This window comes from Peromyscus leucopus, chromosome 22 (genome assembly GCF_004664715.2).
Source record: "Peromyscus leucopus breed LL Stock chromosome 22, UCI_PerLeu_2.1, whole genome shotgun sequence".
Taxonomy (NCBI): Eukaryota; Metazoa; Chordata; class Mammalia; order Rodentia; family Cricetidae; genus Peromyscus; species Peromyscus leucopus.
Genome location: NC_051081.1, coordinates 52824634 through 52968812, shown reverse-complemented (window position 1 = coordinate 52968812; position 144179 = coordinate 52824634). Strand labels below are relative to the sequence as shown.

The 144179-nt window shown below is 46.0% G+C and overlaps 2 protein-coding genes across 8 annotated transcripts; both read right to left on the bottom strand.

Annotated features, from left to right (window-relative positions):
- Window positions 1–23575: 23575 nt before the first annotated feature.
- Window positions 23576–91464, bottom strand: Dcdc2c (doublecortin domain containing 2C). Of its 2 annotated transcripts, XM_037198179.1 has the most exons (12): window positions 90671–91462; window positions 86353–86404; window positions 78639–78715; window positions 70327–70455; window positions 67129–67266; window positions 65011–65053; window positions 63801–63924; window positions 61908–62008; window positions 55783–55851; window positions 49318–49359; window positions 27215–27262; window positions 23576–23939 (listed from the first exon to the last, which is right to left on the bottom strand). In XM_037198179.1, exons 1-12 carry the CDS (start codon window positions 90955–90957, stop codon window positions 23916–23918), a joined length of 1134 nt encoding a protein of 377 aa, XP_037054074.1. In that variant the 5' UTR covers window positions 90958–91462; the 3' UTR covers window positions 23576–23915. The 2 variants fall into 2 exon arrangements, with proteins under 2 accessions (XP_037054074.1, XP_028738997.2); XM_028883164.2 differs by lacking the exons at window positions 23576–23939; window positions 27215–27262 and adding an exon at window positions 48267–48809 and having other exon boundaries at window positions 90671–91464.
- A 777-nt stretch (window positions 91465–92241) lies between these two features.
- Window positions 92242–139935, bottom strand: Allc (allantoicase). Of its 6 annotated transcripts, none has more exons than XM_037198175.1 (13): window positions 138222–138315; window positions 133187–133259; window positions 124322–124416; window positions 121217–121267; window positions 116458–116545; window positions 114679–114804; window positions 113478–113557; window positions 112630–112762; window positions 105311–105466; window positions 104845–104918; window positions 96055–96163; window positions 93512–93636; window positions 92242–92532 (listed from the first exon to the last, which is right to left on the bottom strand). In XM_037198175.1, exons 3-13 carry the CDS (start codon window positions 124409–124411, stop codon window positions 92329–92331), a joined length of 1236 nt encoding a protein of 411 aa, XP_037054070.1. In that variant the 5' UTR covers window positions 124412–124416; window positions 133187–133259; window positions 138222–138315; the 3' UTR covers window positions 92242–92328. The 6 variants fall into 6 exon arrangements, with proteins under 6 accessions (XP_037054070.1, XP_037054069.1, XP_037054072.1 ...); XM_037198174.1 differs by having other exon boundaries at window positions 138150–138313; XM_037198177.1 differs by lacking the exons at window positions 133187–133259; window positions 138222–138315 and adding an exon at window positions 139076–139935.
- Between the last annotated feature and the right edge of the window lie 4244 nt (window positions 139936–144179).

Genomic DNA, 144179 nt, shown 5'->3' with positions numbered 1-144179 from the left:
GGAAAGGGGTCCTCTTTTCTTCTTCATTTAGCTGCAAAGGTAAGAGGGAGACTGCTCAGAAATACATAAGCACAGCTGTGTATGAGCAGTGCCCACACACTAACCACAGAATTCTGCGGAGGGATATCCGTTTTTATCGATTCGCTAACTGTCTTAGTAGCTGTGCTTACGAGCCCATCAGGTACCAATATGAAGAAGAAGAGGCCATCTTCGGAGAGACTGGGGGCGGCAAGGAACACAGAGGACTGTGTTTGCATTTTTGCATTCCACTATTTTTCACTCTATTATAAATACAGGAGTTAAAGTCTTTAACAACTTTTAAAAACTAAAGATTAAAAAAAAAAACTCATAAATGATTGAAAGAAGCATCTCATCTGACCGGCACTCTTGCTTTTCTTCCCAACAACCAGAATAGTTAAACTATATATAGTTTACAGTTGACGTCACCTATTAACCCTTAGCCCTCAGATTACCCATCATGCCTCAGGGGAAGTCCTGCCCTCTGACCTCACAGTAAGACCTTGCTGATCTCAAAGAGGCTAAATCATCTGCCCTGAAGAGCCCTCACTGTGCTTTGATGGGATCCAGACCTAAACCCCCAAACCTAAAAGCTGTGTGGGAGGCACTGGCTGGAGGCGGGCACTCCTGTGATCCCCCCACTCGGAGGAAGCGAAGGCTGACCTGCATGCTGTCTGCTTCTGCCTTTCAAGGCTGGCTTCCGAGGTCTCAGAACATCTGTTATTACATATAACAAACAGCATCCCAGTGGGTTGTGTTTGTTTGTTTGTTTGTTTTTCGTTTTATCATGCCATGCATCAGAGTTTGCTGAGGTGTCCAAGATGCATCACGGGTGAAGTAAATAAGTGTGATCACAAGTGATGGTGGTCAGATCTTCTCCTGTAGGCATGGCTGGGCTTGGAAACTCTTTACAAAAGAGTGAAAGATTAAAACATCTTCCTCCACCCCAAAATCAGGAATTACCAATATAGAAAGATACCAGACAGAGCACAAAATGTGACACTTGACCCTTACCTGCCAGAAACACCCCAGGCCCTTAGCAGTGTGCCCAATGCAATTGTCCAGACGGTGGGTGAAAAATACCTTCCAGAAATAAGGTTTTCTTTCAGCCACAATTCAGAAATGCTAAGAGAACCATGAGCTGCGGTGACCATCCTGAAGCTTGGAATGACCCCTATGTCATGGAATTAAATCATGACTCTGAATACAGAGTTACTGTGTAATATGATGTATTCTCTACGAAGACTCCAAAGAAATAAATATCCCAAGCCCCCTGGCCCAGGCTAACCTATTGATCAATGAGGAAAGGGCATTTTTAAAAATTAACGCCGCCCAGAGGCACCATAATGCTTTCAAGAAATGTCTTCAGCAGATGGACCATCCATCTTGAGAGCTGGGTTAGGGGAAAAAAGCTTACGATGAGGGGAAATGTGTATTTAGATATCTCATACCTTGCCATGCCAGGATCCTGTCTCACACAAAAGGGGGGGAAAAAAGAGAGAAAAAAATTGGGCTTTCTTCAAAGATTACAGAAGTCCTGGGCTTCTCTGGATCCCAGAGTCCCACTGTGTTCTTAATGCTGGAAGATGACAAAGCCAGGGATCAGCCATCATCTGGGAGGCCGTGGCCTCCTGCATCAGCCCCTCCATGAATAACATGGGTGAGAAGGAATCATTTTGTGTTTTGGGAAGCGTAAACGCTGTGCTGTGAGGGGATCACAGGATACCTAGAGGGGTGCTCACAGCAAAGAGGAGCTCACAGGAGGGCTAGAGGGGCATTCCCCAGACAGACGGACCATGCCTGCCAGACTTCTCCAGGCTGTGTCTGGTAAGGTTCACAGAAACAAAATGTTAAAGGAAGGAAGAAAGGGGCAGACTTAAAATGGTGAGGCAGAGAGACAGGAGCAGAGTGGGTGGATCTGGGACAGTTGGAGGTTGAATACAATCAAAATACATTGTACACAAATCTCAAAGAATTAGTAAAAATGTTATTTTAGAAGGAGATACAATACATGTGAATTTAAAAGGGTGACAGGGTCTCCATGTCTTTTCTCTGTTATTGAATAGTGACCCAACCTATCCCTGGAGTGAGGGGGTGTGTCTTGTGAGTTCATTTTGCTAAAGGCTCCATGTTCAGTGCAGAAGGGTCAAGTGGGGAAGATATAAAAGGTCGGGCTGATATTGTATCCACTGTAGAGGATGAGCCGCTGGTCACAGCCTCTGCCCAGTGATGGCCCCTGGCACATCCTTGTGATGGACATGCTATGGGCTCTCTCCATTCTGCAGGTGGGAGCTGTCTTGGAGAAGGACCCTGACCCTCACCAGGGGTCTCTGAGACACATGGCCTGTTTTCAATGTCAAACATCACCACTGAGTGCCCCATCTGGAGAGACCTGTGCACACAGCTCACTCCTGGGGTCATATGTCCCCATGCTCTGTGACTACTGAGGGGAAGTGTGAAAATGGAGGTGTGTGCTCTTCTGCCTCCCTCCTCCTGCTTCTCAAATCTCTGGGAGATTTGGGATGGGTGTGTGTGACAGCTATTCTTGGTTGTTAACTACCTCTGGAATGAACTACAATCCAGAAAGGGAGGGCACACCTGTGAGAGATTATTTCTGCTTGGTTTGAAGTAGATGAATCCACCTCTAGTCCAGACCTTTGAAGTAGGAGGACACACACCTTTGATCTGGATCTTGAGGTGGGAAGACACACCTTTAGTCTAGGCCACACCTTCTGCTGGAAGACTGTAAGGACACGGAAGAAGGAATCTTTTGCTCTTTGCCTGCTTGCTCTCGTCTTGCTAACAAGATCATTCCTTCATTGACATCAGAGCTACTTCTTTGGAATTCCAGCGACTACAAAAGACCAGCTGAGATGATACCCAGTTTCATGGATTGAGCAACTTCTGGGTTCTTGGACCCTTCATTCATAGCCCACCATTGTTGGATTAGTTGAACCAGAGCCTGTAAGTGATTCCAATAAATTCCATATATATATATATATACACAGAGAGAGAGAGATTCATTCTATAAGTTCTGCTACTCTGCAGAACCATGACTAGTACTAATGCTTCCTTTTCCTCTTCACAACCTCCATTTCAGGGATTATTGACTCCCAATTTGCTTACAGGACAGCAGAGCTGGGTAGCTTTGCACCCAGCCTCTTAAGCTGCCTCCAAAGCAGGAGGGCCTCTGGCCTTTCAGAATTTCATCTCTTCTTTCAAAGGGTGAATTCCACACAGCGTCTGTCTCTGCTTAACACAAGCAATTCGAAATTTTTGAGCTGAAAACCCCTCTATGAAGCTTATTACCCACGTTCCAACAGTAACCAAAGCATTTACAGGTCCGTGAGAGGCACATCTGCCATGCTGTGTCACAGAGCTCCATGAAGGCCACAAGAGCACAGGCTCTGAAAAGCAGAGATGAATCTGAGGAGAAGCTTGCCCCTCAACATGCACAGGGGCAGGGGTGTCTTTGTGCAGTTTGAACATGAGAAACAAAGATAAAACAACATCGGTGTGGCTCTCAGTCACCCCTCTGAGCAGTGGTCACCTACAGCCATCTCCCTTCAGGCTGCAACCTAAGTCCATGGAAGAAACTCGGTGTTTACTAATTAAATGATTCTAATTGAACAGAGCAGATGGGGCCCTTCACTTCATTCCTTTACTCTGCTGATACTGGGGAAGTCAATACCGTTGCTTGGAACCATCTCTAAGTATTGCCTTGGACATAAGCTATATGGCATCAAGAAGAATCTGAACAATTTTTGGCATCCCAGATCTTCCATATAATGAGCTAAGATTTGAGTTTTCTTCTCTCACGGGTCAAGAGTGAGGCCATGTCTTTTACATGAACAGATGGGCAGACAGACAGGGGGTCCTAAACTTTGTCTTAACCAATTAACCTTAGTAGCTAGCGTCTCTCAGCAGGCCAGTTGACCTTAGGAACCCAGAAGCCAAAGTCTATGAAGGTCACACACCAACCCATGAGCCATATCTACTCTGGTTATGCAGAGGTGACTACTTTTACTCACATTTTTTGCTTCTTCTGCTGTGGTTGTATAACTAGTGTGGTTTATACGGTAAGGCTTTAAACCCACTCCTGAACATCCCCTGAAGAATCAGATCTGTAGTTCAGACACCCGATTGCTTTTCACAGAATATTCATTCAACTTATTGTCATGAAGCTCATGCCCAAGGTGCCACCACACCCCACATGACCACTCTCCTCTGGAGTGTGCCCAGTACTAGACAGCAGACATGTCTGTCATCATAGAAGCACCCCTTTTTTCTTTAATCCAGTCGTATTTTAATTTATATCTGTATTCTTACAGCATTACTGTAGGTACCAAATGGAATGGGGAGAGAGTGGGGAGAGGAAACCATGTCTGACCCTGAGTCTTTGGGGTTCAAAGGAGTTAGTCACTGTTATTTGTTCTTGGGTATACTTTATGTTGTTTGCTTAGCAACAGAGGTCTGCTTGGTGATATGGTCTACTCCGCAAGCATTATTTCTGATTGATGACAGCATAAGTTTTATTTATTTATTTTTTGACAGCATGAGTTTTAAACTGCTTTCATACATTACTGAGAGTGAAGGTGTGTGGATAAGTAATCATTATACCCCTTGATCATGTGAATTTACAGGCTCCCAGAATGCATTGCAATAGGACCGATGCCCTAAAAACTAAGCAGATTATTTTTTTCAATTAGCTTTTCAGAATACTACATGGTAAGTCATGAACAAGTCACTTCCTAAAGGATGTGTGACATTTGATAAGAAATATCTACAGCACAGAACCCATTTAGAGTCTCAGTATCATCTACCCACCTACCCTGTTCTACCTCTGAACACCTACGACCCTTCCAGTTGCACTGAGATGAAAATGGAGATGAACTCCCTTTCCCCAAAGCTATGATGAGAGCTCCAGGCACTCATGGAGCAACCCCAGGAGCCCACACCTCAGGAGAAAGAAACCATTGATGACCTGGAGGGGAGGACACCTCAAGAAGAACAGGTCTTCATAGAGAAACTGTGTTATGAGCTTGGGCATTTTAACGTACCTATAAATTAAGCAGGTGATGCCAGGTGGCTTCCGTTATCACCCCACTAAGCATCCTTCTGACAGATACGAACAGTTTGATAGATGAGGCATTCACACAGCCTCACATTACCTAGGTTTCTGAACAAGGAATTTCACCGAAAGAGTGTGAGTACCATTCACCCCATGAATGTTCCCTAGGAACTTACATTGTTGTTCTAGGCCATGTATTATCAAAACTTGAGTTCATTTGTATAGCATGCTTTCCTTTGAGGTTCTTTTAGCATTGTTTAAGATCGACATATAACAAAAGTCACCATTTAAAAGTGTACATTTACACCAGCTCATCAGGAAGAATATCTGTTGCTGCAACATTGGCATGACTGTCACGGGGCGAGGACCACTGCTCTCTGGCTGGACTTGAGGCCCATTCCATAGGAAGGAATCCCCACCACTTTATAGGAAGTGAGATGCCCCTGTGTCTACTGGACCCCAAAGGCCTCAAGCCAGCTAATCTGCACTGGAGAGGTCCCAGAAGGTTGAATGAAGTTCACCCTTGGAAAAATATCCTGAGGCTGTAGAGGGAAGGAAGCCATGACTTCTCCATGGTTTGCACAGTCTCCGGGAGGAGCCTCTAGAATTCCACAATCAGCAGCATGTGGTAGAGACAGGAGCTTGGTACTTTCCCAGCTAGGAACCTGGAGTTCTGCTACACATTACTCAGGCAGGGCTGCTCCTAGGGCATCTATACCATACACAGCTGTCTTCCAAAAGTGTGCAGTCTCCTCCACCCTCTTTAACACCATCCCCTAAGAGACACAACTACTAGCCAGTTGATACAATACACAGCACATCCTCTCTGAGCCCATCCTCAGTTCCCATCAGCCTCTGCATGAACATACATGGCAGCCTACTTCCCATGAGATACAGACATTGTGAACACAGGGCAGCTGTTGTCTCTAGACATACTGGAGTTTTCCTAGGCTCAAATGTAGATCTAAACTGCTTACCACCTTCATATGTAGCTCATAAAGGAAAGGGAGACGTGCTTGCTATGACTTGTTCACATCTGTTTAGTTTCAATTCTAAAAAAAAAAAAAACCCTGGGCACTAGAAAACTACTACCAGATATATCCAACCTCTTAACATTGTAACACCATGTTATCTACAGTGCTCACCCTTGAGAGCCAAAATTTGTTTTAATTTTTAAATAAAAAAATTAATCTCCAAATACAATCGCATAATGTTTTAAGTCAGTATAGGATTTTGTGTTGGGCTGCATGCACAGCTGTTGTTGGGTGTCTATGTCCCGTGATCGGCAGGTTAAACATGCCTGAAGATGGTCCTCCTCATTTCTCTAGGTATGATTTATATATGTGCTCTATTTTAAAAGCTTCTGAAGACGATTTTAATGCTGTGTACTGTACAGCTTAGAGGATTTGAACACAAAATAAAGCCGGGGTTTGGGGAGAGGGCTTGACATTGAGAGCATCTACTCTTCTTAGACAGGACTTGACTTCCGTCACGAGCACTCACGACGCCTGCCTTATGGCCACAGATCCGGGGCGATCTGATGGCTTCCACCCACCCACACACACACACAGATATAGACCTAATTTAAAACAATAAAAATAAATCTTTTTAAAGATAAAGTCCAATATGCCTTATTTGTATTAATCTGATCTTGCTGGGTCCCCCCCCCCCCCGTTTTTTTTTTTCATGAAGTAACCAGAATAACCTTGGGCCTCTTTTAAGGAGCTGGCCCTCCCTCCATGTGCTCTGCATTCACTCGGTACTATTTCATAAGGAAATAGTCTTTCCTTCCCAGGTACTGTCCGTAATTGGGTCAAAAGAATTAACACTAAACATGTTTCAAAAATAACAAGACACCCCGGACAAAGCTCCGCTGTGAGACGTACGGCTGCGCCCTTTGCTGAAGCCAGCAGGAGTAATGTGGATGTGCAAGCAGTCACCCCAGCCAATGGGCCTCACCCCAGTGGTCTGCAAAGTGTCCAGGGTTTGCATTAATGCAATAGCAGCAATTGCTCTCAGACTCCAAAGGAGGAATTTCCCCACATTTCCCACCATTCCTTATACCTAATATACAACCATTCCTCATTTAGTCTAGAAATAAGTGACAGTAGGGCTTCCAAAAATGGAATCTGCTATTGATCTTCTAGCGACCGGGTTCTGGGCACACGTAAGTCCCCCCTCCTGCTGAATCACTTTTCCAGAACATGAGAATGTTGAGAGATGTGTGTGCAAGCCAGCACACCAACAAGCTCAGCCTTTGCAACTGACCCTGGTCAGGTCACACAAGAATCAGGTGGAGACCCACAAAGGGCTGGCAGCCTCTCTGTAGCCCTGGTCCCGTCTCTAACAACAGTAGAGAGGAAACCTCATAAATAGTTCCCAAAGCTAGCAATGTAGTTCAGTTGTCAGAGTACTTGTCTAGCACACACAAAGCCCTGGGCGTAATCCCTAGCAGTTCATAAATGGTGCTTACCTACAACCCTAGCATAAATGAGAGGTAGAAACAAGAGGATCGGGGGTTCAAAGCTAGCCTGGGCTACATAGAAAATCAGAGGCAACCAAAAAAAAAAAAGGAGAGGATCGAGTTATTTCCCGGACTCAGAAAGACAAATATGTACATGTTTTTCTCTTGTGTGGATCCTAGATTCCACGCATATACATAAAATCACACACACACACACCATGAAAATAAAGATGTGGGAGGGGGCAGGGAGAGGGCATGGGCTGAACATAGTCAAAGTTCATGATGTTCTTGAATGACATCTACCCTCATCACTATGTGGGAGGAATAAACACTAACAAAAAGGTTTAAATGTTATACAGGTGAATTATAAAACAAACCTTTAATCCAGGAAAGTGACCTTCTCACCTAAAATCTGGAGAAAAGAAAAATCTGCCTCACTAAACTTATATGATTAAAGGGAGCTGGGGAGCAGACTGTAGCCTCCCGGCGGGCAGGCTAAGTGCGGAGCCTGGCGGAACACTGTAAAGCAACACTGGCTTCCATGAGGTCTCAGCCAGCATTGGAGATGGTGTTCATTTTCATCCGCTCAGGGAAGGACCAGGGACCTTTCTGGAGACAGTGACCTAGCAAGGTAACATACTCCAGGAACAAGAAGTCAGCTACACACCCAAGAAGTGAGTCATGTTCTTTCTGAGGGGAGCCCTGGCTGTTATCTTCATCACACCGATGGCAGAGGCTTCCTCCCCCTGGGCTCATCAGGAGAAATCGTCAAGCAGCCCCTCTCCAGCTGGGGGGCTCTCAGTGTGGTGGCTCTGCTCTCCTCTGTGCTGTTCATGATTACCTTCAGCATCATTAGCCTGCAGTGTCTCGCAGACCCTGGGCTAATTTATCACTCATTCCACACATTTGCCCTAAAGATAACAAGAGGGCTCCCTGCTGTGCCTGAGCATGGGTAGCCAGGAGTAACAGAAGGGGATTCTTCACTGACCACGAGAACCCATCAAATCAAAGATTTGTCATCTTCCATGAGTTTATGAGAAAGGTAAGAAAAGCCAGATCGCATGTGGAAATTAGCATTTGCAAGTCGAGGCAAGCACAGGAGGATGGAAGGGAAGCCGATTCCACGCAGCTCTTGAAACTCATTACTGTGAAGGGTCGGGATGGCACAAATGGGTCACACCACTTGCAAGGAGGCCTAATATTGAAAACCATTAGCTTAAGATTGGAGAGGATAAGGCTTGAATCCCGAAGATTTTAAGCAATTTATATGAAGAATTTCTACATCGTTTGTGGGTTTCTTGAATGCATGTATGCACATAATTTCTTCAGAAGCAATAATCATCCACAATAAAATGCTAAGTGGGACTCAGGAAGCACAGGATAACACACCTACACAGAAATTTCTCAACATATGGACTAGCAAAACAGCAGCTGTGGACAGGCTTTTAATAGACCTAAAATCCCGCAGGAAGTCCTTAACACAAACAATCTTGTGTTAAACCGCCCTTGCCCAAAGAATCTCACAAAACTCACCATCCTGTGAAAAGGGTGGGTAAAAGTAAAGTTGTAAACACCAGTCAGAATTTTCACTTCCAAATAATGCACAAAGAATAGTCACCATAGAGTTTGAGCAATGATGGATCAACAGCTATAAGCGTTTATTGCTCTTGTAGAAGACCAGAGTTCAGCTACTAGCACCCACAGCCACTAGCTCCCAACCACCTGGAACTCCAGCACAAAGGGATCTGATGCCATCTTCTGGCCTCGGAGGGTATCTGCACACACATGGTACACATAGTCACACAGAGACACACACATGCACCTAAGTGAATTTTTTCAATAAAAAAATAAAGAATAGTAGCCCTTTGGCTAGAGATATATCTCAGTGGCAGAGCACTTGTCTAGCTTGCTTGGGACCCTGTATTCAATTCCTCTACCAGAAGTCTACCCACACAAGGACCAAAGCCGTGACAGACGTCATGCTGACTAGGAATGAAAATGAGTCTCGGGTATCTAAAAGCTCCAGACCTATCTTGTGGGTAGATTTCCTCATTTGATCCTAATGAAAGCCTGAGACCTGTACACTATAATTGCCTCAACTTTAAGGTAAGAATTATGTTTATGATTCATAAATTCACCTCCTTCCTTTAACCCCACAGCATGCTTCTTGGGCCATGAGAAGCAGCCGTTCTCTACCAGACCCAGATGAAATGTATTGTCGTCCATACCCTCTCAATAATCTGCGGTTTTCACACGCTCTCAGGGAGGACAAAATGTGAGGGCAGAAGATGATCAGTCACTGTGCTAATAAACACAATGTGGGCAAAACACTTGAGATATGCCAGAGCTCAGTCTCAACGGCATGTGAACATCAGCTCACTTGGCCAGGATGGCCCTCCTAGGCAGGAAGTTCTCACTCAATTCTTGCCCTCAAACCAGGGCCTGGCACCGTGGGATGCAAAGCTAAAAGCCTGTCCAGATCTCCTCTCTCTACCTTTGCCAGTCCCACCAGGGTCTCTAGATAAGACCCATTCAAAGGAGAGGAGAGCTCTTTCCACCCTCTCCCATCAGGACATGTTGTCTTCCAGACCTTGTTAGGGTTACTGTTGTCACAATGAAACACTGTGACCAAAAAGCAAGTTGAGGAGGAAAGGGTTTATTCAGCTTATACTTCCACACTGTAGTCCATCATCGAAGGAAGTCAGGACAGAAACTCACACAGGGCAGGAACCTGGAGGCAGGAGCTGGTGCACAAGCCATGGAAGGGTCCTGCTCCATGGTTTGTTTCCCATGACTTGCTCAGCCTACTTTCTTAAAAAAAAAAAAAAAAAAAAAACAGGACCACTAACCCAGGGATGGAACACTTGCCAAGAGCTGGACTCTCCTTCATCAATCACTAAGAAAATGCTCTACAGTTGGATCTTATGGAAGCATTTTTTTAAACATTTATTTATTATGCATACAGTGTTTTGCCTGCATCCCTGCAGGCCAGAAGAGGGCACCAGATTTCATTACAGATGGTTATAAATCATCATGTGGTTGCTGGGAATTGAATTCAGGACCTCTGGAAGAACAGCCAGTGCTCTTAACCTCTGAGCCATCTCTCCAGCCCAGAAGCATTTTCTTATTTGACGTTTCTTCCTCTCAAATAAGTTTAACTTGTGTCAAGTTGGCATAAAACTATGCAGCATAGACCTGAAATACACCCAGTATCTCCAAGGAAGGTCCAACTGCTGGACAGAGACTAAGTCTCGGCAAGTTTTTCTCTTTAGATTATCTTTACAAACCGGAGCTGCAACCATATCCACGAGTCGTCTCCTCCCTGAATGGATTATATCAAAACCAACATGCCTATCATCCTTTTCTGACAAGGCCAGGGGGATTATGTTTTAAATGTTAACTTTTACAAAGCATTTACACAATAAGTGTGCCATTTTAAAAATGTTTTAATTTCAGAGAAAAAGAGGAGCCCATTATTTGAAAAGAATATCCCCTTTGTCACGTTCCTTTCCTTCTTTGGGCTCACTAACTCAGCTCTGTGGTTTGCTAAGGTCTTCAAAAGCTTTTATACTTGACTGCCCTTCAACAAATCCTAAATACAAAGACTTTTGGTGGGGTTTCCATGGATACAGAACAAAGCTTCACTCCATTCATAGAGTAAGAGGCAGAGCCATGGGTTGCTCCTGCGCTGAAAATAAGAGAGATGAGAATTGGCTCCAACTTCTGAGAAGGCAGGGTTGCTCTGCTCTCTCCCATATGGCAACCTCTGGCCACAAGTGGCTAGTAAACCTTAGTGTCTCCATCTTTTCTCAATGGCTAAACTGAGGAAAGAGGGGGGAGGGGTAAGGGAGAAGAGGAGAGCAGGAGAGAGAGTAGTAGTGTGGACCTGGCTTACCCTGTCCAGACTCAGACAGAGACTGTGCCAGGAGAAGGAGGGAGCTGAATGATATAAGCAATCTAGGACCTCTCGGCTGTCAGGAACTGAGCCTGCCTGTGACCTGAGCTATTCACCCTCCCTGGAAAGCCAGGGTACAATGACTCTCAAATGCTATGGAGCTAGGCAAGCCACATTATCTGTCAAGAACAGGCTGTGCCCTAATCTGAGTTCCTCCATGATGTGGAAAACAATGGCTTTTCAAGCTGTGTTTGACTCTGAGAGACTTTACAAACAGCTTTTTCTTCATTTTGAGGGAGGGGGATGATTATAGCCCAAGCAGGGCCACAGATACCACCACCTCATGCCCAGCACAACCCACATGGATCAGATGACTCATTCCTGGGAGTAGAACGGGTGCTGCCCTACAAATGGATCTGGAGACTTGAGACTGTAGGAGCACATGGGCTATTAAAATCACATCAGGGAAACCAGGCCCAACAACTTATCCACTGCACCAGACTCTGGAGGAGGTGTCATTCCTCTGTCTAGACCCCATAGAATGTGTGTGTGACTATGGCCCCACATCAGCCTATCATCTGATCCTTGGTGATGGACCAAGAGCTGACAGACAGAAGACTCCTGTCCCTGAGGCTTCAGCTTGGCTTGGTCCCTGGCGGTTGGCACAGCCTACTTCCACATGCCCACCTGCTTGCCCATTTGGACCTGGACCTAATATGTCCTGCTCTACACTGGGTTCAATTCACTTATCCTGCAGCTGTCTCCATCCTTCTTCATAAAATGAGACTTACCTTATCAATACATATTGTTAACATCTCTACCAGCCCATTTCTGAAACCTTATGAACTCCAGGCAGATCTATTTAACTTGTATTCATGTAAACCACATATATGCAGATCTATAGGTACATTTACTTTGTATGTGCGTGATATATAATATTAGAGTTAATATTAGTAATTTAATTTGAACAAAAAGCCCAAAGCGGTGGCTCGTGCCTTTAGTCCAAGCACTTGTGAAGCATAGCCAAGCAAGTTTGAGGCCAGCCTTGTCTACATAGTGAGTTCTAGGTGACATAAAGCTACATAGTGAGATCCTGTCTTTAAAAACAAACAAGATTGAAATAAAAAGGCCTCCATTTGCCTCAGCCAGATTACAAAGGTAGGAGAATTTATCTGGTAAATTGTAGCCACTGAAAGGGTTGAAATTTGAGAACTTTTTATTCAATAAATTCTGGCACTGCAGAAGGACGCTTACACATTTGTCTATGTTTTTGGCACAGCGTGGCCACAGGAACTTGGTATTTTTACTCTTAACCCTCCTGGTCCCAAAAGATGTCTGCTCTTGAATGTAGTTCATCCTACAAATAAGCCTTCTGCAGAAACCAGGGGTTCTGACTCACCAGTACCAACCCAAGCGCGGCCTCCTAGCAAGCATGTAATGATGGCAATAGTACAAATGACCCACGTGAAGAAATGCATGCTTGGTATGGATGAGAAACCAGTGTCTTTTTTAAATAAGCAAACCATGTATTAAATCATTTAAATCAAACTCAGGAGTGGGAGCTGTTTCATCAGAATGCATATCCCTGCTGGATTGCCATCTTCACACCCACTTTCCAAGACCGATATTTTAAGGGCTCAGGGGCCCAAAACGAACGCATTCAAAGGCATCCACACTCATGCAAGTGTAGAGTTTGGAGGTCAGGGCAATTAAATTTCAACTGTGTTTGAGCTTCCGCACAATCAGAAAAGCCAATGAAAGGTACCCATCAGTGAACTAAATAATGTTTTCTCTGCTGAATGCTGGGGTAAAGCTGACAAGAACGCAGCTCATCGTGTTGAAGCAACTGAGAAAAACACATCGAAGAGAAAGAAAACAACATCAAACATATCTGGGACTTCGGGGAGAGGAGCAGTTTATTTTCCTATCGCACCATATTGGATAGCAGAGGAGAGTGATGTCATTATTTTATTATTTATAACTGCTGGGACTTAGCCATGAGAGACTTGGCGGAGGTATCCGGATGGCAGGCCACTTGTTCTGTGCTTTTAATCATGAGTCACTCCTGAAGCCAAACACCAAAGCTATGGGGAGGCAGAGCCCAAGCTCGCGCAGCTGTGAGCATGGAAGGTGTCCTGCCAGATCTAACATCTCATGCGCACCGTGGAGCCAGAGGCAGGATAAACACTCATGTCAGTGTCAAAGCGGGCACGGGCCCTGGAGGTCATCGGGTTCTACCCCTCACGTTCCAGATGGCAAGAAAGCAGTGGAGGTGGAGGCCTCTGCCCCAGCTCCATCACCTCCTCAGCGCACGGCATCAGGGAAGTGACCCACATGCTTCTGATGGGTTTCCTCACTTGAAAACGTCTGTCCCCACTCTCACCCACTCCTCATCATCACCACAAACCATGCCTTCCATGATCAATCTGGTTGTCAGCTTGACTGACTCTGGGACCAACTGAGGACACGCCCCCATGCAGATCTGTGGGCATATGTCTTGGAAGAATTAACTGGAGGGGGAAGACGCTCCACTAGAATAGGTGGCACCTCCCGGCTGTAGCCCGCAGACAAAGAGGTCTGAGGGACAGAAATGTTTCTTCCACCTACCAGCCTTTGCTCCCTGTTTGTAAGTGAATCTACTCTGTTGCTCCTGCTGATCATGATGTCAATGCCATCCATTATTTGCTGACATCAAAACCCACCTGCCTCAGTCTTCCACCATGGTCTGGACACCTACAGCTCTCCAGGATCTCTCCAAGCCTTCAGCACCAAACTGGAACTGCTGAGACATCCAACTACGTGGACTGAGCAGCTCCTAAGGTCTCAATGGAGTACTACTCAGCAGTAAAAAAAAAAAAAAAAAAAAAGACATCATGGAATTTGCAGGCAAATGGATGGAACTGGGAAGTATCATCCTGAGTAAGGTAATCCAGACTCAGAAAGACAATCATGGTATGTACTCACTCATAAGTGGATAGTAGATGTAAAGCAAAGGATAACCAGACTACAACCCACAGCTCCAGAGGAGCTAGCTAACAAGGAGGACCCTAAAAGGGATGCATTGATACCTTGGGAAGGGGAAATAGATGAGATCTCCTGAGCAAACTGGGAGTGAGGGGAAAGGGCAATAAGGGTAGGGGATGGGGGATGAGAACATAAGGGAATGGGAGGTTTGAACTGAAACAGGGACAGAGTGGGAGAGCAATAAGAGAAATATCAAGATAGAGGAAGACATTATAGGGTAAGAGAGAAACCTGGTGCTAGGGAAGTTCCCAGGAATCCACAAGGATGACCTCACCTTAGACTACTAGCAATAGTGGAGAGGGTGCCTGAACTGGCTTACTCCAGTAATCAGATTGGTGAATGAACACCCTAACTCATAGAGTCATTATAGAGCCTTCATCTAGTAACTGATGGAAACAGATGCAGAGATCCAGCCAAGCACCAGGCCAAGCTTCAGAAGTCCAGTCAAGGAGAGGGAAGAGGGATTCTATGAGGAAGGGGCTTCACGATCATAATGGGGAAACTTACAGATACAACCAAACCAAGCTAGTGGAAACTCATGAACTTTATTTAGAGTAACAGCTGTGGAGCCTCCATGGGACTGGACTAGGCCCTCTGGATAATTGAGACAGTTGTGCAGCTTGGTCTGTTTAAAGGGCCCTGGCAGTGGGATCAGGATCTATCCCTGGTGCATGAACTGGCTTTTTGGAGCCCATTATCTATGGTGGGAAACATTGCACAGCCTTGATGCAGGGAGGAGGGGCTTGGACCTGCCTCAATTGAATATGCCAGGCTTTCTCACTCCCCATGGGAGCCCTTACCTTTTTTTCAGGAGGGGATGGGGGTGGGCTGGGAGGGGGAGACTGGGGGGAGCAGGAAGAGGGATGAGAGGGGGATCTGTGGTTGGTATGTAAAATGAATAAAAAATTCTTAATAAAAAATAATATTGTTCTTAGATGCCACAGACATTTAAGGAATTGTTCAACATCCTTAGTCATCAGGGAAATGCAAATCAAAACAACTCTGAGATACCTTCTTACACCTCTCAGAATGGCTAAGATAAAAAACACTGATGACAGCTTATGTTGGAGAGGATGCAGAGCAAGGGGAACACTCCTCCACTGTTGGTGGAAGTACAAGCTTGCATAACCACTGTGGAAATCAGTATGGTGGTTTCTCAGAAAATTGGGCATCAATCTACCTCAAAACCCAATGATACCAGTCTTGGAATTCTCAATAATATCACAAGGACACTTGCTCAAGTATGTTCATAGCAGCTTTATTCATAATAGCCAGAACCTGGAAACAACCTAGATGCCCTTCAACGGAAGAATGAATAAAGAAAAAGAACATATATTTTTAAAACTAATACCTGTTTCATTCTGTTTGTCTTTTACCATGATCTTTGGATATTTAAATGCACCTGTCACCCACATTCTCTTCCTTTTGGACACTTACTCCACATTAAAGGCTTGGTCCCCATCTTATGGTACTACTGGGAGGTGGTGAAATCTTAAGGAGCTATGATGTAATGGGGGAAAGTGTGGACACCGTAGTGTGCCCTTGAAGGGGTGCTGTAACCCAGCCCCTTCCTCTCTGTTTTATGAGGTGAGCAGCCACTCTCCCATGCATTGTCCCTGTGGTACACCATGATGCCACAGGACCAAAGCCACAGGGTGAAACCACAGACTGGATCCTCTGAGACTGTGAGCCACATAACCTTCCCTCCTTCCGGTGGACCAGCTCGGTGTCTGGTGGCAGCAGCGGGAGGTGACTGGCACGGATACGCCGCCTCTCAGCTCTGCTCCATCGACTCCTTTCATAGTTCCACCGCAGGGCAGCTGTGCAGGAAGAGTGCTTGACTGTCCACAGTCCAAACTGCACCAGGTGCATTGTGGGTGGAGCCTTACCCAGTGGTTACATAAGACCCTCGCTGAATCTTAGGAAGGTGAGGGCGATGGGGAAGGAGAGGAGGGCAGAGGGGAAATGGTGAGCAGACCTAACAGGCACGTTTACCTGACTGTCAGCCAGTCACAGAGTGTGTCAGCCGGTCACAGAGTGTGTCAGCCTGTCACAGAGTGTGAAAACCTTCCTCCATGAGAACGCCATGATGAATGCAGAGCTGCTCACACTTGGTTTGTTCTTTGTCTTTCTCGTGTGATAGTTCTAAACATCAGAATGGTAGAAGGAAGTGTGGGGGGGGGTATGTTGTTGTATGTGTATGTGTGTATGTGGTTTGTGTGTGTGTGTGTGGTGTGTGGAATGTGAGCATGTAGTTTGTATGGTGTGGCATGTGTTGTGTATGTGTGATATATGTGGGGTGTGGAGGGGTGTGGGGGTGTGGGGGGGTGTGGTGTGGAGTGTGATCTGTGTATGTGTGCATGTGGTGTGTGTGTGGTGTGATCTGTGTGTGTGTGTATATATGTATGGGAGTGTGGTCTGTATATATGGTGTGTGGTATGTGTGTATGGTGTGTGCGTGTGTTGTTTTAGAATATGAGCAACCACACTAAAAGTCTCATGAATCATCGGATGGATACTGCTTTAGTTTTTTGCCTATAGCCATGTGTTATCACATTTGTGGAAAATTTTTTTCTGATTTAGTTTTTCAAGACAGGGTTTCTCTATGTAGCTCTGATCACTCTGTAGACCACCTGACCTCGAATTCAAAGATCTGCCTCCTAAGTGCTGGGATTAAAGGTGTGTGCCACCACCTCCAAGCTGCTTTCATGGAAATTTAAGTGGCACACTCTTGAGCAATTCAGCATCAGAGTTATCAATGTTTTAATCAGTCAAGGGCAGTCATAATCCTAAATCCCACCCAGGAACTCATTGGACGTCATTCTTCTGAGAAGTTTTTCCTGACGTTGCTGCTGTCTCTCCAGCACCATGTAAACAGTACTGAGGAGGAGAGGTGTCAACCAAACCCTGGGGTCGGGGAGCTTTTTCTTCCTCACATACACATGGCATCCCCTGTCTTTCTATCCTGGCTCAAATTGGCATGGCAATCTTGTCCACTTCCAATGAAGAAAACTGCTTTTCAGGGAGAAAAATTCATATTCCATAAGAAATTAATTTAGAATGTACAAGGGGGGGGAGTCATAAAATGTCAGTTTCTTTAAAGATCTTGGATCTTGTAAGGTGTGCTGGGAGACTTGCAAGTTCAATAACAGCCTGGGAAACTTAGTGAAACTATCTCAAGCTTTAAAAGCAGCTGTGGATATAGGTCAGTGGCAGAGAATTTACCCAGGATTCACGGAGCCCTAGGCAAGTCTTAATCCTGCAAAACAAGTGAGATCTTGTAACACATAAAAGTCTGACCTGTCATTTTCAAAAGGCAGTGTGAGTTCCAGAACAACCTAGACATCATTGGGATGTAAATAAAAAATAATAATAATTTTAGTTCATATCAACTTCTAAAACTATTTTGAATGCAAGTACAAGTATCAGTTGATTTACTTTCTATCATAACTAAGAAAAATTGCAACTATAACTATCTAGTCTTCAACTCCATCAAAGACCCACAAGGATGTAATATTATCTAACAACAGAGACATTTGGCTGCATGGACAGTCACCCAAAGTTCCTCTGCAATGTTGGAGCATCCATCTTCTGCCTACAGGCCCAGAGTATCTGTCAAAGTTTTCAGTGAAGCAGGAATTTTGAAAGGCTGGCCTGCCTTGTTTTGGCAAAGTTCAACAGTCTTTTTCCTGTGTGTCCTGCATGTCCAGTCCACACAGCACATTGTCAAAAGTCAAAGGCAAGAGCAGTTTCTTTGCCCAGGGGCTAACCTTGCCACAATGAAAGCAAACTCCATTAGGAGTTTATTCAATGCCCATCATCTCTGAAGTAAATTGGTGCTGCCAGAAGCAGATGTTTCTCATTGCCATGAAGAACCTTAAGTTAACAAAACATTTTAAATGTCATATTCTATAGGTCTTTGAAGTGTTTGAAGACCATTTAATCTAAAATAGACCTATTTAACCTTAAAAACATATGACAAGTTTAATTATTATTTATTATTTAATTATTATTTAATATAAATAATTATTTAATTATTATACATTAACTACTAACCTCATTTCTTATTTATACAATATATTTTTAAATGAACTGTATAAGCACAATACCCCAAGCAAGAGTAGAAATATATATACAGTGTAACAAAATTAAAGTTATATCAATATACCAAAATCCATGCCAATGCAAAAATATCTGAAGTTAATAGTTGTCTTTTGGTCCTATATTTTTATATTCCCCTAAATTATAACAAACCTCTGTAACCCACCAAATAACCAAAAGCCTCCCATAGCCCTCTTGGGAATGTGGGCATTGTGTTCTCCAAACTGCTTCCTACTGTCTGTGGATGAAGTATCTTTAGGGTCCCTGAGAAAATTTTGAGATAATGACCGAGTCTGTAGTTGAAAGACCAGCAGTAACCTTTGTTGATATATATATATCATCTGACAAGGTTCAGGAGGTCTCCCTTGATCAAACCTGATCCATATTAACCTGGAACTAATCCACAGCCTCTCATCTCCTGTGGGAACAAAACTCCAAAGCATTTTTGACTTCCATTTGACAAATATATTTTTGACTTCTTTTTTAAAGTTAAGGTAGCCCTAAAGTATCTAGACTGGTTCAATTTTGCAGTCCTGCTCACAAGCCCATCTCTGTCAGCAGCTGTCTCTTGCCCAACAGCCATCAAAAAATTCAAAATCAACACAATACCATACAGGATCCAGACTCCCCATGTATTTCCCATTGTTACATAGCTTTTTCTTTTATATTACTTTTACTCTCTATTTATAAACTTTATTATTTTTAAACTATTTGTTTCTTTCTCTGACTGTTCATACCCTTTTTCTTTCTTTCCTAAGCCTGTGCACATTGTAAAACATACTGGAACCTGTTTAGAGGGTTTTTTCCATCTGCACATTTTTTACTGTGTATCTTTTAGCCTTTTTTGTTTGCATGAGCAAAAAAAAAAAAAACTGCTAAGCAGAGTGGCTTTGGATCTCCCCCTGCGGCTTTGGTGGCTGGCCATGCCCCCTTCCAAATTTGAGAGAGCCAAGCCTAAAGCTTGCGGCCTGGTTGGAGGTTTGTTTGACCAGGAACTGCATTAACCCTTCCTAGCTATGGAAGCTGGTACCTGCATTGTCCCAAATGGTCTTTACTTACCTTGCTGTTTTTATTTAATGGTGCCACTAAACAGTAGCACCTCTTAAAGGTGCCAGTGTTTTCTTTCTTTTTCTTCTTTTTCTTTTTCTTTTTTTTTCTCAGTTTTCTCAGGACCTACATGGAAATTCAGCCCACACTGGTAAGTCAAAATGTTGTTGGTTATTTTCTTTTACTCTTTAGGGCCCACCACCCAGCTCCCAAGTAAATCACACAGTGTTGTTCTAAATTATAAATGCCTGACCTTAGCTTGGCTTGTTTCTTGGCAGCTTTTCTTAACCTAAATTAGCCCATCTACCTTTTACCTCTGGGCTTTTTCCTTTTCTTACTTCTGTATATCTTACTTTCACTCTTACTCCATGACTGACTGGGTGGCTGGGTGGCTGGCCCCAAGCATCCTCCTCTCCTTGTTCTCTTGCTTTTTCTTTTTCCTAGATTTCTCCTCCTATTTATTCTCTCTGCCAGCCCCACCTATCCTTTCCCCTGCCTTGCTATTGGCTGTTTAGCTCTTTATTAGACCCATCAGGTGCTTTACGCAGGCACTGTAACACAGCTTCACAGAGTTAAATAAATGCAACATAAAAGAATGCAACACATCTTTGCATCATTAAAACAAATGTCCCACAGCATAAACAGATGTAACATAAATCTTAAGATAATATTCCACAACATATTACTTTGGCCTCTGTAAGAATAAGTAAATAAAAAATAAAAATTCTTTCCATAACTAAACCTAGATTTTTTTTCCCCTTCATTCTAACAGTGGCAGAGGAGGTAGAAAGTTTTCATACTTTGAACATAACAGAGGTGCTAGTACCTCTGTGTGGAAACTTCAAGTTGCATAATAACACTTCTCACATATAGTCCAGGAAAAGAAACAATGAAGTGGCAGTGTATGCCCTGACTCCAGGTCCCTCTGCTTTTCTGAACAATCAGTGTGAGGCCTAAGGAACCACATTTTGTTTTTAAATATTCACTAAAACAGAATGAAATCACCAAGTAAGAGAAGTAGAACAGAGTCATCCAGCTGTGCTTCTGCTACTTTAACGCCAGTTCTCCTAGCGGCTGGGGCTTCTGGTACAGTCTGGATTCTGGTTAGAAAGCAAGGCAGAGCCAAGGACCTGCTGCCTCTGGTCACACTGACAGACAAGCAGACAGGAGCATGATATGTGCAGAAATCCACCCTGAGAATCTGAAACTAGCTTTCGTGTAGTGATCTGAACGCCACTCTAGCCGCTCCAAAACTCCCTCCCTGTCCCGGCCCCTTCTTCAGTCTTCTCCTCCAGGTCTGACCCCAGCTCTCAGCTTTAAATGTACGAAGACACTGTGGCCCCTTCCAGGCTGTGCTTTCTTTTAATTTACAATACTGAGTAACCCTCTAGAGCTCCCCCTCTGGTCCTTTCCTCCATACTCAGACCTCTCCAGAACTAAAGCCTCACTGGACACAATAGGTGTTAATTTTTTTAATTAAATGTCCCCTAAATTTACGCTACTCTATTTCACCTCACCCCACACTTCATTTCTTTAGACTTATCCAAAAGGCTTGCCATTATTACAAACCTGAGATAAAAACTTGAAGAAAAGCAAAATGTCCAATTCCGTGACCCATGGGACTTCACACAAGCCCCTCTCCCCCACTTATGACCCTAAGGCACAATGACAGCTGTAAACTCTGTGGGGTCTTGAGTTTGTTTCCAACCCCAGCAACGGGAAGGGAAAGACTCTGGTCTATGTGGTCGACTCGGGTGTGGGGGAGAGGGGGCTGCTCACACCCAGTTGTTGCTCTGATGTACTTTCTTCGAGTTCATGGTAGGTCTCCATCACAGGACAACTGGAGAGTGGTCACTGTCAAGAGCCATCCTGAAACAGAGCTAGCTCAGAGAAAACAACTCTCTACTAGAACCTTAGCTGGTTAACCTTTTAAAACCAGTCAGCCATAGGATGGAGGAGGTGGTTTCTACGTAGTTACTAACATCTGCTTGAAGATGTAGCCGATGTTTCCTTGGAGCCGAACACCAGGGAACTGAATACAGTGGGGCAGTAGTTCACCGTATAACTACCACAATGAAGAACTCACAATTCTTATGCAGGCTTTCGGTCCTAACAGCTGGGTTTCAGGGCCAGCAGGATGGCGCAGTGAGTAAAACGTCTTGCCACCGAGACTGCTGACCTGAGCTCAATGCCAGGGACCACACAGTAAAGGAGAAAACTGACTCCAGCCAGTTGTCTTCTCACCTCCACGTGCACATAAATAAGTTCATTTTTTTAAAAAGATCTCATCGAAAAGCTGTGTTTCCATATTCATTTTACAGAAGAAAAAAAAACTCAGTTCACAGGAGCCAAATGCAGTAACTACCTCAGCATCAAGACAAGTCTTCAGTTTTCTCTAGTGAACTAACGAAACTAGACAACTATCAGAGTGAAATGATGGCAGCAGCTCACATGGTTTGTGTCTTCCTCGTGTCTGGAACTAAGTACTTTCTGATAAATCACTATCCCAACAGCCTACAGGTCAGGCATATCATTAGCCCCAGTTTTGGATGAAATGAGGCACAAGCTAGTTCAAACCTTCTACTCCTGACACACACAGGACATATATGTATGTGTAATGTATTTGTATGTGTAAATGCATATGTGTAAGTATTTGAAGATGCTTTAAGTAGGAAGAATTAACTCTGAGTAGCTGTGTATTATATGGTCTAGTCTCAAGCTGGTGAGTACTTCTGAGATATGGGGTGTAGGCTGATATTACTAAAAGGGTATGGTCTACACCAGGCAGACAGATACTCTAAGTCTAGACCCATACCCTCCCTCTTCCGCCCTTCTAATCAGGAAACAGAGAAAGAGATTCCAGACGAATTTAATCTTTACTCATCTTTTAAGCTTTAAGTCTGTCCTTCAAAATATGAGGTTCATAACTGTAATACCGTCCGGGCATACCTCAGCATAATATGAAAATAAACTGTGTCATTTTATTTTCATTTGCCTGTGGTCCTGTCCAGTTCCCGACTGTTGCTCTTCACAACATGGCTGACATTTTCTTATCATGGCATTTGTCTCCTGCGTTGTCCCAGAGTCACCTCTTTCTGAGATTGCTATCTCAAGGATGACTGTCAATGGGGTTCCCATTGCTTGGGTGGATATTCTTGGAATGGTAGTCCAAAAGATGTCTATTTAGAAGATTCTCACTGTGCAGGTTGTTGCTCTAAAAATGGTCCCAAGGATGACTCTTTAGAGGACTCTTGTTCACGCTGTTGCTCTGGGGATGGTGGTCCCAAGGGTGACTGTCCAGATACCTCTTGTTCAAGTTGTTGCTCTGGGGATGGTGGTCCCAAGGGTGACTGTCTAGATACCTCTTGTTGTTCAAGTTGTTGCTCTGGGAATGGTGGTCCCAAGGGTGACTGTCCAGATACCTCTTGTTCAAGTTGTTGCTCTGGGGATGGTGGTCCCAAGGGTGGCTGTCTGGATACCTCTTGTTCAAGTTGTTGCTCTGGGGATGGTGGTCCCAAGGGTGACTGTCCAGATACCTCTTGTTCTAGTTGTTGCTCTGGGGATGGTGGTCCCAAGGGTGACTGTCCAGATACCTCTTGTTCAAGTTGTTGCTCTGGGAATGGTGGTCCCAAGGGTGACTGTCCAGATACTCTTGTTCAAGTTGTTGCTCTGGGGATGGTGGTCCCAAGGGTGGCTGTCTGGATACCTCTTGTTCAAGTTGTTGCTCTGGGGATGGTGGTCCCAAGGGTGACTGTCCAGATACCTCTTGTTCTAGTTGTTGCTCTGGGGATGGTGGTCCCAAGGGTGACTGTCCAGATACCTCTTGTTCAAGTTGTTGCTCTGGGGATGGTGGTCCCAAAGGTGACTGTCCGGATACCTCTTGTTCAAGTTGTTGCTCTGGGGATGATAGTCTCAAGGATGACTGTCCAGATACCTCTTGTTGTTCATGTTGTTGCTTTGGGGATGGTGGTCCCAAGGCTGACTGTCCAGATACCTCTTGTTGTTCATGTTGTTGCTTTGGGGATGGTGATCCCAAGGGTGACTGTCCAGATACCTCTTGTTCTAGTTGTTGCTCTGGGGATGGTGGTCTCAAGGATGACTGTGTAGATACCTCTTGTCCTTCACATTGTTGCTCTGGTGATGATGGTCTCAAGGATGACTGTCCAGGAGATTCCTGTTGCTTAGGTCTTTGGTCTTGTGTTGATGATGACTCTTGTAATTCTTGTTCCATTGATGGCTCTCTTTGAACTTCTGCTTCTACGTGGGTTTCTGGCAGTGCGGGTATGTTTTTTTCTTCTATAATGTCATGTTGTTCTTTTTCTTTTTTTTTCAGTAAACAAAATAAGACAAAATCACCAATAAACACAGTAGCCATTTAAACCAACTGAAATAAATCACAGACAAATGTTGCTATCATAGTATCAAGGATTTAGTAATGACAGTGAAAATAATTTTCACACAGGGTATTAAACCTGAAATGCTCTTTTGACTGTATCATCACATTTGCCCTCATGTAAAAACACAATCTCAAGCAAGTATAAAAAGGATAGAAGAGATGCCTGAGAAGAGGGAAGGAAGGGCATGTCACCAGACATTAACTACACAGATATCATCTGTTGATCATTGAAAATTGAACAGCTATGGAAAGACTTGCTCTTTCTATGAGTCACTGAGACAGGGAAGGCACTTTTATTAAATGAAAAGGAAAGGAATGAGCACATAGGAGAATCCAGGCCCTGTGTTTAGCACAAATGAGACAGCCTGTAAAGCACAGGGAAGGAGACTAAGCACACCAGCTCTTCCTGACAAACTACACAACAATTGAGCTGAGGAAATCAAGACTAAGAGGAGCCTCACAGAAAGTGGGGGATACTGGGTAGCCCAGCTGACATGCATAAGATTCATCGTGTTCACGAACCACCTTCCCATCAATATCTATTCTCCCTCTCACCTTCAGAAGCAACTTACAAATCCCAAATCACAGACTTCATCTCCTGTTTCATCCTGACCTCTCATTTCCATTATGCCAAATCTGAACCATCTGGTCTCAACCCAGAAACCTGTAATCCCCTGTGTGACCCCACTGCCTTGGCCCAGCTGTCCCCATCTGACAGAATATTAGAATTATGCCCTAATATTCTCTTGCCTTTCTGTATTCCCTTTGCTATTGAGTAACACATAAATTTGGTCAACTATCTCCCTGGTTTAGCATGACCTACAAGAAAAAAGACTTTACAGCAAATGAGACTCTGGCAGCCAGGATCAGATAGCCACCAGATCTGCATTCCCAGCCACCTGCATCTTAGTGGGCCAGATGAGTAGTTTCAACTAAAGGAATGTGAGCCACAACTTGTCCCTTCTGGACTTGATACAACTTCCTCCTGACTCTCTTTGGCATCAGATTCAGAGGCCAGGTGACTGACATCATAACACCAAGGGTACCTGGGTCATGCAGGGGAGGAGAAAAGCTCAGTAGAGCTGCCACCCACAGTGGACTTTCTGTGGTCATTAAGAAAGCTCTGTCATGCAGAGCCATTGGGATTGGGATTCAGCCTTCCTCCTTCCCTGCCTCAAATGACCAAAGAGCCAATCCCTGCTACACCAGCTTTATGTTCCTTTCCTTCCTCACACATTAGCCTCTGACTCCATCCACACCTGTGAGTCTCACCTCTCAAAATCTGCTGTAGTTTTACGATGAGCCACAGCCCCTTCTCTACAGTGTCTGCCTGGCAAATTCCTGCTGACTATTCACAGTTGTCCTTTATACTGGTCTTGCATCCTGGTCGCCTCCTTCCCAGGCCCTGGAAGTCCAGCATTCTGATTGTGGTCTGTTTCCACGTATCCACTGAATTTTTCTACCTTCTGTTCTACACTGGAGTTCCACTCTGACACACATGAGCTTGGTCAGAACAGTGGGACCGTGTCGGATTCACAAATGACAGTCAACACACACCTCAGTCACAACAACACAACTTATACTGGGCAACGACGACATGGGAGTTCTGCATTAAAAATATCCTTAGACAAGTCCCACTTCCTTTTCTTGGTTTCAATGAATTCTCTCTTGGAAAACAGAGATAAAAAGACACATCTATAGGAACTGTAGAAATATGGTGACATAGCTGAAGCTTGCTGAGTAGAAAAAAAAAATCAATGCTCAGATCATTCAAATACCCATTATTATAAAAGCTTAATCATGAAAATAAATCCTTACATGATACAGTGCTCATTGTTATAAAAGCTTAAATAGTGAAAATACATACATACATACATACATACATACATACATACATTCTATAGTACACATTTTTTTTTTTTTGGTTTTTCAAGACAGGGTTTCTCTGTGTAGCTTTGCGCCTTTCCTGGCGTACTTGGTAGTCCAGACTGGCCTCGAACTCACAGAGATCCGCCTGGCTCTGCCTCCCGAGTGCTGGGATTAAAGGCGTGTGCCACCACCGCCCGGCTATAGTACACATTTTTAAAAAGATTAAATAGTGAAAATAAATGCATGAACCAGAAGTTTGGAAGAAAGCATAAAGACTGTCATATGCTCGCTGGAAGTCAGAGACCTAAGGTAGAAGTTGTGCCTGGCCCCTGGCTACTCACTGCCCCCTAGTGAATGTAGTTGGGACCCCACATAAAGGTTGTGGTGGACCCCAGGCAGTGAGGCAGGAGTTATATCTTACTCATCCTTTCTTCAAGCACCCAAGTGGCATATGAAAGAAACTCAGACTGTTTGATAAATGGAAAAAAATAAAGGAATAACTCATGACTGAATCAGAAGTCCCCTTGTCCCATTCACATAGAACCTTCCTGAAGACACAAAGACATTAGCATGAGCAAAATACAATGAGGACATTAAAATGTGTTTATACGGGTAAAGTAATTAACATAACGAAATGAGGATACAAAATACTAGTTTGCCATAATATCCATGTTATGGGAAGATACATTGAAACACATTTTCAAAGCCCTGGCACTCACCTTGACTTTCAAACTCAACCATCAGTGAGCTGCTCCGGGCACTGCCTATGTGTTCTGTACCGTTTCCTTTCATAACTCAGCCCGCATTCTAATCAGCTTCTAACTGTGGCTAAGGCCATGACCTGCAGTGCACCAGGGGCACATACTCATCTGAGGTTTCCTGCCTGGATCCTAAGCTCATCACCACTCTAGGAAGATTTTTCTCTAATCCTTTCTTTAAAATATTGTCACTGTAAATGCAGTGAAATTTCAAAATAAATTCATAAAGCAGTAACATGTCTACCTAAACTGAGCTGACTGGCAGACAGCACTACCATACGCTAAGCCAAAGTATTCAAATGACCTAATGATCACCCACCATTCAGAGGACAGCTTGGCAAGCTGCATGCACAGCAAGGGGAGCCCAGGGCATCCAAAGCAGAAAAACTCCTCTCTCGGGAAGCAATCTTGAGGAAAACCCAGATGTTGCAAGGAATAAAAGCGACTATAGTCATTCCCACTGGGGTGACTCTCAGATGGGCAGAGTGACCCCAAATGTTTCCCCGCTCCACACCTTGTGTCATATGCAAGAGCCCAGCAAATGACCGGTCCCCCACAGTACGCTCTCTTACCAGAAGTCGGAACCACCTCTTTATTCTTGCGGAGGTTCTTGAGAGATGCTGAAATGAAAAGGAACATAGAGGTTAGTGAACTGAGCAGAGGAGTCGCCGCAAGCCTTCAGTGGGACACCTACGGCTAAGAGAACCAATGGAATGCAACCTTCTGGATAGCTTGGAGAGAATTTCAGGCCAATTAAAAATGACCCTATTGAAAATACAACCATGCTTTTATATGTGGAAATAAATGGTGATATTATCATTCTTTGGGATCACAGGGCAACAGGTTGGATGTTGATCTGCCCACTTGCTTTCCCAGAGAGAACGGCATGTTTTGCTTGAGTTTATTGGCCTTGCTCCTTCCTCCAGCTTCACGGTAGGCTCCCAATGGCTGCTGGTGGCAATTCCTGTGTTATACTTTACACCACAGGCAACAGAACCTCTCTGGTAGGACTCTGACCAGAACATGTAAACCTGCTCAGGGCTGTTCTGGAAACTCCAGATTACAGAAAACAATAAAAGAATATTTGCTCTAAAAATGAACCACGTGTAACTGACACTAGGAAAGCACACTCATGTGTACGAGTATGATGCAAATGCAATACGACTTCTCTGCAGACCTGCCACAGGTAAGCATTCCAACCAACGAGCCTGCTTTGATGCTGGGTATGTTATGAAGTTTGCCAGAGGCTCTGCCCCCGCCAGCCAGCTGAAGATACCTGCTGTATTCAAATGTCCCCATGCTTCAACACTGGTGTCAGCACAACTAACAGGAAAACGTTTTTTGTTAATAAGAACTTTGGTTCTGTTGAACTCAGGAGCAAGGAGCCATAGAATTAGACCAGTGCTGTTCTGAGACCTGACATCTGGCACCTGGGGTAAAAAAAAAAGGGGGGGAGGAGGACCTGAGTAGCTTCAGGGTTATTGCCACTGAGGGAAGGAATGTGAGAGGCCGTGAAGGGAATGGCTGCACAGATTGCATTGCCAGGAGCAGCAGCTGAGGGGTCTGAAGAGAGGGCTGGTTTCCACGACAGCTCTGAGGTCTCAAAGGCCACCGAGAAGTCCAGATGCCGCATTCCTAGCTGTAAGCCCCATGGCGCTGAGGGGAGGCTCAGTCGCGAGTGCTAGCTGGGTTCCAGCCCCTGCTTCACACACACTAGGCACAGGAGAGATGGGGGCTAGAGGATCAGAGTTCAAAGCCATCCTCAGTTGCGTGACAAGTTCGAGGCCAGCCTGGGATATGTGAGATCCAGTTTCTAAAACGACAAACTTTGTTCCTGCCTGCATTTAGTTTCGTGACTGCCAGAACATCGAAGCTGCCGCAGCTTATGTGACTCAAGATGTTAGCCTGTGACTTGTGAAAATAAATCCACTCTTATTTAAGACGTGATGAGTGTGTAAAAAGCTAGAAGCCCAAAGTTAGAAAAGCGTTTAACTTTTGACTGTTGGGGCTGTTACCTAAGTAACTGATTCTCTGTAGCTAGAAAGACTCTTAAATATTTCAGCAAAGGCATTTCCCAAGTCCTATAGGAACCACAGTTAAATCAGAAAGTACTTTAGACTCAGTAAATCTATTGCCAGCATCAAGAAAGTATTCCCAATCAGCGTGGCTCCGTGGTGACAAGGTCCCCTTGAGGCCCTCTGGCAACCACCATAGATTATCTAGAAACAAAATCCACTTATTGAGGGTCATTTTACACCTGAGTCTTGACTGTCACCATAGGAGATCAGATGTGGCCTCAGGTAGGAGTCCCAAAACTTCCAGATTTTTGAAGCACTTTGGATTTGGGAATTTGGGATAAGGTCACTCGAGCTGTGTTCAGAAACTATCATACTTAAAGAGAAGCAAGAAACAGAGAAAGGCAGGGGCTGGAAAGCACAAAAGCGTCGACCTCCTTGGCAAAGTCCTCTGGGCCTGCAGAGCGGCTCTCTCAGCCCACAGTCCTTCTGACTCTCGTGTGGAGCTTGGTGTTCTATTTTTGATTCTTCCTTTAAAGGTTTCCGGTTTTCTTTTATCTCTCTTTTTATTGTCGGCTACCTTAAATCCTTTGGGCAATAGAATAACAGCCTTTAAAATTAGAGAGAGAGAGAGAGCCACGCGGGGTCTGGTTGAACTGTTGGGAAATGCTCAGAGAAAGCAAACTCAGTCTCTGCATTTCTCAGGACAATGAGTCCACCCAAACGATGAATCGTTTGACGCACTTGGAGTGGCCAGCCTCCACAGTTTACTAACAGCATACAGAGAAGTGCTTCCTCTGCCTTGGGAGGGAAACTCATGGATGGACTCATGGGAAGAAAGCATGTCTTGGTTCATGTGGCTCTGGGAAAGTTACCCAGCTCTCTGCATTGATACAAGCCCAGACTTAACCAATAACTGCCAAGATGGCGGTAGCCCTCTGAATGTGACTGTAACCCTTGACACAATGCACCTCTCACCATGTGTGGCCAGTCACCCTCCCAGCCCCTTTCCCCTCCCTCACCATGTGCACAGCCTCCATCACCTGCCCCCAGCCCCTTCCTCATGTCATGTACATGTTATGGCCTTCCACTCTGCCCACATTATTTTCTGCTTCCGGCGTCCCCACCACCCTTTATCTCTGCCAAATACTCACTCTTATAATAGACTCCCAACATGTAACCAAGCCTGGAACCTTAAAGGGTTAGCATTAATTTCTCAATTTTCCAGAAAAAAAAAAAAAAAAAAAAAAACAGGAGCTGAGTTATGCCAACCTCAGTTTCCCATGCTTACTTAGTACAACAAGTTTGAGCAAATGATTTTCCGGCTGATCTCCACATTATAGCCCCAGTGCCTGAGCAGCAGACATCAGTGCTAGGCACAGTAAAAGAGGACTGTAACAAGCCCTCTGTACGCATTTTGCCAAGGGGAAGCAGGCAGCCTAGAAAGGCTACAGTCCCACAGGCACAAGAACCTGAGTTCAAATCCTCAGCGCCATCATAAACCAGTGGTAGAAGCACACATCTGTTAACCCTTCACTGGGAGGTCAGAGACAGAAGATGCCTGGAACTCCAGCCAGTCCGTCAGGCTCAATCAATGAGCTCCAGAGTCAGGGAAGAGACTCCACACACGATAAATAAATGTAAATAAATAGATGGAGAATGACTGGTGAGGACACCTGACACTGGCCTGTGCTCCCCACACACTTGAGCACATATGCACACGCGCACACTCACGAGAACCCTGCCTACTACCCACAGGGCGTGTTGAACATGGTATTGAAACTCATGGTGCCTGACAGCTATCCACACCCTAAGTCCCAGCACCCATGGGTGTGTTAGCTCATGGGATGAAGGAACATTAGGGCTGCATAGGGGGCTGAGGCAGCGACAGACAGGGAGTGTTCCCCCAGAATATCCAGGTGAGCTCAGCTCAATCACAAAGTCCCTTGGAAGAGAAGGCAGCAGAGAGAAAGAATCAGAGGCCACTTGAGCAGAGAGGAAGGACTAGAGAAAGGCAGCTGAATTTGAAAAGGAAGGAAGGATCCACAAGGAAAAAAAAACAACAAACAAACATGGGCACCCCTGGGAGCTGGAAGAAGCATGACAATAGATTTTCCCTGGAGCCCCAGGACAGGAACACAGGCTGCCAGCCCATGAAACCATGTCTAACTCCTGACCCGCACAACTACAAGATGGTTATTAAGTTTGTTCTCATTTGTTACAAAAGGCACATGAACTAGTCCAACACTCCAGCCATCTCTGCCTTCCTCTAAGAAACTCCGCATGTGGATGTGCACACCCCACTGACTGTGGGAGACTCTGGGAGAATGGCCTGGATGCCTCCACCCTGATCTCTGCATGCAGATGCAGGGTCATGGGACCCAGCGGCATGCAGAATATGTAGATGCCAAAGCCACAAGCTGAAGTGAGGATGGTGACTGAAATCCAGGGCATAAGATAAGTGTGAGCTGAATGGAAATAAAGGGTTTGAAATGTGAAGCTCAGACCAGCTATCACCCTCACTGTGTGTGGCCTGGAGGGGCTTTAGTTTGATAAGAGCCTCGGAGCTTGCAAAGCTCTCTACCAGCAGAGAGGCTCTCTCGGACGGAGGACAGACGGCCTAAGGAAGTGCTTCCCATTAGGAGAGAAACTGTAAAGGGAGCTGAAGATCTTGATCTTCATGTGATCTTGATGTTCCTTCCTAAACTGAATGCCACTGGTCCTTCCTCCATTCGAGGGATAAAAATAAAAAAATAAATAAAAAATTTTAAAAAAAAGCATGCCTGACTCTACGTTTGAAATAAATGACCATGTACTGTGCCGTAAGTGTTGTTTTATGAAATGTACTGCTGGGGAATCCAAGCAAAGATCACAACCAGGGGGAAAAGAATGCACTCTTGCACCATTCAGCATCGGCCAGGGTTTCAACTTCGATGCTTGGTTGGCACACAGTAGCCATCAAGCGGCCAATTGTACAGAGTCAGCTGAAAACTAATGAGAACCTGGATAAAGTCACCCCAGTAAAAAGGGGTCGCACCCAAGCCAACAGATGCATAAAGTCCAAAAGGAGAAAGACAAGAATGGAGGACTCCCATCCCCCATAGGCAGTCTCTAGACCCAAACTCAAACCTTCAGTGGTTCAAAGTCAGTCCCACACCACAGTCCAGAACACATCCTGACTCCTCGGCCATGACTGGAGACCCCAGCATGGTTCCACGCAGCCCACCCTCTCCTCAGCAGCAATGCCAAGGCTGAGCAGAGAAGGCAGCTGGAGTTGCTGACCACACTACGTGAGTTTCACAGATTCCTCTGGTTTATGTAGCTCTGAGAAAGAAATCCACCTCTGTGGGTCCCCCCTTACAGAACAATTTCTGCCAACACTAATATAAGTCAGCCAAAAACTATTCCCAGGGAGACACAGAGAACTTATTACAGCCCTGAATTAGACTTCTGGGACTTGAACTTTCCTCATCCGCCTGGGGGGAAAAGGAGCTTGCAGATCTCAACAATAGGGAACATCTAATTCCTCGGCCTCATCTTACCGATGAAGACAGGGGGCCCCTGCACCTGGCCTGTGCTGGCACAGTCCCTCGACAGCAGGTCCAGGGCTGCTACCAGGTCTTTGGGATGCAGACTCGGGGCTTGCTCTCCTTTGCACCATGATGTGGTCCTAATCATCGTTTTATACCTAAGTAAAAGATCACAGAACATCACTGAAGGGATTTGCTAAAAACTAATGATAATTAGCATGAACCCCTCCACTAAAAGTGCTAAGATTTTACAGGGTCAAAATAAAGACCAACCGGATAAAGTTCTGTCCTACCAAACACCTGTGAAACTAAAGAGGCCATGCACTTATATATGCGGATGGACATTTAGGCACATCAGCCAGGGCCAAAGTCCTCAGAAAACGGGACAAGTGGTTGTTTCCATTTCTAGTGTCTTTGGCTACTTTGGGGTGTGTTTTCAATGCCATCCCTTCCCTGTGTTTAGCACCATTTCACTGAACTAATATGGCCTCACTAGCCTGGGTGGTACTGGTGCTGGTGCCCGGGTGATACTGGTGCTGGTGCTGGGTGGTACTGGTGCTGGTGCCTGGGTGGTACTGGTGCTGGTGCCTGGGTGGTACTGGTGCTGGTGCCTGGGTGGTACTGGTGCTGGTGCCTGGGTGGTACTGGTGCTGGTGCCCAGGTGGTACTTGCCTTGCAGCCCCCACATCCAGCTGCTTTCCCAGGCAGCTTCTCTTCAAAAATGACCTCTACCTGCAACTAAGGTGCAAAGCCGTGAGGCTTCAGAGGAAGTCGGCATGTGGGCTTGTTTTCACACTCGTATGTAAATACCTGATTGAAGCTCCTGAAAGCAGCAAGTTTTACCCTCTGGCTACCTGATAGGAAAGGAAAGGACTCAGAAATATTCTTTTGTGGTAGATTAGCGGCTGGGGGCGGGGGGTCATGAAACCCAGCAATACAACATTCTGCTTAGGATCACTCTAATGGTAAAATAAAAACACAGGGACAGAAAGAGGACACCTGGGTCAGAGAGGTGAGTCTATGTGACTTTACCCCAGGACAAAAAGAGAAACTGAAATGTCATTACGATTCGTTTTTCTTGGAACAAGCTGTCACTGCAAGCCAGAGGAGCCTGTCAAAACAAACACCTCACGACACTGCTGACCAGCGAGGTGAGCTGGTCCATGTCAGGCCCTGCCCTGCTAACAAGGCTCCTGGACTCCTGGACCCCAACTGTAACCAATGCTTGTTACAAGTCATCAAAACGCAAGTTCATTTATTAACAATGTCTTAGTTTCCAGATTGACTCAATCACAGAAACCCAAAACAAGGTACCTAATGAAGCCCAGTGGGATAGAAACGTGGCCTAAAGAGGCTCTGCCTGGAGAGTCTGAATTTTCCGCACCAAGGAACTAGAAAGTGAGAAAATGTGTTTGCCTCTATGCTGCAGAGGAAGAGGTGTGTCCAGCACGCATCACACTGTGCAGTGTCCTGGTCCCCAGACCCAACTGCTCTTAGAAGAAATGCCAAGCCAATTAAAGATCTCGGGGAGTGGGGGGGTTGGCCTTTTGTCTGTCTCATTTGTTTCTGCTTTCTGTCTATCCTTCTACTTCCTAATCTCAAAAACAAACAAAAATAAGTACAACAAAATACAGCCAAAGCTATCCCCAGTGAGCTAAGGAAAACTTATTACTGCCTTGAATTAAACTTTGGGTCTTGAAACTGCCTCACTCCCCTGGAGAAAACAGAACTTGCAGATCTCACAAAATGTGAGGTGCCATGGTGCTTTGTAAACAAGTTAGAACAGGGAGACACACATCTTCCCCAGGACCACATCTAAGAGAGTGGATGGCCACTAACAGCTGCAGCCGTCCCAAGGAGAGAGGCATTTTTCAGGTCAAGTGTGAAATGGTTGATTCCCTACTCCCAAATAAATCTTAGTTCTGGGACACAATTTCTGGTGGCCTCCGTGTCGCTGATGACCTTCGACAGCCCTGTCTAATGTGCCTGGGTGAAAAAAGCACTCCGGAGCTTGGAGACTGTAATTGAACTTCAGAGATATTTGTGGTGCCCTCAGGGCAGCTGGGCACTTGGAAATAAACATAAGAACTCACAGCACCTGGTCAACAGCTGCTCTGGAGGACAGTATGGAACGACCCACAACAGCTTGCAATCAAAGAGGTGGCCCCTGGGGACACAAGCCCACCAGCAAGCCAGCATGGGAATGCACTGACCATGGAGCCTGCGAGGGACAAACTCTTCTCTCCTGGGTGAAAGGAGAACAGTCCTCAGCAAGGCTGCCACAAAGGCATCTTAGACCTGTACCGATTTTCAGATTATAGCAGCTGATGACTCAATGCATGGTTCACAAATTTAAGTCTCAATAAACGTATATGGGACTTCATGGGCGCCATGACGACTGGAAAGGGGCAGGACAGGTGTGGAGAGGAAGGCTACAGGAAGACTTTGCTCAAGCTCCTGTATTTCTGGTGCAGAGGCATCAGGAAGCATCTCTCAGTTAAAACTCAAACAATGGAAAGGAAAGAGAAAGCAGGTCAGACCCAGTTCTGGGCTGAACGAACACCTCCACCAAGGACTTACTTGACATGACAAGTGGGTTCGTTTCTGGAAACCAAGAGGTCACACTTCTCCTCCAACTGGGTACAAATGCCACCTTCGTGTCTTAATATCTGAGGGGTCCACTCTGTAAACCTCTTTTCTTAAAAACAGAAAAAGGTTCTCTGATAATCTTATCTGCGTTTGTCCCTGACAGTACCAGGCAGAGTAGAAAACCAAAGGTGACTCGGCATTCACTGCAAATTCCACGCCTGATCAACGGAATGTCAACAATTATAGTGAAATGTTAGCATTAAAAGCCAAAATAGCCCACACACTGTAAGTGTGATGCTCCAGGAAGCCTGTGTCCCTTAGAAGAGTCCCCCCACTTTCCTCCCTCCCTCCTCACACCCTCACCTCCTCTCTCTCTCTCCCCTCTCTCCTTTTCTCTCTCCTGGCCCAGATGCTGCCATGCTGCCTCTTGTACCCCACAAAATCCAAGGGCTCCCATTTCCACAGGTGGACGTGTTGCTGCTCCTTAGCACCTCTTCCTTCAAGGCTCCCCTCGGTGTTTATCCTGTCTAACTCTGACCACACAGATGTTAAGGAAGGTCAGCCAACACCATGTGCCAGGCAGCAGCTGTCCACATGCCTGCAAGTGCAGCTCACCCAAACCTAACCCTCAGCCGAGCCTACACCTCCCTCACTCGGTGACAGTGCTTCTCTGTCTGTCCTCCATCCTCACACCAGCAGCCACCTAATTAAAAAAAAAGTAAGTGGAGAGAGATAGAAAGACAAGCCAGGGAGATAGCACCCCCATCGTGTCCAGTGACCCTCTGCTAGGTGATCTCACAGAACACTATTGCCTCCTGGGACATTCATCGCTGTGCCCTATATTTTTTAAAAGAGGGACTGCACGTACTTGATTTGGAAAAACTGCTTACACTCAGAAAGCATAGATGCTATGGATGGAGAGCTTGGCCACCACATACATACACATTGGGCTGCTATGATTCCTATTCCTACCCACAGCAGAAATTTGACGTCTCAGATGATTCTATGACTGAGATCTGGCTACCTTCCAGTTCAGTGCTGCAGGAAATAGCCTTGGGCTCAGTATCTAACTTCTCTGCCTCAGTTTCCTCATCTGTCAACTATCAAACACCTCTAAAGGGTTTTTACAGTCCCCCCAAATATTGCCCCAAGCACAATGTCATTTTCCTACCCCCAGTAGCTACTGTGGTGCACCAGGAAGTCAGACAGTGGACACGACTTCTAGGGAACTGGTTTTCAACAACAATGCAGACCCACACAGTGGTGCAGCCTCGGGATCCCAGCACTTAGAAGTTGGAGGCAATGAGTTACAAGCTCAGAGCAGCGTAGGTTATGCTAGATCCTATCTTAAAACACCAACAAATAAACTACAAATGCAAAAAAAATATGTTAAGCCATAAAATTATGAAAAATTAGGAAAGGAATGTATAATTGAGTGATATTATTGTGGCAGTTTTATGGTAGAGAGAGGAGAAGTTAGGCAGGAAGTTAGATCTTTTCCCTATGATGTGTTCTCTGCATATTCTAAAGGATTTTTCAAGAGACATGCTTAGCCTGTTGTACACTAGCTGTTCACAGTCGGATCTTACACACATTCTCATGCAGCAGCTGGGTTTTTACAGAGTGTACACATTTTCTATTTCTTCAACATCTACATCACATACCTTTTCTCTTTCTGTAGTGTCTTAAGGGAAACCTTTTCTTAAAAGACATTCGTGAATGGTCTCCCTGAAATAGAAACCAGTCATGTTAGCAGCTAATACTTCTCCCTCTGTCCAAAAGCAAGAAGTCCTCAGGACTGGATTATTCAACTATGGCAGAAACCTGAGACATGGTCCACCAAGTATCAGTCCACAGAAGACATCCAAGATGACCTGCCAAAACCCAGGAGTCAGCACTGAGAAGTCACCACCTCTCCTAGCTAGCCAAAGTCAGCATGAGTCTGCATAAGCCTAGATATAAGACTGAGGTATAAGAAGTCTGTGAGATCACTACCATTCACATGAGCTCTAGGTTCTTTTGAGCTACTGTCATGAGTGCTTGACTTCAAGGGACACTTAGCCACCCAGATAGGGACCAGCATGGAGGCACTCAACCCATCAGTAGGCCAAATTGGTCACTCCAAGCTTTCTACCACCAATATATCCTCCAAACATGTTCTACATCAAAATTCACCCTGCTTCAACTCAGAAGCCACAAAACTGGAGAGTACCTCCCTCCTCTAAGCAACCAGATAAATTCACAAATTTTAAGTTAAACCCATCAAAGAGCTGATATCACAAGTGAAGACACAGCCCTGGAGATACATGACTGGAGCCTAGTTTTCCAGCGACAGGCCCAGGAGGGTGGCAAGGGTGCCTGACAGGGTCATCAGAGGCTTTCTTCCAGGAGTATCCATGAGCTACAGGCAACTACAAGGTGAGCTCAGAATCTGGGGGAGCAAGGAGAGAATGCACCTTGACCTGGGCAATCTCCCACATGTCTTGCCTAGGCTCTCCCCTGTACACCTCACTGGGTGCTCTCAGGGGATAGGAAAGGCCCTACTATGAGGTCATCCAGAAGAGAGAGAGGTGGTGCTTCCGGAACCCTCTGCACCAAGAGGAGGACAGCAGAGTCCACCCCCCTCAGGGCACTGATGCAGGTTCCCTAGAGGTGGAGAAGGAAGTGGAACCAAGCCTTGTCTCTGCTCTGGGACAGCAGCAAGGAGCAGTTCCGCGCCCAGACTATGGCATATCCCCAACCACTAGGAAAGAACAGGACAACTGGAAAATCCTACCTCTAGACTCAGGGACCAATCCACATGGACATGAAGCTTGAAACCAAACACACACAAAAAAAGGCATCACCTACCTACAACGGGCAGGCCACCAAACATCAGTGACAGCTAACAGGAGCAGGGCCGAGGTCAGAACACGAGACAATATATCTCCCTGAACACCAGGCATGCACTCAGCACAGGGTAATAGCTGAGTAACCATAGCAACAACATCACTGAACCAACCTCCTGTCTGGGCTGATTCAAGGCCCTTCTAAGGCCCTAATGGAAGAGGAGGTGGCTGTGCTCCATGGCAGAGATATTGTCAGCCTCAGTCTACACAGCCTGGGCATGTCAAGTCCAACCCTACGCCTGCTTTTGCACATAACTGTTTCTTAGGATACAAGCAGGCAGCAGTCAAGCTCATGTATTATCTGCATCTGTACCTGTCATTCAATAGAGCTGAGGAGCTGTGAGCCACTGATAAGGTCCATGACATCTAAAATATTTATTTTTAGGCATTTCACCCAGGCGGGGGGGGGGGGGGGTTGTCACGATGTACTACATGTGATTTTAAGTAAAATTTCTCAAATACATGCAAAAGCAAGAAAAATGATCCACCAAGAAGTCATGAAGCCATACATGGGACCAGATACTGATGTGTCTTGAATCCTAAAACCCTCCAAGAGAGGACTCTAGATAGCACTCATCAAATATTAGCTATTGACGCCAGAACAAGCAGAAGGCAGCCTGTGGCCAGTCTAGCCTGCTGCCTGGTTGCCCATGCTACGCCATTTCTTCCCACTGCCTGTGGACACTTGCCCCTAACAGCAGAAATGAAGAGAGAAACTACACAACCCCAAGATGAAATATTTGCTCTCCATCTCTTTAAGTAAAATTCCCCACACCCTGCTTTAGTAGAAAAGTAAATACCATGCATTAATGAATGGGAAATGTCACCAAAGAGAATGAACTATTAGGAAATATCAAATGGAAATGCTAGAAATCATCTGAATGGCAATGGATGATAGATAGGTCCAGATATTAAGTAAAGTCAATGAAAAGATCAACACAGTGAAAATGAGAAAGCCCAGGCTAAGGAGCACTCACAGGGGCCTGTCCTCCAGCTTAGCACTACAACACCTCCATCAGGATGTGGCCATCCATATACTGAAGCCCATCACCACCAACTTCACTTCTTAGAGTGACCCAGGACTCCCCAGGAGTTCACAGGACCACACAGGGGGTCAGCTAGGTCAAACCCTGACCCTGATAGTAGGAGCAGTTTCTTGAGCTGATGATGGAACACAAGAGGAGACCCATTAGCATCAAGACAGATCAAGCCATGGCTCTCCATAGGGTCCTCACTGCTGTGCACCGGCCATTTTGGAATAAAACTATTATTTTCATTAAATGTTGACCTCCTCTTAGTACTCTATGTAACTAAATGAAAAACCTATGCAAAGCAGTTCTGCTCTACATCCAGCACAGTTGCCCCAAGGGAGAGCACATGAGCTAACTGCATGGCTCATGGGATGGTGTTCTAACAGAAAAGCATGAATAGCAAGCTGTGCTCATCCACTTGAGCCTGTGGCAGGCATTTTCTCTAACAAACTGAGGATCCACTGCCAATGAAGACAACTGACAGTGTCTGTACCCAATGATAAAATTCGAGAGTTCAAAACTGAGAAGATTTTTTAGCATATTCATGTGTGTTTGACATCTCTCTCAAAGCTAGAAGTCTTTTCTCTGGATATTGACAGAAATACTAATGTGTGTGTGACTTTTCAATGCCGGATAATTAATGTGTGATCATCTGAATGACTCACTGAACCAGTGTTTTCCAAATGACCAATGCACTGTGGCACAAAACCATACATGAGTAATAATCCACTCAAACCACAACATTTAATAATGGATTTTACTGATAGAAAAAAAATGATAGAACGAAAGCTCATGGGTGTGGTTTCTGGCTCACACTGCAGCTAACCCTTAAAATACTTCTGTGTGTCAAGCTTGAGTGTTGCACCCAAGAATGCTTAGAAGCACCTAAAAGGTCATTTAAGCATTTCCCCTTCTGCCAAGGACATGCCTGTGTGGGGTTGGATGTTCTTAGGCTATTTCAGGGGACTGATACAGATGGACACAAGAAACTGCTTCCTTCCATGAACCAAAGACACTTGCCAAAAAGTAAAGACAGTACCTATGTTCTTACTCTTTGTAGAGTTTTTCATTAAAACTCTATTAATTACAGTAAATTTGATTATAGTTAATTTAAAATGAATCAACAGATATATCTTGTTAAAGTCCTCAGGTCCTAGGTTGTTGCTTCTGTTTGTGTTGTGTTTGTGCTTTGTGTTGTTTTGTGTTGTGTTGTGTTGTGTTGTATTGTTGTGTGGTATGTTGTGTTTTTATTGTATTTTGTGCTGTGTTGTGTTTGTGTTGTATTGTATGGTGTGGTGTGTTTGTGGTGTGATGTTGTGTGTTTGTGCTTTGTGTTGTTTTGTGTTATGTTGTATTGTGTGTTGTGGTGTGGTGTGTTGTATTGTTTTGGAGGTTTTGCTGCTGAAGTTGAACGCAGGGCCTCTCGAAGGCCAGGCAAATATTTTACCACTAAGTTATGTAACCAGACATTGTTAAAATTTTTATTTTAAAGAAAGATCTTAATTTCCTATCCTCTTGCCTCAGTGTTCTGAGTAGTCGGATTTCTCAGTTTTAATTCCTAACATAGTAGCTACTGAAAGATACAACTCTAAAAGCTATGTGAATACTCATCAGTGTTTGTAAGGACAAAGGGTCCTGACAGTGATGTCTGAGAAGTGATACTTGAAAGTATTTAACATGGAAGCTGAGACAATGACTCAGTAAACTACTTGCCCCATAAGGACCTGAGTTCCACACTCACAACCCACAGAACAAGCCAACCATGGTGCACACTTGCAATCACAAGTGTCACAAGTCATACATAGGTAGATTCCCAGGGCTCTACAGAGAACCAGTCTAAACTACTTGATAAATTCTCAGCCAATGAAAAGTGCTATTTCAAAATCTCTTCCTCTTTCTCAAATCCCTCCCCAAGGCTGGCCAGCCCCCCTACAGCATGCCTCAACCTGTGGGATGTCCTTTGATCAATGACAGGGAAATCAGGTGACCAAATCCACAGCTGACCACTTCTTACTGTGTCTGAAAGTGGCACTGAATCTAGTCACCCTAGATCAATGTGGTTCTCAACTTTGGTTCTCAATCCCTTGTGGTCCCATATCAGATAGCTTACAAATCAGATATTTACATTATGATTCATAACAGTAGCAGAATTACAGTTATGAGGTAGCAATGAAATAATTTCATTGTTGAGGGTCACCACAACATGAGGAACTGTATCAAAGGGTCACAGAGTTAGGAAGGCTGAGAACCACTGCCCTAGATAGATACTGAGCCCATAACATACACTAGATAGTTGTAGTTGTCTTAAGATATTTCAATTGTATAAGAATTTTACTAACAGCTTTCACATTGCAGTGTTTAAATTAGCAAAGAGATATTTCCATGTGGATTCTGGCTCAAGAGTTTTCTATTTTGTTCATTTGTTTAGGTGGTTGACTGGTTGGTTTAGAATTATGAGAGAGAATCTATTAGATTGGCTTACATGAAAAAAGCTGGTTAGTCCCACAGTGGCTGTAGGTCTGAGAGCTAAAGAAACCAGTAGCTGTTCAGTCCAGGAAGCTGGAAGCCTCCAAATAAGAAAGACCAATGGTGTAACCTCAGCCCATCAAGGTCTGGGAGCCTGAGAAAGTATCAGGGCTACTACTCAAACTAGAGTTGAAAGGCTGACAGATCTGGAGTCTGAAGTCCAGAGGTGATGGGAGCAGCATTTAAAAAAAATTCACCTACTTGGTATGAGTTCAATTTAGATGGCTATGTGAGAGCTTCCCCCTTCTTTTGCTCTTTGTTCCCATTCTGGACCCTCAACCCTGACCCCCTAGCTATAAATACAGGGTCTCATGTAGCCCATGTTGGCCTAACATCTATATGTAGCTGAAAATGACTTTGATCTGACTCAGAGACTTTAGACCCCAGGCATGCTGAGGTCCATCCATCCCAGCTCAGTTAGTAGCTTCCATGCATAGAGTAGCCATCATGCACACAATACAGGAGTGGCAGGCATGTAGAGAGAAAACCACTCAGCTTCCAAGCACTCATGGAAATAGGGGAATTCAGAAGCATTTTACCTGGCCCCAAATACACCTGCAGGCTAGTGCTATGCCTAAAGTATTTACAATCTATGGAATATAATGTTGAATAAAGCAAGATGCAAAATCATTTCTTATATTTTTGATTGTGAACCTGGCCTTTAACAGCTGAGCCATCTCTCCAGCCTCAAAATTATTTCTTGATGTTTCAAAACTTGTTTTTAAAGCCTTGATTTTCAACTTGTTCGATTTTGAAGCAGAAAATGGTGAGCTGTATCTATAAGTATCTCCTCTGCACTCCCATGGATTTCTCTCTTCGAATACCATGCAGACAGCCTTGCAAATGTACAAGCAAGACAGAAATGCCTGGGTTGGGTGGTTATTACACAAAACCCCAGGCCATCAGAGCGGAGCAGAGCCACACAGGCCTCCTGCTGACTTTCATCTCTGCCTCTTGGGGAAAAGCTTCCCACTTCAAGATAGAAATGTGGAATGGAGAAAAAGAGGCTCACACACAACCTGCTTTGTCAATCAAAGTGCCCTTGACCAGTATCTTCCCTCTAAACTACTTGTGGGAAAGGGTATTTTCCCTCAATGCCAGCTGTCAATCTAGGATAACTAAATAATAAGTATTCCTAAAATAGCTCCTCACAGGGTAGTGTAGACAGCCAATTAAGACCTCACATTGAGCCTTCCTCAAAGTAAATGTGGGAAGTGTTACTTTTTTGTCCAAAAATCGTATTTATGGCCACATCTAAGTCATACAAAACCTAAATCACAACCCATTTGATGCCTTACAAAAACATCCTAAGTGGGCTGAGTATGTTCTTATAATTTAAACTGATTCATACATTTTTGTTAGAGAAAAAATATCTCTCTGAGTATACAGAAAGCAAAGTAAATACAAATTACTCTTTCCTGCCGCAGCTGCAATTGCTGCTATCTGAGTGGCCACATTTTAATGAGAACCTGTCACTCTGAGGTAGAAGTGTGGTACAATGACCATCTATCCAGATAGGAACAGAGTATGATGCCAGAGATGAATGGCCACAGAGGGGACCACGTTGACCTCCTCGTCTCCCACTCCTGCTACTCAGGCATACCAAGCCAGTTACAAAATTCTTCAAGATACTTCAACCCGCTCACATTCTCTGGGAGGTACCAAGGCTACACGCTGAAAGTTTGCTCACCACAGAATCCTAACCCTGCTCTGTCTATGTCCCAGTAGATGGCCTGAAGTAAATAAGATTTCTATTCATCAACTTTCTGTAACAGATAATTCTGGGGATGAGAAAAAATGCAAAAGCGGTTGATGAGCAGGTGCCTACCTGGGCATCAAGCTCAGCCTTGGCTCCTTCACCTTCCCAACACACGGGGAATATATCTAAGACGCAGAAAAAGCCAGGGGCAGCCTACCCTAAAAGCACTGTCTCCACCAGCCCTCAGCCAAGAGGTAATGGCTGGGGTAGGAAGATGGATTGAAGAATAAAGGAGGGCGAACCCGTGGCCAGGGCTGGGGATGGAACCACTAGTCTAACCACGAAATGCAAACATGGGGATGGAAGGTGTACTAAACACCCTCAGGCCTCACTGGTGCTGGGAGGGGAATCTGGCTCCACTGAGGCATAGAAGACAGGATGAGAATTAAGTCCTCTGTCAGAAAACAGACACAAAGCCTAGAGCTTCAAGGTGATGACTGAGGTGGTGAAAATTGAGCTATAGTCAGGGGTCTTCCACCAGCTACTTCCCGGCAACCAGACCAGATCTACGCTGCATCTCCCCCTGTGCCTCCCTCACTGTGGTTTCTAAAATTTCCATGAACACAAGACTGTTCCCATAGAGCTCACCACTGGAACGACAAGGCAGGTCGTTCTAAGATATCAACCCCATCCCTGGCTTTACTGCCAAGCACTACCCAGGTCACCACCACCCATGACTGAGACAGAGATCAAGTGTCCTCTTCAGATGAAAGTGAAATCTTTTCTTTTGACTTATCCAAGTGGATCATCTCAGGACAGAGGAATCTATGATGATATTTTATTTGTATTAAAATGTTATTTGTATGTTAAATAAAGTTGCCCCGGTGGTCAGAGCTATTAGCAAGCCATAGGAAAGCTAGGCAGTGGTGTGGTGGCGTACACTTGTAATCCCAGCACTTGGTAGGCAGAGCTAGGTAAGTCTCTGTGTGTTCAGGGATACAGCCAGCATTGGAGACACATGCCTTTAATCTCAATGCCAACCATAGAAGACCTGGAGGTCTATATAGACAGGCCGTGATGAGGCGGTCATGTGGTTGGGTTTACAACCAATGAGAAGGCAGAACAGAAACTCTATATAAAGACTTTAACACAGGAAGTAGCTCTCTTTCGGAGAGGTAGGACCACCGCAGGAGGAAGGGTAAGGTTTTTAGCTCTTAGCTCTGACTGCTTGGCTTTCTTCTTTGCATTGGTTCTGTGTTTCTTATTTAATAAGACGGTTGGTTACATCTACAGGAATTCATGTTCATTTTTCTAGAACTGTGTGTTTCTCTAAAAGTTGCATCCCTTAATATTTAATTCATCATCATCCCACTTAGCATTATTGATGACTTATACTTAGATTTCCAGACCCAGTATCAATCAACATTGACCCTGTCTCTTAGGGAAGCAGCTAACTGTGGTGACAGGGTAGCATCAAGATAATGAAGAGAGGAAAACAGAAAGGACGGTGAGTAGGTAATGAATTTCAAAAATCAATTAAAGAGTCAATGCCATGTTCCTTTTATCACAAAGCCCTGAGTCAGAAACAATGCTGGATCAGAAAACGACATCAGCCTTATTGGCATCAAGGGCAGTGTCCATTTAATGACAGTCCTCTGGTGACTGACTGACAAGTGTACAAGAGTGGATCACTGTTAGGGATCTGCACACACATTTTATTTACTTCAGAAAAATGACTAAGTGATATTTGCAGCAGTAGCTGCAGGGGAAGGGACTTGTCAAATGCTCTTACCTCAGTCTTCATTAAAGTACATTAAATCATTTCAACGTTATTCATGTTGATGGATATAAACCATGAATCCTGTATCCAAGTCACCCACGGCATCAGACTGGTGTGTGTGTGTGTGTTGTGTGTGTGTGTGTGTGTGTGTGTGTTCATGTGCATGCGCGTACATACGTACTACTACACACACACACACACACACACACACACACACACACACACACACACATCTACTCAGAGGTGCCTGCAGAGATCAGAAGAGGGACTCGGATCCCCTGGCACTGGAGTTACAGGCTGCTGTGACCATGTCAACACGGATGTAGGAACTGAATTCAGGTCTCTGCAATAGCAGTAAGCACTCTTAACTGCAGAGCCGTCCTCTCCAGCCCCATCACCAGTTTCTATTTTTAATTTTCTTGCCATTGTAACAAAGACTTTGAGTCAATTGTGGTTCTGAAGATTCCTGAGTTCCCACACCATGAAACAGATGAGCGGCTTTGAGAGTCTAAAGCCCTCTGGCTCTGAGTCCTAAATCCTAGATTCTCTAATTTCATTATTAAGGGTTGTTTTTTGTTTGTTTGTTTGTTTGTTTTGTTTTGTTTGCAAGGAACAAGAGAAACCAGAACAAAGGGTTGTCCAGGCACAAAGGATCGGCCTTGCTGGACAAGTAGGCCTGTTTGGCAATGCTGTTGAAACTTAAACACAAGACAGCATGGCCATGGCAAGAGCCTGACAGCGCCAAGGCTGATATGGAGGGAATCAAGGGTTGGGGTGTTAAGACCACACATTTCCTCAGAGATGTGGCACTTGAAACAAAGACACGGGATGGGAAAATGCTTAAAGAATCAGTCCAGAGAAGCAGACTGAAGTCAAGAGAATGTGAGAATTGGCAACGCAGGGCAAGGCATTTCTTCAAGAGAAATGTGGGAGCCAGCACTCCCTTCAAGAATGTCAGGAAATCGGGATGAAAAAGAGAGGTGGCGTTCCGTGAGAAATCGCACACAGTGGCACAGCAGAACCAACCATCTTCCAGTGACACGCCTGCTCCACTGCTCATCTGGCACTGTCTCTCTACTTCAACAGTCCAGCACTCAGAGCAGAACTTCCTCGGGCTGGAAGATTAGGTTATGAACTTGCCAAAACACCCTAACCCCTTAAAGCAGCGAAGTTGCAACCCATGCTGGAGAGGATGCTTTCTTCGAATCCTGACTCAACACATGCTGCCAGACCAGACCAGAGAGAAGATTCTAGACTGACATTACACTCTACACATTTCAACTATGACAGCAAGATTTCAAACACAAGTGGCAGCTGAATGCACATGTTTAAGTTTAGAAGTATCCCAAGGGACGTATTTGATAACAGCCATGTACCCACGTGTTGCTTGGTGATTTGTTTCCAGATATACCAAAATAAAGATGCTTAAAGGAGACAAAAAGCCTGCGGTTCTTCCAGAAGACTGAAGATACCCTGCACATGATGTTCAACTGGCTTTGGCATTAGCCCGAGCATGCATTTGAAGAGGCTTAGTGTTGCCATCAGACTTATGAGATGTACCTCTAAAGGGAGTCAGTGAGGATGCTGATAGGCTCAGGCTGGTACTCTGCTTCAACAAGCAGTGCTTATCTTTCATCGTAACCATCTACAGTTGTTCTTAAACACATGCACAATTATCTCTCCAACTCCTTTGTTCTTTGCACCTGAACTTGTCACCATGGCAACCGTGGATGCTCAGCTATCAGAAAGGGTTCAGTAGTCACATCGTATGTTAAAAACAAAAAACTTTATGCCTGGGGTCCTCCAGGGTTTGGTAGTATATTCTAGAAAAATCTTATCAGGCAAATACAGGACAGGATGGAAGTAGAATGATGTAGCATTTAGATTCACTGATTTACAACTTCATCATTGGATTTCAACTCTCTTTCCTTTTTTCTCTTTATAGGTTTCTCTCTTGAATTTAATTGTAACCACAGGGAAAAAAATATACCCCATAAAAAATCAAATTGAGTACTTATTCAGTACAAAAACTGAAAGTGCCTCCTTTGACTCTTCATCTAAAATAAAAAGCCAGAATGGATGACATGGTGGGACACTTGTAAGGAGCCCTGGGAGAGCTCCACAGGCACGATCCACCATGAGTCTGTCTCTCCTGCTGCTTCCGATATGAATCAAGCCTCACTAGCAAGACTAAACCCATCTCAAATGGGTACAAAACATTCCAAAGTGTATCAGACCAAAATGTCCTCAATGTTAATTCACAGAATTAGGGAGTGAGATCTTTGTTTGTTTCTCAATTTTTCTTGGGGAGCGGGGGTTGCTGGTGTTTGATTTGTTGGTTGGTCTTTTTATTTTTTCCTGTCGAGGTAGCATCTTCACTAAGCTGCCCATCCTGGCATGGAAGTAGAGATCTCCCTGTCTCAGCCTTCCAAGGGCTAGGATTACAGGCATGTACCTCCAAGTCCAGCCCACATTTGTAAAATAGATTTTTGTAATATTTCTTAAAACACCACATTAAAAAAGACGCCGGGCGATGGTGGCGCACGCCTTTAATCCCAGCACTCGGGAGGCAGAGCCAGGCTGATCTCTGTGAGTTCGAGGCCAGCCTGGGCTACCAAGTGAGCTCCAGGAAAGGTGCAAGCTATGCAGAAAAACCCTGTCTGAAAACGAAAAAAGAAAGAAAGAAAGAAAGAAGAGAAGAAGGAAGGAGGGAAGGAAGGAGAGGAAGGAAGGAAGGAAGGAAGGAAGGAAGGAAAAAAAGAAAGAAGGAAGGAAGGAAGGAAGGAAGGAAGGAAGGAAGGAAGGAAGGAAGGAGGGAAGGATGGGAGAAGAAAGGGGAGGGAGGAAGGGAAGGAGAGGGAGGAAGGGAGGGAGGGGAAGGAGGGGAGAAGGGGAAGGAAATGGAGACAATCTTGAAGAACATGCAAAAGCAAACAAAAACAGCCATCTAGGCAAAGGAAAACAGTCTATGGGCAGAGGAATCTGGTGCTGGACACTTGGCACCTCACTTTCCTACTCTGTTTTTCCTCCTGCTGGTCCTATGGCAAGCATCAATTACTCACGATTTACCACCACGTGGAAGTGTGCACTGGCTTCACCACTTGGTAGTTATGCCCCTTTTACAGAAAGAAAAAATGAAAATGCCCACATTCAATGCTGCTCTGAATCTGGAATCTTGTGGGGTGTTTTGTTTTTGACACAGGGTCACACTACGTACCTCTGGTTGCCCTGAAACTCACAATGTGAGATCCGCCTCTGCCTCCTAAGTGCTCAATCTTTTCATTACATCGTTTTTTTTTTTTTGGCTTTTTTTTCTGATTAAAAGAGCAAATAGCACATGTGCCAGACAAGTGATGAATTTTCCAAAGGCTAGCTTGACATTTAAACCAGGTGTCATTTACGATGATGGGGAATCGCTGTGTACACAGTTGTCTTTCCAGCCCTGTTGGAAAGGCTGACCACTGTCCCCCAGGCAGGATGACAGATAACAGAGCTGATACCCTGATTTTTAACTTCAGGAGTTAATGACCACCAGCCTGATTTCAAGCAGAGGTAACACAAACATTCATTGTGCCGCTTAACAATGGCTTGCAGACAATCACGCAAGCGCCATCTTAAACAGAGAGGTCATACTTTACAGGACCTGAAAGTCCATGTCTCACTGACCTTCAAGCCTGCCAACATGGAAAATGGTGATAAAAGTGCAAAGTGTGCAGAGGGAAAATCACTCCCCATGGAGCTTAGAGATGGGCTGACACAGCACACAGGGCTACCTAGCATGGCTGTCGGTGTGTTATCATCTACAGAGACGGCAACTCACAGAGCCACCCACCCCAGCACTCTGGACATTCTTCTAGAAATCGGTCAATGCAATGAAAACAGCAGCACTGAGGAGGCTTTATGAAGATTCTGGAGTTGGATTTTGTTATGGCTAAGCAATCAAACGAACAGAGCAGTAAGCAGAGCCTGAGCTTTTAAGGTATGGTTCCCATAGCCACCATCCCGGTAACTGTGGACCCCACTTGTGGCTCTAGGCAGAGCCACTACCTGACCCATGATAGCTTGATTACATAACTGACCTTCATATCTCCATGCATGTCCCATGTTCTCTATGAAGCGACGAACAGCCCAAGCGAACCGAAGGGTTAAGCAGAATAAATTATACATACTCAACCAAGAGTCATTACCAACACTCACTTAATGATCACGATAATTTAATCCTACTTAGTGTGGAGCCATTACTGAGCGGAAGGTGCGTGGGGACACTACCTGTCTGGGGTCTCCATGCACACCCAGGGAAGGGGACACACCCCCTCACAGTGCTCGACCGCAGTGAAAAGACCAAACTATTACCACCGCCTGGGAAACCTAAGCATGCCTCCCCAGGGAGAGCGATAGGAAGGGTTTGTGAGACTCGGTCTTCACAGTAGAGCATCCGCCCATCTGAGGGCATCTCTTTCCCTCTGACTTTGTTTTCTAACCCCAAGAACCGGGCCAGGATTTCTGGCAGGTAAGGAACTTGCATTCCTAGAAAGCACCTGAGAGATCTGAGGGTCCATGGAGCATCCTGTCTTCCACATGGGAAACACAAAACCACAGCTTGTTGATGATACAAACCTTTCTGTCAATGTCTTCATAAAGCCTCTCCACTTCCTTCTCCTAGTATTAAAATAAAAGCATATGGTCATCAAGAATCTGCAAGGGAAGTGTCATAAATAAATCCTTAACCTCCCCATCTCCTCTCACCTCCTCAGTTAGCTCAAATTCTTCCTCATCAAAAATTCCACAGGTTTTCATGCAAAGTCCCAAGCCCACTCCAGGTCGCTAACCCTTTGCCCTGTTCCTCCCGATTCCTCTTCCCTTTTCCCCTCGGCACCATACTTTTCTGAACTTTTTTGTGTGCAGCTTGTGAGATGTTTGTTGGGCTTGAGTGTGAACCGTCCCCACAGACTTGGTTTCCAGCTGGTGGGGCTGTCTGGGGAAGCTATGGAGTCTTTTTAGATTAGGTCTTGCAGAATTGGACCCCTTGGGGAAGGCCTTGGAAGGGTATACACTTCACAGGTTCTAGCCTCATCTCTGCTTCCTGATGCACCATGTGCTCCCCCGACCACAAACCACGCTCTGCCTTCGCTGCCATGACAGGCTGAGAGCCTCCAAAACCAGGAGCCACCAACGCCCTTCTTCCCTGTGCTGTTCCACCAGCACAGCCACACAAAGGGAGCAGCCTCCTAGTCTGCTGCAGTCTGGTTTGGTTTTGCTTAATTCATCTCTGAGAAATCCCCACCCTTCCACACGTCCAGATCAACCCAGTTTTCATGGTCATCTGGCCTTCCATTTCATGGCAAGATCGCAAATTAGCCAACTCCCATGGGTGAGTGCCACGTTTGTCTCTATCATCTGTTATTAATACTTGAGGGCAGGTAATCCCTAGTTATCATATCGATAGCTAGGAAAGATGTGTGCAGATTTAATTCCAATAAAAAGCAAAATTCCCCTTCTGGACGGCTGAACCAAGGGGCAGGAGAGACGGCTCAGGGATTATGAGTTCTTGCTGTTCTTAAAGAGGACCAGAATTTGGTGCTCACAACTATCTGTAATTCCAGCTCCAGGGGATCTGATGCCTTCTTCTGCCCTTCGTGGACACTGCACACATGTGCACAAACCCCTACACAGTTATACACATACACATAATATTAAACTTTTTAATATAATCTTTAAAAGGCTGTGTCAATTCATAAGCCACTCTAAGAAGTAGTACAGCTTTTCTGCACCTATAGTTACATAAATATTGTCAGCTACTTGCAAGGATATTCCATAATAAATCATTAATCTAAATATTAAGTACTAGACATCTTCAACCTGAGTTTAGGGGGAAGCACACAATTGCTTATTCACTCTTTCTTAATTAGGACTGAAACAGGTGTATTAGAACTTGGAAACTTGTCTTCTCGGTGAGTTTCCTACTTGTTTAATTTGCCTGTTTTTCAGGGGGCTGTCACTGTATTCGTGACTTTAGGAGCTCTCGTAAATTAAGAAAACTGGATTTTCATCGCAAATATTTTCTTCCTTGTTTTAATAAACTTCTGACTTCATACATTTTCTTTTTCAAAGATGAAAGTCTGGTTTTCTCATCTAGAAAAACATGCTGTGTCTTTGGGGATAATCACTTCTCATGTGTGATATAGAATGTAGGGACTAACACCCAGTCCTGCGCCTCTCCGCCTTCAACTGGCCCATGCTGCTGTCTAGCGGCTCAAGGTTTCTTGGTGTCTGCCAGGTTCTCCATCAGATTCAAGGTCAATTTCCTCTGTGTGCCCAGGAATGGGAAGATTGCTAGAGATGACAAGCGCATGAATGAAGCCCAGGCTTCTCCTTTGAAAGCTTTAGGTCGACCAGAGGCCCGACTTAGGTGCACAAATAACTCGAGTCAGGGCTAGAGTGACTGGATGGCAGGAGAAGAATAGTGGCTGGAGAGCCATGGGGAAGACACGCTGGGGATCTAGAGAGCTGAAGAAAGGTGGCAGAATCAGCAGGGAGCCATGGAGGGTATGAAGGCTGGACTGACAGGGGACAGGACAGACTGCTGTACAGCACAACCCGAGCAAGAAATTACAAAGTTTGCCCTTGGGAAGAGAAATTCCATTACCTAAAATTTAAAGTCGTGTGTGTGTGTGTGTGTGTGTGTGTGTGTGTGTGTGTGTGTGTGTGTGTGTGTGTGTGTGTGTGTGTGTGTGTGTGTGGTTTAGTGGAGTGTGTGCATGCCTGTGTGGGTACATGCAGGAATGCATGCCTATAAACGCTCATACATGTGGATACCAAAGGCCAGTGGGTCAATGTAAGGTATTTTCCCTATATTTCTCTCAACCTTATTTTCTAAGGCACTAAACCTGGGGCTCATCTATTTGGCTAGACTGACTGGCCAGTGAGCTGCAGGGATCTGCCCACCTCCATACCTGGACCCACACATGTACCACACTGGCTGAGGGGACACAGGTGCACAGCTCCATCTCAGTGTCCATGTGAGTGGTGAAGATCTGAATTCAGGCCCTCATGTTTATCACAGCAGGCTCTTCTCTCTGAACTATCCCTCCAGGCCCTGGAGTTTTTATATAGGATCTCCAACATAGGGAGATTTTTTTAAATTAAAAGATTAGCAACCCAATGTCTGGAAACCCTTGGTAGTCCCATGGGGTTTGGCATTTCCAAGCAGAAGGCACCTCTACAGCACCCTACAGAGCTGGCCTGAGGCCTCATTAGAGTGTGGTAGGAAATTCAGGTCATCTTCACAGTCTCATGTGATCTGTGCACACATCACTCAGCCTGCCAGTCAGACTTTCTTCTATAGTCTACAAAGGAAATGAATGTTTCCAAAATCTTTACATTTGGTTTTACAAAATTATCAGGGAGTTTATAAAGTGTTGCTTCTCCATAAATCATTTACAATCAGTGGAACTAAACAGATTAAGCCATGGGAGCTGGAGAACAGGGCCAGTGAGATGATTCAGCGGGCAGAGGTGCCTTCCAGCAAACTCATGACCTGAGTTTCATTCCCAGTGTCTACATGGTGGAAGGAGAGAACTGACTCATACCAGTTGTCCTCAGACCTCCACATGTACACCATGGTACCACATAACAAATAAGTAAATAAATAAATAAATAATAAATAAATAAATAAATAAATAAATAAATAAATAGTTTTTTTTTAAGAGCAGGAGAATATTCCAAACTACCCTGGGGTCCAAATAGTACTCACCTAGTATAATTAAAGTCATGTTCAATGAAGACTATTTGTAATAGGTAAAAGGACAAGTACACATTTCATTCTCCATGTCACAGAAGGGCTTTTCACATTTGCTAATATTGATGACATCCCACCTTGATGATGGGGACAGTATTGAGTATGGATGTTGTCAGGACTGCTGTAACTGCACATTTAGCCTATTCCAGGGTCCTGAGGAGGAAGAACTCTCACACGGAAGCATGGCTCTATTTTTTTTTAATTTTTGTTTTACACATATAATGACAAGATGAACACACTTGCCCACAACTGCTGGGCAGAGGCCTCAGGAGGGTCTCATCCTAACAAGTGCATCTGAAAAGCTCTTTCAGGCTAAGGCTGTGTCAAGGGCTCAGTGCTGACCCTCAGAGCTGGGGAGTGAGAGGACAGGAAGTCTGCTTCCAGGACAGACAGTGTGATAGATGAAACTGTCATAGGAATAGATTGTGTCTAGAATCGTGAATGTAAGTTATGCCGCTGAATTTGATGCTTAAAAACTATCAAAATAGCAAAGTTTACATATTTAACACCAAAAAATGACAACAGAAATTCTGTGATCAAATATCAGAAATATATTTTAAGATATTGTTCCTACTAACAACATCTCTTGCAGCTTCAAAGGTAACTATAATTTTATTCTTGGATTATATATTTATTTAAATTTGAATAACTTGGTCATAGGTAACTCAAAGCAAATCTATAGATGCTTTTTAACTGAATACAAGATAGTCTGGAACAATGACTCTTTGCAATGAACACTTTCAAGTAAAGATCTGTGGATAAAAGAGTTTACTGTGTGACTTACTATATCACACTACAGCTTCCATAACAAGATTTTTTTCCCCTCTCTTCTCTTTTTTCACTTAAATTTTATTTGGGCAGGGGGGCTGCAGGGGCAGAGGGTGGGTACACAGGGACAGGAAATGAATGAGATCGAGGTGCATGATGTGAAAGACAAAAAGATTAAATAAAAAGAAAGTTTAAAAAAAAAAGATAGTCTGGAACACATGTAAAATGATGAGACCATTTCAGCTGCTTAAGGACTTCACCGCCTACCTTAACAGTGGCCAGGCCAGCAATAGTGTGTCTAAGAAACTTAATAATCTCAAATGCCCTAAAAACACACTTATCAAAGAATGTACATGTGACTTATTGAGAATGGACATGGAGCACTGTGGCCTGCTGGACAGGAAAGGTCAATGGAGTGTGACCTCTCTTCTCAGTACCATCACTTGCTATTTAATGCACACACATGCTAGATCACTCACAACCTTCCAAGACATGGCTAGGTTTGAGGGTCCCATGCTTTCTAGTTTGTGGAGTGTTTCACACCAATATGCAAAGAGCACAGAGGACACACTTGTGAAGGGTGTGCTAGGAAGCAGAGAGAGAGGGTGCAGACTTGGAAGAACTGAATGCTCTCAGACATAGCACCAGGCAGTTGATCTGTCTATGAGAAATGGACAGTGAAACCTGGCAGCAAATATCTATTCTGAGAAGAAAAACCAGCAATTGGTTTGGCTCACGGCGGGGAGTAAATACTCAGACTTTGGTGTGATTCAAATCTGGGTTGAAATCCAGGGTCCCATCCACTGATTTCAGACCAAAGTGTTGACAAGTTGTGTTTTCCATCCAGCAGTTTCCCTTTTTCTCATCATATATATGTGCTTTTTAACTGAATATAAGATTGTGTGTGTGTGTGTGTGTGTGTGTGTGTGTGTGTGTGTTACCTCGAAGAGTCGATGTGAGCTTGAGATGGGTCAGCACCCGCATGTGGCTCACACAGGGTACTCAGAAGTACTCGGGGTGTCCCAGCATGTTTCCTCCTGCCGTGCCCTGCCCCACATCACCTTCCAAGTACCTGGCAACAGGAGAAGAGACTGCTCTCTGCCACCTTCCACCCCAAAGCTTAGGTCTTGGCCCAGCTCTCCAAAGATGAGCACTTGAGTCTGCAGACATTCCAACTATGTTGCTCACATGAACGGGATGTTTTGAATCATTCTATAAAATTAAATCTACCATAGGCTAGGACCATGTCACTGACACATGAGACCCCTCCTAGGGGCCTGCACAGATTTCCACAGTGAGTGAGCATCACAGGGTGAACTTGGTGCAAAGATCCTGTGCAGAGAGCTTCCAAAACGTGTGCGCAGCCCTGCCATGAACCCGACGGCACCATCTCCTGCCTCCATACGATCCCTGTGGGAACAAGCTTTCCCACTTAAGCCCTCCATTATTATTCCCATTCCCAGGACAGCCTTACTCTGCGACACCGAGACATTAACCTTCGCTCTTCATTTGAAAGCACCCCCTGTTCTACTGGGCACACACAGTCACTTCTCTCACTAAAAACCACCCCCAAACCCAAGCCCTTCGGGGATCTATACAGAGGAAGGATGGACTCTGTGAAGGTGCCATTCTCCCAGACTCCCAAGCTCCTCTGGTGTGTTTAGAAAGCCTAACAAATGTCCTGTTGATCCTTCACCTTCCTTCAAAGGCCACTTGCCAAGCTGGGTAAAGAGCCAGGGACCCTGTGGCATCTCCAGCACCCCCTCATCATCCCTGGAGCCCGTGTTTGTTTGCAGCTGGGGCGGGCGCCATGTCGGGACGGTCAGACTTGAGCAAGATCTCACTCTCCCTCAACCTGGCCAAATGTCTGAGACCAACTACTTTGAAAAACACCTGGAGACAGAGTAATATTGAAAACAAACCGAGACATCCATTTCTTAGCGGCATTGTCATGATCGTATGTGTAAAGCATATTTTGTTTTCCCAGTGCACGCATCTTAAAGAGACTCTAGTCACCACCAGGAATCAAGAGACCCTGGAACACACTGCCTCCCCAGACGACGTTTCCAAACCACCTGGACAGGAAAAACAAGCGGAAAGCTACAGCCCCGTGTGCTGCACAACCTGAGCCACCATCTACAGGCAGCTACACAAAGCCTGACCTCCCAGCAAGGGGCCATGGACACAGCACCCCTTGGTGGGTATGGGGTGGCTGTCTCATTACAGGGAGCTCCCCGCACAGAGGCTGCTGCGCTTCACCACCCCAACCCACCTGTATGCTAAAAACTGTTGGAAGAAAGCTGACACAATTGTTACGGGAAGTGCAGTGAAGAACGATTAATTCGGGTGCAAGGGCCATTAGAATTACCCACGCGGCTTTCCAAAACACACTGTGCTTCCACTCTGCTACAAATCTGGGGTCCCGGATCTTTTACCATCAACCATGAGTTCGACCCAGCCGATCACAGCAAGGTGGCTTGAACCTACCATCACAAGTAAAAATAAAATTCACTCACCACACCACTTTCCAGTTCCAGGTTGTTGTTGCCTATCTCATCAATTTCTTTAACAATTTCGGCTGGTACCTGGGGGGGGGCAGGGGGAATTATTGTCAAGTTGAGCCATGGTCAGTGCCAATCTCCTCTGGAAAAGCAGCGAGCGTGTGAACCAGGGTGCACAATTCTAGACCAGTTCTACAGACAGAGCTGGAAGGGGGAAATGAAGCTTTTCCAAATACAGAATTGTCTGCCCCGTTTTTTACAGTTAGTCCCATCAAGAAGACAGGGAGATCTTGAGAGAGTCGATATAAATTCTTTTCATGGAAACAAAAAAAAATGCTAGGAGCTGGACCTGGCGGTAACACATCTGTAATTCCAGAGGTGTTAACGTAAGAGGTCGAGGCAGGAGGATCCTGAGTGTGAGGCTCTTCTGGGCTACAGAGAAAGTTAAGGCTAGAGCCTACCAAGTCCCTGTCTGAAAAACAAATAACTAAGGGTCCAGGAGATATCTCAGTGGGTAATAGCACTTGCTGCCCAAGTCAGGAGACCTGAGTTGAGACCTGGACACTGCTGTGCATATCTGTACTCCTACTGTGAGATAGAGAGGTAGGAAACTCCCCTAGAAGTTCCCGAGTCAACTAGCCTGGGGTACAGGAGAAATACAAACAATGTGAAAGATGACAATACCCAGGGTATCCTCTGACCTCTGCACTCATGATGTGACAAGCACACACCCACCAATATGTCAATAAGTATTTGTAATTCGTCGATTAATTTAAAATGCCATGGCCATGCCAGGTGCCTCTGGTTAGCAAACAGTAGTTCCTTCTTAATTCTTAGTGTACCCACGGTGACCCCAGCCAAAGGGCTATTGCCCAATGCTCTGCAACCTAGCTGTTCTCAGCCCCTCAGAGCAGAGTATGCTCACTCGGCTTTCTTGTCCATCCCAGGCCTCAGGGCCTGCTGTGTCAGAAAGAGGGGGTGAGACCTTCTCCCCACTCAGGGAGAACTGAACAGTTCTGTCACTGGGGCCACTTGCATTTTAATGCTGCATCTGCTGAGACAGGCTGTAGGGGCTGTAGCAAGCCACATGCATGCACCGCATGTCCTCAGAGGCTAGCCAGAACCCTGCTCACACAGGACACCCACTGGGGGAAGGTCCCCTCCACTGTCCCGATCCCAAAGGAAAAACTAGCAACTTGGATGCTGAGTCAAGGCCACCCCCACCGGCAGGGGAAGGCAGGGCACACAGCACACCTGAGCTAAAATGGTAAAGAACTAACAATAGGTAAAGATCTACCCTTAGCAAAGAGTTCTGAGGACCCAACAGCTGCTACCAGCTGACCTGGACCATGCTAGAGCAGATCTGCATGGCTGTACAGACATGTGGGTTTGTATCCAATGCCCTGAACTCCTTATGGTGGTGTGCATGTTACATTCCTACAATCTCATGGAAAAGTAATCCTAATACTATGTGTAGGACTGTTCAAACTACATTAAAAAAAAAAAAAAGCTTTTCAAAACATTTCCAAAAGTAGCTGATGTGACGCCCATCACTATGCCACCCATTGATCCAATAAACACGGAGAAAACACCTGCCACTTTGAATCATACTCTGTCAGAGATGCCAGAGATCTTGAGCGCAAACAAATGCATCCTCAAGAAGCTGGAGTCATCTGGAGATGATGAACACTCATTAAACTGTCAGGGCTTGAATACAGAGCTGTAACTGTGAGGCCGGTGACAAAGAGACACGGGACAGAGAGGAAACAAAATGGTGTTGAACATAGATGGTAGCCCAGTGAAAGACTGCCTCCGGGGATGTCTAATAAAAAAGGCCAGCAGCCAGGAAGGCACTGCAGAACTTGCTACAGGTGAAGCCCCGCACTCTGACAGCACTCTCAGAGCAGAGAGCAGGAGGGATGCAGAGATGAGGCTGTGACGTGCTGCCACAGTGAAGTGGTGGCCTCAGCGAGAGGCATGCAACCGGGCAACACTGGCACGATCTGGATACAGAACAGTTGGAAGGTTAGTCTTGGGAACGCCTCTTAGCTCTGGCTGAATGGGGGCATCTCACATCCCCCAAGACAGGCAGGGGCCAATGTCTGGGGACACGGGATTAGAGACTCTGGTTATGGTCTCCGCCTTAGAACAGCTGATGGCAGACACAAGGCCAGCAGTAATCTGTGAGAGGACTGCCTGACTCCCAAGATGTGGGACTCGGATTTTTCATATCATGTCGGGGGCAAGGTAGATACAGAATGAGAAAAGGAGCCTCAACCTGGACCCTTCACTGAACCCTAGAAAGAAGTTGCCATAGACAAAAGGAGAATGGGGCGCTGGTTTGGCAAGGTGCCTGCTGGAAAAAGAGTATTGTCAGGGAAAGAGTGGCTGGCGATATCAGACGGAGGTGAAGGCCACCGTGTGGAGAGCTGCTACGCATACGCAGTGTGGGAGTGAGTTCATGAGTAGTAGCCGTCAGCAGAAGCCAGATGAAGTGATGGGGAAAAGAAAAGAAGGCAAGAGGAGCCACTGCCAGGAAAAGCCAGCTGTGCGCCTGCTGGAGAGGCAGCTGTTGCCCCTGGAGTGAGGCCAAAGCAGGGTCCACGCTCATCTGTAACAGGCGGGTTTGACACTTCAGAGAGGGGGATCCCAAGGGCAGGAGAAGCGGATATGGGGTTGGGGGATAAGGCACCTTATGGATCTGGAGCACCAGGTTCCTGGGAGGCTCTTAGGGGTCTGTGCCCCTCTTTAAAACCTGGGGAAGACTCTGCAAGAGGACAGACACCTTCTCTGACATGGAAAAGTGTGCTGAGTGCAGATAAACGCTCATGAACTGACGTGATGGCTGCCTATCTCAGAGCCATTTTCTAACCTTGTTCTTTGTTTAAAAACTAAACTGCAATTATTTTCCAAGTGTCAGTCATAACTTTCAGGGGAGCAGGAGTGAACCCTAACTGACCATCGGGGCTCGGGTGCCTCTGCCTGGCTATGAGGAGGACTAGATACAGGTCTTTTAAGGGTCCCTCAGAAAACATCTCACTACGGAAATGAGGTAGCCTCTGTTCTCCTCAACAGCTTTCTTGCCTCAGTACACCCCACAGAACTGAGGCAACCTGCTGAACCAGCAAGCCTGAGACTAAAGTCAGTGTGCTAAGGAGGGCAGAAGGGGTGATGAGAGAACAGGAATATTCATCACACCCGATGAGCTGAACCTGCTGCCTCTAGAACTTCCGTCTCATCATGCAGGCCTCTGCAGAGTGTTAAAACACTCTGTGTTTTAACTGCTCATTAAAGCATATACCCACAGGCCTTTCTTAGCTACCTCTGAGCTGCTCTACACACCTAGAAACCCCAAAGCCCTAAGGCTCCATTTTTACATGTCGTCTAATTAGGCAATCCCCAGAGCCTGTGCCGACCTCCTGATGAGAGCCATCATCTCGGCCTTCCTTGGTCAGTGACCTGTTCTTGACCGTTTGGGGGTGGCGGGGCAGGGGGGTGGATGTGATAAGCGCAGGAGGTGCAGTCAGGATGTGTTGTGTTGGTGTCTAAGCAAAGACTCGCCTTTTGCCGTGACTCTTGGAACTCCAGTGACATCAGTGCCCATCCCCCACCACCTCTCTGATGGACAGTCACCCTCACAACAGTACTGGGAGGTGATGAGTGTCCCGGCACAAGCTGCTATTGTGTTGGACCAATTTCACCGTCTTCTCCCTCTTACCCTCACCTTCCATCATGACAAAGCAGGAAGTCTCTCACTAATGTCTCTCAGTGCTGGACTTTCAACCTCCGGAAATAGGAGCTAACACACCTCCACTCCTTACAAATGGCCTGGGCTCAGGTGTGCACATATCAAGATATCAGGCTCAGGCCTCACTGGGGGAGTTCCTCTTCTGGGAATGGTACAGATCCCTGTCTTTTGAAATAGAACTTATTATGTGCAGATTAAATTCAAAACCACTTCTCCAAAGAAGGAATCAAAGGGCCATGTCCTGGGCTAACCAGAGCCTGCAACTGCAGAAACCTGTCTACCCTTAGACATATTTACACAAGCAAATATAATTGCATCCATAAAAGACGCCATTATCCATCACTTGACATCTGTGCTGGGTAGTTTTGTGTCAACTTGACACAAGTTATCTGAAAGGAGGGAACCTCAATTGAGAGAAAGGCCTCCATAAGATCCAGCTGTAAGGCATTTTCTTAATGAGTGACTGATGGGGGAGAGTCCAGCCCATTGTGGGTGGGGCCATCCCAGGCTGGTGGTCCTGGGTACTATAAGAAAGCAGGCTGAGCAAGCCATGGGGAGCAAGCCAGTAAGCAGCCCCCCTCCATGGCCTTTGCATGAGCTCCTGCCCTGTGTGAGTTCCTACCCTGTTTAGATTTCTATTCTGTCATCAATCGACTAAAATGCAGAAATGTAAGCCAAATAAACCCTTTCCTCTACAACTTGCTTTTGGTCATGGTGTTTCACTGCAGCAATAGAAACCCTAAGACGGCGTCTTTAAATGAGACAAAATGTCAACAATGGTGTTTAAATATGATTCAACGCACTCATCTCCTGATGGCAGATAAGATGTGATGGCCATTTCATGGTCCATCATTATGCTTCCCAACCAAGACTGTTTGGTTAAATTGTCTCTGTTGCCTATTTAGCCACAGCTGTGAAAGAAATAACTAATACAGAAAATTAGTGCCAAGGAGCCAGGCTGTTGCTGTGGTAAACCTTACCGCATGGTTCAGAGGCCTCTGCAACTGATTTGTAGGGGGAAGAAGCCACAGGCTAGAGGAGCCCTAGAATGCTGTAAGCAGAGCTTAATGGGACATTCTGACAGGAGTTTGGAAAACCAGAGCATCAGAACTCATACAACAGAAGCCTTGCTAATGAGGCTTCAGACTAGAACAAAGACCATGAGGGCAGTGGTTCTCAACCCTCCTAATACTGTGACCCTTTAATACAGTTCCTCACGTTGTGGTGACCCCCAACTTTTTTGTTGTTTGTTTTTTGTTTTGTTTTGTTTGGTTTGGTTTGGTTTGGTTTGGTTTGGTTTGGTTTGGTTTGGTTTGTTTTTTGGTTTATTCAAGACAGGGTTTCTCTGTGCTGTTTTGGTGCCTGTCCTAGATCTCGTTTCTGTAGCCCAGGCTGGCCTCGAACTCACAGAGATCTGCCTGGCTCTGCCTCCCGAGTACTGGGATTAAAGGCGTGCGCCATCACTGCCCAGCAACCCCCAACTTTTTTGTTGCTACTCCATAACTGAAATTTTGCTACTGTTAAGAATCATGATGTAAATATCTGATATGCAGAATATGTGATATGCAACCCCTGTGAAAGGGTCCTTCAGTCCTCAAAGGAGTCAGGAACCACAGGTTGGAAACCACTGTCCTGCAGACGATGGTACTACAGGCTGTTCCGGTTACAGAATCTGGCTGCTTTCTGGCTGTGCGTCAAAATTTAAGCGTGGCTGAAGCCAAAAGTAATGGACTAAGTTATGTGGCGATTTCAAATCAGAAGAACATGCAGGCTGTGGCATGGTTACTGCCCACTGCTCTTAGCACTATAGTGAAAGGGAGCAGGAGATATGAGAATGCACAGCTTAGAGGGGCGGGAAGTAGAGGGGGTAGGAAACAGTAACAGTGATACCACACCTAGGGCACTACATCAGGTATCCAGTGTGCATGCAGTCACCTCCATCTGTGGGGAAGCATATGGAGGATCCACCACACTGCTTTTATTCCACATTCCATTGTCTCACAAATGAAGCTGAAAGGTAGTATGCATGCCAGGAGCCCTGATAGGCACTGGAGTGTCAATCCTGAGCAAAGCAGACTGTCTCCCCCACACACACACTCTGTCTAAGCCTTCACAGCTTAGACAAGAGCAGAGACGGTAACTAAACAGTGGCATACTGTTGCCACACAGGTGACAGTTGTCCAAATGGCCCCTTCAACAGAAGTGCTGGAGGAAGGAAGAACAGGTATGGACATGTCTGGCATGGGGACTCATAAGGATTGGTAAGTAGTTAACTGGTAGAGCATAGAACCTTCTAGAGGCCAGGGAGAACTTGAGGGTGAGGCTGTGGAAGGGGGTAGAAGAGGTAGGAGCTGACACAGCTGAGTGAAGATGGTCCAGCCCTGCGACCCACCTGGTCAACCGGCATCTCCACCTTCACCTCTGGGTCCTCCTTGACTTCCAGTGCTTCTTGGGCCTCCTTAGCGGGAGTCTGTGCTTTATACACGTCACCTTCTAGGGGAAAATAACAGACAATTGTTGTGGAATATTATTCTAAGATGTGTTACATCTATTTATGCTATAGAACATTTGTTTAATGGTGCAAAGATATGTCGCATTCTTTTATGTTGCATTTGTTTAACTCTGTGAAGCTGTGTTACTGTGCCTGCTTAAAACACCCGGTTGGTCTAATAAAGAGCTGAATGGCCAATAACAAGGCAGGAGAAAGGATAGATGGGGCTGGCAGGCAAAGAGAATAAATAGGAGAAATCTGACAAGATCAAGGAGCAAGAAGAGGAGGAGGACATCAGGGGGCAGCCACCCGGCACACAGCCAGACACAGAATAAGAAGGAAAGAACGGTATACAGAAAGAGAGAAAGATAAAAGCCCAGAGGCAAAAGATAGATGGGAGAACTTAAGAAACACTGGCTAGAAATAAGCCAAGCTGAGGCTGGGCACTTATAAGAAAGAATAAAGCTCCCTGTGTGTTCCTATGGGAGCTGGATGGCAGGTCCCCAAAAGAGCCAGAAAAAGAAAAAGAAAACTACAGTCTTTTCAAACCAGCAGAAAAACTGATCCGCAATTTACATTTTCTGAAACAAATCCAAGTTTCCACCCAGCAGCTCCCGAGCTTCCTAGACCACCAGAGAAACGCCCAGACGGAGGTCCCTGCATATCTGCACGTCCGTCTCCCCCTCTCCCCCTTTGTTCTTGCTTCTATGAGGCCTCAGCTCAGTGCACCTCAATTTCTGTAGTGTCGGACTAGTTTCCATCTCCACAAAGGTCCTGGACCCTTGAAATCCTGAGCATCTCCAGGTCAAGAGGCTTTCTATACTGCCCAGATGTTGCAAAGCCACAAAGCAGTGTGGGAGGGGCTTCTCACACCTGCTTCCTGTCTGTATAACAGTGTGGGAGGGGCTTCTCCCACCTGCTTCCTGTCTGTATAGCAGTGTGGGAGGGGCTTCTCACACCTGCTTCCTTCTGTATCCACCTGCTTCCTGTCAGCGGCCATAACCAGACATTGCACCAAGTCCTTCCCCAGGTCTGTCAGACTGGAAAGCGAGACACACCTCAGGAAGAGCATCATCAGACTGAAGCACGCAGCAGGGCAGGCCAGAGAGGACAGTACAGCAGTGAGGATGAGAAAAGGTATGACAGAGCTATTTTAATTATTTCATTTTATGGTCATGTCTGGATCTCTCTCTAAATGTACACGGGACAAGCTAGATGGCTTCTATGTTCAAGGTTCCCTCAAAAGTCGGGTTCATTTGATATTGGTCTTACAGCAAGGATATCATAGTCCTCGCATGCATGTAAACGTGAATTTATTTTAAATGTGACATTTTCAAGGCTTCCCATTGCCCTCAGCTTAGGAAGGTTACTGCTCTTGTCAGCAGCCTACTACTGCCCCACAAGCTGAACACTTGACAATCAAGTAGTTCTAAGAGAAGACCTTGCAGAATAAGCTTTGTCTGAAACACACACCATACATATACACACTACACACACATGCACCACATACACCACATACATACACACTATGATACACATAAGCCTCACATGCCATACATATACACACTATACATATACATACACCACATACCACCTACATATACATACACATACCACACACATCAAACCTATATACACTACACACTGTACATATACATACACCACATACCACCTACATATACACACACATACCCCACACACATCAAACCTACATACACTACACACCATACATACCACACATGCACACAGAGAGAGAGCTTTTCATAGCCTGCAGGAGATGAACTGCCCCATTACCTGCACCACTTTGAACTAAAGGTCCCAGGGGTGTCTTCTTTTTCTCTTTGGCATAATAAACAGAATCCTGGATTTTAGGTAGCACACTGTCACTTTTGAGAGGCTCTTTTCTTTTGAACTCCACCTAGTAGGCAGATTAAGAACAGAAGGCGTCAGGAGTACAGGCCACCTTGAGTCCTTGGTCCTTGGATGGACAAGGGCAGGAAACCCAGGAACCCAGGAAGCCTTAAAAGGTCTCACTGCTCTTATCCCCTTCTGAAGGAGGTGAAGGGGAGATCCTGTGCTTCCTTCCCAGACCCACTGCTAGGGAGATCATTTGGCTTTCCAGCCTAGGGTGGGATTGGGTGCTGCACCAGGGATGGCACAAAGGGACTTCTCATCCTTTGGGACATGCTTTGAAGTCTACCAAAAACTGCTGCTCAGGAGCACCCCAAATCTCAAAAATTCAACCGTGCCACAGCACAGATATGTAAGGGGATCCAGGTTTTGTTTTTTGCAATCTTTATACAATCTGTAGACAATAACAACAATGTACACAGTCACCATAAAACCTAAGGTTCTTAATGTCCCCCAACACTACACCATTAACTATCTTTATGCTGCAAATAATCTTGTTTTTTTCTTTTTTTCTTTTCTTTTTTTTTTTTTTTTTTACATCTTAATTCAAGTATTTGGAAGCAAATTCACCCAAATATATAACTTCACACAAGGGACCAAGTAAAACGTCCCTGCTTGTTTTAAAGAGTGTTGCATAAGCCAGGGTTGGGTCATAAATGCAGAAAGCAAGACCTCGGTGTCGGCAGCAGCATTTTGGCACACTGCGGTGCGCCCCGTTCAACGCTGACAGTATATACGTCCAAAGCTCTATACTGTACCTCTGAAATGCTCCCTGAATGCCCGAGAGCCTCAGCTTTGTACTATAAATACATTTTAAAAGACAAATTTCAAACTTAAAGGATGATCCACAGTGTGCTGAGCTGAGTGCCTGGGGTCTCAGTGCAGACTGCCATGCTGTGCCACAGACATCTCTATGTACCTCCCTGTTCTAGGCGCTGAGCTCCAAAGAAGACTCTATCTTCCTCCTCCTCCCTCTCTCATGGGCAGGTCTGGCTCCTCCAGTAACCTTAAAGCTATTTGCCACCCAGGGCCTTCAGAAGACCAAGAGACACCAGAATCAATTAACAGTAGTCACTCATCTTTCAAAACTTACTTTTTTCTTTGTTTGTATGTATTTTTCATTGCCTCCAAACCTCCTGAAAGGCAAAGACAGGCAGTTAGTACATTCAAGCTCAGCCTAGACTCGCCTTATCTTTATAAATTGCAGAAGCAGGGTTGGGGATTTAGCTCAGTGGTAGAGCGCTTGCCTAGCAAGCACAAGGCCCTGGGTTCAGTCCTCAGCTCCGAATAAAAAAAAAAAAGAAGGATTTTAGCCGGGCGGTGGTAGCGCACGCCTTTAATCCCAGCACTCGGGAGGCAGAGGCAGGCGGATCTCTGTGAGTTCGAGGCCAGCCTGGGCTACCAAGTGAGTTCCAGGAAAGGCGTAAAGCTACACAGAGAAACCCTGTCTCGAAAAACAAAAAAAATAAATAAATAAATAAAAAAAATAAATAAATAAATAAATAAAAAAAATAAAAATAAATTGCAGAAGCATCCTTGACCTAGAAAGGGGACCTGCTCCCTAAAGAAGACCCAGCTGATGATAGTAGCTATCTCCTAGCTCAGGAGACAAGGCCAGGAGATCTTTGAGAGTCAGGTGGCCCCTTGTTGATTAGAGAGATGCCTGGCCCAGGGTGGCATAGTAACAGGGTTTGGGATGCTAGAAGCGACCAGACATTGTAGCAGTTTTGCTGTTTTCCAGAGCATGGATTATTCGTATACCTCTCACTTGTTCATATAGCTATCACCATTACCCAGTAAAGCAAGAACCTGCTGGCTTTTCTACAAGGAACCAAAACACTCCACACCTCAGGACTGATCAGTGGCAGAGCTGAGATTGAAACCTGCCTGTCCCCCACCCACCAGACACAGAATTCTGGTCTGACTGGCTATTTTGCTTCCATACCCCTTCCTAACTCATGGGCACTGGGACCTGCACCAGCAACTGATGCACACACTGGACATGCCCCTCAACACCATTCTCAGAGGGACACTGCCCTGGACTGTCTGCATCCACAGTGTAGATTCAGAGCTCTCAATGATTGTGCATCACTCCATGCCTGATTTTAGAAATGCAAATATATGTGTGTATGCACATATAAGCATATATATTTAGAGAGAGAATGTATAGATAAATAAATGATTAATAGGCAGATGATTGATAGATGGATGATAGAAGATAGAGGATATAGAGATAAATGATAGATAGATAGATAGATAGATAGATAGATAGATAGATAGATAGATATAGATAGACAGACAATAGATAGATAGATAGATAGATAGATAGATAGATAGATAGATAGATAGATAGATAGATAGATAGATAGATAGATAGATAGATGACAGACAATAGATAGACACATAGATAGACAGCTATCACATCAAGTTTTACTACTGAATAGTAATCAGAAGGACTTGGGAATGAGAGACAAATATCAGCAACACTCAAATGGAAAGGCACAGAGACCAGGGAGATGGCTCAGCAGGTAAAGACACTTGACACTGAGCCTGGATATAGGCAGAAGTTTCTCCCCTGCCTGCCTGTTCACAAATACCCAGCAGCTGCTTCCCAAATAATTGACTTGGAGGCTTAGTATGACTTATAAAGCTCAGCTGGTAGCTCAGGCTTATTACTAACTAGCTCTTACACTTGATAATGACTACTTCACCTGACAACCTGAGTTAGACTCCCAGAGCCCACAGTGTGGAAGGAGAGAACTGACTCCCACACTCCCAATGAATGACATGGCATGCACCCCCTAGATAGATAGATAGATAGATAGATGATAGAAAGAAAGAAACAAAGATAGATAGATAGATAGATAGATAGATAGATAGATAGATAGATAGATATAGATAGATAGTAGATAGATAGATAGATAGATAGATAGATAGATAGAAGATAGATAGATAGATAGATAGATAGATAGATAGATAGATAGATAGATAGATAGATAGATAGACAGAAGATAAATAGATCGATAGATAGATGATAGATAGATAGATAGATAGATAGATAGATAGATGATAGATAGATAGAAAATAGATAGATAGATAGATAGATAGATAGATAGATAGATAGATAGATAGATAGATAGATAGATAGATAGATAGATGATGGATGGTCAGACTGTTTTTAATTTAAAGGAAAGGTACAAGTTGTACTCACTGCTGGACCTCACTGGGGACCCGTGGGGACTTCCAGTAAGGAAGAGATTTGAAAGTCTCCAGTCCTGCAGCAACATAAAAATAATTGTCTTGCAAATCCTTTGAGTTGTCCAAAAGATGCCCATCCATTGTAAACAATCTGTGAACACAGGAGAGAGGATTTGGGAAATGGCAGCCCAGTACATGGGGCACTTTTTCACCTGTGATAATGACCAGCATGTCGAATACCTGAGAAACTGCACTCTCCAGCGAGCATGCGGAGCAAGGCAGGAAGCCTGTGGAAGCTGCTTTTCCTGAACTGCATACTTTCCACTTAGAGCGCTTTAATTAAAGTGTATTTTTCATTATGCACAAGTCCTCAGAGGGTCTTGAGAACATGATCAGCTCTTGGTTGGTATTCAATTAATTTTAACTAGTAGCAGCTAAAATTAATACAAATTGGCTTACATTGTTGTAGCAATGCTTTAGAAAGAAATCAGCATTTGTTAGCAAATAATGGGCCTTCTTATAATGACCCAATGACTTCATTTAGTACTCTTGGGCAAGTATTCACTGTCTGGTTAATTTAAGAAAAGATCCAATTCATTCCATTGTCAGCCTGTTACACATAAGACAATGAAGAGGAACTACACAAATGGAAGTGACTGCCCCTTCCAGTCAAGGGTCCTCACAACCTCTGAAGATAAATACTCAGTCTGCTTGTCTTCTGAAAATCCAAGTGTAGGTGACATGGTTCCCAGCCCATAGCACTACTGGGAGGTGATGGGACCTTTAGGAGGTAGAGCAGGTACAAAGAAGCTGAGCTAATAGAGTCCAGCCCTTGAAGGGGTATTAGGACCCCAGCCCCTTCTCTGCTGCTTCCTGAGGTCAACAACATCTTCAGATATGTACTTCTACCATAATGTGGTGCCTCACCGCAGACCCCAAAGCAATGGAACAAAAAGCTCTAGAGTGAAACCAACAAGACTGTGAGCTGAGGCAAAGCCTTTTCCATATCAAGATGATTACCCCAGGCATTTTGTTATAGCAATAGAGCTGACTAACATGGATTTCAAGAGGAGGAAGATGTAATTCAACCATGGGCTTCACAAGACAAAAGGAACTCATTTGTCTTCAAGAGTGGTAGCAGGCTACCCATCATGTAGGAATAGGTGAAGCATTCTGGAGTGGCCAGAGGAACCTATACAAAAACTCTAAACCCGCCAAGTGGTGTGGCACAAGCCTTTAATCCCAGCACTCAGGAGGCAGAGCCAGGTAGATCTCTGTGAGTTTGAGGCCAGCCGGGCCTACAGAGTGAGTTCCATGTTCCAGGAAAGGCTCAAAGCTACACAGAGAAACCCTATCTCAAAAAAACCAAAAAAAAAAAAAAAAAAATCTCTAAACCCAGGAGTCTGCCTATCACTGAGGGCAAAATGCCAACAGGATACACAAACATGTAGCTGAAGGGCAATTAACAAAGAGTTTGCAACCCAGGAAGGGATTTCATCATTAGACCATTAAGAAAGAAGGGCTGGTTGACCATCGATCCTTGGGATCTTGAGAGACCCTGTCTCAGGAAACAAGGCAATGGTTCCCAAGAATGAAACCTGAAGTTGATTTCTGACCTACAGGTGCGTGCTTGTGCATATGCGCGCCCGCGCGCACATGCACATGCACACACACACACACACACACACACACACACACACACACACACACACACACGGGGGTGGGGGTGGGGTAATAGATATCTCTAAATGTCTCTAATCTTTTGTTTCACCAATTAATAGCCAATTCAGCTACTTTCTCAAAATGAAGGTGTAGTTGACCCCCTGGTGAGGACTCAGGGTTCCCCTAGTTCTTTCCCACGGCCCCCTTCAGTCTTTCCTCCTAGCCCATCTCCAGTTCTCTGTGACCCGCCAACCTGCAGAACTTTTCTCTACCAGAGACACACAGCTGCCATAGGAGGCTGGGACTTTGGTAGGAAACCTTTATCCTTCTTCCTGCCCTCCATTCAAACCTCTTCAGACTCACCCTTAGTCCTGCAGCAACCTGCCCACAGGAGACCCATTCCCAGTCCATTTCCATTCCCTTGGGACTTGGCCTCTTGCTATTGACCCAGGGTCCCCTTAGTTCTTCCCCACCTCCCTTCCCAGCATCTCCTTCTAAACTATCTCCATTTCTATGTGACTCACCCACCCCAACCTACAGAACAGCTCTCTACAAGAACCCCCATACCCAACTCACTTGGCTAGAACCCAGGGACCCCACAGCCACCCTACTTGGCTAGGATCCAGATTGGGCAACACCAACCGAAGAACGGAACACCCACCCAACAAAGATGAGACCAGATATCTACACCAACAAATCCCTCAAACATCATCACTCCAGATGCCTAGATCCCAGCCCAAAAACACAAACATGAACAACCAAAACAATATGCCTCCTACAGTGACAGGTGACGTCCTTTCCCCATGCACCATACCTATCCAGTCTTGACCTTCTGCACAGCTGCTCCTCTGTCATCACATACAACATGCCACACACTGAATGATGTGCTGAGCATGGATGCTGACTTTTAGAAATCACTAATATCACTTTCCAGATGAAGAAAAAGGTACCAAAGAAGTGTGTGTTCTTACGGCCACAAAGATACAGATGGCTGGAGACAGACTTGACCGTAAAGCCTCAGTGAGAGGCTGTGATTCTGGGCTGACTCCTTTGAACCCTTTTGCCCTGTAGAAGCAAAACTTCCTCACTCGTCTGCTGAGTTTTGCCTTCATGGCTGATTCCCCATGTGGTCCCCCAGCTTCTACAGGCCACCAAGGACTGCAGTGCCTCCTCCAACTGCGGCTCAAGTGGGGGTTCTGGGGTGCATGGTTCTTTGTCGTTTGTTGTTGTTATATGCGCAATGAGGGGTACACGTTGCTAAGGTGCATTGGGGAGTCAGGGGACGACTTCGTGGAGTCAGCTCTCTCCTTCCACCCTCACAGAGGTTCCAGGGACCAAACTCAGCTCACTAAGCATGCCTGGCAAGCACATTATCCATTGAGCCATCCCACCGGAGGCCCTTCCTTCAGATGCTGTGGCCCCTGCACAGAGCTCATGCCCAGTGCTCAATGTTTGTTGAATAGATTCATGAAACCAGCTTAAAATAAAGGGTGAACACCCAGTTCTCCCCTCCAGTCCCCTCCTGACTGCCCACCTGAGAGTGCCTTACTTTCGAACGCCTCCCAGAGGGAAGACTTTTTCTCCAATGATGGCCAGCACACTATTCCAATCTGACAGGCTGAATTTGGGTATAATAATTTTTATAGGTGGGATGAATATTCTTCCATTTGTGAAAACACTGTAGGGATAAGAAGAAAAAAAGCATCATTATTACCTTAAAATCAAAGGGGAAAACACAGAAAACTCAAAGAAAACAAAACATAGGTGTATTTACAGAAATGCAAAAATATTCTAATGCACTGAACCACCCTTAACACTACACCAAGTCCTACAGTACAGTCTTCAAGTCTGCTGACGTAAAAATGGTGCTAGGAAAGCACTGTTTTTGCATTGCATTGCACTGTGACAGGGACTCACGTAGCCCAGCAGGCTGGTCTCAAGCTCACTATGCAGCTGAGGATGACCTTGCCCTTCTGGTACTCCTGCCTCCACCTCCCAAGGGCTGAGATTACAGGCATACACTTCCGGTTTATGCACTGCTAAGGATGGAGCCCAGGGCTTCATGCATGTGAGACCACACCGTAACAACTGAGTTCTGTCCACAGCTCAGAAAGTACCTTTCCATATAGCTAAAGGCACCCAAATGAGCGGGACAAAATTCTACTTCTTAAAAATGTCATGTTCCTATGGTGGTTAAATTAGAAGAAAATAGTGTCCAGCTGGAAAATGAAAGGGAGAATTATGTCTAGAAAATACAGTCATGTCCCTTGTCACGGAGCCTAGAGAGACACCCGGTGGAGTTGGCAAAACACCCGACCTCACCCCCAGTCTTCAGGCAGCAATATGACCCCAATAGGCTTAGTTCATTGTTGCTGTGTGTGGAAAGGTGTACTGAGAACCTCTTCAAAACTCAGCCAAAGCTCCTATTTTATTTGCTGTGCCCCAGGAATCACCACCCCTGGAAGGTAGTTTCAAAGTCTCATAATTTTCATTTAAAATGGGGTAAAATAGACCATGTATGGTGGTACACACTTCTAATCCCAGCACATGGAAAGCTGAGGCTGGAATATCCTATGTTCTAGACCAACCTGGACCACATAGAAAGAATCTGCCTCAAAAAAAAAAAAAATGTAGCGTACAAGGCTTATTTCTTTCAGCTTATGTTTTCTTTAACAGTGTGTGAGCTCAACTGTAGAACTCTGACTTGCAAGTTTCTTTGTGTTATTTGCTGTTGTTTATTTGGATTCTTTTCCCTTAAATGTGAATAACTTAAACTATAGTAAATGTATCTTCTTCTCAGAGACACTAGAAACACTGGTTGAATGTGTTGTCCCAGAGGACAGAATCTGCTTCCTCCACTAAAGCTTTGAGGCAAGAGAGACCTGCAGCCAGCCAGCTCCAGACTTCAGCTTCTGTTGGTATTTAAAACACTGCCTTGAAGGAAAAAAATGGAGCAGACAATGAAGAGTCCACACAGTGTTCCCAATGACTGCAAATGATTTATGTTAAAAACCTTTCTACACAAGAGGAACCCACAGAGACAACTAACCTGGGCTCATAGGAACTCACAGAATCTAGACTGACGGTCAGGGAGCCCACATGGGACCCACCTAAGTCCTCTATGTAAGTGTGACAGTTGTATAGCTTAGTCTACTTGTGGGAGTGGGACCTGTCCCTGACACTTGGGCTGGCTTTTGGAAACCTATTCCTCATACTGGGTGGCCTTACCAAGCCTTAATATGAGGGGAGGAGCTTAGTCCTACCTCAACTTGATATGCCATGCTTCATTGACACCCATGGGAGGCCTGCCCCTTTCTGAACAGAAACAGAAGTGGATTGGGAGGGATAAAGAGGAGGCAGGAGGAGGGAAATGAGAGGAGAGGAGGGAGGGGAACTTCCATTGGGATGTAAAATAAATGAATCAATTAATTAAAAATATCTTTCTAAATGCAGATTAACAAAAATAAAGTACTTTAACACAAGCTTGTTATATTTTGCCTACATTTTTAAGGTTGCATGTGCGCACAGCGCATATGTGTGTGTGTGTGTGTGTGTGTGTGTGTGTGTGTGTGTGTGTGTGTAGGCCAGAGGACAGCCTCAGCTGAACACTATCCAGCTGGTTTTTGAGACAGAGCCTGGAACTCTCCAAGGAGGTTAGGTCAGTTGGCCAGTGAGCCTCAGTACTCCATCATCCCCTCGTCTTTAGTGCTGGAATTACAAGTGCTGACCACCATGGGTTCTGGGGACCAAATTCATGCTTGCAAAGCAAGTACTGTATCAGCTGAGCCATCTCTCCAGTCCCCTAACCTTTGAGGTTCCAATAGGCAGTCATCACCTGAATGTTGAGAATAGGCACACACCACCCGTATAGCTGAACAGAACAATGTGGATAACATAACAAGCGAAATCAATGTGAGACCCACAGATCCCATCACTCCCTGCCATGAAAGCCACCTCACAGAAATTCGGACACAGACTTTATGTGTGAAGATCTCTCTCACACTATCATTATTTAAAAAAAAAACAAAGACTCAAAGGCCTAAATGTCTGGTCAGAGAGCTACAGTTAAATCATGATACTACATACACTAAGTTACACAGCTACCCAAAATGATTCATGTTTGCATTTGCATTTATCAAGGGTTTGTGACCAAATATAGTGAATGCATTAAAAAAAATAATTAAATTAAATTAAAAGCAGCATTAAGCTTCAGGAAGAAAACACACGCATCTATGTGCCTCGAGGCTACCAGTGGTTGTTCTTCAGGAGTGCATACTTGGGGAGTTTGAGCCTTTGATTTTAGATTCCCACATTTTTCATAAGCAAATAAGATGTTTAAGGTAAAGGAAAGAAATACATATAATCTCCAGACCTTAAGTTAGGGAATTCCAAGTTCAAATGAGAGACTAACAAATCACTCTGAAGTTGAGCAGGGACCTTCAGGGAATCCAGATGCCTCATAGAGCCAAGGTTGTCCAGGGACCCAACTGTCAGTCCCCCCCAGTGCTCTAGGGAGCAGCACAGCCAGTCTTATCTAAATACCCACAGTTTCCAGAATTCCTCCGTGAACAGGTGACATCAGCCACACATTAAATCCTACCATGGTGAAATACATGCTGATGGTGCTCGTGGACTTCAAGACGATATAGCTGTCTCACCAGGCATGATATATTGATAAATGCTGATAAGAAACTATCTCCTGGGTAAACTACATATAAAAAGCAGTGAACATACAGGTGACTACCTGAACACAATGCAGTTGTCTATCACTGCTAGGGAAGTCACCAGAGAACTTGAGAGGAAAGATGGAAGGGAGATTTGCTTTGTTGGTATCTTTTACAACCGTACACTCTCTCTGTAAAATATAGAACATTTATAAAAAGTAATTCTGAGGTAGGTAAGGAAAGGCACACATTGCTTAGTCAGCACACTACCTACTATGCTACTTCCAGCAATAGAGGAAAGGAAAATATTCTAAATTTTGGAAGCTGGGAAATAGCATATGGATCTAGATGGAGCAGTATGTGGATTTTAGCCAGCAAGTGATGATGGTAGCTGCCGTTTACTGCACACTTCCCATGTATGTTATAAAGATACGTTATAAAGTCTCAAACTTCCCAGTGACTCAGTAAAACAAATACCACAACTCTGGGACCCAGCTGAAGAAACAGAGGCCAGTGGCTTCCCTAGTCACAGAGGCTCGGTGGAAAGCCAAGTCCTTCTGACTCCAACCCCAAGAGAGTTCTTCTGACTAAGCATCCTTTCTATGACATATCTCCCTTCTCAGAAAGATTGATGGCCACAGCTGCAAGAAAGCTAGGGCCATGTTTATTCCTGTTGCCACCATTATGCTAAGGTAGCCAAATTCTGCTGTGTTGGGGAGAGCCATGGGTATCACCTCACACTTTGGGCTGGCTGCCTCTTTCCTCCCTCAATCCACTGATAAAGCAAACACTTTTGTGATGATATATTATCTGTGTACCCCAATAAAGTTTATCTGAGGATCAGAGGAAAAAGCCAGCCACTGTATTAGACATTGAAGTCAGGCAATGGTAGCACATGCCTTTAATCCTATCACTTGGGAGGCAGGGATCTGTCTGGATCTCTGTGAGTTCAAGGCCACACTGGGAACAGAGCCAGGCGTGGTGACACACATCTTAAATTTCAACTCTAGTTTACCATAAAGGTCTGGAGGTCTGTACAGACAGACAGGAAGTGACAGAGCTTGGCAGGAAGAGGAAGTGATGTAACTGGGTGGAGAGAGTAAATGAGTGAGCAGAACAGAAAGGAATATATGTGTGGGTATACAGGAAGTAGGTTTCTTTGGAGACTGAAGGTCAGTAAGGTGAGGTTGGCTTTGGCTTGTCCTATTCCTCTGATATTTCAGAATTTACCCCAATATCTGGCTCCGGGTTTTTTATTAATAAGACTGTTAAGCAATTCATGTTACACACTTTTACCCAAGAACCAATTCAAATTGCAAGCTGGGTTGAATTGGAGAGTCCTTCATTACCAAAGTCAAAGCCATGGTCTCTAGAGCTGCCTCATCCTTCCTGTCACCCCTCATTCCCTGCTGGACAGTGAGGTCATGAAGATAATAAATTTCCACCAGGCTCTTGGTCTTCCCTGACCGGGTACACTTAGCAAATGTAGGGGGCAGTAGAGTGCTGGAGTCAGATTGAAGCAGGTGAACAGCTGGACTTCCTGTTCTCTTTGGTCTCAGCCTCCCCACTTCCAAAACTGGAAACCTAGTATATTTTTGAAAAATTCACAACTGCAGTGGATACACCAGTCACAAACAGACTCCCGTAGCACACTTTCTAGAAGCTCTGCTATCATCTCAGCAAACTGGAGTGATTAAAGGGGGAAAAGAAGATTAACAGGTCTAAGAAGGTATCTCGGCAAATAAAGCACTGGCTGGGCAAGTGTGAGGACCAAGTTTGGGTCCCTAGTGCCCGCCTAAAAGCTGGGAAGGCTTAGCAGCCGCCGTAACCCCAACCTCTGGAAATCACAGACAGGGATAAAAATCAGCACGCTCGAAGTTCAGTGAGTGACCCTGCCTCTGTGGATGCCAATCTCTGGCCTCAACATACACATGTACACATGTGTACCCACACCTATGTGAACATGCATACATGCACTAATACCAAATATACAAAAAAAAGTGGGAAGGTCTAGGAAAATGGCTCAGGCAGCAAGTGCGTGTCTTGCAAGCATGAAAACCTCAGTTTGATCCCCAGAATCCATATATTTAAAAGAAAAAGAAAAGAGCCAGGTGTGATGGTGTACAAGTGTGATCCCAACCCTGGAGAGTAGGAGAGAATCAGATCCCTGGGGCCTCATGGCCAAGTCTCCTGGGAACTAGCCTGCTCAGCAAGTTCCATGCCAGTGAGAGACTATCTCAAAAACAAATGGAGTGTGGCTACTGAATGATAACAAAATCTGTCCTTTGGCCTCCACAGGTTGGTGCGCACATGTGCATGCACACCTACACACATGAGAATACACACTCATACACACACACACACACACACACACACACACACACACACACAGTAGAGGATATAGTACAAAGAACTCGAGATGCTCATAAATGAACCGACCGATAGGTATGTTCAAAGTCTCTTCCCCAGTTCATGAGGACTCCAAATGGCTTCCAAGCATGGGACTAAACCCTGGGTCCCACTTCAATTCCCAGGCACTGGTGAGACACCCCTTTTCCCTTGGGAGAGACACCATCACTGCAATGCTCCCCAATAATGCATGAAGGGCCTAACGGCCTAAGTAACAACCTGGCACTTGGAAGGAACTGGACAGGGAAAGGCCAGATGTTTAGTCTGCTCAGATGACCACTGGATGGCCTCCAAGTATCCTTTACACAGCATGAGTCCTCACTGCAGAAGTGAGAAAACAATGGTTCTGGACTCGTCAACTTTTATCTTGACTGGCAGTTATCCTCACTTCTACCACAAACACAGTCTCAGCAAAACCTGTGATGTGGTGCAGGCCAAGGGGAGCTGTTCCCTGCCTCTTCCTCCATGGGGACAGATGGCTTTCTCCCGTGACCAACACCAAAGACTGTCGTCCTCACTCTGACTATCTTCCAAGTGTTTCCTAAACACTTTTCTGCCAAAATACCTCCAAGCCCAAAGTCACCCAAGCTGCCTACTTGTGTACACCTCCGCCACTCCCAGGGGAGAGGACCACACTGGTCAATGAACTGAATTCAGGTGGGATTCTGCACGATTCCACTCATGGTATACACTGATGTTAAACTTCAGGTCTGGGTCTCACAACTAAAAATTGAAGTACTGGTGAGATGGGAAGAGACTCCCGATGAACTTTTCAACCTGAGGCTCTACTAGGAGCCTTGGCAGCTAGCAATGGCCTCGGCAGCTAGCAATGGCCCGAGGCAGACCACTGCCCGAGATCTATGCAGCAGATCTATGCATGCTGCTACAGCCAACTTCTACCCATGGTCTGGGGCATGGTCTTAATTGTCACCTTTTGTCCCCTGCCTACTCTTGCTCATCAACAGACCAAATACCTGCCTGCTACCCTCCAGTTCCAATGACCTCACCTCTGTGGTGTTGAACACTCTCCCACAGGGAGTAGGGAGTCTCTGGGAAACCATTCCCAGGATTTGTAAACTTTTCTCCAGTTCACTTCTAAGAAACAATGGAAATAAAATTCTCTGAACCCCATCCCCCCGACACACACACACACACACTATTCTTTACTTCTCCACATGAAGCTACACTGAGAGAGGGCAACCCTACTACAGAGCAGCATAGGCGAAGGATGTCCTTGCAGAGTGGGAATCACGGGTTCCATGGTGAAGACCAGAACCAGGTCCCACCTCTGAGCCTCAGCCTCCAGCTGGGTGACTTCACACTTCTACGGTCACAGCCATCTATGTGGTGCCCCCTCTGTCCCACCAAGGAGCTCCAGGCTGTCCCTCCACAGAACAAAAGCCACACTCCACAAGTGACGTCAGCCTTGCCATTCCATTCCAAGGGAAGGTCAAAGTCCTTCCTACCCTGAATGCCTGACACAGAGCACCGGACACAGAAGCTCTCCCTAACTTCCACCTGCTTTCACAATCGCAAGCTCTCCCGGCCAATATGATCACTTTTTCCGTAGTGGAAGGACGCTGCATTTAGGTGGCTATTTGGGTCCATCTAGTGGAACTTCCCAGCATTCCTATGAGGAGGTAAAACACATCTTCTGCAAGAGTCACCAATCTCCTGGACCATGGCCCAAAGCTGCACTACAGAGATGTATGGGTCTTCATTAACCAGGACTCACAAACAAGTTATGTTCCCTAAGAGTGTGGCATGGTCTATAGAAAAGATGGTGTCTGCAAAACAGAGAAACACTGAGACTTCTATCATTTCAGAGAAGTCCTGGTACTTTTCAAACACTTTTAAATTGCATTTGTGGGGTGTGTGTGTGTGTGTGTGTGTGTGTGTGTGTGTGTGTGTGTGCTTGTACATGTCACAGACCTTGTATGAAGGTCAGAGAGCAACTTATAGGAGTTAATTCTCTCCCTCCACCCTGTGAGTCTAGAGGATTGAATTGAGGTCATCAGGTTCAGTAACAAGCACCTTCACTCACTGAACCAATGACCTAAAACCTTGTGTGTGTGTGTGTGTGTGTGTGTGTGTGTGTGTGTGTGTGTGTGTATTTGCAGATGTATGTCTGAATGTGTGAGTATAGAACCAATGTGGAGATCAAGGGACAATCTCCCAGAAATCAATTCTTTTCTGGCACCTTATAGTTTCCAGAGGTTGAACTCAAGTTATCAGACCTGTGGGCAAGTGTCTCTACCCACTGTCTTGCCAAGCTCCTGGGGCTTTTGTTTTAGACTAACCATGTACTTATTCTTTCTCTGCACATTACAGGTCCAAGAAAGGCGCCTACTGCTTGAGAGCCTGGCTCTTTTGAGGCCCGGTATTTTCAAGAGGCAGAGTGGGAACCCCTGACTTGTGTTTCTCAATGCCTCCCTTCTGGAAGCTGACGGCAGCGGGGGACATCCAAGACACAGTCCTAGAGACTTTGCAGATAGGTGAGAGAAGCAAAGCTGGCCTCCCTGGGCCATTCCCTTCTCTCTCTCTCTAACCGCTTTTTTACCTCAGGGAAACTGCTGCAGAGGACGTCACCCCAACTGGACAGCGTCCTCAGAGAAGGACAACTTGAAGGCTGACCACAGAGAGGTGGTATGTGACCAGAGAGACGGAGGAGGAGAGGAAGCCGAAGAGGAAGGGAGGCACCGGCTGAGAATAGGTGGCCCAGCTGGAGAGCGTTGCCTGTGAGGAGCCAGGACAGGCTCAGGTTTGGCGCTCATGACAATGAACTCACTTTATGTGGCGGGATGTCCTGCTCTGTGTCTGCCACCTGGAAGGCACGTTGATATCACAATGTACCACCGGCTTGATCTGCAAAACAAACCACAAACTTCAGATGAGCAAACACTAGTCAGTACCAACAGCAAGGACAGCAGAACCCCCAAACCACCAAGGTTATAGACCACCAAGGACAGGTCCCCAGAGACTCAGAGGGGTGGTGTGCACCAGAATCCAACCTCTCTCCAGTAGATGACATGTGGAGGTGAGGTAGGCTGAAAGCCTATTCTCCAGTGGTGGGGAGCGGGAGGGAGACACACAGTGTGTCAGGGGAAACAGTGACAGAGCTGAGGAGGGTACATGTCTCATCAGTAGGGATATACCCAGTGATGCACTCAGTAAATGCACACTGGTAGCCAAGGTGTCCCCACGCTCTGCTGGACATATTACAGGGTAACTGGACAAGGTGGCTTCCATTTTCAGACCATAGAGTGGAGTATGGTGGCCAGGAGGGACACCTTCCTTACATTCCCCAGGCCTGCTGGGCTCTTTCCTAAGAATGAATATGCAGAGGCAAAGGCAAGGCCTTCTCAGGACTTGACGTCAGGATATCCAAATAGGAAGAAATTTGGGGGGTCCTGGCATAGAAGAACAATAACTCTCTTCTCCCAGTCCTACTGGCCAGGGGTGAACAGAGAAGCAGGAGGAAAAGACTGGGGAGTCAAGGCTACCCCTGAGCTGGGCAGCAGGCTGGCCCAGCACCTTGGCCAGAGCCCCGTGGGCCACTCCATTGCTGTCGTGAGCTCCTCTGAAAGGCTGCCCTGACCGTTGGTCTCCGTCCCTCAGTCCACCACGTGGACAGCATAGGTCCCCACCTCTCACCTTGTCCCTACTCCCACTCACTCAAGTCACACCCTCTGTCTCTGCCTCAAGTTACCCCACAACTGTTCTGCGGCATGCTGCAAGTCTCCGCATCCTTCACTCGATAATAGGGCCAATCCTGCCTGAGCCCCACCTCCCTGTCACCCCCATCACTGGCCATCACCCATCATGGGAAGTCCCACCCGAGGAATAAGGCATCCAGCATTGTGCCTCCCTACCACACCTCTCAGCTACTCCACACTCTCTGTGTCGGTCAGTGACCCTAACCTACCTCATGTCCACATAAGCCACAGGCTCAGCAGACTATGAGGGCCTGCCCCTCTTCCCCATACTCACTACCCTCCCAAGTTCAAAGTTGTCTCTAGAGTGATACAGGAAGAACCACTTCTCATGAATACCCAGAGCCTGGTGACCCTCCTACCTCATACTATACACTGCATGGAGCGCCCTTTCCACAGGGCTGTCCTGTGTACCTGACACCACACACAATACCAGTTGGGGTCCTCCCACTCCTTGCTCTGCTAAGACACACACACACACACACACACACACACACACACACACACACACACACACACACTTCCCAGGCTTGGGGCCCCACTTCCCAACCCACATCCAACAGAAGCACAGAAGAACCCTGGTCTGGCAAACACCTCCCTCCCACACTTCCTATATGACTCTTAAGACCTGACTGGGGACATCACCTCTACTGAGACCCTTGCTCTACCAGTCCCCAGACCCTGCTTTGCTCTGCCTGTCCAGCAAGAGGACTCAGGAGCCTGTCCCACCCTTACATCTCTCCCTCCCAAGCCTTCCCCAGCCCAGCACTAGATGGCACATAGCCTGCTCATTCGGGGAGCATGTCTGAACATCTCAAGATGAATAAAAAGTCACCAACAGATTTTCTTCAAAGAGAGTAACAGACAATCAGAGACTGAGAAATAAGGGTCAGCCCATCATTCCACACACACATACATACATACACACACACACACACACACATACATACATACACACACACACACACACACACCAGAGGCAAGAAGGTACTGACCCTGAACCCTGGGGACCCTATTTAGAAGAAGGGAGTGTGGCATGTTAGGCCTGGAGGACAGACTTTGGCACCCACTGTACCCATTGGCTACCAATGGCCAGAACAGAGACATGGCCGGGAGGCAGAAAATAGGACATATCTCAGCACAGACTCACAGGCAGGAAATCACAGGCTAAGAGTCGGACGACTCTGGTCAGATCCCAGCCCTGTCAGCACAGCTATGTGACTGGCCACTCTAAGCAGCAGTTTGCTAATTCTTTGCAGGGGAGATGACCTATCTTACAGAATTCTTACGACCATGAAATGGCAGAATGTTTTCTAAAAGACACTATGTAGTATCAATCATATTTGTTATAAGTACTTAAAATTAAGTTAATGTGAGAGTCCCCTACCATACTCAGGAGAGGAGAAGTGTGTCTCCTCAAATGTCTTAGTCTTATTTGGGTCCTAGCAGAATTGCTGATCACCCACACATGTCCACTCCAGACCTCACTGTAGGGAAAAGGGGCTGGCTAAAGAAACCCACCCTGACCCTGGAGCCCAGAACCAGGGAAAGAAACACAGTCTGGGTTCAGAAAAAAAAAAGAAACACTTTATCCCTAAACCCAGAACCAAGGAAACATGCCATGACTCTGAAACCAGTACCACAGAAACACTCTTGGACCCTAGAATCAGAGTCAGTGGAAGAAATATGCCCTGGCCTTAGAATTAGTGTCAAAAAGCTAAGAAAGGCCAGTGAAAGAAACACAGTTTGGCTCTGAGATCACAGCCATCTCTGATCCTGGCCAACCGACCAGTGAAACTAACAATCACAGAGCAAGAAAGTAGCACCCTGACCCTGAAGCCAAGAACCAGGGAAAGAAACACAGCCTAGGTCTGGGACCTGAGCCAGAGAAAGGAACACTTTAATCACTAAATCCAGAACCAAGGAAACATGTCCTGACTCTGAAACTAGTACCACAGAAACACTCTTGGTTCCTAGAATCAGAGTCAGTGAAAGAAATATGCCCTGGCCTTAGAATTAATGTCAAAAAGCCAAGAAATGCCAGTGAAACAAACACAATTTGGCTCTGAAATCAGAGCCATCTCTGCCCCTAACCCACAAAACTGACTAATCCCTGAGCAGAAAAAAACTAATCAATCCCTGGTTGACTCTACCCCCAAGACATCCTATATTAACTGCCCTGCCTGGTCAGTTGTGGGCTGTTCTCTTCACCCTGGTAGAGGCAGCTATTCTCCTGGACTGCTCCTTCCCAAATAAACCTCTTTCTCAAAAGAGTTTGGGGTGTGAAGATCTTAATTTGTCAGCACAGAGAAGAAGATTGCTAAGACAGACGTCCCATAGCAGACTGAGCAGAAAAAAACCTTGCTTGAGATGTCCCTCTGAGGACTGATCAAGGGGGAGCTGAAAAGTAACCTTTTCTCCAAAGCCAGAGGAGATGGCTACATTTCTGCAGGGGTTTCCCCTTTGGCAGAGTGAAGAAAAAAGAAGCAACATCTTAGGCCAGAGAAGAAGCAGAGCTCTGCTTGGAAGCCCCCTTAAGTGGGGCCTCTCCAGAAGGGGAGCAGGATTGCTATATCCTACAGGGAGACCATCCCCCACCACACCAGGTATAGCCTGACTCCTGAACAGTCAGGATACCCTTCCCTGCTGAGCTGTCCTAGCAGCTCCAGGCCTGACTCTCCTGCCTGGAGCAGTCAGAATACCTTCCCTTCCAGGACTGAGCTGTCTCATGGCAGCTCCAGCCATCAGAGCTGTCCTAGCAGCTTGAGGTGTCTGGGATACCTCGCCCCCCAGGGCTGAGCTGTCCTAGCAGCTCAAGGTGTCACCTGACTCCCCAAGTAGTCAGGATACCTTTCCCCCAGAGTTGCAAAGCTGGCATCACAGAGTTGCAACACACTTATATTCTGGTGCCAAAACCCAAGACCAAATCCACAGAGTGGCAACAGTTACTTACACTCACCATCTTAGAAGACAACACCAAGATCCATCTGGGCAACAGTGAAACTGGAGGATGCTCAACCTCATCACATGCCTGGCTCCTCTCAGCTGAACTATCAGCTCCTCTGTCAACTCTCAGAGCTGTACGTGGGGCCCTGGTTTCTTGTTCCCCAGCTGTTCCTAGTCACTCTGTCCACCCATAGCTCTTCCTAACCCTAACCTCGTGTGTGTGTGTGTGCATGTGTGTAGAGCCTGCTCAAGTATACAGGTGCCCATGTGCATGTATGTGGGAGCCAGCGTCAACCTCTGGTGTCATTCCCCAGGACCACCCACCCACCCCTTGATTTTTAAAGTGGGGGTCTCTTGCTGGGACCTGGAGCTCATCCATCAACTGGCTGTAGACTAACTGGTCAGCTAGCCCCAGGGACTGCCCTGTCTCTGGAAAGAGGGGTGGGAGGAGTGTGAAAGCTAAAAGTCAAAGAATATTGCTGCAAAATAATATCTTCCTGACAAGGACATTCCACTCATGAACTCGTGGTAGCTGTGGTTCCTGGCCCATGACCTGCACAAGAGCCATTGAGGGCTCCAGCACAGAGAAGGAGGAACTTAAAGAGGCCCTACCCCCTAGCTGAGGAGATAGTGGCAGTTTCTGACTAGTGGAGGAGGGAGAGGCAGTTTTCTGTAGCTGAGTAGTGAGTGAGCAGCCCCCCAGGAGGCTGTGGTAACTACCCATGAAGCTGAATGGACAGTGGATGGGGGAAAGGTACCAGGACGAATACACAACTCTGCTAATCGCAGAAACTCTCCTAGTAGCCAGTAGCGGAAGGGATCCAGAGTGAATGAGACCAGCAAGGCTGCAGAAAGTGTGTGCATCACTATTGCTCTGTTGTGTATTGCATATAAAGTGACCCTCACACTGCAGTGAGAAAACTAAATGCTGTGGATAGCAGCAACAGGCATGCACTTACAGACCTGGTCTGAAAACAAAATAACAGAAATTGTACTCTGAGAAATTCTACTGGGTACAGACACCCTAGAAAGGGCTTTCAGCTTGACTGCATACAACTATGGAAACAAAGGGCTAATTGCTCTTCTGATGTGTTAATGACTCATTAACCCCAATAGCACCTGCCTAATTAAATAACTGCAGCTATTAAGTACACATTCTGGATTCTTGTTCCCTGTACTCCATGTAATCATGTCCTAAGAGGAGTCTAACAAATGTGGCCTTTACTGTCTGGTGGGAGAGACAGTCACTCATACTTACCAGATCTGATGAGTCACACACATCACTCATCGGCCTGAGGCTGAAGTGCCCAATGGGCTATAAACCTACTGCCCAAGGTAGTAAAACTAAGCCTAGAATGGAGACCTGAGGGCGACCATGGAATAGGTCTCACTGCAGCTGTAATACAGTTACCACCTGGCTCTAAGCCTCGTGCTAGGCTCTACAAAACAGCCTAACTAATTTCCAAAACAACCCCACAAAATAGCCAAGTGGCAGAGAACCAGATCACACAATCTCCCCAGGAGTGCACGGCATCAGGGGCTCTTGTCCATGAAAAGCCACCCCAGGGCATGTCCTCACAGTTCACAGCCATGCGGCACCATGCTGGCCGAGTGCTCAGGGACGCCTGGGACGCTCTGACTCTTGACAGTGTAATGTGGGCCTGAGATGCCTAACATTCCCCGACCTGCTCTTTGTGTGTATGATGCAGTCACAGTAACAAATCCCTTCACAGGGCCACGGGTTTCAGAGTGAAAGGTACCGGTGGAAAACACACCTTGGCAAGCGCCTGGAATAGGTGAAGGGAGGGCTCACCTGGCAGTTGCTTATGGTTGTCATTGTGCGGCCAAGTCTCTGCTCTCTATCTGTTCTCACACTGTCTGTCCCCCTTCAGGAAACATCCAAGCATTGCTTGCCACGCAAAGCCTAAACCAAAAAAAACTCCAGCGCCAAGGAGAGACATCCTCACATAAACACATCCAGAAAGAAACCAGCTAATGAGCAATAAACTCTTCTATGCTCCGGTGTATGTGTGGAAAGAGTGTGGGGTGTCCATGAAGAAATCTCTGCCATTAAACATCAGGTCCCTAAACTACTGTGTGAGCCAATTAATATCAAAGACACATGGGTGCCAGAGACCATGAGTACCTCAAGCAGCATGCCATGATCTGCACAGTTCTTGTTTTTATTTGTAAAAATGTTGATTGTTTTTTGCCTTTGAGACAGGGTCTCATGTAACCCCGGCTGGCCGGAAATGCACTATGTAGCTGAGGATAGTTTTTGGCTCCAGATTCTCCTGCCTCCACCTTCAGAGTGCCAGGGTTAGAGTGCCAACCCACTCCTGGTGGCTCAAACTCCAGGCTTCCTACATTCTAAGCAAGTTTTCTACCAGCTGAGCTACATCCTCCGGCCCTTCTGTTTCATGTGTAAAGAAGAAAGGTCACGGGCCGGAGAAATGGCTCAGTAGTTAAGGGACTGGGGAGGTGGCTCAGTGGGTGGAGCACGTACTGTGCACATGTGAGGATCTGAGTTTGAACCCCCAGAGCCCTCAGAAAGGCTGGATGAAGGTAGCATGCACATCTGCAATCCCAGCGCTCCTAACGGGATATGGAAGTCGGAGATGAGAAAATCCTCCAGAAGCCCTAAAGCCAGCCTGGCTTTCACAGAGGAGGCTCAGAAGCCTTGCCTCAAACAAGGTGGAAGGTGGGGACACTGAAGGCTGTCGCCTGACCTCTGCACCCATGCTGTCACCCGGGCCACGGCATGCCCATGCCCTCCCTAGTGCACACAAGTGTGCACACACAGAGACAACTTTTTAATGATGAGTTGTATGACTAAGCCAATTTAATGTGCTTTGTAATGTGCCCTCTGGGAGGCTAGGAAGGAAGCAGGAGTACATGGCGCCCCCCCTCGCCATCACCACCACCAAGCAGCTGAAGCCTCTCTTTTCCCAACATCAGGAACATGCATGCTGAGGGACACATGCACACACTCACACGTGCACACACAGACACAGACATGCACACACACTGCCAACAATGTTCTTGGAGGAGTTCACCCTTTAGGACCTCTTCCACCATTAGGCCCTTAATAATAATAATAATAATAATAATAATAAAGGATAGCAAATGAGACCCAGCCGTTTTTGGGTTGGTAATAATTACCTCCCGCTGGGCTCTAATGATGGCCATTGTGAAAAGAATAAGTGGGCAGGGTGGAGAAGAAAGTGATGAGCAAGAGAAAAGTAAGACTAGAGGGACTTAACCTAGGTTTAATCAGAGGCGTGTTCACCACGGGTACCCAGCCCTTTCCCTCCATGGTCCAACTGCATGCTTGGTTGGCGATCACAGCAGCTTCTGTGCCAGCCTGAGGGAAAGGGAGCCAGGTCTTCAGACAGAAGCAGAAAAGAAGGAAAAACAAGCAAGCTGGCACACTGGAGGGGATGATGATGTGCCCAGCAACCATCCAAAGCACCTTCCCCGTCAGCCTGACACCAAACCTGGAAACCCTGACTGGTCCTCGTAAGCCAAGACACTGTCTCTGAAACAGCTCTAACAAAAACTCAGAAGTCATTAGCCCTCACAATCCAGCACAGAGATCCCTGGGGAAGAAATGGTATATCCTGCAGAGAAAGAGAAGGGATGTAAAAGAGGTTCCCCCAAAGAGACACCTTCTTACACAATACAAGGGAATATAAACTGGAACAGACATAATGAAATAGGAATCGGGGAAATGGGAAAACCAGTAAAGCCAGATGATGGTTCATGAAAACCTAATAAAGTTGAAAACCTGTAGCCAAAGTGGTCTGATTCAGTTCAAACTAATTCTTAGTCTCAAACACTTACTTCCTTCAACTTTTTCATCTTTGAAGGTTTTCTGGGAACTATATGAATATAGCTGCAAAAAAAAGAGAGGAGAAATGAAAATTAGAAAGACAATATTCACACTGACCCATGGAGCCTCTGCCTAGGCAGCCAGTGTCAGCAGTGAAGCAGACAACCCCACAAGTCAGAAATTACCCCACTGCAGCGTGTGGTGGGACACCCCCAGCTGTGTTAACTAGCCTTGCCCTGGGGAACTCTTTCCAGGGACATGTCTCTCCCTCAGATGCATGTGTTTATTGGAGTGACCTTAGAAATAATGGTCTAAGGCTGGAGAGGTGGCTTGGTGGTTGAGAGCACTGACTGCTCTTCCAGGTTCAGTTCCCAGTCCCCAAATGGTGGCTCACAACCATCTGTTACTGAGTTTTACAGGATCTAAGAGCCCTGATCTGGCCTTTACAGGTACCAGGCATGAACACGGTATACACAAAATGCAGGCAAAACACTCATACACATTTTTTGAGTAAATAAATCTTTTAAAAACTATTTTAAATATTTTTATTTAAAACATTTAATTAAATATTTTTAAACAATAGGGAATAACGATCTAATTCACTAGCCTTCTGACTTTTTGGTGATGATGGTAATGTTTAGTTGGTTGACTGGTTGGTTGGTTAGGATTTGGGTTTTGCTGTGGAACAATCTTTGTACACTGTAAATATGTATTGCTCTCATTGTTAATAAAAAGCTGATTGGCTGATGGCTGGGCAGGAAGAGATTGGGTGAGAGAGCCTGACACAGGGAGAATGCTGGGTAGAGGAAGGGCGGAGCCAGAGGAGTTGCCAGACAAGCACAGAATGAGTCAGACATACAAAATGAGACAAAGGGTAAAAGCCACAAGCCTCGTGGCAGCACATAGATTAATTAGAAATGGATCAAGTTGTAAAAGCTAGTTAGTAATAAGCCTGAGCTGTTGGCTGAGCATTTATAATTAATATTAAGCCTCTTTGTGGTTATTTTGGAGCTGGCAGTTGGGACAGGAAAACTCCGTCTACAGGTTTTTGGTTTTTGTTCGTTTTGTGGTTGTTTGTTTTGAGATGGCTTGACTCTGTAGCCCAGGCTGTTCTAGAATTTGTCATACTCTTGCCACTGGCTCTGCGGTTACCAGCGCACAAGCACCATGGTCATCTCTACTTATAGAGGAGCAAACTCAGAGCAGGTAGCAAGAGTGTGCTGCAAAGTAGATGTCATCAAACATCACCCTCCCTTGAGTGCAGCCCTGGAGCTAGAAACCTGCCTCCTGCCTAACAATCACTCAGTGGTTACCAATACTAGGATTCATTCATGATCTCCTGGACTCCTCCAAAGGGCCTGGGTCACTTCTATAGCTCTGTCCTCTATAACACACACAGCCTGTCTTCTAGGTTCAGGCAGGCTCCACGCCACACCAGCTGCTGCTTTCTTAGCAGTCACCTGATACTAGCATCTCCAAAATGCTGGGTCTTCTGCTGCAACTGGGCTGCACCTTCACCAATGGCCTCTCCTGGCCTCTCACAGTGCCAAGCCTCAACGGCTCTCCATGACCCCTTCACGCCTTCAAAACCAGCACCACCTGGGTGACTCTTACACATGACCAAGTCCAGCTGTCTGTGCAAGGTACAACCTTGGCCACCTCTGTAACACAGTTGCTGTATGCTGTCTCTGAGGAAACACTTCCCAGAAGATTTCACCTCGACGCTGGTCTTTTCTTAATCATTGCTAACTTCTTAGCCTCAGCTAAGCAGCATCAATTGTTCCAGTAAAGCAAATGTTTTACTTCAGTGGTTCTGGTCTCTTGTTAAACCCAGCTTATTCTCCAGCCCCAGCTGACCAAAACCACAGATTCTCAACTCAAAATAGCAAACAGCCCTGGTAGAGTCTTTAAGTGGCTCTCAAACTTCCCTCTGGAACGTCACCAGCCAGGCTTTCCATCATCTACACTGCTCTCAACATTATCCTCCAAGCTCCCACAGAACAGTTCACCAGGTTTTGAACACTCAATGGTTCTTCTTGCCCAAAGTTTCAAAATCCTTCTACAGTCCTCCCAAGAACACATGGTCAAGTCTGTCACAGCAATACCTCATGATCCTGTTACACCAGTTTATCTAGTTAGGGTTAGGTAGGTGCTGTGATGGGACTCCACTGCAAGACAGCATCAGAGTGGAACCCAAAGTCTGAAAATGAGACCACCTACACTCGTCCATGGGGCTTTACAGATGTCCTCATTTTGCCAAGGCTTTTGGCCCTTAGGACTTTCAAGGAGCCTTCTATGTCCCCACAGAATAAAGCATGTTTTAAATGATAATACGGACTAGCCTAAGATTGGTATCTTAAGACTCCTTTCTTTAAAAAAAAAAAAAAAAAAAAAAAAAGGTATGTGTCTTCCATTGCTGCTGATCTGTATAGTTTTAACCCTATGCAGGGAAGGATTAACTTAGGGCTGGTAGATAGAGGAAAAAGAAGTAAGTATTTGTTCGGCACAGAGTCAGGTCACTAAGCCTGACCCTCACAGAGTGGCTAGAGAAAGATGGCCCCAACAAGGGGGCAACTGGGGAGCCATGGGTACAGTCACCAGGGGGATGGCATGTCCTTGTCTAGGGTGGACAGGACCTCGGTCTTTGTGGTGGTTGTTTATGTCATGTATATGCATGAGTGTCTGCCTGCATGCACTGTGGATGTATACCACATGCATGTCCCATGCCCGCAGAGGCCAGAATTGGAGCTGTAGGTAATTGTGAGCCACCATGTAAGTTCTGAGAAACAAACCAGGGTCCTGGGCAAGGAGGCCCATGCCTTTAATCCCAGCACTTGGGAGGCAGAAGCAGGTGGATCTCTGTGAGTTTCAAGCCAGCCTGATCTACAGAGCGAGATCCAGGACAGGCTGTGCTACACAGAGAAACTGTCTTGAAACACCAAAAGAAAAAAAAAACAAAGCAAAAAATGTTCATGCTCTGATCTTTGAAACTTATCCAGACCAGGCAAAGCTCAGACTGAGGATATTCACCCTAGGACTCTGCCCCTCACTGACTCCGCCCACCGGCCTGTCCTTCAACCTTCCTAACCTTCTCATACTCTCCATTTTTCCAAGTTCATATTGCTAGTCAGCTCTAAGATCCTGGTTTTCGTGTTTTCTCATAAACAGTAGTCTCTCAAAGGAGACAACCATTACATTTTACAAAAACAATTCAGAAAATTAAGGCACAAAACCACAAAGTGCTGTGTGCTACTCGGTATTGCACTCCCGAGGACATAGAGACAGACCAGAGAGAGCAGGATCCAGCCAGCAGGGCGGTTAAAGGGTGTATGTGAAACCTGCAGCAGGTTTCCTTCTTCTGGGGCTGGTGGTCACTGAGCAACTTCCTTGGCATTTCCAGAGGGAGAGGAAGAAGTAAAGTGGCCCTGGGTGCAGGCACCTTGAAGAAGGGCATTTAGTTAACCCCTGTGTGGTGCTGCGAGGTGGACACCACCTGATTTACTGATGAGACTGTGAGCGCTGAGTGAAACTCATTTGCCCAAAGTTGCTCAGGCAGGGATGCCTGGATTCAGTTCCACTCAGAGGGGGTCCTTGCCCACTCCCTGGACCTTGACTGTCTCCCTCCCACCGCCTGCCATGGCCTGTCACACCTTCTCCCCACCCCCAGGCCTTGATAGGTATGACAAGGCAGAACCAGGAAGGCTTGACCTCAGCAGCACATTCACAACTGTAACCCAGCATGCCGCTCTGTGAAAACCTTTCAAGCCACAGGCCCTCCCTGGTCATCATTGGAGGGAACCCCCAAGACTGCTAATGACACAATTATAATCTTATTATCTGGTGACTAGTATCTGCTGGGGGAGCGGGGAGGGGGGGCGCTCAGCAGTTACAGACTCTAAGGCCCGTGCACCTTAGTGATGCCGGTGCAGAAGTGTTTTCATAGTTTTATTGAGCAGGCTGGAGCCCGACTTCACGTGCCATTAAAGATGAAGAAAATGAAGCCTAATTGTTTCTCTGTTGAACTCACCCGCAGATATCACGCATCTATTCCACAGCAATAAAAGTGCCAGAGTCATGCAAACTAATCTGTACCCCTTGGCTGCCACCCTCACTTGGACTCTCTGAACCCCACGTTCTGTGTGTAGCCTGTTGCTACCAGGGACATCGGTTCCCGCTGCCAGGCGCCCTGGATGAGGCCCTGGATGGGGTGTGCTGCTCCTGAGAGCTGGGTGAGGCCCCGAGTGAGGTATGCTATGTTGCGGAGAGCTGGGTGGGGTGTGCTGCTGTAGAGAGGCCTGGGTGGGAAGTGATCTCAGAGGCTGCACTTACTCCAGTTTCTTGAAGCGCTCGCGGCCCGCAGCCACGTACTTGCCACCGGCCTGCAACGCGTCCAGCTCTAGCACCTGGTGGCCGCGCGTGGGCGTGTAGAGCCTCCGCACGCCGAAGGGCACGTCCACCTGCTCCGTCAGCTGCTCCAGCAGAGCCTCGAAGTTGGCGACGCGGCGCCGCGAGAACACGAACTTGCGGCCCACGTAGAACTGGTCCCCGTTGCGGTACACCAAGATGGTCTTGGCCGGCGTGGTGTCCACCAGCGCATAGGGCCCGCGTGTGCCCATGGCCACTGCTCGCTCACGTCGGGACACGCAGAACCGTGCACGGGGCGGGGGACACCCAGCACACCCGCCGAGAACCCACGGGCTCCCTGGGGCTGCGGGCCACAGGCGGGACTGGGCTGCCAGGCCAGTGGGCCGTGAACCTGCAGCACACGCTGACGTCCTGGAGCGATTGTGACTGGGCTGGCAGGGGGCGGAGGGGCGACAGAGAGCCAGGCAGGCCAGGGGCGACTGACCAAGGACGTGAAGGATGCAGAGAGGGTTGAGAACACAGACAGGCGAGGACAGAAAAAAAAGATGGGAGCAGCGGGAAGCTCAGGGAGTTCATAGGCATGAAACAGAGAAGCCCCCACAGGTGAGAACAAACACAGACCTGGGAGGGGTATGACACCCAGAACCAGGTCTGGAAGAATGCAGGAAGAAGAGGAAGAGCCTGGTGAGGTGGCGCTTGCCTCTAATTCCAGTACTTGGGAGACAGAGGCAGGAAGTTCTCTGTAAGTTCGAGGCCAGCCTGGAGGGAGTAAGGGGAACAGATAGGGAGGGGAAGAGGTGGAGGGGGGGAGGGAGAGGGGGAGGGAGGAGAGGGAGGGAGGGAGGGAGGGAGGGGGGGGGGGGGGGGGGGGGGGGAGGGAGGGAGGGAGGGAGGGAGAGAGAGCGCTTCAGGCACCAGACAGGTAAAGCGATGGGGCTCAGGGAAGAAGAGAAAGGCGGAAAGGCGGTTGCCGGGCCAGGAGCGCCCATCCAACCTCCCAGCATGCCACTGCCCTGCACTCCAGAGCCATTTGACCGCTAATGCTGGGGGTCGCTGGAAGCATGCCACCCTCCGAGCCTCTGTTTCTTCCCTCACCGCACATTTCTGTAGGACTCCAGGCTCAGCTCCACACTACTTGAGGGACTGGCTGCCCCAGCGACCACCAGTACCCAGCACGCCGACTGTGTGGCCTTTTGGGATACACAACAGATTGGGGGAGGGGGGTCCTTTGGTAAAGTCATCTCTATTCTGAAGGGTAAAGAGAGGCCTGTTATCTCTTGAATAGATGATTCTAGAAATACTTTCCCAAAGGCCTTCCCGTGCCTGAGTAAGCTCTCAAAGCCGTAGGGTACGGATCACCTGTTTGTTGAATCTATGCACAAGCAGTGCAGAAAATTGATTACTTTCAACAGTCACTGTTTTGTAGTGTTTTTCCAAAAAAAAAAAAAAAGTGCTTCTTCAGGAGGCTATCCACCATTCCTAGCCATGGCCAGTTTTTAAGCTCCCAACTGGGTGGCAGCTGGAGACACAGACCCGTGGGTTGGGTGATCGCTTTATTGAACCACCAGGTGTTTGGAACACTGAGGACAGTGGGTGGATGATGACTACCATGGATGTGCTGTTTAAAGATTTGCCCTGAAGCCCAGAGAGAACCTCAGCATGGGCTTCTCCCGGAGGGGCCGCAGCAAACAGATGGAACTGGGGTAGCCCTTGAGCCGAAGGCGGCTTATGCCCCCATCCGGGGTGATGGTGATCCTGGCATGCGTGATGACATCCTGGAGCTCCAGGGTCAGGCTGTCCAACAGGTGATTTTGATTGGGAGATAGCTGGGGGTGGAAAAAAAGCAGATGCAAGGTCCTTGTAGGAGGGTTGTGTCTAACTCCCCCAGTGCGGTCCGTCGGGCCTGGCCTTAGGGGGCTTTAAGAAAAGCTTCTCAATAATAATTTGGTCTACCAGAAGTCTGCTAGTAGGGTAAGGCCACCCATGTGACAATAGTGTGCATGTTCAAGTGTCATGGTATTTCTTCATAAGTCGATGAACTAGTCAAATGAAAGAGGAGGTCATCTGGTGTCTTCAGGGTGACATGGAGCCTCATCACACCCATGGTGACCACTTCCCTGGTCCGAGACATTCTAGTACATCTCAGGATGTCCATCCCACAGATGGGCAAAGGATGACAACTTGTGTGCTGGGCACCCTTCAGATATGTTAAATGTACTACAGGAAACTTTGTGTATGCATTCTCGGCACATGATGTGTGCTGGGCACCCTTCAGATAAGTTAAATGTACTATAGGAACACATGCCTGTGTGTGCATTCTTCGCACATGATGGGTTTTTGTTTTAACAAAATTTTGATTATTAGGCATGCAAAAGTCACAGAGTCCATCCATCCTCCTCTGTGAGAACACAGGTGTGCCTTTCCATAGAACATCCATTTCCCTGTTAAACTGAGCAAAGACTTCTAGGGAAGTTAATTTGAAGAGCTATAATCCTGGCTGCTCGGGAGGTGGAGGCGGGATGATTACAAATTCAAGGCTGGCCTGCAAAACTCATCAAGACCCTGTCTCTAAAAGTAAAAAAAAGAGACTAGGGGTGGAGCCCAGTGATAGGGAGGTATGTAGGGGTGGAGCCCAGTGATAGGGAGGTGTGTAGGGGTGGAGCCCAGTGGTAGGGAGGTGTGTAGGGGTGGAGCCCAGTGGTAGGGAGGTGTGTAGGGTGGAGCCCAGTGAGATGCCGTAGCATGTACAAGATCCCAGGTTTCTCCAGAGACTGAGGGTCAGTCCTCACACTGCCCCCCACGAACCTTGGTGACCGGAAGCAGCGGCTTCCACTTATGGGCAGGTAGATCCCACTTTTGCCTGATCATGTCTTCCTCCTCCTGCGTGGTCAGGATGCACCCATCCACTTTGCAGCTGTCGGGAGAATTGCCTGTTGGAACAAACAGAGACCTGGGAACGGTTTCCTTCAGCCTAGCTCAGCTTCTAGGATACAGGTAATTTAATCAGATCAAAATCCAGAAACAGCTGGGAAGACAGCGCTGTGGTAGAACACTTGCCTACCATGTATGAGGCCCTAGGTTCGTTTCCCAGCACCACAAAACAATAACAAAAATCAAGAACATGTGTGTCCCTCTTCATGCAGGGGGGAGGGGCTTGGGCCTGCCTAAACTTGGTATGCCAGACTTTGTTGACTCCCCAAGGGAGCCCTTACCCTCTCTGAGGAGTAGATGGGGGGAGATGGGAGGAGTGGAAGAAGGGGAAGGAGGGGGAACTGTGGTTGGTGTGTAAAATGAAAAAAAATAATAAAATAAATAAATATTAATTAATTAATTAATTAATTTTAAAAAATCATGAACAAGCCAGAGTTCTTCCTAAGCAAAAAGTACAGTGTAGGAGAAAGGAAAGGATGGAGTTGGACTGCCTTGTGGCTTCCAGGATCGTGTGTGGTTCCTAGGAATGAGAAGCAGCCAGCCATGTATTAGTTGGATGCATTCATACCTTGAAAGTTGGGTGTACTTGATAAGCATCACAGACTGCAAGCTGATTGCTTGCTTACTGCTACATAGCACCTCTGAGGTCATGATGGACCTGGGACACTACGTGCCTTACACTGTCACTTCGTAATGTGACAAACCAAAGAAATCCTGGGGCTGGAGAGGTGGCTCAGTAGTTGAGTGCTTCACAGCTGCCTCTATCTCCAGCTCCAGGGGATCTGACCCCCATGTAACCACCATGGTTCCCTGCACAGTCGCATCTACACATAAAAATAATAATAAATAAAGCTTTTAAGCAAAGAAAAAACACAAAGGAAAGGAGGAGTTATAATTGTAGGCTACACTGATGGGTGCTGAGCCCTAGTCAAACAATCTGTGCCCCAGGATTGCTAGGTGGTCTCCAGATGAAAGACTACAGCCTTGAGTCTCTCTTTGCGACTTCATAGAATCATCTCCAAGCGTCAGAGGCCCTAGGGGAAGGGTCACATGATCTTGTGAGGAGTCCTCCAAGATGGAGATTCAGAGCCCTGGCAGAAGTCCCTCACTGCCTACATGCCCTGTTAGTGTTCATCTCCTGGGAAAGTAGCCTTGTGTGGGGGTCATGTGTGAATGCAGGGAGAACACAAGCAGAACATCAGAGCTGCCGTGTCTGTCCATGACGTGTGCACACGTGTGTGTTTACTAACCTGTGCATCCGTGATTCAACAAAACATAACTTATTATATTATTGATACCAGGGGTATGGTCATACTCCCCCCCCCCACTCCTAAGTCTCACCACAGTGTCCCCGAGAGATGACCAGGGTCCAGCAGCTTATTTTCACGACCTATTTGGAGCACCAGTTGACTTTGTTTTGTTAAGAGGCTTGTTGACTTTGACTAAACTCCCTCATGAAAACAGTTTATCCCACACCTGTCATGAGGAGAACTATGAACTAAAGATGCTATTAAATGTCAAGCATACACAAAAGAGCCGGCATATCACCTGCCCCTCGGGATCAGCTTGTCAGTCTCGATGATCAGAGAGAGCAGAAATGCAATCTCTAATGAGGCCTTTCCACATGACACCAACCTCTGACCCCCATGCAACTGCATACACACACACACACACACACACACACACACACACACACACACACACACCCACTGGCTAAATAAACAAACTGCAGTCTGACAAAAGGGAGCCAAAACTATAAAAGTTTTTGAAAACACTTTTATACCCACTAAGGAACCTTACCCTAATTGTACCATCAAGTCTTCATATAATCAATATTAAAAAAATCAGAATTTGGAAGTCATTCAAAAAACCAACCACCCAAAATATGAATATAAACTGCTACCATCTGTTATATGGACAGCTAAACAATCATGAGATGCCCAACCCAATACTTTGATCATCTAACAGACACTTCCCTAGCCTCTTCGACTTTTTTAATATAGTGGGCAACATATATAAGAAAGCAAGTACAGACTAACCTGGCTGCTGTCCAAATTCTTTTTGCTACTAGATCCTCTTTTCTCATGTGCTCTTTGCACCTAATGGAGCCTGCCTGGGCTCTCATGTGTGTCATGGGCCTGTCTCTTTAAGTCACTGGCTCACAGCCTGGAGAGTCAAGACAAGCTCTGTCCTCGAGCTAAAACCCTTCTTCCTTTCATGGCTTTCAACAAGATGACCTTCAGAGCCACCCAGCCAACTAGGGCTTCTCGAGAGACACTCGATGACAGAATTAGAGTGACCCTCCTCGAAGCTGCATGGCTGAATGGGAAGACCAACGCCTCAGCCGACTCCCACTGCACCTGTGACCTGCTCGGCGGACACAGCAGCTGTAAGGTTCTGCCTGCCTTGAGGCTTACCTTTAAAGTACTTCGTATCGATTTCAATTTGGGTGATGACTCCAGGGTGTGCCAATCGGAACACCGCCCACTCACACCCCGGGACCTGGAGAAGGCCGTTCTCATCATTCTGGAATTAAAAAGAAACAATGGGTCATAAGCCAATCTTGGACTCAAGGAAGCCAACCTGAACACCAGCAGGAGGAGTTGACACCTCGTCCCGTGCTTACTACAAACAAGCCAAGTGTGGTGGCTTGATACACATCTGTAATCTCATCACTTGGGTGAAAGAAGTCAGAAGTTCAAGGCCAGCCTGGCTACCTGAGACCCAATCCACACACACACACACACACACACACACACACACACACACACACACACATACACGATACAATTTCTATGCTGGTAATAAGTTCATGAAGAGTGCTCCAGACACAAAGATGCTGACCTACTTCAGCCTGTGGGTCCTCCAAACTTTGACCTTCCAAAGCAAGTACTCTCCTAGTTATCATCCTCTCTGATGATGATTGGCCTACAAAACTTGCTTCTCCAGAAGGAAGGGTCTATTTATATCTGGAAGGCCTGGATGGCAGGAAGTCAGACCCCAGAGAGAGGAGCAGCTGTAAGTTTTCAATGGCAAAACAAATGTGGTTTTGGTTTGATTTGGTTGAGGTTTAATTAAACTGTTGACTTGGCTCTAACATCCTCTGTGGGTCACAGGCTCACCTAGGCCATCTCACCCAGGGTAACATGGACCTTAAAAATTATTAAAACAGTGTTTCCTCCAGGCTTTCCAACAAATTCACTCTTTTGCATCATTAACCTGTAGGTTCTGGGGCCCAGCAAGACGGCTCAGCAGATACAGACACTTGATACCAGGCCTGAGTTCAGTCCCCCAGATCCTCATGGTGGAGGGAACAAGCCAATGCTGAGTTAATAAATTAATTAAAATGAGAAAATAAACCAAATTCTTTTCTTTCTTTAGCAAATAAATAGAATAGTCAAGAAGATTTGACTAGAGCAGCCAACAAGGCACATTTAGTCTTCTGGTAAAATTTAGTGTACTACTGCACTAGGTAGAATAGTGGAAATACAGCAGGAAATTTGAAAAAATGTAAAAAAAAAAATAACAAAAACTTGGACCATGGATTACAAGGGTTTGTTGGTTTTGGTTTGTTTTGCTTTGTTCAGTCTGCTTGTGTTTTGAAACACATGGTCTTATGTAGCCCAGAATGGCCCTATTGTTGAGGTATATTATTTTAACTAGGCAAAGATATGTTACATTTGTTTATGCTGCAGAATATTACTTTGACCATGTAAAAGTGTGTTACTTTTGTTTATGATGCATTTGTTTAATGATGTAAGGATGTGTGTTCAATTATGTAAAGATGTATTGCATTTGTTTCACCTTGCCTGCCTAAGGCACCTGATTGATCTAATAAAGAGCTGAATGGCCAATAGCTAGGCTGGAGAAATGATAAGCAGAGCTAGTGGACAGAGAGAATAAAAAGGAGGAGAAATCTAGGCTTGAGAGAGAAGGAGGAGGACGAGGATGAGGACGAGGAAGAGAGAATGAAGGAGACGCCCCAGGGCTAGAAGTCAGGCAGACACCAGACAGACAGACAGAGAGACTTCAGGAAAGTAAGAAAAGGTAAAAAGTCCTGAGGCAAAAGGTAGATTAAAGAGAAATAGATTAATTTAAGTTAAAAGAGCTAACCATTCAGGCCCAGTGGCAACCGGCAGAGACATACAGGCCCAGCGGCAGCCCTTTGAGGTAGAAAGGCCTGGCTGCAGAGACAAGCAGACACAGGTAGGCCCGCAGAGGCGGCCTGCAGAGGTAGACGGGCCCAACGGCGGAGACAAGCAGAGGTAGGTAGGCCCGCTGGGGCAGCTGGCAGAGACATACGGGCCCTGTGGCAGTTGACAGGGACATACAGGCCTGGCGGCGGACCGCAGAGGTAGACAGGCCTGGCAACAGAGACAAGCAGACGCAGCTTGGAAAAGATACACCTCTAACCCCAACACCTGGGGAAGAAGCTATCTCCATGAGACGGAACCAGAACGAATCTGAACACTCCGTCTGAGGACAACCCAGGGCCCAGCTGCTGATCCTGCGAAACCCAACAACTTGAAGGTGTTGGTGAGACTACCCCGCTCAGCTGAAACCCATCTGGGAGAGGATTCAGATGCCTACAGTTTGAAGTCTGAAGAAACAAGATCAGCTGAGGAGTTGACGAATAAACAAAACGTGACCTGGGAACACAGAAGAAGGCACTGCCCAGCCACCAAACCAGATCACCAGAATCATAAGTATATACTTCACCGACTGAGATCAGCTGCCCCTGAAGAAATAGCCCAATAGCACCAATTTAACCAAGAACTCCTACTAAACCAAGACTAAAAATTAGAACAAGAGAGGCACTCTCAGACACAGACACCACCTGCACCGCACAGAGGAAGAGATGAGTAGACGCCAGTGCAAAAATACAGGCAACAACATAAAGACCTATATGGCAACATCAGAACTTAGTGATTCTACACCTGCAAGACCTGAACATACCAAGACAGAAGAAACAGAAGAAATCAACCCTAAAAATGACTTTAAGAAGATGATAGAGGCCCTTAAAGAAGAAATAAAACATTCCCTCAAAGAGGAAATAAAAACTTTCCTTAAAGAGGAAATGAAAAACTCCTTAAAGAAGAAATAAAAACTTCCCTTAAAGAGGAAATGAAAAACTCCATTAAAGAGGAAATAAAAACTTCCCTTAAAGAGGAAATGAAAAACTCCATTAAAGAGGAAATAAAAAAACTCCCTTAAAGAAATGGAAGAAAAAACAAGCAAAAAAAAGGGAAGAAATCAAAGAAAGCCAAGAAAAAGCAATTAAACAGATGAAAGAAACATTCCAAGATCTGAAAAATGAATTTGAGACAATAAAGAAAACACATGCTGAGGAATGCTGGAAATATAAATCCTGACTAAACGAACAGGAACTACAGAAACAAGCATAACCAACCGATTGCAAGAGATGGAACAGAGAATCTCTGACACTAAAGACACAATAGAGAAAATAGATTCGTCAGTCAAAGAAAACACTAAAGACAAAAAAGTCATAACACAAAACGTCCAGGAAATTTGGGACACCATGAAAAGACCAAACCTAAGAATAATAGGGATAGAAGAACGAGAAGAATACCAACTCAAAGGCACAGAAAATATATTCAACAAAATCATAGAAGAAAACTTTCCTAACCTAAAGAAAGAAATACCTATGAAGATACAAGAAGTTTACAGAACACCGAATAGGCTGGATCCAAAAAAAGTCCCCTCACCACATAATAATCAAAACACTAAACACACAGAACAAAGAAAAAATATTAAGAGCCGCAAAGGAAAAAGACCAAGTAACATATAAAGGCAAACCCATCAGAATAACACCAGACTACTCAATAGAGACTAGGAAAGCTAGAAGATCATGGACAAATCTCATGCAGACACTAAGAGACCACGGATGCCAACCCAGACTATTATACCCAGCAAAACTCTCAATCACCATAGGCGGAGTAAACAAAATATTCCAGGATAAAATCAGATTTAATCAATACCTGTCCCCAAACCCAGCCCTACCGAAAGCACTAGAAGGGAAAATCCAACCCAAAGAAGCTAAACACATCCATGAAAAATCAAGCAATAGATAATCCCACACCAACATACACCACAGAAGGACAACACAATACAACCACAAAAAATAACAGGAATTAACAGTCACTGGTCATTAATATCCATCAATATCAATGGTCTCAACTCACCTATAAAAAGACACAGGCTAACAGAATGGATAAGAAAACAGGACCCATCCATCTGCTGCATACAAGAAACACACCTTAACTTCAAAGACAGACACTACCTCCGAGTAAAGGGCTGGGAAAAGGCTTTCCAAGCAAATGGACCTAAGAAGCAAGCTGGTGTAGCTATCCTAATATCTAATAAAATAAACTTCAAACTAAAATCAATCAAAAGAGATCAGGATGGACATTACATATTTATCACAGGAAAAATCCACCAAGATGAAGTCTCAATTCTAAACATTTATGCTCCAAATACAAAAGCACCCACATTCATAAAAGAAATACTACTAAAGTTTAAAATGCACATCAAACCCCACACTTTAGTAGTGGGAGATTTTAACACACCACTCTCACCAAAAGACAGATCTACCAGACTGAAACTTAACAAATAAATAAAGGACCTAACAAATGTTATGACTCAAATGGACCTAATAGATATCTACAGAACATTCCATCCTAACACAAAAGAATATACCTTCTTCTCAGCACCCCATGGAAACTTCTCAAAAATTGACCACATGCTTGGACACAAAACAAATCTCAACAGATACAAAAAAATTGGAATAACCTCCTGTATCTTATCAGACCACCATGCCTTAAAGTTAGACCTCAACAACAACAAAAATCATAGAAAACCCACAAACTCATGGAAACTGAATAATGCCCACCTGAAACATCAATGGGTCAAGGAAGAAATAAAGAAATTAAAGATTTCCTAGAATTCAATGAAAATGAAAGTACAACATACCCAAACTTATGGGACACTATGAAAGCAGTTCTAAGAGGAAAATTCATAGGTCTAAATGCACACATAAAGAAGATGGAGCAAACCCATACCAATGAATTAACAGCACAACTGAAAGCTCTAGAACAAAAAGAAACAAAGTCACCCAGGAGAAATAGACGTCAGGAAATAATCAAATTGAGGGCTGAAATCAATGAAATAGAAAACAAGAGAACAATACAAAAAATCAATGAAACAACGAGTTGGTTCTTTGAAAAAATCACCAAGATAGACAAACCCCTAGCCAAATTAACCAAAAGGCAAAGAGAGAGCACCCAAATTCACAAAATCAGAAATGAAAAGGGAGACATAACAACAGACAACGAGGAAATCCAGAGAATCATCAGATCATACTTCAAAAACCTGTACTCCACAAAAATGGAAAACCAGGAAGAAATGGACAATTTTCTGAATAAATACCACATACCAAAATTAAATCAAGACCAGATAAACCATTTAAATAGACCAATAACCCCTAAAGAAATAGAAACAGTCATCAAAAGTCTCCCAACCAAAAAAAGCCCAGGACCAGATGGTTTCAGTGCAGAATTCTACCAAACTTTCAAAGAAGAACTAATACCAATACTCTTCAAAGTGTTCCACACAATAGAAACAGAAGGAACACTACCAAACTCTTTTTATGAGGCTACAATTACCCTGATACCCAAACCACACAAAGATGCAACAAAGAAAGAGAACTACAGACCAATCTCCCTCATGAACATTGATGCAAAAATACTCAACAAAATATTGGTAGACCGAATCCAAGAATACATCAAAACAATCATCCATCACGACCAAGTAGGATTCATCCCAGGGATGCAAGGATGGTTCAACATATGAAAATCAGTCAATGTAATATACCATATAAACAAACTGAAAGAAAAAAAACCACATGATCATCTCCTTAGATGCTGAAAAAGCCTTTGACAAAATCCAACACCCCTTCATGATAAAGGTCTCAGAAAGATCAGGAATACAAGGAACATTTCTAAACATAATAAAAGCAATTTATAGCAAGCCAACAGCAAACATCAAATTAAATGGAGAGAAACTCAAAGTGATACCACTAAATTCAGGAACAAGACAAGGCTGTCCACTCTCCCATATTTATTCAATATAGTACTAGAGGTTCTAGCTAGAGCAATAAGACAACAAAAGGAGATCAAAGGGATACAAATTGGCAAGGAAGAAGTCAAACTTTCACTATTTGCAGACGATATGATAGTATACATAAGTGACCCCAAAAACTCTACCAGGGAACTCCTACAGCTGATAAACTCCTTCAGTAAAGTGGCAGGATACAAGATCAACTCAAAAAAATCAGTAGCCCTCCTATACACAAATGATAAAAGGGCTGGGAAAGAAGTCAGAGAAACATCACCCTTTACAATAGCCACAAATAATATAAAATACCTTGGATAACACTAACTAAACAAGTGAAGGACCTTTTTAATAAGAACTTTAAATCTCTAAAGAAAGAAATTGAAGAAGATATCAGAAAATGCAAGGATCTACTGTGCTCATGGATAGGTAGGATTAACATAGTAAAAATGGTAATCTTACCAAAAGCAATCTATAGATTCAATGCAATCCCCATCAAAATCCCAACACAATTCTTCACAGACTTGGAAAGAAAAATACTCAACTTTATATGGAAAAACAAAAGACCCAGGATAGCTAAAAGAATCCTATATGATAAAGCAACCTTTGGAGGCATCACCATCCCTGACATCAAACTCTACTATAGAGCTATAGTAATAAAAACAGCTTGGTACTGGTATAAAAACCGACATACGGACCAATGGAATCGAATTGAAGACCCTGACATTAATCCATGCACATATGAACACCTGGTTTTTGACAAAGGAGCCAAAACTATACAATGGAAAAAAGAAAGTATCTTCAACAAATGGTGCTGGCATAACTGGATGTCAATATGTAAAAGATTACAAATAGATCCATATCCATCACCATGCACAAAACTCAAGTCCAAGTGGATCAAAGACCTGAACATAAATCCAGTTACACTAAACTTAATAGAAAAGAAAGTAGGAAGCACTCTTGAATGCATTGGCACCGGAGACCATTTCCTAAATAAAACACCAACAGCACAGACCCTGAGCACAACAATTAATAAATGGGACCTCTCAAAATTGAGAAGCTTTTGCAGGGCAAAAGACACAGTCAATAAGACAAAAAGACAGCCTACAGAATGGGAAAAGGTCTTCACCAACCCCACATCTGACAGAGGACTGATATCCAGAATATATAAAAAACTCAAGAAACTAGACATCAAAATACTGAACAGTCCAATTAAAAAATGGGCTAAAGAGCTAAACAGACAATTCACAAAACAAGAACTACAAATGGATGAAAGACATTTAAAGAAATGCTCAACATCCTTAATCATCAGAGAAATGCAAATCAAAACGACTCTGAGATACCACCTTACACCTGTCAGAATGGCTACGATCAAAAACACCAATGACAGCCAATGTTGGAGAGGATGTTGAGCAAAGGGAACACTCCTCCACTGTTGGTGGGAATGTAAACTTGTACAACCACTGTGGAAATCAGTATGGTGGTTTCTCAGAAAATTAGGAATCGAACTACCTCAAGACCCAGCCATCCCACTCTTAGGCATATACCCAAGGAATGCTGATTCATATCATAAAGATACATGCTCAGCTATGTTCATAGCAGCACTATTTGTAATAGCCAGAACCTGGAAACAACCTAGATGCCTGTCAATGGAAGAATGGATGGAAAAAATGTGGTACATATACACAATGGAGTACTACTCAGCAGAGAAAAACAATTGAAAGCATGAAATTTGCAGGCAAATGGATGGAACTAGAAAAAATCATCCTGAGTGAAGTAACCCAAACCCAGAAAGACAGTCATGGCATGTACTCACTAATAAGTGGATTCTAGATATAAAATAAAGAACAATCAGATCACAAATCATAGAACCATGGAGGCTATATATATAGTATGGAGGTCCCTAGGACGACTGTGGCTTATAATAAATTTCGGTTTTGCTCAATTATTGAAAAAAAATAGCCAAATGAATGGAAACACATGAACTATGAACCAAAGGCTAAGGGGCCCCCAGCTGGATCAGGCCCTCTGAATAGGTGAGACAGTTGATTGGCTTGATCTGTTTGGGAGGCAACTAGGCAGTGGGACTGAGTCCTGTGCTCATTGCATGAGTTGGCTGTTTGAAACCTGGGACTTATGCAGGGACGCTTGGCTCAATCTGGGAGGAAGGGCCTGGACCTGCCTGGACTGATTCTACCAGGTTGATCGCAGTCCTCGGAGGAGGATTTGCCCTGGAGGAGGTGGGAATGGGGTGGGCTGGGGTAAGGGGAGGGCGTGGGAGGGGGGAGAATAGGGGAACCCGTGGCTGATATGTAGAACTGAATGGTATTGTAAAATAAAATAAAAAAATAAAATAAAATAAAAAGAGCTAACCAGAAACATGCCTAAGCTAAGCCGAGCATTCAAAACTAATAATATGTCTCTATCATGATTTGGGAGCTGGTTGATGGCCTAAAAAAAAAAAAAGCATGGTACACCCTAGGGCTTCCCTGGTTCTATTTCTGTTGCTATAACATTCTGACAGAGAGCGGTACAGGGGAAGAAGACAGAGTTTAGTGGGCTGACAATTCCAAGTCACCATCCAGCATCTCCAGAAGTCAAGGCAGGAGCTCCATCAGGTAGTCACATCACATCCATCCAGTCAAAAGCAGAGAGAAACGAGTGTAGCCATGCTGCCTGCTTGTCTAGTGGTCTCACCTTCTCTAGTCTTACAGGACCCAGGGACCCAAACCAGGGAATGGTGCTGCCCACATGATCTAGGTCTTCCTACACCAATTGACAACCAAGACAACCCCCCCAGTGACATGCCCACTGGCCAATCTGGTCTAGATAGTTCCTAAGACTCTCTTCCCAAGTGACTCTAGGTTGTATCAAGTTGACAGTTAAAAGTAACTAAGGATGGCTTTGAACTCCTGATCCTCCTGCCTCTACCTCCCCAGTGCTGGGATTACAGGCATGCACATCATACCCTAATGAAGGCTCCCTAACGAAGTGCAGTTTTCCTTGATGTAAAGTAAAAGAAGTGTTTTTAAACCTTTTCTAGAAAACCTCAGAACGACAGTTGTTGTTGGTCTTACTTCTAACACGGGTGGTCTGTCCAGCCTCCTAGCAGTTTCCCAGCCGTCTGCCATGGACCTGGGCTTGCCAACACCTACAGGAAACAGCTGGTGTTAATGGAGGGACCTTTGATTTAATTTGAATGTGGGAATGGATTTGCTATCATTAAATTTCACATCCCATAATCCCAAGTATCGCTACATAAATTCATTTCAATGGAGTTGATATTTCAGTGAATTCACAGCCATGGGGTTGACTGGTTTTTGTTTTTATTTTTGTTTTTTAACTTATAGCAGCTACTTAGGCCAAAATTAAGAAGGACCAAGGCTCTTACTGACCCATTCCACATCACAAAGGCATCTAGTGACCCCCATTCTCCAAGAGAGTCCCCACCCCAACCCCGGGGCACCATTCTGGCCATGCCCAGCTTGCAATGCCAGCGCCCATGCTTGGACATGAAGGCTGGCTCCTGGGATATCCTCTCACCTATCATATTATTTGGATGACCAAAGTGCGCATTACTAAATCCTACACAGATTCCCCCAAAAGCAATGGCCACAAGGTCTACAGGATCCTTGACACCCGATGACGTCCAGTCCCTCTGTCCAGTACCGTACACTCGGAGGCGTGCGATGCCACCATCTGAGAAGGGAAGGTGTCTATGTTAGCTGGGAGAGGCTGGTTTCTGCGGGATCGTGCTCCCTGGGGCCTGCCGGCCTTGGCCCACCTCCTTTCCTGCTAGTTTCACGACACAGTAAGCCCTCTGCCCAGGCCCCAGGCCCCAGCAGTTGACACTGCTTGGCACCTGAGCGACTTCTCAGGCCGCCAACACTACTTGTCATTCTTGGCCCTCGAGTGCCAGGGTTCCAAAAGTGTCTTCACTCATCTTCCGCACACGTCACCCACCCATCCACTCAGCCCCTGTCTGACTCACCAGGCAAATGTTATCACGTCTGCCTTCTCCTTTACTCCATTGCTGTAAGCATAGCCTGAAGTTACTTTTTTTTGTTTTGTTTTCACGCTTTAAGTCTCTACTAATATTGATGCCACAGACACAGAGTATAAAATCCCTGGAGGGCAGACCAGTTACAGAGTGTGTCACATCCATGCAGTTCCCAATACGTGGTAGAACACCAGCTTCCTTATTAAACTGTGCCAGTAAAAATCAAAATCAACTGGACATTTGTCATGATAGGTTCAGGGGGCAGGAGAGGTGGTTTGGCAGTCGAGAGCACTTGATGTTCTCGCAGGGGACAGGAGTTCAGTTCCCAGCATTCACACTGAGCAACTCACATCCACCTACCTGTAACCAGCTCCAGAGGATCCAATGCCCTCTTCTGGCCTCCATGGGTACTTGCATGCACACACACACACACACAGAGAGAGAGAGAGAGAGAGAGAGAGAGAGAGAGAGAGAGAGAGAGAACTCTTTTTTTTAAGATTTGGCATCAGAAGCCAGCACCGCAGACTCCAACACAACTCACACCACCCTGCCCTGCAATGCATCTGAGAGACAAGATGATGATCCTCTGAAAACCTGCTTGCTGCCGAGAGGCGCAGCCTGACATGAGACAAGCATGGAAGCAAACGGCCGCTCGGATCCACTCACAGCCTCTGAGCATCACAAACGAGTCTTCGTCTGGATGTGGCTTTCTGGAGAGCAGCAGCCAAGCAGTTCTTGCAAAGAAGTTCCTATCATGTAACTAAACGCTGAATCTGAGCCCCATGTATTTTGTTTGACATTGGAAGAGAACTGGTGCCCAATGTAGAGCCACAGGCCTTTAATTCCAGTCCTCAGGAGACTGAGGCGGGTGGATCTCTGGGTTTGAGGCCATCCAGGTCTACAAAATGGGCTCCAGGATAGCCAGGGTTACAGAGAAACACTCTCAAAATCCTCCCCCTCCCAAAAAAAAAAAAAACAGAAAAAAAGGTGAAATTGAGTATTCTGAAAATATTCTGATAACGAGTGAATATCTTTGTTTTCAACCTATTAAACCAGACTTTGAGGTCATGAAATCTTAGAAAAGCAAGAGGGAGAGCAAGATGGAGACTCTGCTGCTCTGGCACCCAGATGTGGTGCTTCACTTCAGCAGTAAGACATCTTCCTCTCAGATATAAAGCCAGTTTTATCCTTTAAAAGTAAGGTTTCTCTTTACAGAGTTAATATCCAGCCACACCTTTGAAATGATGAAGCATCTCAAAACTGCCTTTTCATCCACTGTGACTCAGTGACAATGTCCTGGTATGTTATGATTCCTGTCCCTTTCAAAACTGTATCCCAGGTAGAACCGTCACCAAACAGTAGGGATTGGGTGAACAGGCAGGAGAAATCTCACAGGCAATATCCACCCATCACCTTCAACCAGGCAGTAGATAATGGCCAACCCTCTGGATCCAAGCAAGCAAGGCAGGAATTGCCCTGAGAAATGTCTGAGACATTCCTTCGGCTCTTAAGTGTCATGCAAGCTTGATTAAACACATGAAGTTGCTGTTTTGGCATGCCAAAAATAGAAATTTCCTGGGACTGGCAGAATAGCTCAGCAGGTGAAGGTGATTGCTGCCCAGCGTAAGGGAGGACCTGAGTTCAATCTCTAGAGCCCACGTGATGGAGAGAAGCAACTCAAGTTGTTTTCTGACCACCACACTTATGTCAGACACCATGTGGCGCTCACGTGGGGCAAACTCCAAAGGCCTGGGCGGCTCCCGCCGTCTCCTCCCTAGCTGGCGGGTACCTAAACCCGCCTGCAAAGTTCCATATAACCAGGGAACACCTACACGGTTCCATTCCCGAAAAAGGGAGCAGCTAGTCCTATCTCAATTCCCTAGCTTAGCCCCAGACCAGCGAAAGAGGCAGGAGAGTGCTAGCTCCGATTTCCGCCATCTCCGCCATCCCGCCATCTCCCTCCGACCCCAGCCAAGATCGCCAGCAGGCCCTGTTTCGGAGCTGTACCAACGCCACCTGCTGGCTGAAAAGGGCTACTACACGAAAGGTAAGCATATTGTTTCAAGTAAAGGTACTTGATAATTTTACACCTTAAAATTGACTAACAAATTTTGAGTAATTCGTGTAATATGGCCGACAACATTACCTCACAAGAATTTAAAAACCTTTTTGCCTGTATGATGAATGACATCTTCCTGGAAATATACAACATTCCTAAGGCATATCTGGGCTATACCATTTTGGCATTCATCATAATAATTCACACAGTGTTCAAACACTGGTTTAAGAACAAAGATGAGTCATTATTGGGACTGATACAGGCTTTAAAAGATAGCAATGAAGGCTTAGAGAAAAAGATTCTCTCTCTGGAATCTGCTTTCAAAGATAGCAATGAAGGCTTAGAGAAAAAGATTCTTTCTCTAGAATCTGCTAATCAGGATGTACAAAACAGGCTTGTACCCAAAATTGATTTTATTGATAATAAATATGAATATTTAATGGACAGAACACTAACTCTCCAGACACTATATAAGGAAGAAAGATTATCGTTAATTGATAGGATAAGGTCCATGGAATCATGTGTTTCTGAGGAACATAAAAACTTCTATGATTCCATGAGAAATATGGAGTCCCTTACAAGAGAGGAGGTTCACTCCCTAGAACAGACCCTAGGTGCTCGTTTGCAAGCCCTAGAAGAAACTCTCAGTAAACATGACAAGGGAACTAATAAGCAGAAGGTCAAGACCATAGAGGTTGTAACATCTCCAAATGGCTCTCATACAATGGCTTATCCTGTTATTGTCCATGAGAAGCCAGCAGATGACACACACCCCGAGCCATATATGACATATACATTACAACCAATTTCAACAAGGGACTTTAAAAATATAAAGGAAGCAGTAGTTACGTATGGGATACAATCCACATATGTAAAACAGATGTTAAATTCGTGGTCTACCTCACATAGAATCATTCCAGATGACTGGCATCAGTTAATTTCAGCTGTTCTAGAATATAGTCAGCAGTTACAGTGGAAAAGCTGGTTGAGAGAAGAGGCAAAAAATTTAGAACAAGGTAAAATCAGAGGTTTTGTGATCTCCCAAGATCAAATACTTGGTGAGGGATGTTTCGCTGACAGGAATGTACAAGCCACTTATGATGAGCATACAATATCCCTATGCCGTACAGCAGCTCTAAATGCTTGGGAAAAAATTCCAGAACCTGGAAAACCAACTGAGGTATACACAAAGATATTTCAGGGACCGCAGGAACCCTTCACTGATTTTTTACAAAGACTGAACAGAGCTATAACAAGAGCTGTGTCAGACAAAGAATTAAGAAAAGTATTAACTGAGTCCTTGGCATTCGACAATGCTAATGCAGAATGCAGAAGAATACTTACACCATTAAAGATCAGATCAGCTCCTTTGGAAGAATGGATTCAATATACTAATGGTGTTCAGTCTCTTAACTACAGTAATGAGGCTTGGATAGGAGAGACAAATCCCAGAGGTGAAAGAAGGCCCCGTGTTACCAAATGTTTTAAGTGTGGTACACCAGGTCATATAAGTAAAAACTGTACATGGGGTACTCCTAGAAGCAATACTCCTTCTAGGAATAGTTAAAACCTTCCTTTTTAAAAAAAGAAGAAAGGGGAAGTGCTGTGGATATCACTCTATGTAAATAAAACACTGATGGCCAATGACCAGGCAGGAGGTAGGTGGGACAAGGAGAGAGGAGAATTCTGGGAAGCGGAAGGCTGGGAGAGAGACACTGCAGCCACCGCCAGGAGAGGAGCATGTAGAGACACCGGTAAGCCACCAGCCACGTGGCAAGCTATAGATTTATAAAAATGGGTTAATTTAAGATAAAAGAACAGTTAGCAAGAAGCCTGCCACGGCCATACAGTTTATAAGTGATATAAGCATCTGAGTGATTATTTTATAAGTGGATTGTGGGACTGCGGGGCTTGGGGAACCTGGAGAGAAGCCCTCCAGCAACAACCATGCACATGCATATACACAATCACAGGTTTTTAATTATTTTTTAAGCATCATTCTGTCAGAATCACCATACCTGACCTCAAATTACGCTACAGAGCCACAGTAGCAAAAACTGTGGCATTGGCACAAAGCAGATGTGCAGGCCAGTGGAATAGAAGGCCTGGAAGTAGATCCAGTTGTAACCACTTGATTTTGACAAAATTTCAAAAGCAAGCAATGTTAAAAAAATAATAACATACATCCTCTTTAAGAAATGGAGCTGGAAACCCTAGATAGCCACGTGTAGAAAAATGAAATTATCTCCATATCTCTCGCCTTGCACAAAAATCAATTCTAAATGGATCAAAGACATCAGTGTAAGACCTGAAACTATTAGAGGAGGGTATTTCACGAAATGGGCATAGGCATGGAATTCTGAAAGAACTCCATTAACACAAGATATAACCTCTAGAACTGACCAATGGAATCGCATTTTTAAGAGCTTCTGCATAACCAGAAAGAAGATACAGTCTACAGACAGGGGGGATCATCAACCGTACATCAGACAGGGGATCAATGTCTAGAATATACAAGGAAAATATGGATGAATAAAACCAAACTATCTGGTCAGAAAACAGGCTGAACTGAAGAGATGACTTTTAATATCTGAAGTGTTCATCATCCTCAGCTATCAGAGGAATGCAGATTAAGACGCCTTTGAGATTCCAGCTTACCCCCATTTAGATTGTCTCTCATCAAGAAAACAAATGATTGGGGGACTGGAGAGATGGCTCAGAGGTTAAGAGAACTGACTGCTCTTCCAGAGGTCCTGAGTTCAATTCCCAGCAACCACATGATGGCTTACAACCATCTGTAATGAGATCTGGTGCCCTCTTCTGGCCTGCAGTCATACATGCTGTATACATAATAAATAATTAATAAAAAAAAACTATAGGGAAAAATTAAAAAAAGAAAAAAAAATGATTGACAGAGACAGTTTTCCAAAGAAAATATACCCATGGCCAATACACATGCAAAAAGTTACCATCAGGCCGGGCGGTGGTGGCGCACACCTTTAATCCCAGCACTCGGGAGGCAGAGCCAGGCGGATCTCTGTGAGTTCGAGGCCAGCATGGGCTACCAAGTGAGTCCCAGGAAAGGCGCAAAGCTACGCAGAGAAACCCTGTCTCGAAAAACCAAAAAAAGAAAAAAAAAAAAAAAAGAAAAAAGAAAAAAGAAAGAAAAAAAAAGTTACCATCATTGGTGTCCAAGGAAATGAAAATCAAAACAGCAAGACAGTATTTCACACCCACCATGACAAATAAGATGCCTGGCACTGGAGGGAACTGAAGGAGTCAAAACCCTCGTGCATGGCTCCCATTTGAGAAATGTCTAGAATTTCTCAAATCCTCAAGCACAGAGTTACCATATGACCCAAAAATGTCAATCTTAAGTATATACTAAAGACAGATGGAAACATACACACACACATATTTGAGATGGAGAAATGATTCAGTGGCTAAGAGGACTGGCTGCTCTTCCAGAGGACATGGATTCGATCCCCAGCACCCATATAGTGACCCACACCCATCTGTAACTCCAGTTCCAGAGGATCTGATGCTTTTGTCTGGCCTCCCTAGGCACACAAGACATACAAGTAGGCAAAACACTCACATACATAAAATATTTTAAAATTCTGTAAGTGAACATTCATAACATTGTTCATTATATCCAGCAGGTAGAAACAAATGACTACCAACTAATAAACAGATATAAAAATGTGCTCTAACCATAAAATAGAATGTCATTTGGCACAAGAGGAATGAAGCACCCCTGCCTGGCACAACCAAGAGGATTCTTGAAAGCATCATGCTAAGTAAAAGAAGCCAGAGGAGCAAATGACCAGTAAAACGCGATTTTGTTCCTTTGGGGTGTAAAATAGTCAAATCTCTGAACACAAATAAAGTGTATATCGATGGGTAGGGTTAGGGAAGGTGGGCAATTGTTGGAGAAATGGAACCCAGAGCCTTGTGTGTGCTAGCCAAGTATTCTGCCACTGGCCTAAGAGTACAGCCTCAAGAACTGCATTCCTTTCAGAGCTAATAAAAAGTCCTGGCTTTCACTGTGCTGCCTGTATCTGTGTTTATGCTTCAACTATAGACTTCAAACGGGCGAATCCTATGTTATGGTGACATATCGCTCTAAAGCTCCCACATAAGAAAAAATAAAACAGGGGCTGGGGAAATGGATCAGCGATTATGAGGACCAGAGTTCAGTTCCCAGCACCCACAACTGCCTGGAACTCCAAGGGATCTGACCCCTTCTGGACTCTTCAGGCTCCTGTACTCACACACATATGTGCACACAGAGATACACACACATGCACATAAGTAAAAAAATTAAAATAGAATAATGTGTGTATACTACCTCAACTTTTAACATACTTGTGAAATGAAAGTCAGGGGACATGAAATTCCAGCACAGCTCAGTCCCAGCACACCTTAACTTGACATCTTGTTTGTTTGTTTGTTTGTTTGTTTGTGTTTGTTTAGACAGAGTTTCTCTGTGTAGCTCTGGCTGTTCTGGATCTCCCACTGTAGACCAGACTGGCCTCGAACTCACAGAGATCCACCTGCCTCTGCCTCCCGAGTGCTGGGATTAAAGGCATGCGCCACCACCGCCTGACTAAACTGATCCATTTTCATTAACTAACCATTGGTGAGTAGAGTGTCAGTTTCTTGATACACAAGACAAATCACAATCCTAAAATATACCAAGTTCAAATTACCAGGAAAAGATGGCTTATTTTTATATTTCATAAACATGACAATACAAGATAAAAAGGCCGCACACTCATCAAAGGTCCCTGTCACACGTACCTGGGAAGATGTTGAGTCTTACGTGAGTCCATCTCTGCTGGGAATTGACCAAAAAATAGTTGTGGCCGGAGTCAGGGTCCCCTGGCTTAAGCTCTGACATGGGAACCAGGTACTCCCAGGAGTCTGATTTTAGCTAATAATAAATACAGAAACATCAGCACTGGTTCTTGAGAACAAGGCACTCTTATCCTATGCAAGGATCAGGAGAGGAGATTATGACAGTTGCTGAATGTGTTAATAATAGTAAACTCTGGGTTGGGGATCTTTTTCCCCACACTGATAACAATTAGGTGATGGTGACGGGAGCTTGTAAATGTACAAGCTTTCAAATGCCTTCTTCCCGATTCTGAAAAGAAACCAGAGTGGCGATGTGGGCATTCAGCTAACACCCAGGACTTCGAGGCTGAGGAGATGGCAGGCTGAGCCCTTCTCAGAAAGCTGGCTCACTCGCTGTTCCCCATTCGCCACAGATCAACACGTTTGTAACAGCACAAATTACTAGACAAACTTAACACAATAAGAAGGTGCCAAGCACAAACCCCACGTGTTTATCTTACTAAGTTCATCAAAAGTTACTTGGTCCGATCACGATGGGAGGTGAATGTGGAGGGTTTCCCCAGCAGGGTCAGCAGCAATATACAGCCACAGGCAGCGCCTGCCGACCCTTCAAGGCTGTGGACAGCCAGGCCGCTCTCCCACACAGAGGGGAATGAACACGGAGGGAACCTCTGTGCTGCCACACCGCGGAGGTACAAGAGGCCCAGGAGACCTGGTGGTACATCCCAGGCATCGCCTCACACAGCCAGGCCTGCGGCAGTCTCTTCGCAGCCCCGGCACACAGAACTTACCTCGCTAATGACTCCAAACTCCTCAGGCGTCGCTGCAGCTCCTGTCTTGACTCCTCTGGGTGGGATGTCTGGCACTCTTTCTGAAATCAAAACAACCACACAGCATCAGGGTTGAGAAGCAAAGAGGACACACTCTCCCTCAGGAGGTTACGTGGCGGTTTTCATCTGCCCAACGGCCCTAAAGACATCCTCCTTGCTTTGGACGCAGAATCACAGGTTAGAGGCTAGCAGGCCGACTGGCATGTTCCTCACTGCTCAATTTGCTAACTCATTTCAGAGGACGGTAGAATACACTGGTACCACACTGGCTCATCATTTCAACTTAGGCCAGATTCCATAGATCGATAACGTCTTTGAGTTTAGAATATGGCAAAGTTAGTCCCAGAAGAAGCTCTGCCTTCCCCTGGCATCTGCCTCAGACTCTGAATCCACAGACAGTCAAAGCAGATCTCACATGAGTCCCATCTCTCAGACCATCATTAACTTCCCAGGAGGCTGGTCACCTAAGGACAGTAGGGCCTGCTCACCTGTGCAGAGCCTGGTGTGGTACTGTGCGCACAGCACTTTTTTAGTACCAGTGTCTCCAGCAACACGGTTTATCCTCCCTAAAAATGTGTGTGCACACATGTGACCATGTAGTAACTAATTTAGTTGTCAGTGACAGATCATGCAAGCAAACTATGAAGCCTGCATAAGCCACAATATCCAGTGTTCCCAGAGGTAGAAAGGGGCCCAGCCTAAGAACCCCAGAGCTGCTGCACCGTGGAGACCCTTCTGGAGCTGGAAGTGGGCTGGAGCTACTCCTCTGCAGTTATCTTAGTCTTGGCTCCACCCATCTGACCCTGTGAGGCACAGCTCACTGCTCCCACCCTCCCCAGAAACCAGCTCAGCAAATGCCACACACACACACACACACAGAGAGAGAGAGAGAGAGAGAGAGAGAGAGAGAGAGAGAGAGAGAGAGAGAGAGAACACCCGAGCTCTGTGGGGAATGACGGTCACTACATGGGACCAGCAAATGTAGTTAAGCCAAACATCGAAGACCTCAGGGCAGCCCATCATGACCTACTTCGTAGGCTCCATGGAAGCCCCGCAACCTCAGGACACTGGCACATTGGCTTCTTACAGGAAATGAGCACCCAGCGGAGTCGGAGGCGCCTGCGTCCCACACTCCTCCCTGGAGACAGTGGCTCCTACGTACCTTCACTCAAGTTTGCTGCTTGAATTGACATGCGAGGGGCGTAGCTCCCTGAGAAGTAAGAAATGTCCACGTCGATGCCACGGATAATGCCCTGTACCCCCAGCTGGATGACACACCAGTCATGACCTGTACAACAGAACCACAAGAATGCCCAGGATGTGTAAGACGAATTACTAAACGGTCTTATTAAGAAAAAAAAAACAAAACCCAGAGCCAGATATTGGGGTGAAAAACTGAGAGATCAGCGGAATAGGACAAGCCACAGCCAACCTCGCTTTACCGACTCCTCAGCTGCCAAAGAGACCTACTTCCTGTCTACCCACGCCTGTATGCCTTTCTGTGCCCTGCCATCTCACTTCCTCTCTCTGCCTAGCTACATCACTTCCTGTCTGTCTGTACAGATCTCCAGACCTCTATGGTTAGGCTGGGATTAAAGGTATGTGTCACCACACCTGGCTCTGTTCCCAGTGTGGCCTTGAACTCACAGAGATCCAGATGGATCTCTGCCTCCCAAATGCTAGGATTAAAGGCGTGTGCTACCATTGCCTGACTTCTATGTTTAATATGGTGCTGGCTTTCTCCTCTGACCTTCAGATAAGCTTTATTAGGGTACACAATAATTGGGGAACACAATTTATCACCACAATGATGTTCCATGGGGGAGTGCAAGAGTACCCATGAGGTCCCATGGGAGATGAGGAAAGCACCCTTGAAGTTCCACAGGGGAAATGACAGAAGCTACGAGGCCCCATCATCTTCCACCACAGAAGCACATGTTCAGGATGATGCTTATAATGTGGCCACCAAGGACCACCAGGACCCATAGGGTCCTCAATTCTAATCAAACCAGAAAATGCACAGGCCTTGGATTCAGAGACGTCAACTTGATTTCTAAGCCCATCCTTTCCCATTATTATGCTGGACAAATCACAGGATCTCTATGAGGCTCATTTCTTTAACTCTAAGTCAGGGGAAAAGACATTAACTTCTGAAAACTTCAGTGGGGTCATTGAAGTGTAGGACCCCCCTCCCCCAGCCTGGCTCTTCTGCAAACTTACTCTCTACTATTTCAGAGTTCCATACAGCCTCCATTCTACCCAATCCCCCAGTGTGCCTACATGTACCTACCAAGCCTTCAGGATACTGGTCTTACAGCAGACCACCACTCCAGATTCTCATGTAGTCCAGGCTTAAACTGGCTATAGATCCAAGAATGAATTACCTTGAGCTCCTGATCTTCTTGCCTTCACCTCCAGGGCTGGGATTATAGGCATGCCCCCACCACGCCTGGTTTAAATGGTGTTAAGGGTCAAACCCAGAGCTTCCTGAATGCTAGGTGTGGTGGTTTGAATGGAAAGTGTCTCCCATAGGCTCAGGCATTAGAACACTTGGACGCCAATTGGCAGTGATATTTGGGGAGGCTCAGGAGGTGGGACCTTGCTAGAGGGGCTTTGAGGGCTTGAAGCTACTTCCATTTCACTGTCTCTGCTTTGTGCGTGCTGTTAAAGATGTGACCTCTCGGCTTCCTCTCCTGCCACTCCATGCCTCTTGCTGTCATGACTTCCCACAACGATGGACTCTAGCCCTCTGAAACTGTAAGCCCAAATAAACTCTTTTTGTCTATCCATTGCCTTGGTCACATTATTTTATGACAGTAGTTAAAAAACAACTAATACACTAGGCAAGCCACCATCTCTAAACTTCACAGTGTAGGATGAACATTCACAGTCACACACACACACACACACACACACACACACACACACACACACACCTTACCTGGAATCCGCTTCCGCCTGGTCTCCCATCCATCCATCCATTTCCCAAACTGGGTATATTCATGTTCCTTAAAACTCGGACTACTGCTCTAAAAGATGGACAGGAGATCATTAATATTCATGAAGAGCTTGGGTCATCAGCCTGTCAGGTGACGTTGCAAAGAGACAAGGACTCACTGGAAGAATATGCCCCACCTTCATGCCCAGCTCTACCACCCAGACCAAGAGGTGCCTCCATATTCTGTACCATCTGAGAGTAGAACTCTTGTCTGTGATCCTCAGTCCACAGAGTGAACCCCTATCAGCCACAGAGGAGACCACACGCGGGCGCCAGGAATGCTTCCCCCTCTGCTGTGTCTAGGTGGGCACTGAGCAAAATGGGATCAGGTCAGTCACGCTTCCGAAGCAATGACAGAGACCATGATTGGAGAGCCCACTGGAAGCTTGTGGTCAGGATAGACACTGGCGGTCTTGTGCCGTAGGTGTGTGCCACCACTTGTGGGAAAGAAAGGATTCCTGGTGGCAGCTAAGCCAGCTCAGGCTCTTAAAATGAACCATTGAGAAATCTGCTTCACCCTTGAGAACCAGGGTGACTGCAGAGCCTCAGGTGGAGTGTGATGACATTGAAATGATTCATGGACAACCTCTCATGGAGCAGTTCATGAGCTCCCAGCCTGGGGCCTGTGGGGTAACCCATACCTCAGTTTCCTTCATGGGTCAAAGGCAGGTGGTGGTTGTGGGACGGTCTTTCTGTACACTGCGAATATGTGTTGCTACCATTGGTTAATAAAGAAGCTGCCTTGGCCTATGGCAAGACAGGTTAGAGCCAGGCAGGAAATCCAAACAAAGATACAGGGAGAAAAAAGGCAGAATTGGGGGAGGTGCTGAAAGTCATGGGAGGAGGAAGATGTAACAGAACATAGGTAAAGCCACGAGATGCGTGGCAATACATAGATTAATAGAAGTGGGTTAATTTAAGATGTAAGAACCAGCTAGTAACAAGCCTGAGCCATAGGCCAAACAGTTTGTAACTAATATTAAGCCTCTGAGTGATGATTTTATAAGCTGAACAGAGAAAAGGCTCCAGCTGAAGGTGATATTAGTGCTTTTTCCCAACAAAGACCATCATGGACACGGAGACACGCCAGGCTACGTAAGAAGTGGCCGTGCTTAAAAATGTATAGATTCTGGCAACATGTTTATTAACTTTATTATAACAGATTGAGCATCCTTGACCTAATCATCTAAAATATTCCAAAGTCCTCACACTCCAGGGTGATAGGAGGAAAAAGTACTTACTGTGTAGAAAGGGTGACAATTAACATATTTGAAAAAAGACCCTAGGCTGGCTCTGGGGTTTTCTCACAGCTCAGAGCCTGCTCTACAATGAAGGACGTGACCCACTGAAATGTGCATGGACAGGGGAAAGGGACAGTATCAGCCACACAGCAGTGAAGAGGAGGGCCTGGGTCTGCAAGGACCATGGGAAAAGTTCAGTCATTGAAAAAGAGTCCAGTTCCAGAACGTCAGGTACTTAAGACACGTAAACATTAATAAATACAAAGCGTGTCATAGACTTACAGCTACAATTGCTTTAAAGTATACGATGCACCAGACTTTTCTGTTACGGACTGAATGTTCATGCCTCCAGATTCCTGTGCTGAAACCCCCAAACCATGAGATGGTCATGAGGATGTGGGGGCTTGGGAGTGATGTGGTCACAAGGGGCAGAACACGTTACAGTTTGGATGTTAAACACTCCCAAAGGCCCAGGTGTAGTGGGTAGCCGGTCCAGCTTTGACCTGGAAATACCACCCCTTTTGAGGCTTTGGTAACTGTCATGCCTACAAGGCGGAGCCGAGAGAGGACCCTGAAGACCAGGGACCCGGATGGGGGAACTCTCTTGGTTCCTGGACCCTGGACACTGGAAGTAGACCAAGCAGAGTTCTCCAGAGAACACCGCCGGACTGTGCTTCACCTTTCCCAAACCCTGTAACCTATCCCTTCACTTGTAAGTTACCCCACAAAATAAACCTCCCTTTTAACTACGTGGAGTTGCCTTAATATTTTAACCAACACCCAGGTATTAAACAAAAGCTTAATCCTTGGCTTTGCACATTGTGAGGCAGTGGAACTCAGAGGTGGAGCCCAAAGGGTCTCCTGGAGGTGTTGGTGGAGGTACTGAGAATGTCCTGGCCCTTTCTCTCCCATCCCTAGGTTGCCCTCAGGTGAGCGGCCTCCACTGCTCACTCCCATTCTGGTGTTCTATGCTACCACAAGCCCAGAGCAACAGGCCAATGAGCCATGGATAAGACCTCTGAAGCCACGAGGCAAAAATAAGCTTCCCTCTTTAAAAGCTGATTCCTCTCTGGTACTTGCTACAGAGTGGGAAGCTCACTGGCCGAATCCCTCACGACGGGACTGGACCCTGTAAGAAGAGTTGAGCATCCGTTCTGTGCCTTGCACCTGTAAGAACACAGTGAGGAACAGCCACGTGAAGTGATTCTACCAGCCTGGGTAGTGGGCGTCCGGCCTCCAAGTTGTGGGAACACGTATTTGCTGTGTAAGTCTCGTGTGTGTGTGTGTGTGTGTGTGTGTGTGTGTGTGTGCGTGTGTGTGTGTGTGTGCGTGTGCGTGTGTGTGTGCGTGTGTGTGTGTGTGTGTGTGTGTTTTGCTGGCATCAAACAATGACGGACACCACCGCTCAGTGTGTCCACTCTACCGAAAGAGAGTTTGGAGTGGGCTGCAACTGATGAGCGAATGGTGCCTTAGCTGTGTTACCAGCCTCTCTCTCTCCCTACCTCAAAAAGAAGAAGAAAAAATCACCAGGCATGATGGTGCACACCTATAATCCCAGCACTCAGGAGGACCACCACAGACTTGAAGCCGACTTGGGCCATATAAAATCAATTCCAGGCCTGGGCTATGAGGGAGATTTTCTGATTAAAAAAATTTTAAAAAATGTAAAATACATACCGAGTGTTTTTAGATGTGACTAGATTTGCACATGCATGTTGGTATGAGGGCACTGTTTGCATGCACCTGGATACACTGTAATGTAAAATCAAAGAAAGAAGTCCCCATTCTCTCACCCACCCACCCAAACCCATCTCTCGGGTTTAGTGTGGCATGTAGCCTTCAGACCCTGTGCGCCCTACCCTCCTACACGGCCTCCGCCTGGACCCACACTCATTCTCAGGGACTCTCACGGAGTGTATGTCTGGAAGAGCCACACTCCTGATCTAACTCCCTGGTGGTTTCCATCTAGGTTGATTTCTCTCCCGCTTCAAATACCAGAGTGAATATTTTCTGTGTCTGTTTGCCTGGGGTGCGAACAGCACAGATCTGAGTGAGTTAGGTCAGGGTGGACACACTGAACTCTCTCGGAGAGGAGAGCACATCATGAGATGCTACAACCCTGGCATTTGCTCACCTGTGACATGAACTCTCTGGCTCTGATTTTATTTGCATTTTCTCCTGAGTAAAAATTTGGGTGATACACGGACCGTGCCTTCAAGAGATAAGTGAGTCAACTTGCACTGAGCACAGCCGGGTCCTGCTCTGACACACCGGCAATCTCTAAGGACCTCTGACCAAGGCTGACGGGGCCATGCCGTCACACCCACTGACCATGTACCCCTGGGTTTCCCTCCACACACCTAAGAGTCCTCATGCCTACGTGGGTGATGAGACAGTGGGGTTCTCAGCACTGTGGGTTCTCTGTATTTATCTACTTTAGGGGCTGCCTTTGTGGGGGGGTGCATTCGTGTGTGTGTGTGTGTGTGTGGTGTGTGTGTGTGTGTGAGAGAGAGAGAGAGAGAGAGAGAGAGAGAGAGAGAGAGAGTCTATACACATGTGCTTATGCATGTCATGTCAAGTCTACAGATAGACACCTGTGTCTTCTTTAATCACTCCCCACTTGTCTTTTAAGGCAGGGTCTCTCTCCCTGAACCTGGAGATCACCAATTAAATGGGACTGGCTGGCCAACAAGGCCCAAGGAGCCTCCTGTCTCCATGCTCCCAGGGCTGGGATTATAGGCACACGCACCTCTGTACCTGGTTTCTTTGTGCGTTCTGAGGATCCAAACTCAGGATCCTTACGCTCACACAACACGCACCTTATCCGCTGAGCCGTCTCCCAAGCTCTATCTGTCCACAGTTCAGTTTCTATTTTTATTATTAATGGTGGGTGTGGTGGGGGGGAGGGGTGGTAGAGGTGAGCCATGGCGTGTGTGTGTGTGTGTGTGTGTGTGTGTGTGTGTGTGTGTGTGTGTGTGTGTGTGTGAAGTCAGCAAATAGCTTTCAAGAACTGGTTCTCTGGTTCTAAGGTTACAGGGATTGAACTCAGGTCTTCAGGCCTATGAAGCAAGTACTTTATATGCTGAGTCATCTCTCAGCCCCACTGGCCCTTTTTAACCAAGAATACCGTACCTATTGTACTTAAGCAGAAATTCCCCAAAATTCAAGATGCGTCTATTTTCTTCCAAGCCCAGGACATGGGATCCACATTAGTTAAGGGGCATACTCAGTGACCTTAGTTTTCTCCCTCGGCAACCCAGCCCTCCCTTCCTCTCCTGGCTCTGCCTGTCTCTATGTTCCCTGGGAGCTGGTGCTGAATCGGGCGCCTTTCCAGGGGTCTGATCCTTCCTGCCCAATCCACACCACATGGCTTCTGCCCCGGACATGCCCATAGCCTTCAGTGTACATGGCGCAGAGCCAGCTACGCCAATCTTCACCACACAGGATGCCTGGCGCCATACCTTTATGAGGTTTTCTGCAGGGGCGAAAAAGTCATCTGTCGCAAACAAAACCTGGACAAAGAGAAGAAAGGAATCAACCTACCACCCAGCTCTATCACTCTTGGGCATCTACCCCAAGGATGCTCAGTCATACCACAAGGACATTTGCCCAACCATGTTCATAGCAGCTTTATTTGTAATAGGCAGCACCTGGAAACAACCCAGATATCCTTCAACCGAAGAATGGATAAAGAAAATGTGGTGTACATTTACACAATGGAGTGTTACTCAGCTGTTAAAACAAGGACACCGGGAAATTTGAAGGCAAATAAATAGAACTAAAAAAAAAAAAAAAAAAATCATCCTGAGTGAGGTAACCCAGACAGAGAAAGACAAACATGATATGTACTCATTCATTAGTAGATATAGCTATAAAATAAAAGATACCTATACTACAATCTACAGAACCAGGCAGACTAAGTAATAAGGAGAGTTCATGAGGGGACACCCAGATCTCCCTGGGAAAGAGAAACAGATTTTGGGAGTGGACTGAGGCCAGGTGAGGATGGGAACATGAGCAATCAGGTTGGGGGAAAGAGAGGGAGTGTTCTCAGGGGGACTGGGGGGGGGGCCCGCGAGCGGCATTTCAAGGTCAGGCAGAAGCCTAGTGAAGGGGAATCTCCCAGAAGTCTATGGGGAAGACCCCAGCTTAGACCTCTAGCAATAGCCGATAAGTAGCCTGGACTGGTCATCTCTTTTCACCAGATTGGTGCCTGGCCTAATTGTCAGCGGAGAGGTACCATCCAGTGACTGATGGAGGCAGATGCAGAGACCCACAGCCAGACATTAGGTGGTGTTCAGGAAGAGGAGAAAGGAGTGTAGAGCCAGAGGGGTCAAGGACACCCCGGGAAGGCTCACACAAGGACTCACAGAGACGGAATCAACAACCAGGGAGTCTGCCGGAGACTGACCTAGTCACTCTGCATGTCTGTGACAGTTGTGTCACTTGGCCCTCTTGTGGGACTTCTAACAGCAGGAGCAGGGGCTGTCTCCAACTTTTGCTGGCTTTAACTCTTTTTACTCCCTGCTCCTCATACTGGGCTGCCTTCCCCAGCCTTAATACATAGGGAGGTGCTGAGTCTTACTGCAACTTGATACACCATGTTTTATTAATGCTCATGGGAGACCTGCCCTTTGCTGGATGGAGATGGAAGAGAAGGGGATGGGGGTGGGGAGTAGGAGAGAATGGGAGGGGGCTTGGGAGGGGAGGATGGAGGGAGGCTGCAGCAGGATGCAAAACAAATAGATGAATAAATTAAAATAAAACAAACAATCAAGATGGAATTACTGTAAGTTCATAAAACACACTTTATTCCCTCCTCTAGAGAAATGTTAGGGAAAGCATTAAAAAAAATACGTGAAATTGCCTCAGGGAAGAGACACTGCAGTTCCCCTACAATGCTTTCAAAGCATTTGGGTCCCAAGCCTGCCTCCTCCTGAACCATTTCTTCCTACCCTTTTATTCTGATTCCCTTTTACAGTCGGAATGGGAATGGGAAAGTCTCACACCTGGAATGCAAATAAACCAGCTTCCTTCTCTCAGGCTTACGGCTCTTACAGATACAGACATAAAGTTCTTCAAGAATTTTGTACAATAAGCACATTTGATTAGATTCATCCTCCCTCCCCCAACCTTCCCAGACCTACCCACTTCCTTCCCTACCCACCAAACCTGTCTGTCCTTTTTTAGCCTTGAGGTTCTTTCACAAAGAGATCAATAGAGAGAAAATGGGGGAGATGGCCCGGTAGGTAAGAGCACTTGCTGTACACGCATAGGACCTGCATTTAGATCCCAGCACATAAAAAAGCCAGGCCTGGCCACGCACATACACCTGTCACCCTGCACTGGAAGCAGGTGGAGACAGGAGGTTCACAGGGGGGGACCCTGGCCATCGGCCCAGCAAAAGGAAAAACGGCAAGTTCCAGATTCAGTAAAAGACCTATCTCAAAGGAAATGAGGTAGAGAAGGATAGAGGAAGGGACCCAATTTCCTCCTCTGGCCTCTGCATACACATGGGCACACACTCCTGCACACAGACGCATGTGCACACACATGTACAACACATGTGAAAGGAGGGAAGGAAGAGAGAAAAAAGAAAGGAAGGAAGGAAGGAAGGAAGGAAAGAAGGAAGAAAGAGAGAGAAGAAAGAAAGAAAGAAAGAAAGAAAGAAAGAAAGAAAGAAAGAAAGAAAGAAAGAAGAAAAGAGAGAAAGAAAAAGAAAGAAAGAAAGAAACAAAGAAACAAAGAAAGAAACAAAGAAACAAAGAAAGAAACAAAGAAACAAAGAAAGAAAAGAAAAAATTGGATGGGGAGAAAGGCTCAGTGGGTAAGAGCTCTTGCTGCACGTGCATAAATACTGAGTTCAAATCCTCAGCAATGTAAAAAGCCATGTGTGGCCCACATGGATCTACAAGCCGGTGCTGGGTGTGCAGAGACAGGAGGATCTCTGCGGCTCACTGACTGCCAGAATATCTGGAAAACGGCAAGCTCCAGGTTCAGCGGGAGAGCCTGTCTCAAAGGATTAAGGTGGAGAGTGATAGGACACCTGGCATCATCCTCTGCTCTCTGCATATGTACATTAACACATGTGCATTATGTACACACACGTGCATTATGTACACACCATACACACACATGCAATATGTACACATGCACATGCATTATGTACACACCACACACACATGCATTATGTACACACACACCATACACACACATGCAATATGTACACATGCACATGCATTATGTACATACCACACACACACATGCAATCTGTACACATGCACATGCATTATGTACACACCATACACACACACACACACACATACACATGCATTATGTACACACACACTACACACACACATGCATTATGTACACGTACATACTGCTTCCCTAGCTCAGAGTTGCCTGGGATTCAGTTCAGCTCTTCAGAACTCTGCCAGGCCTGGGCCTCTCAACAGCCCTTTGCTTCAGCCTGACTCTAATTTACTTCAGGTCAGAGCGGCCTGAGTGGGCCCCTCAGTGCTTAAACCTAACATCAACTTCCTGCCCCTGAGAACCCTGCTTACCTTTCCTCCCACGCACTCAGAGGCCATGTCAATCAGCTGGGTGAAGTCCAGAAATCTGGTCAGTTTTCCTTCCTTTGGAGTATCGGCCATGCTTCCTGGAAGTGAGAAAGGCAGGATCAGTCAGGACTGAGCTACATGAGTAAGGAGGCCTCTGAAACCATGCCTGGAGGCTGTCCATCCGAGGAGAGGCAGTGAAGGACTGAACTATTTGTCACCGTGGTGAGCCCTCAGCAACCAAAACAGACAGGAAGTGAGAAATAAGCAAAAATATGCCACCGCTTAATACACAGATAGATCCCAATCACAGCCACACAAGGCTAGGTTGTGTCTTAATTACTGTCATGGTCACTGTTCTATTTCTGTGAAGAGACACTATGACCAACATAACTCTGGTAAAAGAAAATATTTAACTGGGGCTGGCCTACAGTTTCAGAGGTTTAGTCCATTATCACCATGGTGGGGAGCATGGTGGCGTGCAGGCAGACATGGTGCTGGAGAAGGAGCTGAGAGTTCTACATCTGGATCCGAAGGCAGCAGGAAGAGAAAGACACTGGGCCTGGCTTGGGCTTTTGAAATCTTAAAACCCACCCCAAATGACACACTTCCTCCAACAAGGCCACACCTCCTAATCCTTCTCAGGTAGTGCCACTCCTCGGTGAGCCTATGGGGGGGGGCATTCTTATTCAAACCACTGCAGTTACCTAAAAGAGAAACTGATTTTAAAAAGAACAACTCGCAGGGCTGGAGAGATAGCTCAGAGGATAAAAGCACTGACTGCTCTTCCAGAGGTCCTGAGTTTAATTCCCAGCATCCACATGGTGGCTCACAACCATCTGTAATGAGATCTGGTGCCCTCTTCTGTATACATAATAAATAAATAAATCTTTAAAAAAAAAAAAAAAAGAGTACTGAGCGCTCTTCCAGAGGACCCAGGTTTGATTCCCGGCACCCATAAGGCAGCTAACAACTGTCTATGATTCAAAGATCTGACACCCTCACACAGACATGCATGCAGGCAGGACACCAATGCACATAAAATAAAAATAAATTATTAAAAAAGAGTAATGTTTAAAAAAAAGACTTGTCTTTAGGTGCATTCTAATAATAACCCTAGAGCTACCAGGTGGCACGCACAACATGAGACATGCCTACTGTGGGAGCCTTCCAGAGCCAGGCAGATGCTGGCCTAGTCAGACACCAGGCCACAGATATGATATGGGACTCATGTCACCAGGCAAACAAGGGGCAGAGAGATGGAGAGGTGGAGAGAGGGCCCAGAGGGGGCCAGGGCCTCCCTAGCCCTAAACTAAGTAGAATGCTTCCACATTCCTGCTCCTCGTGAGAACAGAGAAAACCACATAAAAATTAACATATTAGTGACTTTGTACCACATGGCCACAATATAACACCTGACAGAAACAGTTTAAGATCTGGTTTGGCTCCGGGTTTCCCTTAAGGTAAGGCGCAGAGGCATGTGACAGAGGTTTATGGCATGATGGCTCAGGATGCACAGAGCTGTGACAGGAAGTGGGGAGTAACCTATCCCCGAGGACCCTCCTCCAGTGTCCTACTTCCTCTAGCTGGGCTCCACACCCCAAAGTCTCCAGAACCCCACAAAGTAACACCACCGTTGGGGACCAAGTGTTCAAAAAGCATGAGGCTATGGTGACATTTCACACTCAAAGTGCATCTAAGGCCAGGTGGTAGTGGCTCATGCCTTTAATCCCAGCACTCCAGAGGCAGAGCCAGGTGGATCTCTGTGAGTTCGAGGCCAGCCTGGTCTACAGAGCGAGATCCAGGACAGGCATCAAAGCTATACAGAGAAACCCTGTCTCAAATAACCAAAAAAAAATTTTAAGAAGTACATCTAAGAACTTGGCCTGAATCAGTCACAGAAGTGCATCCAAATGGATGAGAAGTCAACCTCTCCCTTAAAATCACAAAAATATGATTACTATTGAGTAGCATTTTCTAGTGACAATACATATTTAAGAAATAGGCACTCCTAGAGTCTACACCGGGGAGCTAGAGAAAACACTCTGTGAGTGAAGACCTTGCCGTGCAAACGTGAGGTCCTGAGTTCAATCCCTAGAACCCAAATGTAAGATGAATAAATTTAAAGTTGGGCATGGTGGTACAAGCTTATCCCAGCAGTGGAAAGGCAGGAAGAGATGGATCCCTAGGGCTCACCAACCAGCCAGCCCAGCAGAACCCGTGAGCTCCAGACCAATGAGAGATACTGTCTCATCATCATCATATAGTAATAATAATAACAATAATGTGGGTGGTGCATGGAGATTGACGCCCAAGGTCGACATGCACCCAAGCAATCAAGAGGTTGAGGCAGAAGGATAGCTGCAATTATAGTCGCCAGCTTGGGTGACATAATTAGTTCAGAGCCAACCTAGACTACAGCATGAGACGCCAAAGATAACCACCCCCAAAAAATATTGAGAAACCACCCAGAAACATCAGTGAACACTGCACAGCCCCGCACTCCGTGGCTAGTGCCCTCAGTAGACACACCCTTTCCAACCCTGGTCCCCAAGGCACAGGCAACACACAGGGTCAACACACAGCTCAACACAGAGATCAACATGCCTTGTTATCCCAGCTGGATGGGCATACTTTCTGGATGCACGTCTCTGTGTATATATACTTGTGCATGTGGACCTGTGTGCATGTGTCTGCATGGATGTGTGTGTGCATGTGTATTTATGTGTATACCTGTGCATGTGTATGTGTGTGTGTGTGTGTGTGTGTGTGTGTGTGTGTGTGTGTGTGTGTGTGTGCAAACACAGAAACATCTCAAAAGCCACCACAGAAATCCTCAAGGCTTTTGTGGGAATGTGTTTTAAATGGGCAGAAATAAACCGAGGAAAAAATTTCCTCTCTCCTCTCCACAATTTGTCATCTGCCTCACTCACCCCAGCTGAAAAGCTCTGCTCGAGATTGGGAGCTATAAAGAGCCCCTTACAGCCACTTCTGGGAAATACTTCAGCTCTCTGTCATTCTCCTGGAAAAGCTCCCTTTGCAGTGGAAATCCTGCTACTCAGGCATGTTTAAAGGTGTCACACAGACAGAAAGCAGAGTAGACAGGGTCCTGGCAGTTCTGTTAGGAGAACTCGTGCCTGGTGCACACAATGCCTGGATTCAACCCCCAGTACCACGTAAACCAAGTGGAGACAGGAGGATCAGGAGTTAGAGCTATCCTCTGCTACATAGAACCTTTAAGGCCAGCCTGGGCTACACAGGATTTTTTGGCTCTTTTGGAGGGCCCGCCACCTAGCTCCCAAATAAATCATATACAGAGGCTTATTCTTAATTATGAATGCCCGGCCTCAGCTTGGTTTAGTTTCTAGCCAGCGTTTCTTAAATTATCCCATCTATCTTTTGCCTCTGGGCTTTTCCCGTTCTCTAACGTCTGTAAATCTTATTCTTACTCCATCGCTTATTGTGTAGCTGGGTGGCTGGGTGGCTGGCCCCTGATGTCCTCCTCCTTTTCTGACTCCTAGATCTTTGATCCCATCTAGATTTCTCCCTCTATATATCTTCTCTGCCAGCCAGCCCTGCCTATCCTTTCTCCTGCCTCGCTATTGACCAGCTCTTTATTAGACCATCAGGTGTTTTACACAGGCACAGTAACACAGCTTCGCAGAGTTAAACAAATGCAACCTAAACAAAAGTAACACACCTTAAAATCATATTCTACAACAGGATCCTGTGCCCAAAACGTAGGAGAGGAAAAACAAACAAGCCCTTGTAAGATTTGCCAGTGGTTCCCATGTGGAGGTAAGTTTTTTTGTTTTTTGTTTTCTGAAGCTGAGGAACGAACCCAGGGCCTTGTGCTTGCTAGGCAAGCACTCTACCACTGAGCTAAATCCCCAACCCCCCTGGAGGTAAGTTTCAAAGAATGTTGAACTCTAGAAGCAACTCGCTGGGCAGAGCAGTGAGGACACAGAGGTAGGAAGGCCCAGAGCTTATGACTTCCTCTGTGATCACTCACACATCTTTCACTGCTCTGTCTTTAAGCCAAGATGCCCTTTCAATGGAGTGCCCTGGGGTTAGATATCCAGCGTGATGCCACGTGGCACAGTGGGAACCAGGTGACATGTGTGCATTTAAATTCAAATCCAGTGTCACTTAAAATTCTGCTTATTCACTGTATTTATAACATGTCACATGTTTAAGAGATACAGGTGCCTGGTAACTACTGTCCTGGATAACAAGGAAAGTTTCCACACTGTAGAGGTTTCTAACACACAGCACAGGTACGTTCATCATTTCCACACATGTTATAGAAGAGCTTCCATTATCCTGATTTCCTTTCACTAACAACCTCAGCAAGTGTCAGGCTTTAGGAATGGGTTTTCAAAGGTCTTTAAAAACCTCTCCAACACAAGACACCTTTGACCATGCCAAGCCCGTAGGAAGGGACATTCCAGGCATGAACAGAAAATGAACTTGAGTCTAAAGTAGGAGAGGTAAACACTGAGGACCTGTGCCTGCATGACTATTTCTTGGGATGCTTTTTAACTGCGAAAGAACTGTCAAGTGTACACTGTAGACTGGTCCTCCATTGGCCAGCAAAGGGAAGCTGGACTAGATGTAATCAGAAGTGATAGAGTACTATAGGAATTCAGGCAAGAAATGCTTGGGGCTGGAGCAAGAGCTCAGTTGACACGGCAGAGTACAGGCACATAGTCCTGGGTTCAGTCCCAGCCCCTCACAAAGCAGAAATGGTGGTGCACACCTATAATCCCAGCACTTGGGACAAAAGTTCATGGTTATCCTTGGGGCATAGCAAGTATAAAGCCCGCCTGAGCTACATACGATCATGGAAAGAGAGAGGGATATAGATAGAAAGGAAGGGGAGGGTGGATCTTGACAAAGAATACCCTGCTCACAGGATCCAGGAGCTAAGTGGAGAGCAGGCAGTGTCCTTTAGCTGGCACCTCTGCAGGGAGAGACCACTGGGCAAGAGGAGAGGTGCTCTGGGAGGTGAGATACTTTGAACATGTGTCCTACAGAAGATGTCTGCTGAGCAGTGGGACATGAATCCAGAGCGGGGCACCAACAATCCGACTCTGAGAGGAATGGGTGAGCAGATCCAAAGAGACCAATACAAACGTGAGCCAACCCCAAGATCTGCCAGCTCTGGACTACTCAGAGGAGAGGGGAGATTCCCAGGATTCCACAGCCTGATCCCTGAGCTCTGAAATCCCTGATCCCTACCTCCAGGCTAGAGGCAGCTGGCTGGGACTGCAATAGAAGTGATTTCCACTAAAGAGAAGCAGATGCCCCAGGTCTCCTATCCAGCCACATTGGGAGAGGTATTTCTACAGCTTCTGAAGTAGGGTAGCAGTTTGAAGAAGGCTAAAATTTAATGGCACTCATACCAGAGTTTGCGGCCAGAAACTGGAGTCTTCTGCTGTGGCAATTTCCCCAGACAATACTCACAAATAACAATCTGTGTGCCTGCCACACTTTGGTATCAGGGTGATCCCTCTTTTACCCCCAGGTGAGGGAGTTCCATCTGGTGTGGCAGATGAGCTCATGGTGTCTGTGCTTCTGATGTGGCTTGAATATTTTCGGGTTTACATATTGGCACAAATAAGTCATTTATCAGTTTGTGCTTCCTGGTGCACTGGCAGATGGTGGCTGTTAACTTAGGGAAAGTATGGAGTCACTCTGTCTTGGCACTTACACTTGAAGTGACTCAGGTCAAGGTTATTGCTTATCAAATAGAGACTTTCTAGACTAGTCTCAGCCTGCTATTCCATATAACATAGGATAAGCCCAAGCAGTCCTTCCCTGTCCTCAGCACCCTGTACTGGCATCAGAGCAGAGAGGTCTTGTGTGTCAGCTGATTTCCCACTTGGTGTGTCTCTCCAAACCACCTCTGGGCTTTTAAAACCTCAGGTCCTGAGCCCCAACCCAGACACACACTCATAATCCACAGGGTTGCCACTGGGACAAGGTGGCATGGGTGTTAACAGGGCATCAACTGCTCGTGTGTGTGTGTGTGTGTGTGTGTTGTGTGTTTTTTTTTTTTTTTGTGTCTGTCTGTGTGTGTGTGTGTGTGTGTGTGTGTGTGTGTGTGTGTGTGTATGTGTGTGTGTGTTGAGGCTCATAGGACAGAACTGGTGTCTAGTATTCTAAACCTGTCAAAAGCCTGGGGAGGTCACAGGCCCTTGGGGAAAGTGACTGCTGCTGTTTTGCTTATGAACAAGATGTGTCCAACAGATCACTTTCTCAATCACTGTGTCCACAGATTAACACTACCATCAGCTTTGCTGTCCAAAAAAAAAAGTGTGGTGGCTGCTGGTTATTGCAGACTGTGCTCAGCCATAAATGGGATGTCTAGTCAGCCCCTCCAAGGCTTGGGGAACATCATGAGAGAAGAGGGAAGAACGTAAGAACCAGAGAAAGCAGTGGTGTGGTACTGCTTCTGGGCCTGTTATAGCTCTGGCACTATGAACTCACAGCGGCTACGCAGGACTGGGCCCGTCAATGTTCTACCACTGGATGGAGATTTGCGAGGTCCCATCCTTCTCTGTGGTTCTATTAAGCAGTTAGTTCATCATTTCTGGAGCAGTGAGACACATTGTCTTCAGTGGGGTACAGTTACTGGTATGCTGACCATCCACCTGTTAATAACCTCTAACAAAATTTACTGGAACAGCCGGGCGGTGGTGGTGTGTGCCTTTAATCCCAGCACTCGGGAGGCAGAGCCAGGCGGATCTCTGTGAGTTCGAGGCCAGCCTGGGCTACAGAGTGAGTTCCAGGAAAAGCCCAAAGCTACACAGAGAAACCCTGTCTCAAAACAAACAAACAAACAAACAAATCACTGGAACACACACACACACACACACGAACACACGAACACACAGAGCAAGGCTGGCTGGTGGGCATTGGGATCGGAGGACTGAGAATCAATATCCCTCCCCCGACTCTGTCATTGAACATGTGGGAAAATGGAAGCCCGAAAGAGTGAGATGCCCATTGCACACCTTTCTCCGGTGGCACAGCCAGGTGTCTTTTTTTTTTTTATAATTTGATTTAATTTTACATATCAGCCACGGATTCCCCTGTCCTCCCTCCTCCCGCTCCCCTCCCTCCCCTCACCCCACTCCCCCATACCCATCTCCTCCAGGGCAAAGCCTCCCCCGAGGACTGAGATCAACCTGGTAGATTCAGTCCAGGCAGGTCCAGTCCCCTCCTCCCAGGCTGAGCCTGCATAGGCCCCAGGTTTCAAACAGCCAGTTCATGCAATGAGCACAGGACCCGGGTCCCACTGCCTAGATGCCTCCCAAATAGTCAAGCTAATCAACTGTCTCACTTATCCAGAGGGTCTGATCCAGTTGGGGGCTCCTCAGCTATTGGTTCATAGTTCATGTGTTTCCGCTGGTTTGGCTATATGTCCCTGTGCTTTTAATCAATAAAATAGAAACAGAGAACAATACAAAAAAATTAATGAAACAAAGAGTTGGTTCTTTGAGAAAATCAACAGGATAGACAAGCCCTTATCCAAACTAACCAAAAGACAGAGAGAGAGCATCCAAATTAACAAAATCAGAAATAAAAAGGGGGCCAGGTGTCTTTACCACCAAAGAACCAGAAGAGCGTTTAGACTGCCGGGAATGTTCCTGGCGTGAGGAACCTGAGGCACGGTCTGAAAAGCCTCTCCCAGGAGTCCTATCCCCGGCCTGGCCACCAGGTGGCACTTGTCACCGCAACATTCCCGGATCCTCCAGGGACCCTGAGCTCCAGATGAGGAGTTCAGTCATCAGAGCCCCAGAGATCCATCCAGGCGACTCTGTGAGAGTGAAGAATGCCATCTCCTTTGGATCTGACATCTGTGCATTCATTAGCTCTCCTTTCAGATGGTAACATTTCACACAAAACTAGAGAAGGAAGTGCACCAGAGTCATGAGACACACACACACACACACACACACACTCCAAGTCACAGCCACAGTCTGCATGTTATTGCCACCAAAATAATCTTCCTCTCTACCGTCGTCTAGCCACACGCAGGGCCTTGCTGCAGGGCACACCGTCTCCAGCCTCTACCTGTCGATAGTCAGTAGCTCCTGGCATATCTACTGTGGGCCCCCTACACAGGAGCCTGCACAGAGCAACGAGGGAGGTGACAGGAGAAATTAAACCACCCTGCCTTCCAAGTTCAGGCAGGGAGCGGATAGGGCTCTCAAGCTCACTGGGAGCTGTCGTGTGGACAGTGAGGAGGGTGTGGAAATAAACTGTCCTGGCACCCAGCAGAAAGGTGAGGGACAAGGATAACAGGTGGGGGGGGGACTGCTACCATTTCACTCCTCGCCTTTGGGTCTGGTCATACTGTTCCGGGTATCTTCCTTGTTAAGTGGGTGAGCTGGTAACTGAATAAGATCTGCACTCACACCTCCCAACTCCTTCACAGGGGGAAGAGAGGGAAGCCAGGAGCATCGTGAGGACTTGACAAGTGGCGCATGACAGGCCTGGAGTTTGCAGCAGGTGTCCATGATAGAGGACAAATGGGACGTCCACGGGGTCCACTCCCTGATGCCGCTTCCTTCACTGTGCCTCCTGACAGGGCAGAGGTGTCACACGTGTGGTTAAGGATGCTGGTTCTAAGAATTAAGGCTCTGGGTCATTCCTAAGAAGAAAGAAGGACCCTACTGTCCTGATTGGCTCAGAGGGACAAGGTCCATGTGCAAAAGCCCTACAGAGATCTACGAAGACCAGAAGAGCTCCTGTTGGCGGCCAGCTAGGAGCCAGGACTTCAGTCCCTCCACCAAAATCCTCCTAGTGAAAACGGCTACCCCAGCCTTCTGACAAGCAGAGCAGAGCAATGGCTGAACCTACCTGGGTGTGCTTAAGTTCTGACATGGATTGTCGAGGGGTCCTGGCCTGCCTGGATGGCTACATGAATATACCACTGAAAACAGACAGGAGAACACGTGAATGGGCAGTGGAGACTCGGTATGGGTTATGTCTATTCTAGTAAACATACTACACGTAAGTACACAGAAGGAAACGATGAGAGGCAGCAAGGACGCCATTCTTTTCAAAGTTGGATATTTGCTTTTTATGAAATATTTTTTTCTTTTTTTGTTGTTCTCTCTTATGATACTGGACTGATTTGGTTTATTTTTTTTTCTTGGTTTTTTTCGAGACAGGGTTTCTCTGTGTAGTTTTGGTACCTGTCCTGGAACTCGCTCTGTAAACCAGGCTGGCCTCAAACTCACAGAGATCCGCCTGCCTCTGCCTCCCAAGTGCTGGGATTAAAGGTGTGTGCCACCACTGCCCAGCAAGTTGGTTTAGTTTTCAATGGACATTCAAATAAGACATAGGGGAAAAAAATCCCTGTGGGCTAGGTAAATATAGTTGGGGAGACTGGATCTAATGCCAAGTACATCAAATAAAAAATAATAAAAGTCAGGGGGTGTGGTGGCACACGCCTTTAGTCCCAACGCTGTGGGGGGAGGGCAGAAGTAGGCAGATCTCTATGAGTTTGAGGCCAGCCTGGTCCACAGAGCTAGTGCTAGGACAGCCAGGGTGGTCACACAGAGACCCTGCCTTGGAAAAGAAAAAAAAAAAAAGACATAAAGACGTTTCACACTTATGTTTCATTTTCTTTTACTCTGTACAGAACACTAAAAGGAAAAAGAAGAAAAAAACAGAATTAAAAAAAAAAAAAAGACATTAGGACTTGTGACAAACACTCCGAATAACACTCACTCGGATTTCCCAACCAAAAGGAGCTGTTACTGAAGAAAACACCCGCAGACACGCAGAGCTCCAGGATGCTGCGAGAGACACCAAACCCCGTCAGCTTTTCCATGTTTGTCTTAGGAGCCCTTCTGTGCCTGGGCCCCAGAGAAAGCACCAGATCTTCCCTTTCAGGGGAGCACAGTCCCTCCCTCCTGTCGAGGGCTGGCTGATCCAAGGCTTTCCCTGAGGCCCTGATATTTTGACAAGGAACACAGCCAGTATAGCCTGTGGGGACAGGGCCTTGGGGGAACCGTGGTTTAGACCCTGAAGGCCAGCTCTTCCCGCTGTACGGGGCTATGCTATCAGCCCCAAGACTGCTGTGTGCTCTGTCTGTGATGTTCGAGAGACGACCCACATTTCACTTGTGTGACCTGTTTGATTCTTGTCCTGTTGAGTTGGTCCCACTGTAGGACAGTTTCTCCAGACTCTGCCCCATTTCTCCCTGGGAAATCGTGTATAAGACGCTGCCTATCTTAAGAAGCTTGTGCAAGGCCTCCTGATCCCACACTCATCTGTCTCCCTACCTTCTGATCTCCTGGCCCTCTCCCTTGGAACCTGTCAATGAAGAATGATCTGCTGGCCCAGGTTACCCACCTTTCCCCTAGGAGATGGTTAAGTTATAACAGTTGCCAGAGGAGGGGAAGTTGTATTCCTCAGTGTAGCCTTCTGGTAAGTTGCTCTTGCTCAAGCAAATAATACACATATTCACACACATACATTCACACACACACACACACACACACATGCACCAACACAAAAAACACACCTTCACACACATACCTGCGTGCACACACACTCACATAAACACACACATATTCTCTCACACAGACACATATACATGCTCATTCACCTGCACACACACACACACACACCAAAGAATGAATAAAGGAATCAGCTAAGGTCCAAGAGAGAAAGAGAAGGATCCAGACACATCTACAGTTCCTCCAGCCCTTCCAAATACCCACCCTCCTCTTCCACCTCTCTCAGCAAAGTCCCAAATGGCAGGCCATGGTGAGTCTGCTTCCACCTCTGTCACTGACCCTCCCTGGCATCTGTTTAAACACAATGCTGCCACTGAGACCAGGCAGCAGTCACTCCTATGCCCAGTGCTACACTGAAGTTGGCCCTGGAAATCCCTCACCCTCACCCTCAGCCTTCAGGAGTAAGACACAGTCCAGAGACTAAGGCAGTCCTCCTGCTGAGTGATGTGTCACAGGCAGAGCATGCTACAGGTGGGCCTGAGAAGGTGTGGTGATATGCATCTGTGACCCCAACACTCGGCAGGCTGAAGCAAGAGATTCATGAGTTCAAGGCCAGTTTGCACTCCATGGTGAGCGTTTGTCTCTGCTCTGAGTTCAGGTGTGTGTTAGTGAGTTTCATGATCCCACAGAAGAGCCTTCATGGAGGAAGGGTGCTGTGGGATGGTCTGTATGTTAAATTACTCTGATTGGTCAATATAAAACACTGATTGTCCAGTGGCTAGGCAGGAAGTATAGGCGGGACTAACAGAGAGGAGAAAAGAAAGAACAGGAAGGTAGAGAGAGTCACTGCCAGCTGCCGCCATGACAAGCAGCATGTGAAGATGCCGTTGAGCCACGAGCCACATGGCAAGGTATAGATTTATGGAAATGGATTAATTTAAGCTATAAGAACAGTTAGCAGGGGCTGGAGAGATGGCTCAGAGGTTAAGAGCACTGACTGTCCTTCCAGAGGTTCTGAGTTCAATTCCCAGCAACCACATGATGGCTCACAACCATCTGTAATGAGATCTGGTGCCCTCTTCTGACCTGCAGGCATACATGCTGTATACATAATAAATAAAAAAAAATCTTTTTTTTTTTTAAAAAAAAAGAACAGTTAGCAAGAAGCCTGCCACGGCCATACAGTTTGTAAGCAATATAAGTCTCTGTGTTTACTTGGTTGGGTCTGAGCGGCTGTGGGACTGGCGGGTGACAGAGATTTGTCCTGACTGTGGGCAAGGCAGGAAAACTCTAGCTACAAATGGTGCCCAACATGTTGGCAAGAGTTTCCACCTAAAACCTGAGTAAAAAAGATTATAAAACGGAGCTAAAAACAGTTCCTAGCTGTTTCTTTTAAGTTAGCGGCAGCCTGCGTGTTTGAGCTACTATGGCGGGTTCCTGGCGTGTGCACTCGACCTGCAGTATGGCGGGAATGAGGCCTCTGCAAGTGGCACATTAAGCTGCATGGTAGATTTAGCCTTTGCTAGTATGAAACAAAAAGAGGTCTCTGGGCTACATGCTGCTTTGATAGAAGCATAGACCCACTATTTCCGAGAGTTGACGGCTCCCAAAGCTGACAGAAAACCTACCACTGCCATGTTGGGAAGCTGAAGTGGGTGGAGCCAACAGCCACAGCACCATTTCAAGTCTTAGAATGCTGCAGTTTAAAGCAATAGGCTCAAGGTAATATAAAAAATAAGCCACATAAAGATGGCTACCAAACAGAGAATTTGGATTATGTTCTCTTTGATATTCGTAACTGAAGAAAAACATTTGATTGCAAAAGCTGTTGAGTTATGCCAAAATGTATATTTTAAAGGTACCTTGACTTCAAAATTTGGATATAAGGATATGTTGTTTTGGAAAAGAGGCTCTGCTTTTGTTTCCACAGAAAGTCAGAGGCTATGGATTTGTTCCAGATTAAGATACATCAGGTTTGACCAGCCAAGACCCCCTGAAAGGTCTCCAATGACACCATGGCCCAGATGATCCAACATCCAGAATCGTTTCAAGGCAACTGGCTCAGACAATACAGCCTCATGGACTACTCCATAATCCTAAAATTTTCTTTGTGTCCCCATAAGATACAGCACCCCCCTCCAGCAGGAAGTAGTAAGAGAAGCTACGCCCAAATTCCCAAATATACCTACCAAGCTGGCTTTAGAGATGTGTAAAAGTTAAAACCTTCCTCTTTAAAAAAAAAAAAAAGAAAGAAAAGGGGAAGTGCTGTAGGATGGTCTGTATGTCAAATTACTCTGATTGGTCAATAAATAAAACACTGATTGGCCAGTGGCTAGGCAGGAAGTATAGGCAGGACTAACAGAGAGGAGAAAAGAAAGAACAGGAAGGTAGAAGGAGGCAATGCCAGCCACCGCCAGAACAAGCAGCATGAGAAGATGCCGGTGAGCCACAAGCCATGTGGCAAGGTATAGATTTATGGAAATGGATTAATTTAAGCTATAAGAACAGTTAGCAAGAAGTCTGCCACGGCCATATAGTTTGTATGCAATATAAGTCTCTGTGTTTACTTGGTTGGGTCTGAGCGGCTGTGGGACTGGTGGGTGACAAAGATTTGTCCTGTGGGCAAGGCAGGAAAACTCTAGCTACAGAAGGGTGTATTTTGTCTCGCAATGTCAGGAGATTTTAGTCCTTTATGGTGGAGAAAGGATGTTTGGTGATGGCCCATGTCATCGAGAGCATGAAGAAGCTCCCAGCGGCAAACAGAAGCACCAGGTTACAGCCCTCAAATCTCTTCGATACAGTCTTGCATCCACTACCTAAGCCTACATCCCAGGGTTACACAGTCTCTTAAAAGGGTATGGCGAGCTGGGACAAGTATTCAAATGGGGACCCTGGGTCCAATATGAGCTCGGCATTGAGATGATTATGGTTGGTGGTGGTGGTGGTGGTAGAGGAGAAGGAGGAGGAGGAGGAGGAAGAGGAGGGGAAGAGGAAGAGGAGGAGGGGAGGACGAGGAGGAGGAGACAGAGTCCCACTGTGTATCTCTGGCTGGCCTGGATCTCACTTTGCAGACTAGTTGGCCATGAACTCACAGAGATCCACCTGCCTCTGCCTCATGAGGGCTGTAATTAAAAGTGTGCACCACACCAGGGCTGGCCCATGTTTAGATGTTTTAAAGAGAAAAATCACATGACTTAAACTCCAGTAGAACAAAGACCAGAGCCAGAATATGAAGTCTCCCTCAGCACCTCTCAGCTGGGCCCTGGGACCGTGTACTGATAATAGTTCCCAGAGCCACCTCCCTATTTACCCCAATCAAGGGTCTGGAGACCCAACTTTATCCCTTCTCCTACCTCATTCCCTTGGCAATGCCGACGTTAGACAGAGCAAATTATTCAACATGACAAACAGCTCTCCAATCTCACCCAAGAGTCCAGATCCCAGTGTTCAGGATTGGATTTCACGCTCCCCACAATCTAGTGCCGTGAACTGTTAACACCAGCAACAAAAGAATTCACAGAGGCCAGAGAGAACCTTCCAGATGGCGAGCCTGTGTGATGTCACAAGGGCTATGGGAAATAGAACTGGGAGAGGAGCCTGTCCCTGGTGAGACCAAGGGATGATGGCTGGGTCAGGCCTGTTCGCTTCTGCATGTGTAATCCTACCCCACTCAAACCCTGACGTCTGAAATCCTCACCTTCTCACCCAGCTGCAGCCTTCAATTTACATTGTAATTTTTCAAGTCATTTGTTTGTTTATTCAGCAAATATGAGTACACCCTGCAATGGCCCCTGACATTCTAGAAAAGACAGGGGCTGTAGAGAGAATTTGTTATAAACCAAGGACCCACTGCTCAAGAAAATGTACATGTATACAAAATTTTACTGTGATGTGAAGAACTGCATGCACCTTTGAGAAGAACATCCACATGGTGGTCTGTCTTGCCTCATGCAGCCTGGCTCAGTGTGTCCTTCCTAGAGCCCACTATCCAGAAAGAAGCCATTGATAGAGGAAGGTACCTGGATGGTTGCTCAGTCTCCCCCAAACCCCTAGAAACTGTGAGAGAGAAACAAGAACCTCTGAAGATTCAGGAACCAGCTATATCCCAGAATATTCCATCCCATAAGCCCTCCTTCCCTTCCTTGACTTCCTTTTCAGGGACCAATCTGCCCTTCCCCACACCTACACCCAATCTGTATCAGTCAGAGTTCTCTAGAGGAACAGAACCAATGGGATGAATACATATTAAAAGGGGACTTACTAGATTAGATTGGCTTACATGATACGGTCTGGGTAGTCCAATAATGGCTGCCTCACACCAGAGAGGCAGTTGCTCAGTCCATGAGGCTGGGTGACTCAGCAGTCCCTCTCTGGCACTGGAGGGTTCATGGAGAGTTGGAAGCCTGAAGAAGCTGATTCAACTATCCATGACAGCAGCAGCAGCAAGCAGCAAAAGGCAGATGAATTTGCCAACAGGAATGAAGGCTGACCCAGCAAAAGAGCAAAACTTCATTTCTTCACATCCTTACCTGGACTGCTACCAGCAGGTGCTGCCCACACTTAGAGTAGGCTTTCTCAGAACAACTAAGGCGATGCAGACAATGCCCCCAGAGACATGCTCAGGGGGCATCCTATTGTAAACATTCCTTCAGTGAAACCAGCTCCCTGGGCGATTGTAGGTCAACTGTGTCAATTTGACAAAACAAACCCTCACAATTACTTTAAAGAAACAAAAACATGTGAAAGCCCCGAGCCAGGGTCTCTGCAGGAATGTGCCCACACTCAGCTCCTCCTATGGCCTTCAGGTTCTATGAGCTACTGTCTCCCTTTGCAAGTGGAATTCATGGGAGCTCCTGCGTTTATGCTACAGACTGTATTTTAATAAATTATCTAGTGCGACTTCATTCTCCAGGTACCTGTTGTCTAGTCAGCTTAAAATCACAGTGACCAAATACTGGAATGGACAACCAGAGCGAAAGTATTTACATTGAGTCAGAACTTCAGAAGTGTTAGTCCATCATGGGGGAAGGCATGGCAAAGCAGGCCAGAGAGAGCATGCCCGTACTCATGGCCCTTTTCCTTTTCCCCTCTCATTCCATGTAGGCCCTCATCTTATTAGACGGTGTCTTCCACACTCAGAGTGGGTCCCCTCCGTCAGCTCCCCCTGGAAATGCTTTCACAGATGTGCTCGGGATGCACTTTTCTCTGTCGATATTGACCATCACATCTAGCTAGCAGCTGAAGTGTCTTTCACTCAAAGCCTCAAATACATCTCCGAGCTTCATGATACACAGAACAGCAGGGACCCATTTTTATCCTTTGGTGTCACCCAGCCTGAGCCCCTGGCATGCAGAATGTCACAGAAGACTGCTCAGAGCTAGAGAAGGCCACCAGGGCTCCGTAATGCAGACCACACTTCGGAATAGGCTCTAGAGCTACTCAGTGGGGTAGCCACTTAAAGTTGAATAGCTATCTAAAATTAAACATAGTTCAATTAAAGTTAAAGGGAATTAATCCAAGTCCTGTCTCCTGAGCTGAGCTTCGTGTTAGCAGCCACGTGTAGCCAATGGTCATGTCTCCATCCTCTTCCACCTGTAGGAAGTAAATAAGAAAAAAAGCAGGTGGAGTGGTGACCCCAGAGGGCTGGCCCCAGGCAGGCAGGCTATTCCTGGAGCCCTGTAAGATACTCATACTCTGATACAAGGATTTCTGGAGCCAGACTAGAGAGGTCCCGTAACAGTCATAGTGTCCCCTCTATGGTCTCCCACTTTCCAGGTGGCAAAGGTTCAGCTGCCTGCATGGGGGGAGCAGGGGACCTTGGGCAGGCTCCTCCCAATAGCCACACAGCACTGGCTGGAGGATGCAACCTCTCACTGAGTGGGTCGAATGCTGGCCAAGGTCTACTCTTCAAATTAACAACCTGTCACCTGCCCCTCTATGGAGGCACCAGCTGACAGTCCTCTTCTAGCAGACTGCAGACTTCACTGCCCTAGAGTGAGCATGGGGTCAGTGCTCAGGCGATAGCCACTACCATCCTTCTGGGGCCAGCTGTGAGAGGCTAGTGATTTCCTGGATCCTGTTCCTGTGGCTAAGCAATTCTAGAAACCACCCCTTCCTCTGACTGTCTTAGAAGTCTTCCATTCTGCACATGTTACTCACCCACATCCAGCATGACTGTGATGCAAAGCCAAGGTAAGCAGCCAGACCCCAAGAGGGCCCAAGTGCTGTGTAACTCTTCCTGAGGAAGTAGAAACAAAAGTTTGATACCCAGCACTAATGACAGACCAAACAAACAACTCCACCCAAGTCTAGCTTAGTAATCCAGTGAGTTTATTGGGGTTACTTTACAGAGCATGGATGAAGGGTTTCTCACAGGAGCACAGGTGATTCAAAGGCTGCTGCATTACTGTAAACTCACCCCAGCCTGGAGACGACCAATGGAAGCTGCATTCCTAGAGCTCTCTGCAAGACTTGCAGGCAGCTCCAGTCAGTTGGAAAATCTCCACCTCTCAGCAGTTAGTACTGCTTATGAAACTTGGGGAGAGGCTCTGAATCCTGTAAGCTTCAGGAGCTTCCTCAGAATTGTGAGTTTTTGTTTTGTTTTGTTTTTCAGTTTGTGTATGAGTGTCTTACCTGGGTGTGTGTAAGTACACCATGTTTATGCCTGGTGCCTGTGGAGATCAGAAGAGAGTATCAGATTCCCCTGAAATTGGAGTCTCAGGCACTATATGTGTGCTAGGAACTGAACCTAGGTAGTAGGTAGTCCACAAGAGCAAGAAGTGCCCTTAACCACTGAGCCCTCTCTCCAGCCCCAACTTGTGGGTTTGATTCAAGTCCTGAGCCCTGTGAGTTTCCTTCATCTCCTGGGTCTTGAGGAGCCTCCCTCCAGGTAGGCATGTTTCAATTTACAGGAAATTGCTACACAACACCAAGGGGACCCCCAACTCTGCATAGGTCCACTTCCTAAATTCTTGTGCCATCCTGAGTATGGGCTGAATCTACCAAGAAGTTACTTCTAAACAAGTGAGTGTGTCAGGAATGACAACAGTGTCGAGTTCCAGACCAGGCTATGAAAGTCTAAGATTCCCAGGACAGAGATTCCTCCTCTCCTCTCCCTTCCCCGCCCCCCTCCTCCTGATGGTAACCTGAATGTGAACGTCCAGGAAATGAGCTTGTATCTATATAAAGCCCAGCACCCCCACCCCCAGAATGAGCAGGGCAACCAGGAATCCAGTCTCCACCAGTGAGCAAAGTCCCTCTGCAGGGCCAGCCAGGGTGGCTCCCACAGGACATTAGAAAAGTGACAGTGTCTGGAGCTGGTAATAAAGTCATTCCTACTGCCCCCCTTCCCTCATGTGGCAGGTTGCAATGGTGGCCATACAGTTCTGCCATTGCCTCATCGATGTCTTTTTGCATAGTGTATTGTTCAATAGCCCTATGCAGAGGTCTACATGACAACAGCAATATCTGGATGCAAGTGAGTTGCTTGGAGGCTAGCTGCCTCGTGGCCCTGGCCAAGGCTTCAGACCAGAATGCAGCCCTGGCAGAGCTCATGACTAATCTCAGGTGTGTCCCTGAGCCAGAATCACCCAGCTTGACTGCTCTGAATTCTCAAGTCACAGAAACTATTTAGGATAATAGATACTGATTATGTGGTCTTGTGGCACACCTGTGCAGAACCATTGCTCTTAGAGAAGCCTGATGGGGCAAGAGAGTGGAACATGTGAGGACTGGGTGGGCAGCTGCAGCCAAAAGTGTAAAGATGGGAGAGTAAGTGAGAATAAGCTGAAAGCAGCTCATTGCCGTCACTACTGAAGGGACAAAGGGAATAGGGGTGTCCTCCAAGAGCCCAAGCAGGACAGGGCAGCTCCAGTGTGGCTGACAGCAGAAGACCTGGAGATATCCCTGTAGTTGGTTTCTTTTTAATCTTTGGCTTTTTGTTCTTTGGAGGGAGCCTGCCACCCCTAGCTCCCTTGAAAAAAATCACACAGAGGCTTATTCTTACTTATAAATGCCTTGCCTTAGCTTGGCTTGTTTCTAGACAGCTTTTCTTTTGTTGTTGTTGTTGTTGTTTGGTTTTTTGTTTTGTTTTGTTTTGTTTTGTTTTTGTTTTTTGTTTTTATTTTGGTTTTTCGAGACAGGGTTTCTCTGTGTAGCTTTGTGCCTTTCCTGGAACTCACTCTGTAGCCCAAGCTGGCCTTGAACTCACAGAGATCCACCTGCCCCTGCCTCCCAAGAGCTGGGATTAAAGGCATGTGCCACCACCACCAGGCTTAGCCAGCTTTTCTTAAGTTATCCTGTCTACCTTTTGCCTCTGGGCTTTTACCTTTCTCTTTTCCATATACCTTTCTTTACTTCTCACTCCATGACTTGCTGTGTAGCTGGGTGGCTGGCCCCTGATGTCCTCCTCTCCTCCTTTTCTCGATCCTTGATCTCCTCTCTTTTTCTCTTTCTATTTATTCTCTGACTACCAGCCCCACCTATCCTTTCTCTTGCCTCACTATTGGCTGTTCAGCTCTTTATTAGACCAATCAGGTGTTTTAGACAGGCACAGTAACACAGCTTCACAGAATTAAACAAATGCAACATAAAAGAACACAACACATCTTTTCACCATTAAACAAAGCTAAGTTCCACAGTACAAACAAATGTAACACATCTTTAACTAATATTCTACAACAAGTCCCCATGTACTTGAGCGCAAGGGTAAAATAGGAAACAATTGCCCCTGGTGTATACTTCGTGCCCCCAATCTCCCACCATCCCCCAATGTGAATGCAGTGCAGTGTTGGACACACTCAGAGACTAAGCAGAAAGCCACCTCAGCCCCTGAGTGCTGGGCCGCTGTGCACTCTCTTCCTTCAGTTTCATACATATCATATCTGTTCCCAGGTACCAGCATTGCCTTCCTTTCTCCTCCCCAGAGCCTTCATGGTAGACATCTATCTTCATCTTGGCCATATCTGACTTCCTTCACATGTAAGACAGAGTGTAAACATGGCAGCCACCCTTCCTATGCTCAGCAATGGTATCCAACTCCTGGGCGCAGAGTCCATTTCCCAAACCCTCTATTCTGGTCTCACCCAATGATATCACAGAATGTGACAGAGAGTGCTACTTCTGTCTGAGCTCAGGTCTCACGGACCGTGTGTATACCCACTCTCAATTTCAGGACCTTCCTATAACCCTGCACATGCGTGTGGGCTAGGTTCCAAAAGAGGAGAAAGCTATCAAGAAAGATTTCCCTGAGTCTTCCTAAGCCAGACCAACCCTTCCAGCAGCTGATGGACATGTACACACGCGCACGCGCACATGCACACGCACACGCACACGCGCACACACACACACACACACACAGAGGAGGGAGGGAGGAGGGAGGAGGG

Excerpts from the sequence above, each read along its gene's own strand:
- Dcdc2c (XM_037198179.1), bottom strand. The coding sequence starts at position 90,957 with ATGGGCACACGCGGGCCCTATGCGCTGGTGGACACCACGCCGGCCAAG. Across the intron at positions 70,456-78,638 it reads AGGACATCCCGCCACATAAA|TGTTTTCACAAATGGAAGAA; the intron begins GTGAGTTCATTG and ends TTATCCCTACAG. Across the intron at positions 63,925-65,010 it reads ACATACAAACAAAGAAAAAA|GTGGAGTTCAAAAGAAAAGA; the intron begins GTAAGTTTTGAA and ends TCTGCCTACTAG.
- Allc (XM_037198177.1), bottom strand. The coding sequence starts at position 124,411 with ATGGCCGATACTCCAAAGGAAGGAAAACTGACCAGATTTCTGGACTTC. Across the intron at positions 114,805-116,457 it reads CAGGCGGAAGCGGATTCCAG|GTCATGACTGGTGTGTCATC; the intron begins GTAAGGTGTGTG and ends TCTGTTGTACAG. Across the intron at positions 105,467-112,629 it reads AAGACTCAACATCTTCCCAG|ATGGTGGCATCGCACGCCTC; the intron begins GTACGTGTGACA and ends TTCCCTTCTCAG.